The sequence below is a fragment of the Acomys minous genome (genome assembly GCF_964271855.1).
Source record: "Acomys minous genome assembly, contig: scaffold_67, whole genome shotgun sequence".
Classification (NCBI taxonomy): domain Eukaryota; kingdom Metazoa; phylum Chordata; class Mammalia; order Rodentia; family Muridae; genus Acomys; species Acomys minous.
In genome coordinates this window covers 50,486-194,664 of record NW_028182143.1, presented here as the reverse complement: position 1 = coordinate 194,664, position 144,179 = coordinate 50,486, and the positions used below count along the sequence as shown (strand labels likewise).

Here is a 144,179-nt window from a genome sequence, read left to right as displayed (position 1 = left end):
AGACCACGCCCACACACTCTGAGAACACGCCCACACACTTTGAGACCACGCCCACACACTTTGAGACCACGCCCACACACTTTGAGACCACGCCCACAAACTTTGAGACCACGCCCACACTGTCTAGAGACACGCCCACACACTCGGAGACCACGCCCACAAACTTTGAGACCACGCCCCCAAACTTTGAGACCACGCCCACAGTGTCTAGAGACACGCCCACACACTCTGAGACCACGCCCACAAGTTTTGAGACCACGCCCACAAACTTTGAGACCACGCCCACAGTGTCTAGAGACACGCCCACACACTCGGAGACCACGCCCACAAACTTTGAGACCAGGCCCACACACTTTGAGACCACGCCCACAATGTCTACAGACACGCCCACACACTCTGAGACCACGCCCACACACTCTGTGACCACGCCCACCAACTTTGAGACCACGCCCACAAACTCTGAGACCACGCCCACAGTGTCTAGAGACACGCCCACACACTCTGAGACCACGCCCACAGTGTCTATAGACACGCCCACACACTCTGAGACCACACCCACACACTCTGAGACCACGCCCACAGTGTCTAGAGACACGCCCACACACTCTGAGACCACGCCCACACACTCTGAGACCACGCCCACAGTGTCTAGAGACACGCCCACACACTCTGAGACCACGCCCACCCACCCCGAGTCCAAACCCAACTTCCACTACCATTCCACAACTAAAGTCCAAACTAGGCCGAGCGGAGCCGTCGTCCTCCCAAGCGGCCGGGTCGACCCGCTCGGCCTTCTGAGGCCAAGTCGGGAGGTGAAGTCTGAGTCCGGCCTGGAGTCTTGTGGATGGCTCCTCGGGCCCGCCCACGCCCCCCGTGGCCACGCCCAGTGTTTCCGAGACCCCGCCCACAGACTCGGTGGCCCCGCCCACTTCGGACTCGGACCCGCCCCCGGACGCCGGGACCACGCCCACTTCGTCCGGGGACACGCCCACACTGCAGTAGACCACGCCCACTGTCTCTGGGGCCACGCCCACACGCTGTGGCCACGCCCACGCAGTCTGAGGCCACTCCCACTCAATCTGAGGCCACTCCTACTTTATTAGACCACGCCCTCTGTGTCTAGGGACACGCCCACACGCTCCCGTGCCACGCCCACGCAGGTGGAGGCCACGCCCACGCTCTGGGACGCCCCGCCCCCTCAAACTTAGACTCCGCCCCCAGACCCCGGGACCACGCCCACCACCTCCAGAGCCACTCCCACACGACCCGGAGACACGCCCACCCACCCCGAGTCCACGCCCACCCTCCACCACCCTCCCACCACCAAAGTCCAAACTTGGCCGAGCGGAGCGGTCGTCCTCCCAAGCGGCCGGGTCGACCTGCTCGGCCTTCTGAGGCCAAGTCGGGAGGTGAAGTCTGAGTCCGGGCTAGAGTCTCGGTAGCGGCTCCCCGGGCCCGCCCACGGTCTTGAAGACCACGCCCAGTGTGTCCGAGACCCCGCCCACCGACTCGGGGACCCCGCCCACTCCTGACTCGGATCCGCCCCCCGACCCTGGAACCACGCCCACTTTGTCCGGGGACACGCCCACACGGTAGCAGACCACGCCCACTGTCTCTGGATCCACGCCCACACGCTGTGGCCACGCCCACGCAGTCTGAGGCCACTCCCACTCAATCTGAGGCCACTCCTACTTTATTAGACCACTCCCTCCGTGTCTAGGGACACGCCCACACGCTCCCGGGCCACGCCCACGCACCCGGAGGCCACGCCCACGCTCTGGGAGGCCCCGCCCCCTAAAATTTAGACTCCGCCCCCAGACCCCGGGACCACGCCCACCACCTCCAGAGCCACTCCCACACTACCCGGAGACACGCCCACCCACCCCGAGTCCACACCCACCCTCCACCACCCTCCCACCACCAGAGTCCAAACTAGGCCGAGCGGAGCGGTCGTCCTCCCAAGCGGCCGGGTCGACCTGCTCGGCCTTCTGAGGCCAAGTCTGGAGGTGAAGTCCGAGTCCGGCCTGGAGTCTTCTGGATGGCTCCTCGGGCCCGCCCACGGTCTTGGAGACCACGCCCAGTGTATCTGAGACCCCGCCCACCGACTCGGTGGCCCCGCCCACTCCAGATTCGGATCCGCCCCCAGAACCTGGGACCACGCCCACTTTGTCCGGGGACACGCCCACACTGCAGTAGACCACGCCCACTGTCTCTGGGGCCACGCCCACACGCTGTGGCCACGCCCACACACTCCGAGACAACGCCCACACACTCTGAGACCACGCCCACAGTGTCAAGAGACACGCCCACACACTCTGAGACCACGCCCACAAACTTTGAGACCACGCCCACAGTGTCTGGAGACACGCCCACACACTCTGAGACCACGCCCACAAACTTTGAGTCCGGGAGTGGGTCCCCGGGCCCGGCCACGCCCCCGGTGGCCACGCCCAGTGTGTCCGAGGCCCCGCCCACAGATTCGTGTGCCCCGCCCACTTTTGAATCGGCTCCGCCCCCGGACCCCTGACCACGCCCACAGTGTCAAGAGACACACCCGCTCACTCCGAGACCACGCCCACAAACTTTGAGACCACGCCAACAGTGTCTAGAGACACGCCCACACACTCGGAGACCACGCCCACAGTGTCTGGAGTCACGCCCACACACTCTGAGACCACGCCCACATACTCTGAGACCACGCCCGCAGTGTCTGGAGACACGCCCACACACTCTGAGACCACGCCCACAAACTTTGAGACCACGCCCACAAACTTTGAGACCACGCCCACAGTGTCTAGAGACACGCCCACACACTCTGAGACCACGCCCACACTCTGAGACCACGCCCACTTTGTCTAGAGACACGCCCACACTCCCAGAGACCACGCCCGCCCACCCCGAGTCCAAACCCAACTTCCACCACCATCGCACAACTTAAGTCCAAACTAGGCCGAGCGGAGCCATCGTCCTCCCAAGCGGCCGGGTCGACCTGCTCGGCCTTCTGAGACCAAGTCGGGAGGTGAAGTCTGAGTCCAGCCGGGAGTCTCGGGAGCGGGTCCCCGGGCCCGGCCACGCCCCCGGTGGCCACGCCCAGTGTGACCAAGGCCCCGCCCACAGACTCGGGTGCCCCACCCACTTTTGAATCGGCTCCGCCCCCGGACCCCTGACCACGCCCACAGTGTCTAGAGACACGCCCACACACTCTGTGACCACGCCCACAGTGTCTAAAGACACGCCCACACACTCTGAGACCACGCCCACAAACTTTGAGACCACGCCCACAAACTCTGAGACCACGCCCACACACTTTGAGGCCACGCCCACAAACTTTGAGACCACGCCCACAAACTTTGAGACCACGCCCACAGTGTCTGGAGACACGCCCACACACTCTGGGACCACGCCCACAAACTTTGAGACCACGCCCACACACTCTGAGACCACGCCCACACACTCTGAGACCACGCCCACAGTGACTAGAGACACGCCCACACACTCTGAGACCACGCCCACACACTCTGAGACCACGCCCACAGTGTCTAGAGACACGCCCACATACTCTGAGACCAAGCCTACACACTCTGAGACCACGCCCATACACTCTGAGGCCACGCCCACAGTGTCTAGAGACACGCCCACACACTCTGAGACCACGCCCACAAACTTTGAGACCACGCCCACAAACTTTGAGACCACGCCCACAGTGTCTAGAGACACGCCCACATACTGTGAGACCACGCCCACAAACTTTGAGACCACGCCCACAAACTTTGAGACCACGCCCACAGTGTCTAGAGACACGCCCACATACTGTGAGACCACGCCCACAAACTTTGAGACCATGCCCACGCACTCTGAGACCACGCCCACATACACTGTGACCACGCCCACACACACTGAGACCACGCCCACACACTCTGAGACCACGCCCACAAACTCTGAGACCACGCCCACAGTGTCTAGAGACACGCCCACAGTGTCTGGAGACACGCCCACACACTCTGAGACCACGCCCACAAACTTTGAGACCACGCCCACAGTGTCTAGAGACACGCCCACATACTCTATGACCACGCCCGCAAACTTTGAGACCACGCCCACAAACTTTGAGACCACGCCCACAGTGTCTAGAGACACGCCCACAGACTCTGAGACCACGCCCACAAACTTTGAGACCACGCCCACAAACTTTGAGACCACGCCCACAGTGTCTAGAGACACGCCCACACACTCTGAGACCACACCCACAATGTCTAGAGACACGCCCACACACTCTGAGACCACGCCCACAGTGTCTGGAGACACGCCCACACACTCTGAGACCACGCCCACACGCTCTGAGACCACGCCCACAAACTTTGAGACCACGCCCACAGTGTCTGGAGACACGCCCACACACGAAGAGACCACGCCCACAGTGTCTAGAGACACGCCCACACACTCAGAGACCACGCCCACGTTGTCTAGAGACACGCCCACACACTCTGAGACCACGCCCACACACTTTGTGACCACGCCCACACACTCTGAGACCACGCCCAAAGTGTCTAGAGACACGCCCACACACTCTGAGACCACGCCCACAAACTTTGAGACCACGCCCACACACTCTGAGACCACGCCCACACGCTCTGAGACCACGCCCACAAACTTTGAGACCACGCCCACAGTGTCTGGAGACACGCCCACACACGAAGAGACCACGCCCACAGTGTCTAGAGACACGCCCACACACTCAGAGACCACGCCCACGTTGTCTAGAGACACGCCCACACACTCTGAGACCACGCCCACACACTTTGTGACCACGCCCACACACTCTGAGACCACGCCCAAAGTGTCTAGAGACACGCCCACACACTCTGAGACCACGCCCACAAACTTTGAGACCACGCCCACACACTCTGAGACCAAGCCCACAAACTTTGAGACCACGCCCACACGCTCTGAGACCACGCCCACAGTGTCTAGAGACACGCCCACACACTCTGAGACCACGCCCACACACTCTGTGATCACGCCCACACACTATGAGACCACGCCCACTTTGTCTAGAGACACGCCCACACAATCTGAGACCACGCCCACACTGTCTGGAGACACGCCCACACACTCGGAGACCACGCCCACAAACTTTGAGACCACGCCCACAAACTTTGAGACCACGCCCACAGTGTCTAGAGACACGCCCACACACTCTGAGACCACGCCCACAGTGTCTGGAGACACGCCCACACACTCTGAGACCACGCCCGCACTCTCTGAGACCACGCCCACACGCTCTGAGACCACACCCAAAGTGTCTAGAGACACGCCCACAGTGTCTGGAGACACGCCCACACACACTGAGACCACGCCCACACGCTCTGAGACCACGCCCACAGTGTCTAGAGACACGCCCACAGTGTCTGGAGACACGCCCACACACTCTGAGACCACGCCCACACGCTCTGAGACCACGCCCACACACTCTGAGACCACGCCCACAAACTTTGAGACCACGCCCATTGTGTCTAGAGACACGCCCACACCCTCGGAGACCACACCCACAGTGTCTAGAGACACGCCCACACGCTCTGAGACCACGCCCACACACTCTGAGACCACGCCCACACGCTCTGAGACCACGCCCACAAACTTTGAGACCACGCCCACAGTGTCTGGAGACACGCCCACACACGAAGAGACCACGCCCACAGTGTCAAGAGACACGCCCACACACTCTGAGGCCACGCCCACATTGTCTAGAGACACGCCCACACACTCTGAGACCACGCCCACACACTCTGAGACCACGCCCACAGACTTTGAGACCACGCCCACACACTCTGAGAACACGCCCACACACTTTGAGACCACGCCCACACACTTTGAGACCACGCCCACACACTTTGAGACCACGCCCACAAACTTTGAGACCACGCCCACACTGTCTAGAGACACGCCCACACACTCGGAGACCACGCCCACAAACTTTGAGACCACGCCCCCAAACTTTGAGACCACGCCCACAGTGTCTAGAGACACGCCCACACACTCTGAGACCACGCCCACAAGTTTTGAGACCACGCCCACAAACTTTGAGACCACGCCCACAGTGTCTAGAGACACGCCCACACACTCGGAGACCACGCCCACAAACTTTGAGACCAGGCCCACACACTTTGAGACCACGCCCACAATGTCTACAGACACGCCCACACACTCTGAGACCACGCCCACACACTCCGAGGCCACGCCCACACACTTTGAGACCACGCCCACACACTCTGAGACCACGCCCACACACTTTGAGACCACGCCCACAGTGTCTAGAGACACGCCCACATACTCTGAGACCACGCCCACACACTCTGAAACCACGCCCACACACTCTGAGACCACGCCCACTGTGTCTAGAGACACGCCCACACGCTCTGAGACCACGCCCACACACTTTGAGACCACGCCCACAAACTTACAGACCACGCGCACAGTGTCTAGAGACACGCCCACACACTCTGAGACCACGCCCACACACTCTGAGACCACGCCCACACACTCTGAGACCACGCCCACAGTGTCTAGAGACACGCCCACATACTCTGTGACCACGCCCACTTTGTCTAGTGACACGCCCACACACTCTGAGACCACGCCCACACACTCTGAGACCACGCCCACAGTGTCTAGAGACACGCCCACATACTCTGTGACCACGCCCACTTTGTCTAGAGACACGCCCACACACTCTGAGACCACGCCCACGCACTCTGAGACCACGCCCACACACTCTGAGACCACGCCCACAGTGTCTAGAGACACGCCCACATACTCTGTGACCACGCCCACTTTGTCTAGTGACACGCCCACACACTCTGAGACCACGCCCACACACTCTGAGACCACGCCCACAGTGTCTAGAGACACGCCCACATACTCTGAGACCACGCCCACGCACTCTGAGACCACGCCCACACACTCTGAGACCACGCCCACAGTGTCTAGAGACACGCCCACATACTCTGTGACCACGCCCACTTTGTCTAGTGACACGCCCACACACTCTGAGACCACGCCCACACACTCTGAGACCACGCCCACAGTGTCTAGAGACACGCCCACACACTCTGAGACCACGCCCACACTCTCTGAGACCACGCCCACACACTCTGAGACCACGCCCAAAACTTTGAGACCACGCCCACAAACTTTGAGACCATGCCCACAGTGTCTAGAGACACGCCCACATGCTCTGAGACCACACCCACACACTTTTAGACCACGCCCACAAACTTTGAGACCACGCCCACAGTGTCTAGAGACACGCCCACACACTCTGAGACCACGCCCACAAACTCTGAGACCACGCCCACAAACTTTGAGACCATGCCCACAGTGTCTAGAGACACGCCCACACGCTCTGAGACCACGCCCACACACTCTGAGACCACGCCCACAAACACTGAGACCACGCCCACACACTTTGAGACCACGCCCACAAACTTTGAGACCACGCCCACACTGTCTAGAGACACGCCCACACACTCTGCGACCACGCCCACATACTCTGAGTCCACGCCCACACACTCTGAGACCACGCCCACAGTGTCTAGAGACACGCCCACACACTCTGAGACCACGCCCACACTCTCTGAGACCACGCCCACACACTCTGAGACCACGCCCAAAACTTTGAGACCACGCCCACAGTGTTCAGAGACACGCCCACACACTTTGAGACCACGCCCACTTACTCTGAGACCACGCCCACACACTCTGAGACCACGCCCACAGTGTCAAGAGGCACGCCCACACACTCTGAGACTACGCCCACACACCCGGAGACCACGCCCACACACTCTGTGACCACGCCCACAGTGTCTAGAGACACGCCCACACACTCTGAGACCATGCCCACAGTGTCTGGAGACACGCCCACACACTCTGAGACCACGCCCACACACTTTGAGACCACGCCCACAAACTTTGAGACCACGCCCAAAGTGTCTAGAGACACTCCCACACACTCTGAGACCACGCCCACAAACTCTGAGACCACGCCCACAAACTTTGAGACCACGCCCACACACTCTGAGACCACGCCCACAGTGTCTAGTGACACGCCCACACTCCCAGAGACCACGCCCACCCACCCCGAGTCCAAACCTAACTTCCACCACCATCCCACAACTTAAGTCCAAACTAGGCCGAGCGGAGCCGTCGTCCTCCCAAGCGGCCGGGTCGACCTGCTCGGCCTTCTGAGGCAAAGTCGGGAGGTGAAGTCTGAGTCCGGTCGGGAGTCTCAGGAGCGGGTCCCCGGGCCCGCCCACGCCCCCGGTGGCCACGCCCAGTGTGTCCGAGGCCCCGCCCACAGGCCCGGGTGCCCCGCCCACTTTTGAATCGGCTCCGCCCCCGGACCCCTGACCACGCCCACAGTGTCTAGAGACACGCCCATACACACTGAGACCACGCCCACACACTCTGAGACCACGCCCACACACTCTGAGACCACGCCCACAAACTCTGAGACCACGCCCACAAACTTTGAGACCACGCCCACACACTCTGAGACCACGCCCACATACTCTGAGACCACGCCCACAGTGTCTAGAGACACGCCCACACACTCTGAGACCACGCCCACACACTTTGAGACCACGCCCACAAACTTTGAGACCACGCCCACACACTCTGAGACCACGCCCACAAACTTTGAGACCACGCCCACAAACTTTGAGACGACGCCCACAGTGTCTAGAGACACGCCCACATACTCTGAGACCACGCCCACAAACTTTGAGACCACGCCCACAAACGTTGAGACCACGCCCACACACTCTGAGACCACGCCCACAGTGTCTAGTGACACGCCCACACTCCCAGAGACCACGCCCACCCACCCCGAGTCCAAACCCAACTTCCACCACCATCCCACAACTTAAGTCCAAACTAGGCCGAGCGGAGCCGTCGTCCTCCCAAGCGGCCGGGTCGACCTGCTGAGCCTTCTGAGGCCAAGTCGGGAGGTGAAGTTCGAGTCCGGCCAGGAGTCTCGGGAGCGGGTCCCCGGGCCCGCCCACGCCCCCGGAGGCCACGCCCAGTGTGTCCGAGGCCCCGCCCACAGTCTCGGGTGCCCCGCCCACTTTTGAATCTGCTCCGCCCCCGAACACCTGACCACGCCCACAGTGTCTAGAGACACGCCCATACACTCTGAGACCACGCCCACACACTCTGAGACCACGCCCACACACTCTGAGACCACGCCCACAAACTCTGAGACCACGCCCACAAACTTTGAGACCACGCCCACACACTCTGAGACCACGCCCACAAACTTTGAGACCACTCCCACAGTGTCTAGAGACACGCCCACACACTCTGAGACCACGCCCACACACTCTGTGATCACGCCCACACACTATGAGACCACGCCCACTTTGTCTAGAGACACGCCCACACAATCTGAGACCACGCCCACAGTGTCTGGAGACACGCCCACACACTCTGAGACCACGCCCACACAATTTGAGACCACGCCCACAGTGTCTAGAGACACGCCCAATACTCTATGACCACGCCCACAGACTCAGAGTCCACGCCCACATTGTCTAGAGACACGCCCACACACTCTGAGACCACGCCCACAAACTCTGAGACCACGCCCACACACTCTGAGACCACGCCCACACACTCTGAGACCACGCCCACATACTCTGAGACCACGCCCACAGTGTCTAGAGACACGCCCACACACTCTGAGACCACGCCCACAAACTTTGAGACCACGCCCACACACTCTGAGACCACGCCCACAAACTTTGAGACCACGCCCACACACTCTGAGACCACGCCCACAAACTTTGAGACCACGCCCACAAACTTTGAGACGACGCCCACAGTGTCTAGAGACACGCCCACATACTCTGAGACCACGCCCACAAACTTTGAGACCACGCCCACAAACGTTGAGACCACGCCCACACACTCTGAGACCACGCCCACAGTGTCTAGTGACACGCCCACACTCCCAGAGACCACGCCCACCCACCCCGAGTCCAAACCCAACTTCCACCACCATCCCACAACTTAAGTCCAAACTAGGCCGAGCGGAGCCGTCGTCCTCCCAAGCGGCCGGGTCGACCTGCTGAGCCTTCTGAGGCCAAGTCGGGAGGTGAAGTTCGAGTCCGGCCAGGAGTCTCGGGAGCGGGTCCCCGGGCCCGCCCACGCCCCCGGAGGCCACGCCCAGTGTGTCCGAGGCCCCGCCCACAGTCTCGGGTGCCCCGCCCACTTTTGAATCTGCTCCGCCCCCGAACACCTGACCACGCCCACAGTGTCTAGAGACACGCCCATACACTCTGAGACCACGCCCACACACTCTGAGACCACGCCCACACACTCTGAGACCACGCCCACAAACTCTGAGACCACGCCCACAAACTTTGAGACCACGCCCACACACTCTGAGACCACGCCCACAAACTTTGAGACCACTCCCACAGTGTCTAGAGACACGCCCACACACTCTGAGACCACGCCCACACACTCTGTGATCACGCCCACACACTATGAGACCACGCCCACTTTGTCTAGAGACACGCCCACACAATCTGAGACCACGCCCACAGTGTCTGGAGACACGCCCACACACTCTGAGACCACGCCCACACACTTTGAGACCACGCCCACAGTGTCTAGAGACACGCCCACACACTCTGAGACCACGCCAACAAACTCTGAGACCACGCCCACAAACTCTGAGACCACGCCCACAGTGTCTAGAGACACGCCCACATACTCTATGACCACGCCCACAGACTCTGAGACCACGCCCACAGACTTTGTGACCACGCCCACAAACTTTGAGACCACGCCCACAAACTTTGAGACCACGCCCACAAACTTTGAGACCACGCCCACAAACTTTGAGACCACGCCTACACACTTTGAGACCACGCCCACACACTTTGAGACCACGCCCACACACTCTGAGACCACGCCCACAGTGTCTAGAGACACGCCCACACACTCTGAGACCACGCCCACACACTCTGAGACCACGCCCACAAACTTTGAGACCACGCCCACAGTGTCTAGAGACACGCCCACACGCTCCGAGACCACGCCCACACACTCTGAGACCACACCAACAGTGTCTAGAGACACGTCACCACACTCTGAGACCACGCCCACACACTCTGAGACCACGCCCACAAACTTTGAGACCACGCCCACAAACTTTGAGACCACGCCCAAAGTGTGTAGAGACACTCCCACACACTCTGAGACCACGCCCACATACACTGTGACCTCGCCCACGCACTCTGAGACCACACCCACGCACTCTGAGACCACGCCCACAGACTTTGTGACCACGCCCACAAACTTTGAGACCACGCCCACAAACTTTGAGACCACGCCCACAGTGTCTAGAGACACGCCCACATACTCTATGACCACGCCCACAAACTTTGAGACCACGCCCACATACACTGTGACCTCGCCCACGCACTCTGAGACCACACCCACGCACTCTGAGACCACGCCCACAGACTTTGTGACCACGCCCACAAACTTTGAGACCACGCCCACAAACTTTGAGACCACGCCCACAGTGTCTAGAGACACGCCCACATGCTCTGAGACCACGCCCACAAACTCTGAGACCACGCCCACATACACTGTGACCTCGCCCACGCACTCTGAGACCACACCCACGCACTCTAGGCCACGCCCACAGACTTTGTGACCACGCCCACAAACTTTGAGACCACGCCCACAAACTTTGAGACCACGCCCACAGTGTCTAGAGACACGCCCACATACTCTATGACCATGCCCACAAACTTTGAGACCACGCCCACAGTGTCTAGAGACACGCCCACGCACTCTGAGACCACGCCCACAGACTTTGTGACCACGCCCACAAACTTTGAGACCACGCCCACAGTGTCTAGAGACACGCCCACATACTCTATGACCACGCCCACAAACTTTGAGACCACGCCCACAGTGTCTAGAGACACGCCCACATACTCTATGACCACACCCACAAACTTTGAGACCACGCCCACAAACTTTGAGACCACGCCCACAAACTTTGAGACCACGCCCACATACTTTGAGACCACGCCCACAGTGTCTAGAGACACGCCCACAAACTTTGAGACCACGCCCACAAACTCTGAGACCACGCCCACAAACTTTGAGACCACGCCCACAGTGTCTAGAGACACGCCCACACACTCTGAGGCCACGCCCCCACACCCTGAGACCACGCCCACTTTGTCTAGAGACACGCCCACACACTCTGAGACCACACCCACACACTCTGAGACCACGCCCACAGACTCTGAGACCACGCCCACAGACTCTGAGACCACGCCCACAAACTTTGAGACCACGCCCACAGACTTTGTGACCACGCCCACACACTCGGAGACCACGCCCACAAACTTTGAGACCAGCCCACACCCTCTGAGACCACGCCCACATACTCTGAGACCACGCCCACAGTGTCTAGAGACACGCCCACACACTCTGAGACCACGCCCACAAACATTGAGACCACGCCCACAAACTTTGAGACCACGCCCACAGTGTCTAGAGACACGCCCACATACTCTATGACCACGCCCACAAACTTTGAGACCACGCCCACAAACTTTGAAACTACGCCCACAAACTTTGAGACCACGCCCACACATTCTGAGACCACGCCCACAAACTCTGAGACCACGCCCACAAACTTTGAGGCCACGCCCACATTGTCTAGAGAAACGCCCACATACTTTGAGACCACGCCCACTCACTCAGAGACCACGCCCACAAACTCTGAGACCACGCCCACAAACTTTGAGGCCACGCCCACATTGTCTAGAGAAACGCCCACATACTTTGAGACCACGCCCACTCACTCAGAGACCACGCCCACACACTCTGAGACCACGCCCACATACTTTGAGACCACGCCCACACACTTAGAGACCACGCCCACTGTGTCTAGAGACATGCCCACACACTCTGAGACCATGCCCACAGTGTCTAGAGACACGCCCACACACTCTGAGACCACGTCCACAGACTTTGAGACCACGCCCAAAGTGTCTAGAGACACTCCCACACACTCTGAGACCACGCCCACAAACTTTGAGACCACGCCCACAGTGTCTAGAGACACGCCCACACACTCTGAGACCACGCCCACACACTCTGAGACCACGCCCACACACTCTGAGACCACGCCCACACACTTTGAGACCACGCCCACAGTGTCTAGAGACACGCCCACACACTCTGAGACCACGCCAACAAACTCTGAGACCACGCCCACAAACTCTGAGACCACGCCCACAGTGTCTAGAGACACGCCCACATACTCTATGACCACGCCCACAGACTCTGAGACCACGCCCACAGACTTTGTGACCACGCCCACAAACTTTGAGACCACGCCCACAAACTTTGAGACCACGCCCACAAACTTTGAGACCACGCCCACAAACTTTGAGACCACGCCTACACACTTTGAGACCACGCCCACACACTTTGAGACCACGCCCACACACTCTGAGACCACGCCCACAGTGTCTAGAGACACGCCCACACACTCTGAGACCACGCCCACACACTCTGAGACCACGCCCACAAACTTTGAGACCACGCCCACAGTGTCTAGAGACACGCCCACACGCTCCGAGACCACGCCCACACACTCTGAGACCACACCCACAGTGTCTAGAGACACGTCACCACACTCTGAGACCACGCCCACAAACTTTGAGACCACGCCCACAAACTTTGAGACCACGCCCACAAACTTTGAGACCACACCCACAGTGTCTAGAGACACGCCCACACACTCTGAGACCACGCCCACAAACTCTGAGACCACGCCCACACACTCTGAGACCACGCCCACAAACTTTGAGACCACGCCCACAGTGTCTGGAGACACGCCCACACACTCTGAGACCACGCCCACACACTTTGAGACCACGCCCACAAACTTTGAGACCACGCCCACAGTGTCTGGAGACACGCCCACACACTCTGAGACCACGCCCACAGTGTCTAGAGACACGCCCACAAACTTTGAGACCACGCCCACAAACTTTGAGACCACGCCCACAGTGTCTAGAGACACGCCCACACACTCTGAGACCACGCCCACAGACTTAGAGACCACGCCCACACACTCTGAGACCACGCCCACACACTCTGAGACCACGCCCACACACTCTGAGACCACGCCCACAGTGTCTAGAGACACGCCCACAAACTTTGAGACCACGCCCACAAACTTTGAGACCACGCCCACAAACTTTGAGACCACGCCCACACACTCTGTGACCACGCCCCCACACTCTGAGACCACGCCCACAGTGTCTAGAGACACGCCCACACGCTCTGAGACCACGCCCACGAACTTTGAGACCACGCCCACAAACCTTGAGACCACGCCCACAGTGTCTAGAGACACGCCCACACACTCTGAGACCACGCCCACACACTCTGAGACCACACCCACAAACTTTGAGACCACGCCCAGTGTCTAGAGACACGCCCACACACTCTGAGACCACGCCCACAAATTTTGAGACCCCGCCCACACACTCTGAGACCACGCCCACAGTGTCTGGAGACACGCCCACACACTCTGAGACCACGCCCACATACTCTGAGACCACGCCCACACACTCTGAGACCACGCCCACAAACGTTGAGACCACGCCCACAGTTTCTAGAGACACGCCAACACACTCTGAGACCACGTCCACAGACTTTGTGACCACGCCCACAAACTTTGTGACCACACCCACAAACTTTGAGACCACGCCCACAAACTTTGAGACCACGCCCACAGTGTCTATAGACACGCCCACACACTCTGAGACCACACCCACGCACTCTGAGACCACGCCCACAAACTTTGAGACCACGCCCACAAACTTTGAGACCACGCCCACAAACTCTGAGACCACGCCCACAAACTCTGAGACCACGCCCACAGTGTCTAGAGACACGCCCACACACTATGAGACCACGCCTACAGTGTCTAGAGACACGCCCACATACTCTGAGACCAAGCCTACACACTCTGAGACCACGCCCCTACACACTGAGGCCACGCCCACAGTGTCTAGAGACACGCCCACACACTCTGAGACCACGCCCACAGTGTCTAGAGACACGCCCACACACTTTGAGACCACGCCCACAGTGTCTAGAGACACGCCCACACACTCTGTGACCACGCCCACACTTTGAGACCACGCCCACAGTGTCTAGAGACACGCCCACACACTCGGAGACCACGCCCACACACTCAGAGACCACGCCCACACACTCTGAGACCACGCCCACACACTCTGAGACCATGCCCACACACTCTGAGACCACGCCCACAAACTTTGAGACCACGCCCACAAACTTTGAGACCACGCCCAAAGTGTCTAGAGACACGCCCACACACTCTGAGACCACACCCACGCACTCTGAGACCACGCCCACAGACTTTGTGACCACGCCCACAAACTTTGAGACCACGCCCACAAACTCTGAGACCACGCCCACAGTGTCAAGAGACACGCCCACACACTCGGAGACCACGCCCACAAACTTTGAGACCACGCCCACAGTGTCTAGAGACACGCCCACAGTGTCTGGAGACACGCCCACACTCTCTGAGACCACGCCCACAAACTTTGAGACCACGCCCACAGACTCTGAGGCCACGCCCACTTTGTCTAGAGACACGCCCACACTCCCAGAGACCACGCCCGCCCACCCCGAGTCCAAACCCACCTTCCACCACCATCGCACAACTTAAGTCCAAACTAGGCCGAGCGGAGCCGTCGTCCTCCCAAGCGGCCGGGTCGACCTGCTCGGCCTTCTGAGGCCAAGTCGGGAGGTGAAGTTCGAGTCCGGCCAGGAGTCTCGGGAGCGGGTCCCCGGGCCCGCCCACGCCCCCGGTGGCCACGCCCAGTGTGTCCGAGACCCCGCCCACAGACTCGGTGGCCCCGCCCAGTCAATTTGGGGCCACGCCCACTCTAAGGGGCCACGCCCAAATATGGTGGCCACGCCCACCAGTGCGTAACCAGGAAGTAACCAGGAAGTCAGCAGTGACGTCACCAGGAAATGACCAGGAAGTAAACAGGAAGTAAACAGTGACGTCACCAGGAAGGAAACAGGAAGTAAACAGTGACGTCACCAGGAAGTAAACAGTGACGTCACCAGGAAGTAAACAGGAAGTAAAGAGTGACGTCACCAGGAAGTAAACAGGAAGTAAACAGTGACGTCACCAGGAAGTAACCAGAAAGTAAACAGGAAGTGAAAAGTGACGTCACCAGGAAGTAAACAGGAAGTAAACAGTGACGTCACCAGGAAGTAAACAGGAAGTAAACAGTGACGTCACCAGGAAGTAAACAGTGACGTCACCAGGAAGTAAACAGGAAGTAACCAGGAAGAGAACAGTGACGTCACCAGGAAGTAAACAGGAAGTAAAAAGGAAGTAAGCAGTGACGTCACCAGGAAGTAAACAGGAAGTAAACAGTGACGTCACCAGGAAGTAAGCAGTGACGTCACCAGGAAGTAAACAGGAAGTAACCAGGAAGAGAACAGTGACGTCACCAGGAAGTAAACAGGAAGTAAAAAGGAAGTAAGCAGTGACGTCACCAGGAAGTAAACAGGAAGTAAACAGTGACGTCACTAGGAAGTGAACAGTGACGTCACCAGGAAGTAAACAGGAAATAAACAGTGACATCACTAGGAAGTAAACAGTGACATCACCAGGAAGTAAACAGGAAGTAAACAGTGACGTCACCAGGAAGTAAACAGGAAGTAAACCGGAAGTGATCAGTGACGTCACCAGGAAGTAAACAGGAAGTAAATAGTGACGTCACTAGGAAGTGAACAGTGATGTCACCAGGAAGTAAACAGGAAGTAAACAGTGATGTCACCAGGAAGTAAACAGGAAGTAAATTATGACGTCACCAGGAAGCAAACAGGAAGTAAATAGTGACGTCACCAGGAAGTAAACAGGAAGTAAACAGTGACGTCACCAGGAAGTAAACAGGAAGTAAGCAGTGACGTCACCAGGAAGTAAACAGGAAGTGAACAGTGACGTCACCAGGAAGTAAACAGGAAGTGAACAGTGACGTCACCAGGAAGTAAACAGGAAGTAAACAGTGACGTCACCAGGAAGTAAACAGGAAGTGAAAAGTGACGTCACCAGGAAGTAAACAGTGACGTCACCAGGAAGTAAGCAGTGACGTCACCAGGAAGTAAACAGGAAGTAAACAGTGACGTCACCAGGAAGTAAACAGGAAGTAAACAGTGACATCACCAGGAAGTCATCAGGGACCACGCCCACCGTATCCGGGGACACGCCCATGCTTTCGGAGACCACGCCCAGTCAATTTTGGGCCACGCCCACTCTCTGCAGACACGCCCACGCTTGCAGAGACCACGCCCACCGGATTTGGCCACGCCCACCAGGGCGTCACCAGGAAGTAAACAGATGTAAAAAAATGAAAAAAATTTAAAAAAATTTAAAAAAAATTAAAAAAATAAAAAAAATAAAAGGAAATAAGAGAAACAGAGAGAAAGAGAGAGAACCATAGAGAGAACCAGAAAGAACGAGAGAGAGAGAGAGAGAGAGAGAGAGAGAGAGAGAGAGAGAGAGAGAGAGAGAGAGAGAGAGAGACATGGTGTCAAAGACGCAGAGACACTGAGAGACGTCTCTGCAGAGACATTGTGAGAGACATAAAAAAATTAAAAAAATAAAAAAAAATTAAAAAATAAAAGGAAATAAGAGAACCAGAGAGAGAACAAGAAAGAACCAGAAAGAACAAGAGAGAACGAGAGAGACGTCTCTGCAGAGACATTGTGAGAGACGTTAAAAAAAAGAAAAAAATAAAAAAAAGAAAAAAGAAAAGGAAATAAGAAAAACAGAAAGAAACAGAGAGAACGAGAGAGAACGAGAGAGAGAGAGAGAGAGAGAGAGAGAGAGAGAGAGAGAGAGAGACATGGTGTTAAAGAGACAGAGACACTGAGAGACGTCTCTGAAGAGACATGTGAGAGACATAAAAAAATTAAAAAATAAAAAAAAAAAAAATAAAAAAAACAGTAAGAACCAGAGAGAACGAGAGAGAGAGAGAGAGAGAGAGAGAGAGAGAGAGAGAGAGAGAGAGAGAGAGAGAGAGAGAGAGAGAGAGAGAGAGAGAGAGAGAGAGAGAGAGAGAGAGAGAGAGAGAGAGAGAGAGAGACATGGTGTCAAAGACGCAGAGACACTGAGAGAGAGACGTCTCTGCAGAGACATTGTGAGAGACGTGAAAAAAAAATTAAAAAAAAATAAAAAAAATAAAAAAAATAAAAGGAAATAAGAAAAACAGAAAGAACCACAGAGAACGAGAGAGAGAACGAGAGAGAGAGAGAGAGAGAGAGAGAGAGAGAGAGAGAGAGAGAGAGAAGAGAGAGAGAGACATGGTGTTAAAGAGACAATCAGAGACACTGAGAGACGTCTCTGCAGAGACATTGTGATAGACATAAAAAATTAAAAAAAAATTAAAAAAAATTAAAAAAATTAAAAAAAAGTTAAGAAAAGCAGAGAGAGACGCCCCCCCAACCAGAGACAGAGATGGCAAGTCACACCCCACACACAACTCAGTAATAAAAAAAATTAAAAAAAATAAAAAATATAATAAATAAAAAAATTTAAAAATTAAAAAAAAAAATAAATAAAATAAATATATAATAAATAAAAAAAATAAAATTTTATAAAAAAAAAAATAAAATTTTATAAAAAAAAAAATAATAAAATTTTATAAAAAAAAAAAAAATAAAATTTTATAAAAAAAAAAAATAAAATTTTATAAAAAAAAAAAAATAAAATTTTATAAAAAAAAAAAAAAGAGTCCAAACTTGGTATTTCGACGCGTTTGCCGGCCTCGAGATACCAAGTCTGGACTTTGACTCTGCCCCTCCCTCTGACCCACGCTGCCCCTTTCGGACAACTGGTCTACCTCGCGGTGCTGCCTCCCCCCTCTCCCTCGCGGTCGGACTCTGACTCCCGGCCCTCGCCTGCGGGCCCCGGGGTTGAGGGTGGGCCCCGGGGTCCGAGTGCGGGCTGTGGGTCCGGCCCCTGCCTGCGGCTCCGGAGCGTGAGTCCGCCCCTCGCCTCGCGCTCCGGGGCTGAGGGTCCGGCCCCTGGGTCAGAGTCCACGGTGTGAGTCGGCCCCTTACCTTACGGTCCAGAGTGTGAGTCGGTCCCTCGCCTCACGTTCAAAATGGTGAGCCCGGCCCCTGCCTCTCGGTCCAAGTGTTGAGCCCGGCCCCTTCCCTCGGAGTCCAGAGTTCGAGTCCGGCCCTGGGGTCCGCGTCCAGGGAGCGAGCCCGGCCCCTCACCTGACGGTCAAGGTGTGAGCCCGGCCCCTGCCTCACGTTCAACATCGTGAGTCCGGCCCCGGGGTCCGCGTCCAGGCGGCGAGCCCGGCCCCTTACCTCACGTCCCGAGGTGTGAGTCCGCTCCTCACCTCACGGTCCACGGTGTGAGTCCGGCCCCTTCCCTCGGAGTCCAGAGTTCGAGTCCGGCCCTGGGGTCCAGCGTCCAGGGTGCGGGTCCGGCCCCGGGGTCCGCGTCCGGGGTTGAGAGTCCGGCCCCCGCCTCAGAGTCCGGGCCGCGTGTGTGTGGGTCCGGCCCCCGCCTGAGAGTCGTGGTCTGCGGGTCCGGCCACCGCCCGCGGCTCCGTCCGGGTTCGCGAGTCCGGCTCCTGCCTCTGGCTCCGGGGTGGGTGGGAGTCCGGCCCCGGGGTCCGCGTCCGGGGTTGGGGTTGGGGTCCGGGCCCCGGCCGAGAGTCTGGCTACCGTGTGCCGCTGCGGCCCCCGCCTCCTCCTCCGGCTCCGGGGTGGGGTGGGGTGGGGTGGGTGGGAGTCCGGGCCCCGGCCGAGAGTCTGGCTGCCGTGTGCGCCGCCGCGGCCCCCGCCCGAGAGTCTGGCTAGCGTGGGGTCAGCCCTCTGCCTCCGTCTCCGGCCCCGGGGTGGGAGCGAGCGAGCGAGTGCGGGCCCCGCCTGAGAGTCGTGGTCGCGGGTCCGTCCTGTCCCGTCCCACCGTCCCCGGCTCCGGATCGTGAGTCCAGCTTCTCCTACCTCACGGGGTCCAGAGCGTGTGCGTGCGTGCGTGAGTCCGGCCCGGTCGGTCGGACACCAGAGCGGGGACGTCCCCCCCCCTGTGTGTGTGTGTGGGGGGGGGTGGGGGGGACACGGACTTCCGGGGCGCGGAGGTCAGAGAGCGTGACCCGGGCGAGGGCGGCCGAGAGGCCCGGGGAGGCTTCACCGTGTCGGGTGCGGGACCCGGGATGGTCCCCCTGGAGGTCTGTGGCTTCCGTGGCGTGGAACTCTGAGTTCCACCCGGGGACCCCGGCCACCTACGAGGCCGGGGACCCCCTCTCCCTGTCGGACACCGAGACAGGGAGGTCCCCCTGAGGGGACTCGGACTTCCTGGGCGGGGAAGTCAAAGAGTGTGACCCAGGTGTGGGCAACAATCAAGCCGGGGAGGCGTCACCCGGTCGGACACGGGACCCAGGATGGTCCCCCTGGAAGTCTCTGACTTCTGTGAGTGGAACTCTAAGTTCCACCCGGGGCCCGGGCCACCACCTAAACCCGGGACCCCTCACCCTGTCGGACAGCAAGACAGGGAGGTCCCCCTGAGGGACTCGGACTTCCATGACCTGGAAGTCAAATGCCCGACCCAGGTGTGGGCAAAGATCAAGCCGGGGGGGCTTCACCTGGTCGGACACGGGACCCGGGATGGTCCCCCTGGAAGTCTTGACTTCCATGGCCTGGAACTCTAAGTTCCACCCGGGGCCCGGGCCACCACCTAAACCCGGGACCCCTCACCTTGTCGGACACAGTACAGACCTTGTCCCCCTGGGGGACTTCGACTTCCATGCACGGAAGTCAAAGAGTTGACCCAGGTGTGGGCAATAATCAAGCCAAGGAGGCTTCACCTGGTCGGACACGGGACTCACCATGTCCCCCTGGAAGTCTCTGACTTCCATAGCGTGGAACTCTGAGTTCCAGCCCGGGGCCCGGGCCACCACCAAACCCGGGACCCCTCACCCTGTCGGACTCGGGAACAGGGAGGCCCCCCTGAGGGACCCAGGCCGAGAGGCCGATTTTCATGGGGGAGAGGGTACAATATCTCCGGCTGGGACCGGTCGTGACCGGCGTCAGCCAGGGGACCGACCTGGCTCCCCCTGCCCAGGTCGTGGTTCCCTGAGGCGGACGTGAGGCGTCAGATCCGTCCCCTCAGGGCCCGGATGGAAGTCCTAGCTCCATGGAACTTTAGGGGACCCTGGCCGCTCGGGAGGCCGGGGACCCTCAACCCTGTCGGACACAGGAACTAGCAAGTCCCCCGGGGGGACTTTGACTTCCATGGCCTGGAAGTCAAAGAGTTGACCCAGGTGTGGGCAATCATCAAGCCGAGGAGGCTTCACCTGGTCGGACATGGGACCCAGGATGGTCCCCCTGGAAGTCTGTGACTTCCATAGCGTGGAACTCTAAGTTCCACCGGGGCCTGGGCCACCACCTAAACCCAGGACCCCTCACCCTGTCGGACACAGGGACCAGGAAGTCCCCCTGAGGGACTCGGACTTCCGTGACCTGGAAGTCAAGCACTTGACCCAGGTGAGGGCACTCGGGAGGCCCGGGAGGCTTCACCTGGTCGGACATGGGACTCACCATGTCCCCCTGGAAGTCTCTGACTTCCATGACTGGAACTCTGAGTTCCACCCCGGGGCCCGGGCCACCTCCTAAGCCCGGGACCCCTCACCCTGTGGGACTCGGGAACAGGGAGGCCCCCCTGAGGGACCCAGGCCGAGAGGCCGATTTTCATGGGGGAGAGGGTACAATATCTCCGGTTAGGACCGGTCGCGACCGGCGTCAGCCAGGGGACCGACCTGGCTCCCCCTGCCCAGGTCGTGGTTCCCTGAGGCGGACGTGAGGCGTCAGATCCGTCCCCTCAGGGCCCAGATGGAAGTCCTAGCTCCATGGAACTTTAGGGGGCCCTGGCCGCTCGGGAGGCCGGGGACCCTCAACCCTGTCGGACACAGGGACTAGGAAGTCCCCCGGGGGGACTTAGACTTCCGTGACCTGGAAGTCAAATGCCCAACCCAGGTGTGGGCAACAATCAAGCCGGAGAGGCTTCACCTGGTCGGACTTGGGACCCAGGATGGTCCCCCTGGAAGTCTCTGACTTCCGTGAGTGGAACTCTAAGTTCCACCCGGGGCCTGGGCCACTACCAAACCCAGGACCCCTCAACCCTGTCGGACACAGGGACTGGGAAGTCCCCCTGAGGCTTGGACTTCCATGACCTGGAAGTCAATTGCCCGACCCAGGTGTGGGCACCAATCAAGCCGGAGAGGCTTCACCTGGTCGGACTTGGGACCCGGGATGGTCCCCCTGGAAGTCTCTGACTTCCGTGAGTGGAACTCTAAGTTCCACCCGGGGCCTGGGCCACCACCAAACCCAGGAACCCTCACCCTGTCGGACACGGGGACTAGGAGGTCCCCCGGGGGGACTTTGACTTCCATAGCCTGGAAGTCTAAGAGTTGGACCCAGGTGTGGGCAAAGATCAAGCCGGGGAGGCTTCACCCGGTCGGACACGGGACCCGGGATGGTCCCCCTGACTTCCATGGCCTGGAACTCTAAGTTCCACCCGGGGCCTGGGCCACCAAGAAACCCAGGACCCCTCACCCTGTCGGACACAGGGACCAGGAAGTCCCCCTGAGGGACTTAGACTTCCATGACCTGGAAGTCTAAGAGTTGACCCAGGTGTGGGCAAAGATCAAGCCGGGGAGGCTTCACCCGGTCGGACAGGGGACCCAGGATGGTCCCCCTGACTTCCATGGCCTGGAACTCTAAGTTCCACCGGGGGCCCGGGCCACCACCTAAGCCCAGGACCCCTCTCCCTGTCGGACACAGGAACTAGCAAGTCCCCCTGGGGGACTCAGACTTCCATAGCCTGGAAGTCAAATGCCTGACCCAGGTGAGGGCACTCGGGAGGCCCAGGAGGCTTCACCCTGTCGGACACGGGACCCAGGATGGTCCCCCTGGAAGCCTCTGACTTCCATGGCCTGGAACTCTGAGTTCCACCCGGGGCCCGGGCCACCACCAAACCCGGGACCCCGCGCCCTGTCGGACTCGGGAACAGGGAGGCCCCCCTGAGGGACCCAGGCCGAGAGGCCGATTTTCATGGGGGAGAGGGTACAATATCTCCGGTTAGGACCGGTCGTGACCGGCGTCAGCCAGGGGACCGACCTGGCTCCCCCTGCCCAAGTCGTGGTTCCCTGAGGCGGACGTGAGGCGTCAGATCCGTCCCCTCAGGGCCCGGATGGAAGTCCTAGCTCCGTGGAACTTTAGGGGACCCTGGCCGCTCGGGAGGCCGGGGACCCTCGACCCTGTCGGACACAGTACAGACCTGGTCCCCCGGGGGGACTTGGACTTCCACGACCTGGAAGTCAAACACTTGGACCCAGGTGAGGGCACTCGGGGGGCCCAGGAGGCTTCACCCTGTCGGACAGGGGACCCAGGATGGTCCCCCTGACTTCCATACCTGGAACTCTAAGTTCCACCTGGGGACCTCGGCCACCACCTAAGCCCAGGACCCCTCACCCAGTCGGACACAGGAACTAGGAAGTCCCCCTGGGGGACTCGGACTTCCACAGCCTGGAAGTCAAACACTTGACCCAGGTGAGGGCACTCGGGAGGCCCAGGAGGCTTCACCCCGTCGGACACAGGACCGACCTGGTCCCCCTGGAAGTCTTGACTTCCATGGCCTGGAACTCTGAGTTCCACCCGGGGCCCGGGCCACCACCTAAACCCGGGACCCCTCACCTTGTCGGACACAGCACAGACCTTGTCCCCCTGGGGGACTTAGACTTCCATGCATGGAAGTCAAAGAGTTGACCCAGGTGTGGGCAATAATCAAGCCAAGGAGGCTTCACCTGGTCGGACACGGGACTCACCATGTCCCCCTGGAAGTCTGTGACTTCCATAGCGTGGAACTTAGAGTTCCACCCCGGGGCCCGGGCCACCACTAAACCCGGGACCCCTCACCCTGTCGGACACAGGGACCAGGAAGTCCCCCTGGGGGACTCGGACTTCCACGACCTGGAAGTCAATTGCCCGACCCAGGTGTGGGCAATGATCAAGCCGGGGCGGCTTCACCTGGTCGGACACAGGAACTAGGAAGTCCCCCTGAGGGACTCGGACTTCCATGACCTGGAAGTCAAACACTTGACCCAGGTGAGGGCACTCGGGAGGCCCAGGAGGCTTCACCTGGTCGGACACAGGAACCAGGAGGTCCCCCTGAGGGACTCAGACTTCCATAGCATGGAAGTCAAATGCCCGACCCAGGTGTGGGCACTGATGAAGCCGGGGAGGCTTCACCCTGTCGGACACAGGGACCAGGAAGTCCCCCGGGGGGGGCTCGGACTTCCATGACCTGGAAGTCAAACGCCTGACCCAGGTGAGGGCGCTCGGGAGGCCCGGGAGGCTTCACCCTGTCGGACACAGGGACCGACCTGGTCCCCCTGGAAGCCTCTGACTTCCATGGCCTGGAACTCTGAGTTCCAACCGGGGACCCCAGCCCCATACGAGGCCGGGGACCCCTCACCCTGTCGGACACAGGGACCAGGAAGTCCCCCGGGGGGGGCTCAGGACCCCCGTGACCTGGAAGTCAAACGCCCGACCCAGGTGAGGGCGCCCGGGAGGCCCGGGAGGCTTCGCCCCGTCGGACACGGCGCAGACCTGGTCCCCCTGGAAGCCTCTGACTTCCACGGCTCACGGTTCCCTATATGTAGGATAGGGTACAATATCCAGGGCCGGAGACGGCGGAGCCGCGGCTCCCTCAGGGGGACCGACCCGCTCGCCTTGCCCGGGACCCCTCACCCCGGGGCGGACGCCGGACCCGGATCCGTGCCCTCGGCTCCGGGGTGGAAGTCCGGCCGGTGGGTCTCCCCCGGGGACCCCGGGTCCTGGGACGCCCAGGGAGGGCCGGGGAGGGCTGGGGTGGGGTCCCCGGGTGGGCGGCCGGTGCCCGGGGGGTGGTGGGCGTGGCCAGGGGAAGTGGGCGTGGCCTGCCCAAACTTGGTCCCAGAGGGCCCAGACTTGGTACCCGGGACCGGGGCTTCGTCCTGGGGTGGTGGGTGGTGTCTCAGAGTGTAGTGGGCGTGGCCAGGGGAAGTGGGCGTGGCCTGCCCAAACTTGGTCCTAGAGGGCCCAGACTTGGTACCTGAGACCGGGGCTTCGTCCTGGGGTGGTGGGTGGTGTCTCAGGCCATAGTGGGCGTGGCCAGGGGAAGTGGGCGGGGCCTGCCCCAACTTGGTCCCAGAGGGTCCAGACTTGGTACCTGAGACCGGGGCTTCGTCCTGGGGTGGTGGGTGGTGTCCCCAGGCATAGTGGGCGTGGCCAGGGGAAGTGGGCGGGGCCTGCCCAAACTTGGTCCTAGAGGGTCCAGACTTGGTACCCGAGACCGGGGCTTCGTCCTGGGGTGGTGGGTGGTGTCTCAGAGCGTAGTGGGCGTGGCCAACCTGAGTGGGCGTGGCCTACCTAAACTTGGTCCTAGAGGGTCCAGACTTGGTACCCGGGACCGGGGCTTCGTCCTGGGGTGATGGGTGGTGTCTCTGAGCATAGTGGGCGTGGTCAACTGAAGTGGGCGGGGCCTACCTAAACTTGGTCCTAGAGGGCCCAGATTCGGTACCCGGGACCGGGGCTTCGTCCTGGGGTGGTGGGTGGTGTCTCAGAGCATAGTGGGCGTGGCCAGGGGAAGTGGGCGGGGCCTGCCCAAACTTGGTCCCAGAGGGCCCAGACTTGGTACCTGAGACCGGGGCTTCGTTCTGGGGTGGTGGGTGGTGTCCCCAGGCATAGTGGGCGTGGCCAGGGGAAGTGGGCGGGGCCTGCCCAAACTTGGTCCCAGAGGGCCCAGACTTGGTACCTGAGACCGGGGCTTCGTTCTGGGGTGGTGGGTGGTGTCTCAGGGCATAGTGGGCGTGGCCAGGGGAAGTGGGCGGGGCCTGCCCAAACTTGGTCCCAGAGGGCCCAGACTTGGTACCCGGGACCGGGGCTTCGTCCTGGGGTGGTGGGTGGTGTCTCAGAGCGTAGTGGGCGTGGCCAACCTGAGTGGGCGTGGCCTACCTAAACTTGGTCCTAGAGGGTCCAGACTTGGTACCCGGGACCGGGGCTTCGTCCTGGGGTGGTGGGTGGTGTCTCAGGGCATAGTGGGCGTGGCCAGGGGAAGTGGGCGTGGCCTGCCCAAACTTGGTCCTAGAGGGTCCAGACTTGGTACCTGAGACCGGGGCTTCGTCCTGGGGTGGTGGGTGGTGTCTCAGAGCGTAGTGGGCGTGGCCAACCTGAGTGGGCGTGGCCTACCTAAACTTGGTCCTAGAGGGTCCAGACTTGGTACCCGGGACCGGGGCTTCGTCCTGGGGTGGTGGGTGGTGTCTCAGAGCATAGTGGGCGTGGCCAGGGGAAGTGGGCGGGGCCTGCCCAAACTTGGTCCCAGAGGGTCCAGACTTGGTACCCGGGACCGGGGCTTCGTCCTGGGGTGGTGGGTGGTGTCCCCTGGCATAGTGGGCGTGGCCAGGGGAAGTGGGCGTGGCCTGCCCAAACTTGCTCCCAGAGGGCCCAGACTTGGTACCTGAGACCGGGGCTTCGTCCTGGGGTAGTGGGTGGTGTCCCCTGGCATAGTGGGCGTGGCCAGGGGAAGTGGGCGGGGCCTGCCCAAACTTGGTCCTAGAGGGTCCAGACTTGGTACCTGGGACCGGGGCTTCGTCCTGGGGTGGTGGGTGGTGTCCCCAGGCATAGTGGGCGTGGCCAGGGGAAGTGGGCGGGGCCTGCCCAAACTTGGTCCTAGAGGGTCCAGACTTGGTACCTGGGACCGGGGCTTCGTCCTGGGGTGGTGGGTGGTGTCCCCTGGCATAGTGGGCGTGGCCAGGGGAAGTGGGCGGGGCCTGCCCAAACTTGGTCCCAGAGGGCCCAGACTAGGTACCCGAGACCGGGGCTTCGTCCTGGGGTGGTGGGTGTTGTCCCCAGGCATAGTGGGTGTGGCCAACCTGAGTGGGCGGGGCCTACCTAAACTCGGTCCTAGAGGGCCCAGACTTGGTACCCGGGACCGGGGTGATGGGTGGTGTCTCTGAGGGTAGTGGGCGTGGTCAACTGAATCTCCAAATCTCAGTGGTGCTACCAGCTCGGAATAAGAAAGACGAACCGGAAAGTGCTTGTACTTCAATCGAGTGAAAACATGAAGCAAGGTAAGATGTTTCTAGAAAGAGTGAGCACATCCACCTTGCTTCCACTACAGTGTATGGTTACAACCGTTCTCCTTTATTACTAGGTATTGATCTTGTCGTGTCCCTCATTCAAAAACTAAATTTTCTCCAAGCCGGACGTGCTGCCTCTGCTTTTCATCTCGGCATTCAAGAGGCAGAGGCAGGTGGATCTCTGAGTTCAAGGCCAGCTTGGTCTATAGGCTGAGCTCCAGGGCATCCAGGGCTACCTAGAGAGCTCCTGTCTCAAAAGAAAGAGCCAAAAAATTAAATTTCATAATAGGTGTGACTATGCGAGAAAAAGAAAAGAAAATCAGCTTCACTATTATCCATGGTTTTTAGATATCCACTAGGTGCCTTGAAATGTATCCACTGGAAAGAAAAGACTGCTGTAGTTGTGCATCTGCTGAGCTCTAGACATGACACTTGCCGTCTCCGAAGACATGTTAGTAGGTAAGCAACATTTGCTGAGACAGAAAAGTATGTCTCCAGAAGGGAAGGGCTCGTGAGCGTTGTACACACATTGGATCCTCGATTTCCGCTTTCTCTTACTCATGACCTTAGAACGACAGCGATTAAGATGAAATCCCCAAACTGAAGGCCCATTCTAGTCCTTTGCCCAGTGGCTCCATGAGTGAGACGACTGGTTGGGCCCTTAAAACTTCGGCTCTTCTTATAGAGAGTAGACACGTGTGTGTGTGTTAGATGGAGACAAACTTTAGGGACCGACAAGGAATCGATAAAATCATTCATACAAAGATCAAAGGGATAAACACAGAGTGTGTAAGTGCCCAAGGACAGGCAATAAGAGTTAAGGCTTATCATTCCCATCTTAAAACTTTTCTAGGAATCTTGAATTTTTTTCTTCACAACTCATTCCTAATGAAGACACAAACGCCAATCAGTTCAATAGTTGGTTTTTAAAAAATCGAAGAGAGAGACTCCAATTTTCTCCAAATTAGAGAGAAAGATGTAGGAATAAAGAGAAACAGCTTCCCTCTGGAACAGGGCTTCGGAGAAGTTGTCTTTCAGATGACAAAATTGGCATAGTTTGCCTACATATTGTCTCTTCTTGTTCTTTATAAGTCCTAAGGTTTCTTTCTACATGATTTTCTTAGACTCTTACAAATTCTACAAGACACAGTTGGGGTCCCCCACCATGTCGATGAGCAATGTCAATAGAAGAGAACATAGATCCAGGGTGTGTGACAAATAAACATTAACAACAAGAACAACAACAACAACAAATGAATTAGCATATTATCCCTAAATGCTATTCCTTTTCTGTTACTAGTGATGTGTACTGGAGCAAAGGATTATTTTTTATTTATCTGTATCTGTAGCAACAGAAAGCCACAAACACACACACAGATACACACACACGCACACACACACACATTATTTTACCCAAACAGAAGCTATAGAACTTTCAGCCATTATCGTCGTTTCAACATCTGGGAGTTGATTTGTTACACACCAAAAGCTAGCTAATACAAACAGCAACATCCCACCATCGGTGCCTCTGGTGTTTGACGGGTGTCACTATTTTTACACTGAATTATTCATGATGTGCACAGCAGGAAAGACCTATGTTTACACCTCCTTTGACTTAAAACTCAGAGGAGAGAAGGATACTAGCTTTGTGTTTCAGGCAGTCTTACGATGATCTTGAGTTTATAACCTTCCTGGATCAGCGTTCCAAGTGTAGGGGTGACAGATGAGCCAATAAGTCATCGTTAATCATTAGGTTGACTTAGGCTCACAGGCGTGAAGGACACCGCCCACCACTCCAATGAGCCGGGAACATGTATATGTAGAAATATCAGCTGACTCAACAGCTGGAAGCGGTGACTCAAAAGTCAATCTTCCAGCCAGGAACTGTATCTCTTCCGAGAGACTGAAGTCTCTTGCATGGATGCTGCTACCGAGCCCCATCTGATTATTCAAGAGGGAGTTGGCAGCCGCTGTCTGGGGGGGAGGAGCCCAGACCCGCTGCTAGAGTCCTGCTGTCCCCCAGAGGCTTTCAGGGGAGCCGTTTCTATGCTTTAGTCACCATCATTAAATACCTGCCTCTGGCCCATCCTGAAACATGGGCTGCTTCCCATCATGAGAAAATAGAAGTGAAAGAACATCCAGGGGAAGAGGGGGAAAAAAAAAAGTACTGGAGCCCAGAGCAGATTATCAGAACGATGGAGAAATAAAAGAGCGCGAGCCTGGCACTGGCACATACTCGGCCCCCGGTGAGTGTTTGTCGACCGAACCAAACGACCGCAGCCTGACCACAGAGACGGACCTTCCTCCCTGTTTTCAGGTCTGGATGCAGACGCACTTGGCTCTCCTTGCTGGAGCCTGGCTCTCGTCCCAAGGTCAGCCCTGACCGTCAGCTCTTCCACGCCAGCGCCGATGATTTGTGATGACCTTAGAAACCGAGATGTGGGCCGGCAGCTTGCTCTTCGAGTGACTCTGGCCCAGACGATATCAAATGAACCAGTGCCCTCCGTCTCCACTGAACCTTCCCGTAGAAACGACTTCCCGTGGTACGGCGGGAGCTGATTTACACGATCCCCTGCGTCAGAGCCACGGTTTACATGTGTGTTCGCCTATTCCTCAGTGCCCTACGTGAAATGTCACATACGGCATGCTTCTCCAGACTAACGAGCGAGAAAGAGAAGGATCCTTCTTAAAGTGTTCCCCTGGCAGCCTCTTTGGACCTATGCTTAGCGTTCCGTGTCACGGACACGAGCGATAGACGGCGATGGTAGGGAGGTGGTACAGCGTCCGCTTAGGCCGCACGGGGGGCCATGTGAACCCACAGACAAAGGGCGGCCAAGCCTCTGGCCAAATGAGATCGTGAGACAGGCACGCCGATGCTAGAGAATGTCTATTTTCTGGATTTGTGATACAATTTGGAAAAATGAGAGGGGCCGTCATGACCAATTCCATACAGCTCAGGGGATGGGTCAGGAAGGAGGGAAGCGGGAGTCCTGTCAGCCAATTTATCAGACTCGATGTCCCCGTTGCTCTTCTTGTGTAACCAAGAGTCATCGCAGCGGACTCCAAGGAGATGTTTGCGATCTTAAGTAACGACCGAGCGATGTTCACTCGGCAATTATACACTTGCGGGTCATCCGAAGCTACTGCAGGAAGGGGAGGCAAGACAGGTGAATTCGAGGAAGGTCTGAGTTCAAAAGTCTGCATAAAGAGGTCGCCTAGGTAGTTTTTAAACATCCCGGACTCGAAGGACCGACGAGAAGAAAGAAAAAGAGGAACCGAAAAGGGAGCCCAGCGACAGCGGCCGCTTGGGCAGGGGTGCGTTTAACATTCTAGACACGACCCGTTTCTCCATGAAACTCCTCTTACATGGGTTAAGTTTCTTCCTTGAAGATGAAAAGAAGAAAAGACACAGAAAAGTCGAACAGACGTTACTAGGGAGGCTCATGTACCCAGTGCCTAGGTGATGCGATGGGCATTGACTTCTCGGCGACCCCACAGCCCGTGTTATTTTGGGATGTGTTGCAAAGTGATCCGCAGACACCTATTCACTTCCACTCAGATCCGTCTGCATGCACACCACGAACTGAAGTTCAATGTTTTTTTGGTCTCTTGAGGTGAAATGAACATACAATGAAACCTATGCACTCCCATACATCTTAAGCGTGCCATGTGGCAAATTCAAATGAAGGCATAAAACCAACGGGTCGACCCAAGTCCCTATCGAAATAAAGGAGATCACCCAAAAAGCTGTCCTATTCTCATCTGGTCAGAGTGGTCCCTAACCCTTAGAGGCCACCATTTTTCTTATTCTTCTTCTTACTGTAGGTTAGGGGTTTTTTTTTATTATGTCTCTCGCATTGTCTCTGTCTCCACGTCTCTCGCAGAGATGTCTCTCAGTGTCTCTGTCTCTTTGTATCTCTCTTTCATTTTTTTTATTTTTTAAATTTTTTTAACATCTCCTATTCACTTCCTGTTTACTTCCTGGTTACATAACTGTCTACTTCCTGTTCGCCTCCTGGTTACGTAACTGTTTACTTCCTGTTTGCCTCCCGGTTACGTAACTGTTTACTTCCTGTTCGCTTCCTGGTTACGTCACTGTTGACTTCCTGTTTGCGACCTGGTTACGTAACTGTTTACTTCCTGTTCGCTTCCTGGCTACGTAAACTGTTTACTTCCTGTTGACTTCAGGGTGGTCACAACCTTTGACGTGGCCCAGGAGAGCATGGGCGTGGCCTAAGGAAGTGGGCGTGGCCTAAGGAAGGGGGCGTGGCCTACGTCCACTTCACCCTAGGAGGTCGTGACTTGGTACCTGGGACCGGGCCTTCGTCCTGGGGGGGTGGGTGGAGTCTCTGAGCGTAGTGGGCGTGGTCAGCGGAGGTGGGCGTGGCCTAGTTATACTTACTCCCAGAGGGCCCAGACTGGGTACCCGGGACCGGGGCTTCGTCCTGGGGTGACGGGCGGGGTCCCCGGGCTGTAGTGGGCGTGGCCTAAGGAAGTGGGCGTGGCCTGAGGAAGTGGGCGTGGCCTACGTCCACTTCATCCTAGGAGGTCGTGACTTGGTACCTGGGACCGGGCCTTCGTCCTGGGGGGGTGGGTGAAGTCTCTGAGCGTAGTGGGCGTGGTCAGCGGAGGTGGGCGTGGCCTAGTTATACTTACTCCCAGAGGGCCCAGACTGGGTACCCGGGACCGGGGCTTCGTCCTGGGGTGACGGGTGGGGTCCCCGAGCTGTAGTGGGCGTGGCCTAAGGAAGTGGGCGTGGCCTAGTTATACTTACTCCCAGAGGGCCCAGACTGGGTACCCGGGACCGGGGCTTCGTCCTGGGGTGACGGGTGGGGTCCCCGAGCTGTAGTGGGCGTGGCCTAAGGAAGTGGGCGTGGCCTACGTCCACTTCATCCTAGGAGGTCGTGACTTGGTACCTGGGACCGGGGCTTCGTCCTGGGGTGGTGGGTGGAGTCTCTGAGCGTAGTGGGCGTGGTCAGCTGAAGTGGGCGTGGCCTAGATCTACCTGCTCCCAGAGAGACCAGACTGGGTACCCGGGACCGGGGCTTCGTCCTGGATTGGTGGGTGGTGTCCCCAGAAGTAGTGGACGTGGTCAACCTGAGTGGGCATGGTCTACCCAAACTCGCTCTCAGAGGGCCCTAACCCTAACCCTAACCCTAACCCTAACCCTAACCCTAACCCTAACCCTAACCCTAACCCTAACCCTAACCCTAACCCTAACCCTAACCCTAACCCTAACCTAACCCTAACCCTAACCCTAACCCTAACCCTAACCCTAACCCTAACCCTAACCCTAACTTCAACCCTAACCCTAACCCTAACCCTAACCCTAACCCTAACCCTAACCCTAACCCTAACCCTAACCCTAACCTTAACCCTAGCCCTACCCTAACCCTAACCCTAACCCTAACACACTTTGAGACCACGCCCACATACTCTGTGACCACTCCCACACACTCTGAGACCACGCCCACACACTCTGAGACCACGCCCACTTTGTCTAGAGACACGCCCACAGTGTCAAGAGACACGCCCACACACTCTGAGACCACGCCCACACACTTTGAGACCACGCCCACACACTCTGAGACCACGCCCACACACTCAGAGACCACGCCCATACACTCTGAGGCCACGCCCACAGTGTCTAGAGACACGCCCACACACTCTGAGACCACGCCCACACACTCTGAGACCACGCCCACAGTGTCTAGAGACATGCCCACACACTCAGAGACCACGCCCACACACTCTGAGACCACGCCCACAGTGTCTAGAGACATGCCCACACACTCTGAGACCACGCCCACAAACTTTGAGACCATGCCCACACACTCTGAGACCACGCCCACAAACTTTGAGACCACGCCCACACACTCTGAGACCACGCCCACAAACTTTGAGACCACGCCCACAAACTTTGAGACGACGCCCACAGTGTCTAGAGACACGCCCACATACTCTGAGACCACGCCCACAAACTTTGAGACCACGCCCACACACTCTGAGACCACGCCCACACACTCTGAGACCACGCCCACAGTGTCTAGAGACATGCCCACACACTCAGAGACCACGCCCACACACTCTGAGACCACGCCCACAGTGTCTAGAGACATGCCCACACACTCTGAGACCACGCCCACAAACTTTGAGACCACGCCCACACACTCTGAGACCACGCCCACAAACTTTGAGACCACGCCCACACACTCTGAGACCACGCCCACAAACTTTGAGACCACGCCCACAAACTTTGAGACGACGCCCACAGTGTCTAGAGACACGCCCACATACTCTGAGACCACGCCCACAAACTTTGAGACCACGCCCACAAACGTTGAGACCACGCCCACACACTCTGAGACCACGCCCACAGTGTCTAGTGACACGCCCACACTCCCAGAGACCACGCCCACCCACCCCGAGTCCAAACCCAACTTCCACCACCATCCCACAACTTAAGTCCAAACTTGGCCGAGCGGAGCCGTCGTCCTCCCAAGCGGCCGGGTCGACCTGCTGAGCCTTCTGAGGCCAAGTCGGGAGGTGAAGTTCGAGTCCGGCCAGGAGTCTCGGGAGCGGGTCCCCGGGCCCGCCCACGCCCCCGGTGGCCACGCCCAGTGTGTCCGAGGCCCCGCCCACAGTCTCGGGTGCCCCGCCCACTTTTGAATCTGCTCCGCCCCCGAACACCTGACCACGCCCACAGTGTCTAGAGACACGCCCACACACTCTGAGACCACGCCCACATACTCTGTGACCACGCCCACACACTCCGAGACCACGCCCACACAGTTTGAGACCACGCCCACACACTTTGAGACCACGCCCACACACTCTGAGACCACGCCAACACACTTTGAGACCACGCCCACACACTCTGAGACCACGCCCACACTCTCTGAGACCACGCCCACGGTGTCTAGAGACACGCCCACACACTCTGAGACCACGCACACACACTTTGAGACCACGCCCACACACTCTGAGACCACGCCCACACACTCTGAGACCACGCCCACTGTGTCTAGAAACACGCCCACACACTCTGAGACTACGCCCACACACTCTGAGACCACGCCCACACACTCTGAGACCACGCCCACACACTTTGAGACCACGCCCACACACTCTGAGACCACGCCCACACACTCTGAGACCACGCCCACACACTCTGAGACCACGCCCAAAACTTTGAGACCACGCCCACAAACTTTGAGACCACGCCCACAGTGTCTAGAGACACGCCCACATGCTCTGAGACCACACCCACACACTTTTAGACCACGCCCACAAACTTTGAGACCACGCCCACAGTGTCTCGAGACACGCCCACACACTCTGAGACCACGCCCACAAACTTTGAGACCACGCCCACAAACTTTGAGACCATGCCCACAGTGTCTAGAGACACGCCCACACGCTCTGAGACCACGCCCACACACTCTGAGACCACGCCCACAGTGTCTGGAGACACGCCCACACACTCTGAGACCACGCCCACAGACTTTGAGACCATGCCCACAAACTTTGAGACCACGCCCACAAACTTTGAGACCACACCCACAAACTTTGAGACCACGCCCACAGTGTCTAGAGACACGCCCACACACTCTGAGGCCACGCCCACAGACTTTGAGACCACGCCCACAGTGTCTAGAGACACGCCCACACACTCAGAGACCATGCCCACACACTCTGAGACCATGCCCACCCACTCTGAGACCACGCCCACAGTGTCAAGAGACACGCCTACACACTCGGAGACCACGCCCACACACTCTGTGATCACGCCCACACACTATGAGACCACGCCCACTTTGTCTAGAGACACGCCCACACAATCTGAGACCACGCCCACAGTGTCTGGAGACACGCCCACACACTCTGAGACCACACCCACAAACTCTGAGACCACGCCCACAAACTTTGAGACCATGCCCACAGTGTCTAGAGACACGCCCACACACTCTGAGACCACGCCCACAGACTTTGAGACCACGCCCACAGTGTCTAGAGACACGCCCACAGTGTCTGGAGACACGCCCACAGTGTCTAGAGACACGCCCACATACTCTATTACCACGCCCACATACTCTATGTCCACGCCCACAAACTTTGAGACCACGCCCAAAACTTTGAGACCACGCCCACAAACTTTGAGACCATGCCCACAGTGTCTAGAGACACGCCCACATGCTCTGAGACCACACCCACACACTTTTAGACCACGTCCACAAACTTTGAGACCACGCCCACAGTGTCTAGAGACACGCCCACACACTCTGAGACCACGCCCACAAACTTTGAGACCACGCCCACAAACTTTGAGACCATGCCCACAGTGTCTAGAGACACTCCCACACACTCTGAGACCACGCCCACAGTGTCCAGAGACACGCCCACACACTCTGAGACCACGCCCACAGTGTCAAGAGACACGCCCACACGCTCTGAGACCACGCCCACACACTTAGAGACCACGCCCACACACTCTGAGACCACGCCCACAAACTTTGAGACCACGCCCACAGTGTCTAGAGACACGCCCACACACTCTGACACCACGCCCACACACTTATAGACCACGCCCACACACGCTGAGACCACGCCCACAGTGTCTAGAGACACGCCCACACACTCTGAGACCACGCCCACACACTCTGAGACCACGCCCACATACTTTGAGACCACGCCCACAAACTTTGAGACCACGCCCAAAGTGTCTTGAGACCATGCCCACACACTCTGAGACCACGCCCACACACTTGGAGACCACGCCCACAAACATTGAGACCACGCCCACAAACTCTGTGACCACGCCCACAAACTTTGTGACCACACCCACAAACTTTGAGACCACGCCCACAAACTTGACACCACGCCCACAGTGTCTAGAGACACGCCCACAAACTTTGAGACCACGCCCACAGTGTCTGGAGACACGCCCACACGCTCTGAGACCACGCCCAAACACTCTGAGACCACGCCCACACACTCTGAGACCACGCCCACAAACTTTGAGACCACGCCCACACACTTTGAGACCACGCCCACATACTCTGTGACCACTCCCACACACTCTGAGACCACGCCCACAGTGTCTAGAGACACGCCCACGCACTCTGAGACCACGCCCACAAACTTTGAGACCGCGCCCACAGTGTCTAGAGACACGCCCACACACTCAGACCACGCCCACAAACTTTGAGACCACGCCCACGCACTCTGAGACCACGCCCAAAGTGTCTAGAGACACTCCCACACACTCTGAGACCACGCCCACAAACTTTAAGACCACGCCCACACCCTCTGAGACCACGCCCACAAACTCTGAGACCACGCCCACACACTCTGAGACCACGCCCACAAACTCTGAGACCACGCCCACACACTCTGAGACCACGCCCACAGACTTTGAGACCACGCCCGCACACTCTGAGACCACGCCCACAGTGTCTATAGACACGCCCACACACTCTGAGACCACGCCCACACACTCTGAGATCACGCCCACAGTGTCAAGAGACACGCCCACACACTCTGAGACCACGCCCACACACTCTGAGACCACGCCCACACACTCTGAGACCACGCCCACAAACGCTGAGACCACGCCCACAAACGCTGAGACCACGCCCACACACTCTGAGACCACGCCCACACACTCTGAGACCATGCCCACACAATCTGAGACCACGCCCACAAACTTTGAGACCACGCCCACAAACTTTGAGACCACGCCCACAGTGTCTAGAGACACGCCCACATACTCTATGACCACGCCCACATACTCTATGACCACACCCACATACTTTGAGACCACGCCCACAGTGTCTAGAGACACGCAAACACACTCTGAGACCACGTCCACAGACTTTGTGACCACGCCCACAAACTTTGAGACCACGCCCACATACTTTGAGACCACGCCCACAGTGTCTGGAGTCACGCCCACACACTCGGAGACCACGCCCACAAACTCTGAGACCACGCCCACAAACTCAGAGACCACGCCCACAAACTTTGAGACCACGCCCACAGTGTCTGGAGTCACGCCCACACACTCGGAGACCACGCCCACACACTCTGAGACCACGCCCACAAACTCTGAGACCACGCCCACAAACGTTGAGACCACGCCCACAGTGTCTGGAGTCACGCCCACACACTCGGAGACCACGCCCACAAACTTTGAGACCACGCCCACAGTGTCTAGAGACACGCCCACACACTCTGAGACCACGCCCACAGTGTCTAGAGACACGCCCACACACTCTTAGACCACGCCCACAAACTTTGAGACCACGCCCACAACTCTGAGACCACACCCACAAACTTTGAGACCACGCCCACAAACTTTGAGACCACGCCCACTAACTTTGAGACCACGCCCACAATCTTTGAGACCACGCCCACAGTGTCTGGAGACACGCCCAAACACTCAGAGACCACGCCCACACACTCTGAGACCACGCCCACAAACTTTGAGACGACGCCCACAGTGTCTAGAGACACGCCCACACACTCGGAGACCACGCCCACACACTCTGAGACCACGCCCACACACTCTGAGACCACGCCCACACACTTAGAGACCACGCCCACTGTGTCTAGAGACACGCCCACATACTCTATGACTACGCCCACAAACTTTGAGACCACGCCCACAGTGTCTAGAGACACGCCCACACACTCTGAGACCACGCCCACAAACTTTGAGACCACGCCCACACACTCTGAGACCACGCCCACAAACTTTGAGACCACGCCCACAGTGTCAACAGACACGCCCACACACTCTGAGACCACGCCCACACACTCTTAGACCATGCCCACAAACTTTGAGACAACGCCCACAGTGTCAAGAGACACGCCCACACACTCTGAGACCACGCCCACACACTTTGAGACCACGCCCACACACTCTGAGACCACGCCCACACACTCTGAGACCACGCCCACACACTTTGAGACCACGCCCACAGTGTCTAGAGACACGCCCACACACTCTGAGACCACGCCCACAAACTTTGAGACCACGCCCACAAACTTTGAGACCACACCCACTTTGTCTAGAGACACGCCCACACACTCTGAGACCACGCCCAGAAACTTTGAGACCACACCCACAAACTTTGAGACCACGCCCACAAACTCTGAGACCACGCCCACAGTGTCTAGAGACACGCCCACACACTCCGAGACCACGCCCACACAGTTTGAGACCACGCCCACACACTTTGAGACCACGCCCACACACTCTGAGACCACGCCAACACACTTTGAGACCACGCCCACACACTCTGAGACCACGCCCACACTCTCTGAGACCACGCCCACGGTGTCTAGAGACACGCCCACACACTCTGAGACCACGCACACACACTTTGAGACCACGCCCACACACTCTGAGACCACGCCCACACACTCTGAGACCACGCCCACTGTGTCTAGAAACACGCCCACACACTCTGAGACTACGCCCACACACTCTGAGACCACGCCCACACACTCTGAGACCACGCCCACACACTTTGAGACCACGCCCACACACTCTGAGACCACGCCCACACACTCTGAGACCACGCCCACACACTCTGAGACCACGCCCAAAACTTTGAGACCACGCCCACAAACTTTGAGACCACGCCCACAGTGTCTAGAGACACGCCCACATGCTCTGAGACCACACCCACACACTTTTAGACCACGCCCACAAACTTTGAGACCACGCCCACAGTGTCTCGAGACACGCCCACACACTCTGAGACCACGCCCACAAACTTTGAGACCACGCCCACAAACTTTGAGACCATGCCCACAGTGTCTAGAGACACGCCCACACGCTCTGAGACCACGCCCACACACTCTGAGACCACGCCCACAGTGTCTGGAGACACGCCCACACACTCTGAGACCACGCCCACAGACTTTGAGACCATGCCCACAAACTTTGAGACCACGGCCACAAACTTTGAGACCACACCCACAAACTTTGAGACCACGCCCACAGTGTCTAGAGACACGCCCACACACTCTGAGGCCACGCCCACAGACTTTGAGACCACGCCCACAGTGTCTAGAGACACGCCCACACACTCAGAGACCATGCCCACACACTCTGAGACCATGCCCACCCACTCTGAGACCACGCCCACAGTGTCAAGAGACACGCCTACACACTCGGAGACCACGCCCACACACTCTGTGATCACGCCCACACACTATGAGACCACGCCCACTTTGTCTAGAGACACGCCCACACAATCTGAGACCACGCCCACAGTGTCTGGAGACACGCCCACACACTCTGAGACCACACCCACAAACTCTGAGACCACGCCCACAAACTTTGAGACCATGCCCACAGTGTCTAGAGACACGCCCACACACTCTGAGACCACGCCCACAGACTTTGAGACCACGCCCACAGTGTCTAGAGACACGCCCACAGTGTCTGGAGACACGCCCACAGTGTCTAGAGACACGCCCACATACTCTATTACCACGCCCACATACTCTATGTCCACGCCCACAAACTTTGAGACCACGCCCAAAACTTTGAGACCACGCCCACAAACTTTGAGACCATGCCCACAGTGTCTAGAGACACGCCCACATGCTCTGAGACCACACCCACACACTTTTAGACCACGTCCACAAACTTTGAGACCACGCCCACAGTGTCTAGAGACACGCCCACACACTCTGAGACCACGCCCACAAACTTTGAGACCACGCCCACAAACTTTGAGACCATGCCCACAGTGTCTAGAGACACTCCCACACACTCTGAGACCACGCCCACAGTGTCCAGAGACACGCCCACACACTCTGAGACCACGCCCACAGTGTCAAGAGACACGCCCACACGCTCTGAGACCACGCCCACACACTTAGAGACCACGCCCACACACTCTGAGACCACGCCCACAAACTTTGAGACCACGCCCACAGTGTCTAGAGACACGCCCACACACTCTGACACCACGCCCACACACTTATAGACCACGCCCACACACGCTGAGACCACGCCCACAGTGTCTAGAGACACGCCCACACACTCTGAGACCACGCCCACACACTCTGAGACCACGCCCACATACTTTGAGACCACGCCCACAAACTTTGAGACCACGCCCAAAGTGTCTTGAGACCATGCCCACACACTCTGAGACCACGCCCACACACTTGGAGACCACGCCCACAAACATTGAGACCACGCCCACAAACTCTGTGACCACGCCCACAAACTTTGTGACCACACCCACAAACTTTGAGACCACGCCCACAAACTTGACACCACGCCCACAGTGTCTAGAGACACGCCCACAAACTTTGAGACCACGCCCACAGTGTCTGGAGACACGCCCACACGCTCTGAGACCACGCCCAAACACTCTGAGACCACGCCCACACACTCTGAGACCACGCCCACAAACTTTGAGACCACGCCCACACACTTTGAGACCACGCCCACATACTCTGTGACCACTCCCACACACTCTGAGACCACGCCCACAGTGTCTAGAGACACGCCCACGCACTCTGAGACCACGCCCACAAACTTTGAGACCGCGCCCACAGTGTCTAGAGACACGCCCACACACTCAGACCACGCCCACAAACTTTGAGACCACGCCCACGCACTCTGAGACCACGCCCAAAGTGTCTAGAGACACTCCCACACACTCTGAGACCACGCCCACAAACTTTAAGACCACGCCCACACCCTCTGAGACCACGCCCACAAACTCTGAGACCACGCCCACACACTCTGAGACCACGCCCACAAACTCTGAGACCACGCCCACACACTCTGAGACCACGCCCACAGACTTTGAGACCACGCCCGCACACTCTGAGACCACGCCCACAGTGTCTATAGACACGCCCACACACTCTGAGACCACGCCCACACACTCTGAGATCACGCCCACAGTGTCAAGAGACACGCCCACACACTCTGAGACCACGCCCACACACTCTGAGACCACGCCCACACACTCTGAGACCACGCCCACAAACGCTGAGACCACGCCCACAAACGCTGAGACCACGCCCACACACTCTGAGACCACGCCCACACACTCTGAGACCATGCCCACACAATCTGAGACCACGCCCACAAACTTTGAGACCACGCCCACAAACTTTGAGACCACGCCCACAGTGTCTAGAGACACGCCCACATACTCTATGACCACGCCCACATACTCTATGACCACACCCACATACTTTGAGACCACGCCCACAGTGTCTAGAGACACGCAAACACACTCTGAGACCACGTCCACAGACTTTGTGACCACGCCCACAAACTTTGAGACCACGCCCACATACTTTGAGACCACGCCCACAGTGTCTGGAGTCACGCCCACACACTCGGAGACCACGCCCACAAACTCTGAGACCACGCCCACAAACTCAGAGACCACGCCCACAAACTTTGAGACCACGCCCACAGTGTCTGGAGTCACGCCCACACACTCGGAGACCACGCCCACACACTCTGAGACCACGCCCACAAACTCTGAGACCACGCCCACAAACGTTGAGACCACGCCCACAGTGTCTGGAGTCACGCCCACACACTCGGAGACCACGCCCACAAACTTTGAGACCACGCCCACAGTGTCTAGAGACACGCCCACACACTCTGAGACCACGCCCACAGTGTCTAGAGACACGCCCACACACTCTTAGACCACGCCCACAAACTTTGAGACCACGCCCACAACTCTGAGACCACACCCACAAACTTTGAGACCACGCCCACAAACTTTGAGACCACGCCCACTAACTTTGAGACCACGCCCACAATCTTTGAGACCACGCCCACAGTGTCTGGAGACACGCCCAAACACTCAGAGACCACGCCCACACACTCTGAGACCACGCCCACAAACTTTGAGACGACGCCCACAGTGTCTAGAGACACGCCCACACACTCGGAGACCACGCCCACACACTCTGAGACCACGCCCACACACTCTGAGACCACGCCCACACACTTAGAGACCACGCCCACTGTGTCTAGAGACACGCCCACATACTCTATGACTACGCCCACAAACTTTGAGACCACGCCCACAGTGTCTAGAGACACGCCCACACACTCTGAGACCACGCCCACAAACTTTGAGACCACGCCCACACACTCTGAGACCACGCCCACAAACTTTGAGACCACGCCCACAGTGTCAACAGACACGCCCACACACTCTGAGACCACGCCCACACACTCTTAGACCATGCCCACAAACTTTGAGACAACGCCCACAGTGTCAAGAGACACGCCCACACACTCTGAGACCACGCCCACACACTTTGAGACCACGCCCACACACTCTGAGACCACGCCCACACACTCTGAGACCACGCCCACACACTTTGAGACCACGCCCACAGTGTCTAGAGACACGCCCACACACTCTGAGACCACGCCCACAAACTTTGAGACCACGCCCACAAACTTTGAGACCACACCCACTTTGTCTAGAGACACGCCCACACACTCTGAGACCACGCCCAGAAACTTTGAGACCACACCCACAAACTTTGAGACCACGCCCACAAACTCTGAGACCACGCCCACAGTGTCTAGAGACACGCCCACACACTCGGAGACCACGCCCACAGTGTCTGGAGACACGCCCACACACTCTGAGACCACGCCCACACACTCTGAGACCACGCCCACAAACTTTGAGACCACGCCCAAAGTGTCTAGAGACACGCACACACACTCTGAGACCACGCCCACACACTCTGAGACCACGCCCACACACTCTGAGACCACGCCCACACACTTTGAGACCACGCCCACAGTGTCTAGAGACACGCCCACATACTCTGAGACCACGCCCACAGTGTCTAGAGACACGCCCACACACTCTGAGACCACACCCACAAACTCTGAGACCACGCCCACAAACTTTGAGACCACGCCCACAGTGTCTAGAGACACGCCCACACACTCTGAGACCACGCCCACACACTCTGAGATCACGCCCACACACTTTGAGACCACGCCCACAAACTTTGAGACCACGCCCACAAACTTTGAGACCACGCCCACAGACTTTGAGACCACGCCCACAAACTTTGAGACCACGCCCAAAGTGTCTAGAGACACTCCCACAGTGTCTAGAGACACGCCCACACACTCTGAGACCACGCCCACAGTGTCTAGAGACACTCCCACACACTCTGAGACCACGCCCACACACTCTGAGACCACGCCCACAGTGTCTGGAGACACGCCCACACACTCTGAGACCACGCCCACACACTCAGAGACCACGCCCACACACTCTGAGACCACGCCCACGCACTCCGAGACCACGCCCACAAACTTTGAGACCACGCCCACAAACTCTGAGACCACGCCCACAGTGTCAAGAGACACGCCCACACACTCTGAGACCACGCCCACACACCAGAGACCACGCCCACACTCTCTGAGACCACGCCCACAGTGTCAAGAGACACGCCCACACACTCTGAGACCACGCCCACACACTTTGAGACCACGCCCACAGACTTTGAGACCACACCCACAAACTTTGAGACCACGCCCAGTGTCAAGAGACACGCCCACACACTCTGAGACCACGCCCACACACTTTGAGACCACACCCACAGTGTCTATAGACACGCCCACACACTCTGAGACCACGCCCACAGTGTCTGGAGACACGCCCACACACTCTGAGATCACGCCCACAGTGTCTAGAGACACGCCCACACACTCTGAGACCACGCCCACAAACTTTGAGACCACGCCCACAGTGTCAAGAGACACGCCCACACACTCTGAGACCACGCCCACACACTCTGAGACCACGCCCACACACTCTGAGACCACGCCCACAGTGTCTAGAGACACGCCCACACGCTTTGAGACCACGCCCACAAACTTTGAGACCACGCCCACACTCTTTGAGACCACGCCCACAGTGTCTAGAGACACGCCCACACACTCTATGACCACGCCCACACACTCTATGACCACGCCCACAAACTTTGAGACCACGCCCACAAACTTTGAGACCACACCCACAGTGTCTAGAGACACGCCCACAGTGTCTAGAGACACGCCCACACACTCTGAGACCACGCCCACACACTCTGAGACCACGCCCACAAACTTTGAGACCACGCCCACAAACTTTGAGACCACGCCCACAGTGTCAAGAGACACGCCCACACACTCTGAGACCACGCCCACACACTCTGAGACCACGCCCACACACTCTGAGACCACGCCCACAGTGTCTAGAGACACGCCCACACGCTTTGAGACCACGCCCACAAACTTTGAGACCACGCCCACACTCTTTGAGACCACGCCCACAGTGTCTAGAGACACGCCCACACACTCTATGACCACGCCCACACACTCTATGACCACGCCCACAAACTTTGAGACCACGCCCACAAACTTTGAGACCACACCCACAGTGTCTAGAGACACGCCCACAGTGTCTAGAGACACGCCCACACACTCTGAGACCACGCCCACACACTCTGAGACCACGCCCACAAACTTTGAGACCACGCCCACAAACTCTGAGACCATGCCCACAAACTTTGAGACCACGCCCAGTGTCTAGAGACACGCCCACACACTCTGAGACCACGCACACACACTCTGAGACCACACCCACAGTGTCTAGAGACACGCCCACACACTCTGAGACCACGCCCACAAACTCTGAGACCACGCCCACAAACTCTGAGACCACGCCCACAAACTTTGAGACCACGCCCACACACTCTGAGACCATGCCCACAAACTCTGACACCACGCCCACACACTCTGAGACCACGCCCACAAACTTTGAGACCACGCCCACAAACTTTGAGACCACGCCCACAGTGTCTAGAGACACGCCCACACACTCGGAGACCACGCCCACAAACTTTGAGACCACGCCCACAAACTTTGAGACCACGCCCACAGTGCCTAGAGACACGCCCACACACTCTGAGACCACGCCCACAAACTTTGAGACCACGCCCACAGTGTCAAGAGACACGCCCACACACTCGGAGACCACGCCCACACACTCGGAGACCACGCCCACAGTGTCTAGAGACACGCCCACACACTCGGAGACCACGCCCACAAACTTTGAGACCACGCCCACAAACTTTGAGACCACGCCCACAGTGCCTAGAGACACGCCCACACACTCTGAGACCACGCCCACAAACTTTGAGACCACGCCCACAAACTCTGAGACCATGCCCACAAACTTTGAGACCACGCCCAGTGTCTAGAGACACGCCCACACACTCTGAGACCACGCACACACACTCTGAGACCACACCCACAGTGTCTAGAGACACGCCCACACACTCTGAGACCACGCCCACAAACTCTGAGACCACGCCCACAAACTCTGAGACCACGCCCACAAACTTTGAGACCACGCCCACACACTCTGAGACCATGCCCACAAACTCTGACACCACGCCCACACACTCTGAGACCACGCCCACAAACTTTGAGACCACGCCCACAAACTTTGAGACCACGCCCACAGTGTCTAGAGACACGCCCACACACTCGGAGACCACGCCCACAAACTTTGAGACCACGCCCACAAACTTTGAGACCACGCCCACAGTGCCTAGAGACACGCCCACACACTCTGAGACCACGCCCACAAACTTTGAGACCACGCCCACAGTGTCAAGAGACACGCCCACACACTCGGAGACCACGCCCACACACTCGGAGACCACACCCACAGTGTCTAGAGACACGCCCACACACTCGGAGACCACGCCCACAAACTTTGAGACCACGCCCACAAACTTTGAGACCACGCCCACAGTGCCTAGAGACACGCCCACACACTCTGAGACCACGCCCACAAACTTTGAGACCACGCCCACAGTGTCAAGAGACACGCCCACACACTCGGAGACCACGCCCACACACTCGGAGACCACGCCCACAGTGTCTATAGACACGCCCACATACTCTGTGACCACGCCCACACACTCTGAGACCACACCCACACACTCTGAGACCACGCCCACAAACTTTGAGACCACGCCCACAAACTTTGAGACCACGCCCACACACTCTGAGACCACGCCCACAAACTTTGAGACCACGCCAACAGTGTCTACAGACACGCACACACACTCTGAGACCACGCCCACACACTCTGAGACCACGCCCACAAACTTTGAGACCACGCCCACAAACTTTGAGACCACGCCCACACACTCTGAGACCACGCCCACAAACTTTGAGACCACGCCCACAAACTTTGAGACCACGCCCACGCACTCTGAGACCACGCCCAAAGTGTCTAGAGACACGCCCACACACTCTGAGACCACGCCCACATACTCTGAGACCACGCCCACACACTCTGAGACCACGCCCACAGTGTCTAGAGACACGCCCACACACTCTGAGACCACGCCCACATGCTCTGAGACCACGCCCACACACTCTGAGACCACGCCCACAAACTTTGAGACCACGCCCACAGTGTCTAGAGACACGCCCGCACACTCTGAGACCACGCCCACACACTTTGAGACCACGCCCACAAACTTTGAGACCACGCCTACAAACTCTGAGACCACGCCCACACACTCTGAGACCACGCCCACAGTGTCTGGAGACACGCCCACACACTCTGAGACCACGCCCAAAGTGTGTGGAGACACGCCCACAAACTTTGAGAGCACGCCCACAAACTTTGAGACCACGCCCACACACTCTGAGACCACGCCCACAGTGTCTGGAGACACGCCCACACACTCTGAGACCACGCCCACAGTGTGTGGAGACACGCCCACAAACTTTGAGAGCACGCCCACAAACTTTGAGACCACGCCCACCAACTTTGAGACCACGCCCACAAACTCTGAGACCACGCCCACAGTGTCTAGAGACACGCCCACACACTCTGAGACCACGCCCACACTTTGAGACCACGCCCACATTGTCTAGAGACACGCCCACGCACTCTGAGACCACGCCCACATACTCTATGACCACGCCCACACACTCTGACACCACGCCCACACACTCTGAGACCACGCCCACATACTTTGAGACCACGCCCACAGTGTCTAGAGACACGCCCACACACTCTGAGACCACGCCCACAAACTTTGAGACCACGCCCACAGTGTCTAGAGACACGCCCACACACTCTGTGACCACGCCCACACACTCTGAGACCACGCCCACACACTTTGAGACCACGCCCACAGTGTCTAGAGACACGCCCACACACTCTGAGACCACGCCCACAGTGTCTAGAGACACGCCCACACACTCTGAGACCACGCCCACACACTCTGAGACCACGCCCACAGTGTCTAGAGACACGCCGACACTCTCTGAGACCACGCCCACAAACTTTGAGACCACGCCCAAAGTGTCTAGAGACACGCCCACACACTCTGAGACCACGCCCACAAACTTTGAGGCCACGCCCACAGTGTCCAGAGACACGCCCACACACTCTGAGACCACGCCCACAAACTTTGAGACCACGCCCACAGTGTCTAGAGACACGCCCACACACTCTGAGACCACGCCCACAGTGTCTGGAGACACGCCCACACACTCTGAGACCACGCCCACAAACTTTGAGACCACGCCCACACACTATGAGACCACGCCCACAGTGTCTAGAGACACACCCACAAGTTCTGAGACCACGCCCACAAACTTTGAGACTACGCCCACAGTGTCTAGAGACACGCCCACACACTCTGAGACCACGCCCACACACTCTGAGACCTCGCCCACAGTGTCAAGAGACACGCCCACATACTCTGAGACCACGCCCACAGACTCTGAGACCACGCCCACAAACTTTGAGACCACGCCCACAGTGTCTAGAGACACGCCCACATGCTCTGAGACCACGCCCACAAACTTTGAGACCACGCCCACAAACTTTGAGACAACGCCCACACGCTCTGAGACCACGCCCACAGTGTCTAGAGACACGCCCACAAACTTTGAGACAACGCCCACACGCTCTGAGACCACGCCCACAGTGTCTAGAGACACGCCCACAGTGTCTAGAGACACTCCCACACGCTCTGAGACCACGCCCACAAACTTTGAGACCACGCCCACAAACTTTGAGACCACGCCCACGCACTCTGAGACCACGCCCAAAGTGTCTAGAGACACGCCCACACACTCTGAGACCACGCCCACATACTCTGAGACCACGCCCACACACTCTGAGACCACGCCCACAGTGTCTAGAGACACGCCCACACACTCTGAGACCACGCCCACATGCTCTGAGACCACGCCCACACACTCTGAGACCACGCCCACAAACTTTGAGACCACGCCCACAGTGTCTAGAGACACGCCCGCACACTCTGAGACCACGCCCACACACTTTGAGACCATGCCCACAAACTTTGAGACCACGCCTACAAACTCTGAGACCACGCCCACACACTCTGAGACCACGCCCACAGTGTCTGGAGACACGCCCACACACTCTGAGACCACGCCCAAAGTGTGTGGAGACACGCCCACAAACTTTGAGAGCACGCCCACAAACTTTGAGACCACGCCCACACACTCTGAGACCACGCCCACAGTGTCTGGAGACACGCCCACACACTCTGAGACCACGCCCACAGTGTGTGGAGACACGCCCACAAACTTTGAGAGCACGCCCACAAACTTTGAGACCACGCCCACCAACTTTGAGACCACGCCCACAAACTCTGAGACCACGCCCACAGTGTCTAGAGACACGCCCACACACTCTGAGACCACGCCCACACTTTGAGACCACGCCCACATTGTCTAGAGACACGCCCACGCACTCTGAGACCACGCCCACATACTCTATGACCACGCCCACACACTCTGACACCACGCCCACACACTCTGAGACCACGCCCACATACTTTGAGACCACGCCCACAGTGTCTAGAGACACGCCCACACACTCTGAGACCACGCCCACAAACTTTGAGACCACGCCCACAGTGTCTAGAGACACGCCCACAGTGTCTAGAGACACGCCCACACACTCTGTGACCACGCCCACACACTCTGAGACCACGCCCACACACTTTGAGACCACGCCCACAGTGTCTAGAGACACGCCCACACACTCTGAGACCACGCCCACAGTGTCTAGAGACACGCCCACACACTCTGAGACCACGCCCACACACTCTGAGACCACGCCCACAGTGTCTAGAGACACGCCCACACTCTCTGAGACCACGCCCACAAACTTTGAGACCACGCCCAAAGTGTCTAGAGACACGCCCACACACTCTGAGACCACGCCCACAAACTTTGAGGCCACGCCCACAGTGTCCAGAGACACGCCCACACACTCTGAGACCACGCCCACAAACTTTGAGACCACGCCCACAGTGTCTAGAGACACGCCCACACACTCTGAGACCACGCCCACAGTGTCTGGAGACACGCCCACACACTCTGAGACCACGCCCACAAACTTTGAGACCACGCCCACACACTATGAGACCACGCCCACAGTGTCTAGAGACACACCCACAAGTTCTGAGACCACGCCCACAAACTTTGAGACTACGCCCACAGTGTCTAGAGACACGCCCACACACTCTGAGACCACGCCCACACACTCTGAGACCTCGCCCACAGTGTCAAGAGACACGCCCACATACTCTGAGACCACGCCCACAGACTCTGAGACCACGCCCACAAACTTTGAGACCACGCCCACAGTGTCTAGAGACACGCCCACATGCTCTGAGACCACGCCCACAAACTTTGAGACCACGCCCACAAACTTTGAGACCACGCCCACACACTCAGAGACCACGCCCACAGTGTCTAGAGACACGCCCACATACTCTATGACCACGCCCACAAACTTTGAGACCACGCCCACAGTGTCTAGAGACACGCCCACACACTCTGAGACCACGCCCACATACTCTGAGACCACGCCCACACTCTCTGAGACCACGCCCACAAACTTTGAGACCACGCCCAAAGTGTCTAGAGACACTCCCACAGTGTCTAGAGACACGCTCACACACTCTGAGACCACGCCCACAGTGTCTAGAGACACTCCCACACACTCTGAGACCACGCACACACACTCTGAGACCACGCCCACAAACTCTGAGACCACGCCCACAAACTTTGAGACCACGCCCACAGTGTCTAGAGACACGCCCACAGTGTCTGGAGACACGCCCACACACTCTGAGACCACGCCCACACACTCTGAGACCACGCCCACAGTGTCAAGAGACACGCCCACACTCTGAGACCACGCCCACAGTGTCTATAGACACGCCCACACACTCTGAGACCACGCCCACAGTGTCTAGAGACACACCCACACACTCTGAGACCACGCCCACAAACTTTGAGACCACGCCCACACACTTTGAGACTACGCACACAGTGTCTAGAGGCACGCCCACACACTCTGAGACCACGCCCACACACTCTGAGACCACGCCCACAAACTTTGAGACCACGCCCACAAACTTTGAGACCAAGCCCACAGTGTCTAGAGGCACGCCCACACACTCTGAGACCACGCCCACACACTCTGAGACCACGCCCACAAACTTTGAGACCACGCCCACAAACTTTGAGACCACGCCCACAGTGTCTATAAACACGCCCACACACTCTGAGACCACGCCCACCCACCCTGAGTCCAAACCCACCTTCCACTACCATCCCACAACTTAAGTCCAAACTTGGCCGAGCGGAGCCGTCGTCCTCCCAAGCGGCTGGGTCGACCTGCTCGGCCTTCTGAGGCCAAGTCGGGAGGTGAAGTTCGAGTCCGGCCAGGAGTCTCGGGAGCGGGTCCCCGGGCCCGGCCACGCCCCCGGTGGCCACGCCCAGTGTGACCGAGGCCCCGCCCACCGACTCGGGTGCCCCGCCCACTTTTGAAACGGCTCCGCCCCCGGACCCCTGACCACGCCCACTGGGTCCGGAGACACGCCCACATACTCTGTGACCACGCCCACAGTGTCTAGAGACACGCCCACACACTTAGAGACCACGCCCACACACTCTGAGACCACGCCCACACACTTTGAGACCACGCCCACACACTCTGAGACCACGCCCACACACTCTGAGACCACGCCCACACACTCTGAGACCACGCCCACAGTGTCTAGAGACACGCCCACATACTCTATGACCACGCCCACAGACTCTGATGAAACGCCCACACACTCTGTGACCACGCCCACAGTGTCTAGAGACACGCCCACACTCCAAGAGACCACGCCCAAACGCTCTGAGACCACGCCCACATTGTCTAGAGACACGCCCGCACACTCTGAGACCACGCCCACAAAATTTGAGACCACGCCCACATACTTTGAGACCACGCCCACAGTGTCTAGGGACATGCCCACCCACTCTGAGACCACGCCCACACACTCTGAGACCACGCCCACCCACTCTGAGACCACGCCCACAGTGACTAGAGACACGCCCACAAACTCTGAGACCACACCCACAAACTTTGAGACCACGCCCACACACTCTGAGACCACGCCCCCACACTCTGTGACCACGCCCACAGACTCTGAGACCACGCCCACAGTGTCTAGAGACACGCCCACACACTTAGAGACCACGCCCACACACTCTGAGACCACGCCCACAAACTTTGAGACCACGCCCACAGCGTCTAGAGACACGCCCACATACTCTATAACCACGCCCACAAACTTTGAGACCACGCCCACACACTCTGAGACCACGCCCAGAAACTTTGAGACCATGCCCACAAACTTTGAGACCACGCCCACAGTGTCTGGAGACACGCCCACAGTGTCTTGAGACACGCCCACACACTCTGAGACCACGCCCACAAACTTTGAGACCATGCCCAAAGTGTCTAGAGACACTCCCACACACTCTGAGACCACGCCCACAAACTTTGAGACCACGCCCACACAATCTGAGACCACGCCCACAAACTTTGAGACCACGCCCACAGTGTCTGGAGACACGCCCACACACTCTGCGACCACGCCCACAGTGTCCAGAGACACGCCCACACACTCTGAGACCACGCCCACACACTCTGAGACCACGCCCACACACTCTGACACCACGCCCACACACTCTGAGACCACGCCCACATACTTTGAGACCACGCCCACAGTGTCTAGAGACACGCCCACATACTCTATGACCACGCCCACAGACTCTGATGAAACGCCCACACACTCTGTGACCACGCCCACAGTGTCTAGAGACACGCCCACACTCCAAGAGACCACGCCCAAACGCTCTGAGACCACGCCCACATTGTCTAGAGACACGCCCGCACACTCTGAGACCACGCCCACAAAATTTGAGACCACGCCCACATACTTTGAGACCACGCCCACAGTGTCTAGGGACATGCCCACCCACTCTGAGACCACGCCCACACACTCTGAGACCACGCCCACCCACTCTGAGACCACGCCCACAGTGACTAGAGACACGCCCACAAACTCTGAGACCACACCCACAAACTTTGAGACCACGCCCACACACTCTGAGACCACGCCCCCACACTCTGTGACCACGCCCACAGACTCTGAGACCACGCCCACAGTGTCTAGAGACACGCCCACACACTTAGAGACCACGCCCACACACTCTGAGACCACGCCCACAAACTTTGAGACCACGCCCACAGCGTCTAGAGACACGCCCACATACTCTATAACCACGCCCACAAACTTTGAGACCACGCCCACACACTCTGAGACCACGCCCAGAAACTTTGAGACCATGCCCACAAACTTTGAGACCACGCCCACAGTGTCTGGAGACACGCCCACAGTGTCTTGAGACACGCCCACACACTCTGAGACCACGCCCACAAACTTTGAGACCATGCCCAAAGTGTCTAGAGACACTCCCACACACTCTGAGACCACGCCCACAAACTTTGAGACCACGCCCACACAATCTGAGACCACGCCCACAAACTTTGAGACCACGCCCACAGTGTCTGGAGACACGCCCACACACTCTGCGACCACGCCCACAGTGTCCAGAGACACGCCCACACACTCTGAGACCACGCCCACACACTCTGAGACCACGCCCACACACTCTGACACCACGCCCACACACTCTGAGACCACGCCCACATACTTTGAGACCACGCCCACAGTGTCTAGAGACACGCCCACACACTCTGAGACCACGCCCACAAACTTTGAGACCACGCCCACAGTGTCTAGAGACACGCCCACAGTGTCTAGAGACACGCCCACACACTCTGTGACCACGCCCACACACTCTGAGACCACGCCCACACACTTTGAGACCACGCCCACAGTGTCTAGAGACACGCCCACACACTCTGAGACCACGCCCACAGTGTCTAGAGACACGCCCACACACTCTGAGACCACGCCCACACACTCTGAGACCACGCCCACAGTGTCTAGAGACACGCCCACACTCTCTGAGACCACGCCCACAAACTCTGAGACCACGCCCACAGTGTCTAGAGACACGCCCACACACTTTGAGACCACGCCCACAGTGTCTAGAGACACGCCACAAACTTTGAGACCACGCCCACAGTATCTAGAGACACGCCCACACACTCTGAGACCACGCCCACAGTGTCAAGAGACACGCCCACACACTCTGAGACCACGCCCACACACTTTGAGACCACGCCCACAAACTTTGAGACCACGCCCACAAACTTTGAGACCAGCCCACACCCTCTGAGACCACGCCCACATACTCTGAGACCACGCCCACAGTGTCTAGAGACACGCCCACACACTCTGAGACCACGCCCACACACTTTGAGACCACGCCCACACACTCTGACACCACACCCACAGTGTCTAGAGACACGCCCACATACTCTATGACCACGCCCACAGACTCTGAGGCCACGCCCACTTTGTCTAGAGACACGCCCACACTCCCAGAGACCACGCCCGCCCACCCCGAGTCCAAACCCAACTTCCACCACCATCCCACAACTTAAGTCCAAACTTGGCCGAGCGGAGCCGTCGTCCTCCCAAGCGGCCGGGTCGACCTGCTCGGCCTTCTGAGGCCAAGTCGGGAGGTGAAGTTCGAGTCCGGCCAGGAGTCTCGGGAGCGGGTCCCCGGGCCCGCCCACGCCCCCGGTAGCCACGCCCAGTGTGTCCGAGGCCCCGACCACAGACCCGGGTGTCCCGCCCACTTTTGAATCGGCTCCGCCCCCGGACCCCTGACCACGCCCACAGTGTCAAGAGACACACCCGCTCACTCCGAGACCACGCCCACACACTCCGAGGCCACGCCCACAGTGTCTAGAGACACGCACACACACTCTGAGACCACGCCCACACACTCTGAGACCACGCCCACAAACTTTGAGACCACGCCCACAGTGTCTAGAGACACGCCCACACACTCTTAGACCACGCCCACAAACTTTGAGACCACGCCCACACACTCTGAGACCACGCCCACAAACTTTGAGACCACGCCCACACACTCTGAGACCACGCCCACACACTCTGAGACCACGCCCACAAACTTTGAGACCACGCCCACAGTGTCTAGAGACACGCCCACACACTCTTAGACCACGCCCACAAACTTTGAGACCACGCCCACACACTCTGAGACCACGCCCACAAACTTTGAGACCACGCCCACACACTCTGAGACCACGCCCACACACTCTTAGACCACGCCCACAAACTTTGAGACCACGCCCACAAACTTTGAGACCCCGCCCACACACTCTGAGACCACGCCCACAGTGTCTAGAGACACACCCACACACTCTGAGACCACACCCACAAACTTTGAGACCACGCCCACAAACTTTGAGACCACGCCCACAGTGTCTAGGGACACGCCCACACTCTTTGAGACCACGCCCACACGCTCAGAGACCACGCCCACAAACTTTGAGACCACGCCCACAAACTCTGAGACCACGCCCACACACTCTGAGACCACGCCCACAGTGTCTGGAGACACGCCCACACACTCTGAGACCACGCCCAAAGTGTGTGGAGACACGCCCACAAACTTTGAGAGCACGCCCACAAACTTTGAGACCACGCCCACACACTCTGAGACCACGCCCACAGTGTCTGGAGACACGCCCACACACTCTGAGACCACGCCCACAGTGTGTGGAGACACGCCCACAAACTTTGAGAGCACGCCCACAAACTTTGAGACCACGCCCACCAACTTTGAGACCACGCCCACAAACTCTGAGACCACGCCCACAGTGTCTAGAGACACGCCCACACACTCTGAGACCACGCCCACACTTTGAGACCACGCCCACATTGTCTAGAGACACGCCCACGCACTCTGAGACCACGCCCACATACTCTATGACCACGCCCACAGACTCTGAGACCACGCCCACAGTGTCTAGAGACACGCCCACACACTCTGAGACCACGCCCACACACTTTGAGACCACACCCACAGTGTCTATAGACACGCCCACACACTCTGAGACCACGCCCACAGTGTCTGGAGACACGCCCACACACTCTGAGATCACGCCCACAGTGTCTAGAGACACGCCCACACACTCTGAGACCACGCCCACAAACTTTGAGACCACGCCCACAGTGTCAAGAGACACGCCCACACACTCTGAGACCACGCCCACACACTCTGAGACCACGCCCACACACTCTGAGGCCACGCCCACATACTCTGTGACCACGCCCACAGACTCTGAGACCACGCCCACAAACTCTGAGACCACGCCCACAAACTTTGAGACCACGACCAAAGTGTCTAGAGACACTCCCACACACTCTGAGACCACGCCCACAAACATTGAGACCACGCCCACAGTGTCTAGAGACACGCCCACAAACTTTGAGACCACGCCCACAAACTTTGAGACCACGCCCACAGTGTCTAGAGACACGCCCACACCCTCAGAAACCACGCCCACAGTGTCTAGAGACACGCCCACACACTCTGAGACCACGCCCACAAACTTTGGGACCACGCCCACACACTCTGAGACCACGCCCACAAACTTTGAGACCACGCCCACAGTGTCTAGAGACACGCCCACACACTCTGTGACCACGCCCACACTTTGAGACCACGCCCACAGTGTCTAGAGACACGCCCACACACTCTGAGACCACGCCCACAGACTCTGAGACCACGCCCACACACTCTAGAACCACGCCCACAGACTCTGAGGCCACGCCCATACACTCTGAGGCCACGCCCAAAGTGTCTAGAGACACGCCCACACACTCTGAGACCACGCCCACAATGTCTAGAGACACGGCCACACACTCTGAGACCACGCCCACACACTTTGAGACCACGCCCACACACTCTGAGACCACGCCCACAGTGTCAAGATACACGCCCACACACTCTGAGACCACGCCCACAGACTTTGAGACCACGCCCACAAACTTTGAGACCACGCCCAAAGTGTCTAGAGACACTCCCACAGTGTCTAGAGACACGCCCACACACTCTGAGACCACGCCCACAGTGTCTAGAGACGCTCCCACACACTCTGAGACCACGCCCACACACTCTGAGACGACGCCCACAAACTCTGAGACCACGCCCACACACTTTGAGACCACGCCCACAGTGTCTAGAGACACTCCCACACACTCTGAGACCACGCCCACACACTCTGAGACCACGCCCACACACTCTGAGACCACGCCCACAGTGTCTAGAGACACTCCCACACACTCTGAGACCACGCCCACAAACTTTGAGACCACGCCCACAAACTTTGAGACCACGCCCAAAGTGTCTAGAGACACTCCCACACACTCTGAGACCACGCCCACAGTGTCTGGAGACACGCCCACACACTCTGAGACCACGCCCACAAACTTTGAGACCACGCCCACACACTATGAGACCACGCCCACAGTGTCTAGAGACACACCCACAAGTTCTGAGACCACGCCCACAAACTTTGAGACTACGCCCACAGTGTCTAGAGACACGCCCACACACTCTGAGACCACGCCCACACACTCTGAGACCTCGCCCACAGTGTCAAGAGACACGCCCACATACTCTAAGACCACGCCCACAGACTCTGAGACCACGCCCACAAACTTTGAGACCACGCCCACAGTGTCTAGAGACACGCCCACATGCTCTGAGACCACGCCCACAAACTTTGAGACCACGCCCACAAACTTTGAGACCACGCCCACACACTCAGAGACCACGCCCACAGTGTCTAGAGACACGCCCACATACTCTATGACCACGCCCACAAACTTTGAGACCACGCCCACAGTGTCTAGAGACACGCCCACACACTCTGAGACCACGCCCACATACTCTGAGACCACGCCCACAAACTTTGAGACCACGCCCAAAGTGTCTAGAGACACTCCCACAGTGTCTAGAGACACGCCCACACACTCTGAGACCACGCCCACAGTGTCTAGAGACACTCCCACACACTCTGAGACCACGCCCACACACTCTGAGACCACGCCCACAAACTCTGAGACCACGCCCACAAACTTTGAGACCACGCCCACAGTGTCTAGAGACACGCCCACAGTGTCTGGAGACACGCCCACACACTCTGAGACCACGCCCACACACTCTGAGACCACGCCCACAGTGTCAAGAGACACGCCCACACTCTGAGACCACGCCCACAGTGTCTATAGACACGCCCACACACTCTGAGACCACGCCCACCCACCCTGAGTCCAAACCCACCTTCCACTACCATCCCACAACTTAAGTCCAAACTTGGCCGAGCGGAGCCGTCGTCCTCCCAAGCGGCTGCGTCGACCTGCTCGGACTTCTGAGGCCAAGTCTGGAGTTGAAGTCTGAGTCCGGCCAGGAGTCTCGGGAGCGGGTCCCCGGGCCCGCCCACGCCCCCGGTGGCCACGCCCAGTGTGTCCGAGGCCCCGCCCACAGATTCGGGTGCCCCGCCCACTTTTGAATCGGCTCCGCCCCCGGACCCCTGACCACGCCCACAGTGTCTAGAGACACGCCCATACACACTGAGACCACGCCCACAAACTTTGAGACCACGCCCACAGTGTCTAGAGAAACGCCCACACACTCTGAGACCACGCCTACACACTCTGTGACCACGCCCACAGTGTCCAGAGACACGCCCACAAACTTTGAGACCACGCCCAAAGTGTCTAGAGACGCGCCCACACACTCTGAGACCACGCCCACACACTCTGAGACCACGCCCACAGTGTCTAGAGACACGCCCACATACTCTGAGACCACGCCCACAGTGTCTAGAGACACGCCCACACACTCTGAGACCACACCCACAAACTCTGAGACCACGCCCACAAACTTTGAGACCACGCCCACAGTGTCTAGAGACACGCCCACACACTCTGAGACCACGCCCACACACTCTGAGATCACGCCCACACACTTTGAGACCACGCCCACAAACTTTGAGACCACGCCCACAAACTTTGAGACCACGCCCACAGACTTTGAGACCACGCCCACAAACTTTGAGACCACGCCCAAAGTGTCTAGAGACACTCCCACAGTGTCTAGAGACACGCCCACACACTCTGAGACCACGCCCACAGTGTCTAGAGACACTCCCACACACTCTGAGACCACGCCCACACACTCTGAGACCACGCCCACAGTGTCTGGAGACACGCCCACACACTCTGAGACCACGCCCACACACTCAGAGACCACGCCCACACACTCTGAGACCACGCCCACGCACTCCGAGACCACGCCCACAAACTTTGAGACCACGCCCACAAACTCTGAGACCACGCCCACAGTGTCAAGAGACACGCCCACACACTCTGAGACCACGCCCACACACCAGAGACCACGCCCACACTCTCTGAGACCACGCCCACAGTGTCAAGAGACACGCCCACACACTCTGAGACCACGCCCACACACTTTGAGACCACGCCCACAGACTTTGAGACCACACCCACAAACTTTGAGACCACGCCCAGTGTCAAGAGACACGCCCACACACTCTGAGACCACGCCCACACACTTTGAGACCACACCCACAGTGTCTATAGACACGCCCACACACTCTGAGACCACGCCCACAGTGTCTGGAGACACGCCCACACACTCTGAGATCACGCCCACAGTGTCTAGAGACACGCCCACACACTCTGAGACCACGCCCACAAACTTTGAGACCACGCCCACAGTGTCAAGAGACACGCCCACACACTCTGAGACCACGCCCACACACTCTGAGACCACGCCCACAGTGTCTAGAGACACGCCCACACGCTTTGAGACCACGCCCACAAACTTTGAGACCACGCCCACACTCTTTGAGACCACGCCCACAGTGTCTAGAGACACGCCCACACACTCTATGACCACGCCCACACACTCTATGACCACGCCCACAAACTTTGAGACCACGCCCACAAACTTTGAGACCACACCCACAGTGTCTAGAGACACGCCCACAGTGTCTAGAGACACGCCCACACACTCTGAGACCACGCCCACACACTCTGAGACCACGCCCACAAACTTTGAGACCACGCCCACAAACTCTGAGACCATGCCCACAAACTTTGAGACCACGCCCAGTGTCTAGAGACACGCCCACACACTCTGAGACCACGCACACACACTCTGAGACCACACCCACAGTGTCTAGAGACACGCCCACACACTCTGAGACCACGCCCACAAACTCTGAGACCACGCCCACAAACTCTGAGACCACGCCCACAAACTTTGAGACCACGCCCACACACTCTGAGACCATGCCCACAAACTCTGAGACCACGCCCACACACTCTGAGACCACGCCCACAAACTTTGAGACCACGCCCACAAACTTTGAGACCACGCCCACAGTGTCTAGAGACACGCCCACACACTCGGAGACCACGCCCACAAACTTTGAGACCACGCCCACAAACTTTGAGACCACGCCCACAGTGCCTAGAGACACGCCCACACACTCTGAGACCACGCCCACAAACTTTGAGACCACGCCCACAGTGTCAAGAGACACGCCCACACACTCGGAGACCACGCCCACACACTCGGAGACCACGCCCACAGTGTCTATAGACACGCCCACATACTCTGTGACCACGCCCACACACTCTGAGACCACACCCACACACTCTGAGACCACGCCCACACACTCTGAGACCTCGCCCACAGTGTCAAGAGACACGCCCACACACTCTGAGACCAGGCCCACAGTGTCTGGAGACACGCCCACACACGAAGAGACCACGCCCACAGTGTCAAGAGACACGCCCACACACTCTGAGACCACGCCCACGTTGTCTAGAGACACGCCCACACACTCTGAGACCACGCCCACACACTTTGTGACCACGCCCACACACTCTGAGACCACGCCCACTGTGTCTAGAGACACGCCCACACACTCTTAGACCACGCCCACACACTCTGAGACCACACCCACCCAATCCGTGTCCAAACCCAACTTCCACTACCATTCCACAACTAAAGTCCAAACTTGGCCGAGCGGAGCCGTCGTCCTCCCAAGCGGCCGGGTCGACATCCTCGGCCTTCTGAGGCCAAGTCGGGAGTTGAAGTTCGAGTCCGGCCAGGAGTCTCGGGAGTGGGTCCCCGGGCCCGGCCACGCCCCCGGTGGCCACGCCCAGTGTGTCCGAGGCCCCGCCCACAGATTCGGGTGCCCCGCCCACTTTTGAATCGGCTCCGCCCCCGGACCCCTGACCACGCCCACAGTGTCAAGAGACACACCAGCTCACTCAGAGACCACGCCCACAAACTTTGAGACCACGCCAACAGTGTCTAGAGACACGCCCACACACTCGGAGACCACGCCCACAGTGTCTGGAGTCACGCCCACACACTCTGAGACCACGCCCACATACTCTGAGACCACGCCCGCAGTGTCTGGAGACACGCCCACACACTCTGAGACCACGCCCACAAACTTTGAGACCACGCCCACAAACTTTGAGACCACGCCCCCACACTCTGAGACCACGCCCACAGTGTCTAGAGACATGCCCACACACTCTGAGACCACGCCCACAAACTTTGAGACCACGCCCACAAACTTTGAGACCACGCCCACAGTGTCTAGAGACACGCCCACACACTCTGAGACCACGCCCACACTCTGAGACCACGCCCACTTTGTCTAGAGACACGCCCACACTCCCAGAGACCACGCCCGCCCACCCCGAGTCCAAACCCAACTTCCACCACCATCGCACAACTTAAGTCCAAACTAGGCCGAGCGGAGCCATCGTCCTCCCAAGCGGCCGGGTCGACCTGCTCGGCCTTCTGAGACCAAGTCGGGAGGTGAAGTCTGAGTCCAGCCGGGAGTCTCGGGAGCGGGTCCCCGGGCCCGGCCACGCCCCCGGTGGCCACGCCCAGTGTGACCAAGGCCCCGCCCACAGACTCGGGTGCCCCACCCACTTTTGAATCGGCTCCGCCCCCGGACCCCTGACCACGCCCACAGTGTCTAGAGACACGCCCACACACTCTGTGACCACGCCCACAGTGTCTAGAGACACGCCCACACACTCTGAGACCACGCCCACAAACTTTGAGACCACGCCCACAAACTCTGAGACCACGCCCACAAACTTTGAGGCCACGCCCACAAACTTTGAGACCACGCCCACAAACTTTGAGACCACGCCCACAGTGTCTGGAGACACGCCCACACACTCTGGGACCACGCCCACAAACTTTGAGACCACGCCCACACACTCTGAGACCACGCCCACACACTCTGAGACCACGCCCACAGTGACTAGAGACACGCCCACACACTCTGAGACCACGCCCACACACTCTGAGACCACGCCCACAGTGTCTAGAGACACGCCCACATACTCTGAGACCAAGCCTACACACTCTGAGACCACGCCCATACACTCTGAGGCCACGCCCACAGTGTCTAGAGACACGCCCACACACTCTGAGACCACGCCCACAAACTTTGAGACCACGCCCACAAACTTTGAGACCACGCCCACAGTGTCTAGAGACACGCCCACACACTCTGAGACCACGCCCACAAACTTTGAGACCACGGCCACAAACTTTGAGACCACGCCCACAGTGTCTAGAGACACGCCCACATACTGTGAGACCACGCCCACAAACTTTGAGACCACGCCCACAAACTTTGAGACCACGCCCACAGTGTCTAGAGACACGCCCACATACTGTGAGACCACGCCCACAAACTTTGAGACCATGCCCACGCACTCTGAGACCACGCCCACATACACTGTGACCACGCCCACACACACTGAGACCACGCCCACACACTCTGAGACCACGCCCACAAACTCTGAGACCACGCCCACAGTGTCTAGAGACACGCCCACAGTGTCTGGAGACACGCCCACACACTCTGAGACCACGCCCACAAACTTTGAGACCACGCCCACAGTGTCTAGAGACACGCCCACATACTCTATGACCACGCCCGCAAACTTTGAGACCACGCCCACAAACTTTGAGACCACGCCCACAGTGTCTAGAGACACGCCCACAGACTCTGAGACCACGCCCACAAACTTTGAGACCACGCCCACAAACTTTGAGACCACGCCCACAGTGTCTAGAGACACGCCCACACACTCTGAGACCACACCCACAATGTCTAGAGACACGCCCACACACTCTGAGACCACGCCCACAGTGTCTGGAGACACGCCCACACACTCTGAGACCACGCCCACACGCTCTGAGACCACGCCCACAAACTTTGAGACCACGCCCACAGTGTCTGGAGACACGCCCACACACGAAGAGACCACGCCCACAGTGTCTAGAGACACGCCCACACACTCAGAGACCACGCCCACGTTGTCTAGAGACACGCCCACACACTCTGAGACCACGCCCACACACTTTGTGACCACGCCCACACACTCTGAGACCACGCCCAAAGTGTCTAGAGACACGCCCACACACTCTGAGACCACGCCCACAAACTTTGAGACCACGCCCACACACTCTGAGACCAAGCCCACAAACTTTGAGACCACGCCCACACGCTCTGAGACCACGCCCACAGTGTCTAGAGACACGCCCACACACTCTGAGACCACGCCCACACACTCTGTGATCACGCCCACACACTATGAGACCACGCCCACTTTGTCTAGAGACACGCCCACACAATCTGAGACCACGCCCACAGTGTCTGGAGACACGCCCACACACTCGGAGACCACGCCCACAAACTTTGAGACCACGCCCACAAACTTTGAGACCACGCCCACAGTGTCTAGAGACACGCCCACACACTCTGAGACCACGCCCACAGTGTCTGGAGACACGCCCACACACTCTGAGACCACGCCCGCACTCTCTGAGACCACGCCCACACGCTCTGAGACCACACCCAAAGTGTCTAGAGACACGCCCACAGTGTCTGGAGACACGCCCACACACTCTGAGACCACGCCCACACGCTCTGAGACCACGCCCACAGTGTCTAGAGACACGCCCACACACTCTATGACCACGCCCACACACTCTATGACCACGCCCACAAACTTTGAGACCACGCCCACAAACTTTGAGACCACACCCACAGTGTCTAGAGACACGCCCACAGTGTCTAGAGACACGCCCACACACTCTGAGACCACGCCCACACACTCTGAGACCACGCCCACAAACTTTGAGACCACGCCCACAAACTTTGAGACCACGCCCACAGTGTCAAGAGACACGCCCACACACTCTGAGACCACGCCCACACACTCTGAGACCACGCCCACACACTCTGAGACCACGCCCACAGTGTCTAGAGACACGCCCACACGCTTTGAGACCACGCCCACAAACTTTGAGACCACGCCCACACTCTTTGAGACCACGCCCACAGTGTCTAGAGACACGCCCACACACTCTATGACCACGCCCACACACTCTATGACCACGCCCACAAACTTTGAGACCACGCCCACAAACTTTGAGACCACACCCACAGTGTCTAGAGACACGCCCACAGTGTCTAGAGACACGCCCACACACTCTGAGACCACGCCCACACACTCTGAGACCACGCCCACAAACTTTGAGACCACGCCCACAAACTCTGAGACCATGCCCACAAACTTTGAGACCACGCCCAGTGTCTAGAGACACGCCCACACACTCTGAGACCACGCACACACACTCTGAGACCACACCCACAGTGTCTAGAGACACGCCCACACACTCTGAGACCACGCCCACAAACTCTGAGACCACGCCCACAAACTCTGAGACCACGCCCACAAACTTTGAGACCACGCCCACACACTCTGAGACCATGCCCACAAACTCTGAGACCACGCCCACACACTCTGAGACCACGCCCACAAACTTTGAGACCACGCCCACAAACTTTGAGACCACGCCCACAGTGTCTAGAGACACGCCCACACACTCGGAGACCACGCCCACAAACTTTGAGACCACGCCCACAAACTTTGAGACCACGCCCACAGTGCCTAGAGACACGCCCACACACTCTGAGACCACGCCCACAAACTTTGAGACCACGCCCATAGTGTCAAGAGACACGCCCACACACTCGGAGACCACGCCCACACACTCGGAGACCACGCCCACAGTGTCTAGAGACACGCCCACACACTCGGAGACCACGCCCACAAACTTTGAGACCACGCCCACAAACTTTGAGACCACGCCCACAGTGCCTAGAGACACGCCCACACACTCTGAGACCACGCCCACAAACTTTGAGACCACGCCCACAGTGTCAAGAGACACGCCCACACACTCGGAGACCACGCCCACACACTCGGAGACCACGCCCACAGTGTCTATAGACACGCCCACATACTCTGTGACCACGCCCACACACTCTGAGACCACACCCACACACTCTGAGACCACGCCCACAAACTTTGAGACCACGCCCACAAACTTTGAGACCACGCCCACACACTCTGAGACCACGCCCACAAACTTTGAGACCACGCCAACAGTGTCTACAGACACGCACACACACTCTGAGACCACGCCCACACACTCTGAGACCACGCCCACAAACTTTGAGACCACGCCCACAAACTTTGAGACCACGCCCACACACTCTGAGACCACGCCCACAAACTTTGAGACCACGCCCACAAACTTTGAGACCACGCCCACGCACTCTGAGACCACGCCCAAAGTGTCTAGAGACACGCCCACACACTCTGAGACCACGCCCACATACTCTGAGACCACGCCCACACACTCTGAGACCACGCCCAAAGTGTCTAGAGACACGCCCACACACTCTGAGACCACGCCCACATACTCTGAGACCACGCCCACACACTCTGAGACCACGCCCACAGTGTCTAGAGACACGCCCACACACTCTGAGACCACGCCCACATGCTCTGAGACCACGCCCACACACTCTGAGACCACGCCCACAAACTTTGAGACCACGCCCACAGTGTCTAGAGACACGCCCGCACACTCTGAGACCACGCCCACACACTTTGAGACCACGCCCACAAACTTTGAGACCACGCCTACAAACTCTGAGACCACGCCCACACACTCTGAGACCACGCCCACAGTGTCTGGAGACACGCCCACACACTCTGAGACCACGCCCAAAGTGTGTGGAGACACGCCCACAAACTTTGAGAGCACGCCCACAAACTTTGAGACCACGCCCACACACTCTGAGACCACGCCCACAGTGTCTGGAGACACGCCCACACACTCTGAGACCACGCCCACAGTGTGTGGAGACACGCCCACAAACTTTGAGAGCACGCCCACAAACTTTGAGACCACGCCCACCAACTTTGAGACCACGCCCACAAACTCTGAGACCACGCCCACAGTGTCTAGAGACACGCCCACACACTCTGAGACCATGCCCACAGTGTCTGGAGACACGCCCACACACTCTGAGACCACGCCCACACACTTTGAGACCACGCCCACAAACTTTGAGACCACGCCCAAAGTGTCTAGAGACACTCCCACACACTCTGAGACCACGCCCACAAACTCTGAGACCACGCCCACAAACTTTGAGACCACGCCCACACACTCTGAGACCACGCCCACAGTGTCTAGTGACACGCCCACACTCCCAGAGACCACGCCCACCCACCCCGAGTCCAAACCTAACTTCCACCACCATCCCACAACTTAAGTCCAAACTAGGCCGAGCGGAGCCGTCGTCCTCCCAAGCGGCCGGGTCGACCTGCTCGGCCTTCTGAGGCAAAGTCGGGAGGTGAAGTCTGAGTCCGGTCGGGAGTCTCAGGAGCGGGTCCCCGGGCCCGCCCACGCCCCCGGTGGCCACGCCCAGTGTGTCCGAGGCCCCGCCCACAGGCCCGGGTGCCCCGCCCACTTTTGAATCGGCTCCGCCCCCGGACCCCTGACCACGCCCACAGTGTCTAGAGACACGCCCATACACAATGAGACCACGCCCACACACTCTGAGACCACGCCCACAGTGTCTAGAGACACGCCCACACACTGCGACCACGCCTACAGTGTCCAGAGACACGCCCACACACTCTGAGACCACGCCCACACACTCTGAGACCACGCCCACAAACGTTGAGACCACGCCCACAGTGTCTACAGACACGCCCACACGCTCTGAGACCACGCCCACACACTCTGAGACCACGCCCACAGTGTCTAGAGACACGCCCACACACTTGGAGACCACGCCCACAAACTTTGAGACCACGCCCACAGTGTCAAGAGACACGCCCACACACTCTGAGACCACGCCCACACACTCTGAGACCACGCCCACACACTCTGAGACCACGCCCACACACTTTGAGACCACGCCCACACACTCTGAGACCACGCCCACAAACTTTGAGACCACGCCCACAGTGTCTGGAGACACTCCCACACACTCTGTGACCACGCCCACACACTCTGAGACCACGCCCACACACTCTGAGACCACGCCCACAAACTTTGAGACCACGCCCACACACTCTGAGGCCACGCCCACATACTCTGAGACCACGCCCACCCACTCTGAGACCACGCCCACCCACCCGGAGTCCAAACCCAACTTCCACCACCATCGCACAACTTAAGTCCAAACTAGGCCGAGCGGAGCCGTCGTCCTCCCAAGCGGCTGACTCGACCTGCTCGGCCTTCTGAGGCCAAGTCGGGAGGTGAAGTCTGAGTCCGGCCAGGAGTCTCGGGAGCGGGTCCCCGGGCCCGGCCACGCCCCCGGTGGCCACGCCCAGTGTGTCCGAGGCCCCGCCCACAGACTCACGTGCCCCGCCCACTTTTGAATCGGCTCCGCCCCCGGAACCCTGACCACGCCCACAGTGTCAAGAGTCACACCCGCTCACTCCGAGACCACGCCCACACACTCCGAGGCCATGCCCACAGTGTCTAGAGACACGCCCACACACTCTGAGACCACGCCCACACACTTTGAGACCACGCCCACAAACTTTGAGACCACGCCCACAAACTTTGAGACCACGCCCAAAGTGTCTAGAGACACCCCCACACACTCTGAGATCACGCCCACAAACTTTGAGACCACGCCCACAGTGTCTAGAGACATGCCCACATACTCTATGACCACGCCCACATACTCTATGACCACGCCCACAAACTTTGAGACCACGCCCACAAACTTTGAGACCACGCCCACACACTCTGAGACCACGCCCACAGTGTCGAGAGACACGCCCACAAACTTTGAGACCACGCCCACACACTCTGAGACCACGCCCACACACTCTGAGACCACGCCCACAGTGTCTAGAGACACGCCCACACACTTTCAGACCACGCCCACACACTCTGAGACCACTCCCACACACTCTGAGACCACGCCCACACACTTTGAGACCACGCCCACACACTCTGAGGCCACGCCCACACGCTCTGAGACCACGCCCACAAACTCTGAGACCACGCCCACAAACTCTGAGACCACGCCCACACACTTTGAGACCACGCCCACAGTGTCTAGAGACACGCCCACACACTCTGAGACCACGCCCACACACTCTGAGACCACGCCCACAAACTCTGAGACCACGCCCACAAACTCTGAGACCACGCCCACACACTTTGAGACCACGCCCACAGTGTCTAGAGACACTCCCACACACTCTGAGACCACGCCCACACACTCTGAGACCACGCCCACACACTCTGAGACCACGCCCACAGTGTCTAGAGCCACTCCCACACACTCTGAGACCACGCCCACAAACTTTGAGACCACGCCCACAAACTTTGAGACCACGCCCAAAGTGTCTAGAGACACTCCCACACACTCTGAGACCACGCCCACACACTCTGAGACCACGCCCACACACTCTGAGACCACGCCCACACACTGAGACCACGCCCACAGTGTCTGGAGACACACCCACACACTCTGAGACCACGCCCACAAACTTTGAGACCACGCCCACACACTATGAGACCACGCCCACAGTGTCTAGAGACACTCCCACACACTCTGAGACCACGCCCACAAGCTCTGAGACCACGCCCACAAACTTTGAGACTACGCCCACAGTGTCTAGAGACACGCCCACACACTCTGAGACCACGCCCACACACTCTGAGACCACGCCCACAAACTTTGAGACCACCCCCACAAACTTTGAGACCACGCCCACAGTGTCTAGAGACACTCCCACATGCTCTGAGACCACGCCCACAAACTTTGAGACCACGCCCACACACTCAGAGACCACGCCCACAGTGTCTAGAGACACGCCCACATACTCTATGACCACGCCCACAAACTTTGAGACCACGCCCACAGTGTCTAGAGACACTCCCACACACTCTGAGACCACGCCCACACACTCTGAGACCACGCCCACACACTCTGAGACCATGCCCACAAACTTTGAGACCACGCCCACAGTGTTTAGAGACACGCCCACACACTCTGAGACCACGCCCACACACTCTGAGGTCACGCCCACAGTGTCTAGAGACACGCCCACACACTCTGAGACCACGCCCACAAACTTTGAGACCACGCCCACAAACTTTGAGACCACGCCCACACACTCTGAGACCACGCCCACAGACTTTGTAACCACGCCCACACACTCTGAGACCACGCCCACACACTCTGAGACCACGCCCACACGCTCTGAGACCACACCCACAGTGTCTAGAGACACGCCCACACACTCTGAGACCACGCCCACAGTGTCTGGAGACACGCCCACACACTCTGAGACCACGCCCACAAACTTTGAGACCACGCCCACAAACTTTGAGACCACGCCCACAGTGTCTAGAGACACGCCCACACACTCTGAGACCACGCCCACAGTGTCTAGAGAAACGCCCACACACTGTGAGACCACGCCCACATACTCTGAGACCACGCCCACAAACTTTGAGACCACGTCCACAGTGTCTAGAGACACGCCCACACACTCTGAGACCACGCCCACACACTCTGAGACCACGCCCACAAACTCTGAGACCACGCCCACAGTGTCTAGAGACACGCCCACACACTCTGAGACCACGCCCACACACTCTGAGACCACGCCCACACACTGAGACCACGCCCACAGTGCCTAGAGACACTCCCACACACTCTGAGACCACGCCCACAAACTTTGAGACCACGCCCACAAACTCTGAGACCACGCCCACACACTCTGAGACCACGCCCACACACTTTGTGACCACCCCCACACACTCTGAGACCACGCCCCCAGTGTCTAGAGACACGCCCACACACTCTGAGACCACGCCCACACACTCTGAGACCACGCCCACAGTGTCCAGAGACACGCCCACACACTCTGAGACCACGCCCACCCACCCCGAGTCCAAACCCACCCTCCACCACCCTCCCACCACCAAAGTCCAAACTAGGCCGAGCGGAGCCGTCGTCTTCCCAAGCGGCCGGGTCGACCCGCTCGGCCTTCTGAGGCCAAGTCGGGAGGTGAAGTCCGAGTCCGGCCGGGAGACTCGGGAGCGGGTCCCAGGTTCCGCCCACGCTCTTGGTGACCACGCCCAGTGTGTCTGAGGCCCCGCCCACAGACTCGGGTTCCCCGCCCACTCCTTACTCAGATCCGCCCCCTGACCCTGGTACCACGCCCACTTTGTCCGGGGACACGCCTAGGCTCTAGTAGACCACGCCCACTGTCCCTGGGGCCATGCCCACATGCTTTAGCCACTCCCACGCTTTCTGAAGCCACACCCACCCCACGAGACCACGCCCCTCGTGTCCACGGACACGCCCACACGCTCCCGGGCCACGCCCAAGCATCCTGAGGCCACGCCCATGCTCTGGGAGGCCACGCCCACTCCGAAGTAGACTCCGCCCCAAGACCCGGGGACCACGCCCACCATCTCCAGAGCCACTCCCACGTGACCCGGAGACACGCCCAGTCAACTTGGGGCCACGCCCACTCTCTGTGGCCACGCCCAAATATGGTGGACGAGGAAGTAACCAGGAAGTGAACAGTGACGTCACCAGGAAGTAAACAGGAAGTGAACAGTGACATCACCAGGAAGTAAACAGGAAGTAAACAGTGACGTCACCAGGAAGTAAACAGGAAGTAAATAGTGACGTCACCAGGAAGTAAACAGTGACGCCACCAGGAAGTAAACAGGAAGTAAACAGTGACGTCACCAGGAAGTAGGCAGTGACGTCACCAGGAAGTAAACCGGAAGTGAAAAGTGACATCACCAGGAAGTAAACAGGAAGTAAACAGTGACGTCACCAGGAAGTAGGCAGTGACGTCACCAGGAAGTAAACCGGAAGTGAAAAGTGACATCACCAGGAAGTAAACAGGAAGTAAACAGTGACGTCACCAGGAAGTAAACACTGACGTCACCAGGAAGTAAACAGTGACGTCACGAGGAAGTAAACCGGAAGTGAAAAGTGACGTCACCAGGAAGTGAACAGGAAGTAAACAGTGACGTCACCAGGAAGTGAAAAGTGACGTCACCAGGAAGTAAACAGGAAGTAAATAATGACGTCACCAGGAAGTAAATAATGACGTCACCAGGAAGTAAACAGTGACGTCACCAGGAAGTAAACAGGAAGTGAACCGTGACGTCACCAGGAAGTAAGCAGTGACGTCACTAGGAAGTAAACCCTAACCCTAACCCTCGGAGACCACACCCACAGTGTCTAGAGACACGCCCACACACTCTGAGACCACGCCCACACACTTAGATACCACGCACACACACTTAGAGACCACGCCCACACACTCTGAGACCACGCCCACACGCTCTGAGACCACGCCCACACGCTCTGAGACCACGCCCACACACTTTGAGACCACGCCCACACACTCTGAGACCACGCCCACAGTGTCTAGAGACACGCCCACACACTTTGAGACCACGCCCACAAACTTTGAGACCACGCCCACACACTCTGAGACCACGCCCATAGTGTCTGGAGACACGCCCACTTACTCTGTGACCACGCCCACACACTCTGAGACCACGCCCACACACTCTGAGACCACGCCCACACACTCTGAGACCACGCCCACACACTCTGAGACCACGCCCACAAACTTTGAGACGACGCCCACACGCTCTGAGACCACGCCCACAGTGTCTGGAGACACTCCCACAAACTCTGAGACCACGCCCACAAACTTTGAGACCACGCCCACAAACTTTGAGACTACGCCCAAAGTGTCTAGAGACACTCCCACACACTCTGAGACCACGCCCACACACTCTGAGACCACACCCACACACTCTGAGACCACGCCCACAAACTTTGAGACCACACCCACACACTCTGAGACCACGCCCACACACTCTGAGACCACCCCCACACACTCAGAGACCACGCCCATACACTCTGAGGCCACGCCCACAGTGTCTAGAGACACGCCCACACACTCTGAGACCACGCCCACAAACTTTGAGACCACGCCCACACACTCTGAGACCACGCCCACACACTCTGAGACCACGCCCACAAACTTTGAGACCACGCCCACAAACTTTGAGACCACGCCCAAAGTGTCTAGAGACACTCCCACACACTCTGAGACCACGCCCACAAACTTTGAGACCACGTCCACAGACTTTGTGACCACGCCCACAAACTTTGTGACCACGCCCACAAACTTTGAGACCACGCCCAAAGTGTCTAGAGACACTCCCACACACTCTGAGGCCATGCCCACACACTTTGAGACCACGCCCACAAACTTTGAGACCACGCCCAAAGTGTCTAGAGACACTCCCACACACTCTGAGACCACGCCCACACACCCTGGACCACGCCCACACATTCTGAGACCACGCCCACAGTGTCTGGAGACACGCCCACATACTCTGTGACCACGCCCACACACTCTGAGACCACGCCCACTGTGTCTAGAGACACGCCCACATACTCTGAGACCACGCCCACACACTCTGAGACCATGCCCGCACACTCTGAGACCACGCGCACTGTGTCTAGAGACACGCCCACACACTCTGAGACCACGCCCACATACTCTGAGACCACGCCCACACACTTTGAGACCACGCCCACAGTGTCTAGAGACACTCCCACACACTCTGAGACCACGCCCACAAACTTTGAGAACACGCCCACGAACTTTGAGACCACGCCCACAAACTTTGAGACCACGCCCACAAACTTTGAGACCACGCCCACAGTGTCTAGAGACACGCCCACACACTCCGAGACCACGCCCACAAACTTTGAGACCCCGCCCACAGTGTCTAGAGACACGCCCACGCACTCCGAGACCACGCCCACAAACTTTGAGACCACGCCCACACACACTGAGACCACGCCCACAAACTTAGAGACCACGCCCACACACTCTGAGACCACGCCCATAAACTTTGAGACCACGCCCACAGACTTTGTGACCACGCCCACACACTGAGACCACGCCCACAGTGTCTAGAGACACGCCCACACACTCCGAGACCACGCCCACATACTCTATGACCACGCCCACAGACTCTGAGACCACGCCCACAAACTCTGAGATCACGCCCACAAACTTTGAGACCATGCCCACAAACTTTGAGACCACGCCAACAGTGTCTAGAGACACGCCCACACACTCTGAGACCACGCCCACACACTCTGAGACCACGCCCACAAACTTTGAGACCACGCCCACAGTGTCTAGAGACACGCCCACACACTCTGAGACCACTCCCACACTCTGAGACCACGCCCACAAACTTTGAGACCACGCCCACAGACTTTGAGACCACGCCCACCGTGTCTAGAGACACGCCCACCCAATCCGTGTCCAAACCCAACTTCCACCACCATCCCACAACTAAAGTCCAAACTTGGCCGAGCGGAGCCGTCGTCCTCCCAAGCGGCCAGGTCGACCTGCTCGGCCTTCTGAGGCCGAGTCGGGAGGTGAAGTTCGAGTCCGGCCAGGAGTCTCGGGAGTGGGTCCCCGGGCCCGGCCACGCCCCCGGTGGCCACGCCCAGTGTGTCTGAGGCCCCGCCCACAGACTCGGGTGCCCCGCCTACTTTTGAATCGGCTCCGCCCCCGGACCCCTGACCACGCCCACAGTGTCAAGAGACACACCCGCTCACTCCGAGACCACGCCCACACACTTAGAGACCACGCCCACACACTTAGAGACCACGCCCACAATCTTTGAGACCACGCCCACTGGGTCCGGAGACACGCCCACATACTCTGTGACCGCGCCCACAGACTCTGTGACCACGCCCACAAACTTTGAGACCACGCCCACAAACTTTGAGACCACGCCCACAAACTTTGAGACCACGCCCACAGTGTCTAGAGACACGCCCACACACTCGGAGACCACGCCCACAAAGTTTGAGACCACGCCCACAAACTTTGAGACCACGCCCACAAACTTTGAGACCACGCCCACAAACTTTGAGACCACGCCCACAGTGTCTAGAGACACGCCCACACACTCTGAGACCACGCCCACAGTGTCTGGAGACACGCCCACACACTCTGAGACCACGCCCACACACTTTGAGACCACGCCCACAAACTTTGAGACCACGCCCAAATTGTCTAAAGACACTCCCACACACACTGAGACCACGCCCACAAACTTTGAGACCACGCCCACACACTCTGAGACCACGCCCACAAACTTTGAGACCACGCCCACAAACTTTGAGACCACGCCCACAGTGTCAAGAGACACGCCCACACACTCTGAGACCACGCCCGCACACTCTGAGACCACGCCCACACACTCTGAGACCACGCCCACACACTCTGAGACCACGCCCACAAACTTTGAGACGACGCCCACACGCTCTGAGACCACGCCCACAGTGTCTGGAGACACTCCCACAAACTCTGAGACCACGCCCACAAACTTTGAGACCACGCCCACAAACTTTGAGACTACGCCCAAAGTGTCTAGAGACACTCCCACACACTCTGAGACCACGCCCACACACTCTGAGACCACACCCACACACTCTGAGACCACGCCCACAAACTTTGAGACCACACCCACACACTCTGAGACCACGCCCACACACTCTGAGACCACCCCCACACACTCAGAGACCACGCCCATACACTCTGAGGCCACGCCCACAGTGTCTAGAGACACGCCCACACACTCTGAGACCACGCCCACAAACTTTGAGACCACGCCCACACACTCTGAGACCACGCCCACACACTCTGAGACCACGCCCACAAACTTTGAGACCACGCCCACAAACTTTGAGACCACGCCCAAAGTGTCTAGAGACACTCCCACACACTCTGAGACCACGCCCACAAACTTTGAGACCACGTCCACAGACTTTGTGACCACGCCCACAAACTTTGTGACCACGCCCACAAACTTTGAGACCACGCCCAAAGTGTCTAGAGACACTCCCACACACTCTGAGGCCATGCCCACACACTTTGAGACCACGCCCACAAACTTTGAGACCACGCCCAAAGTGTCTAGAGACACTCCCACACACTCTGAGACCACGCCCACACACCCTGGACCACGCCCACACATTCTGAGACCACGCCCACAGTGTCTGGAGACACGCCCACATACTCTGTGACCACGCCCACACACTCTGAGACCACGCCCACTGTGTCTAGAGACACGCCCACATACTCTGAGACCACGCCCACACACTCTGAGACCATGCCCGCACACTCTGAGACCACGCGCACTGTGTCTAGAGACACGCCCACACACTCTGAGACCACGCCCACATACTCTGAGGCCACGCCCACACACTTTGAGACCACGCCCACAGTGTCTAGAGACACTCCCACACACTCTGAGACCACGCCCACAAACTTTGAGAACACGCCCACGAACTTTGAGACCACGCCCACAAACTTTGAGACCACGCCCACAAACTTTGAGACCACGCCCACAGTGTCTAGAGACACGCCCACACACTCCGAGACCACGCCCACAAACTTTGAGACCCCGCCCACAGTGTCTAGAGACACGCCCACACACTCCGAGACCACGCCCACAAACTTTGAGACCACGCCCACACACACTGAGACCACGCCCACAAACTTAGAGACCACGCCCACACACTCTGAGACCACGCCCATAAACTTTGAGACCACGCCCACAGACTTTGTGACCACGCCCACACACTGAGACCACGCCCACAGTGTCTAGAGACACGCCCACACACTCCGAGACCACGCCCACATACTCTATGACCACGCCCACAGACTCTGAGACCACGCCCACAAACTCTGAGATCACGCCCACAAACTTTGAGACCATGCCCACAAACTTTGAGACCACGCCAACAGTGTCTAGAGACACGCCCACACACTCTGAGACCACGCCCACACACTCTGAGACCACGCCCACAAACTTTGAGACCACGCCCACAGTGTCTAGAGACACGCCCACACACTCTGAGACCACTCCCACACTCTGAGACCACGCCCACAAACTTTGAGACCACGCCCACAGACTTTGAGACCACGCCCACCGTGTCTAGAGACACGCCCACCCAATCCGTGTCCAAACCCAACTTCCACCACCATCCCACAACTAAAGTCCAAACTTGGCCGAGCGGAGCCGTCGTCCTCCCAAGCGGCCAGGTCGACCTGCTCGGCCTTCTGAGGCCGAGTCGGGAGGTGAAGTTCGAGTCCGGCCAGGAGTCTCGGGAGTGGGTCCCCGGGCCCGGCCACGCCCCCGGTGGCCACGCCCAGTGTGTCTGAGGCCCCGCCCACAGACTCGGGTGCCCCGCCTACTTTTGAATCGGCTCCGCCCCCGGACCCCTGACCACGCCCACAGTGTCAAGAGACACACCCGCTCACTCCGAGACCACGCCCACACACTTAGAGACCACGCCCACACACTTAGAGACCACGCCCACAATCTTTGAGACCACGCCCACTGGGTCCGGAGACACGCCCACATACTCTGTGACCGCGCCCACAGACTCTGTGACCACGCCCACAAACTTTGAGACCACGCCCACAAACTTTGAGACCACGCCCACAAACTTTGAGACCACGCCCACAGTGTCTAGAGACACGCCCACACACTCGGAGACCACGCCCACAAAGTTTGAGACCACGCCCACAAACTTTGAGACCACGCCCACAAACTTTGAGACCACGCCCACAAACTTTGAGACCACGCCCACAGTGTCTAGAGACACGCCCACACACTCTGAGACCACGCCCACAGTGTCTGGAGACACGCCCACACACTCTGAGACCACGCCCACACACTTTGAGACCACGCCCACAAACTTTGAGACCACGCCCAAATTGTCTAAAGACACTCCCACACACACTGAGACCACGCCCACAAACTTTGAGACCACGCCCACACACTCTGAGACCACGCCCACAAACTTTGAGACCACGCCCACAAACTTTGAGACCACGCCCACAGTGTCAAGAGACACGCCCACACACTCTGAGACCACGCCCGCACACTTTGAGACCACGCCCACACACTCTGAGACCACGCCCACACACTCTGAGACCACGCCCACAAACTTTGAGACCACGCCCACAAACTTTGAGACCACGCCCACAAACTTTGAGACCACGCCCACACACTCTGAGACCACGCCCACAGTGTCTAGAGACACGCCCACACACTCTGAGACCACGCCCACAGTGTCTAGATACACGCCCACAGTGTCTAGAGACACGCCCACAGTGTCTGGAGACACTCCCACACACTCTGAGACCACGCCCACAAACTTTGAGACCACGCCCAAAGTGTCTAGAGACACGCCCACACACTCGGAGACCACGCCGACAAACTTTGAGACCACGCCCACAAACTTTGAGACCACGCCCACAGTGTCTAGAGACACGCCCACACTCCCAGAGACCACGCCCACCCACCCCGAGTCCAAACCCAACTTCCACCACCATCCCACAACTTAAGTCCAAACTTGGCCGAGCGGAGCCGTCTTCCTCCCAAGCGGCCGGGTCGACCCGCTCGGCCTTCTGAGGCCAAGTCGGGAGTTGAAGTTCGAGTCCGGCCAGGAGTCTCGGGAGTGGGTCCCCGGGCCCGGCCACGCCCCCGGTGACCACGCCCAGTGTGTCCGAGACCCCGCCCACAGATTCGGGTGTCCCGCCCACTTTTGAATCGGCTCCGCCCCCGGACCCATGACCACGCCCACAGTGTCAAGAGACACACCCACTCACTCCGAGACCATGCCCACACACTCCGAGGCCACGCCCACACACTTTGAGACCACGCCCACAGACTTTGTGACCACGCCCACACACTCTGAGACCACGCCCACACACTCTGAGACCACGCCCACACACTTTGAGACCACGCCCACATACTCTGTGACCACTCCCACACACTCTGAGACCACGCCCACACACTCTGAGACCACGCCCACACACTCTGAGACCACGCCCACACACTCTGAGACCACGCCCACAGTGTCTAGAGACACTCCACACACTCTGAGACCACGCCCACAAACTTTGAGACCACGCCCACAGTGTCTAGAGACACTCCACACACTCTGAGACCACGCCCACAAACTTTGAGACCACGCCCAAAGACTTTGTGACCACGCCCACAAACTTTGAGACCACGCCCACACACTTTGAGACCACGCCCACAAACTTTGAGACCACGACCACAGTGTCTAGAGACACGCCCACAAACTTTGAGACCACGCCCACAAACTTTGAGACCACGCCCACAGTGTCTAGAGACACGCCCACACACTCTGAGACCACGCCCACAAACTTTGAGACCACGCCCACAAACTTTGAGACCACGCCCACACACTCTGAGACCACGCCCACAAACTTTGAGACCACGCCCACAGTGTCTAGAGACACGCCCACAAACTCTGAGACCACGCCCACAAACTTTGAGACCACGCCCACACACTCTGAGACCACGCCCACAGACTTTGCGACCACGCCCACACACTTTGAGACCACGCCCACAGTGTCTAGAGACACGCCCACAGTGTCTAGAGACACGCCCACACACTCTGAGACCACGCCCACTTAGTCTAGAGACACGCCCACACACTCTGAGACCACGCCCACAAACTTAGAGACCACGCCCATACACTCTGAGGCCACGCCCACAGTGTCTAGAGACACGCCCACACACTCTGAGACCACGCCCACATACTTTGAGACCACACCCACACACTTAGAGACCACACCCACACACTCTGTGACCACGCCCACACACTCTGAGACCACGCCCACAGTGTCTAGAGACACGCCCACACGCTCTGAGGCCCCGCCCACACAATCTAAGACCACGCCCACACACTCTGAGACCACGCCCACAGTGTCTAGAGACACGCCCACACACTTAGAGACCACGCCCACGCATCCTGAGACCACGCCCACACACTCTGAGACCACGCCCACAAACTTTGAGACCACGACCACAGTGTCTAGAGACACGCCCACACACTTTGAGACCACGCCCACAAACTTTGAGACCACGCCCACAAACATTGAAACCACGCCCACAACCTTTGAGACAACGCCCACAAACTTTGAGACCACGCCCACAGTGTCTAGAGACACTCCCACACACTCTGTGACCACGCCCACAAACTTTGAGACCACGCCCACAGTGTCAAGAGACACGCCCACACACTCGGAGACCACGCCCACACACTCTGAGACCACGCCCACACACTCTGAGACCACGCCCACAAACTCTGAGACCACGCCCACAAACTTTGAGACCACGCCCACACACTCTGAGACCACGCCCACAAACTTTGAGACCACTCCCACAGTGTCTAGAGACACGCCCACACACTATGAGACCACGCCCACTTTGTCTAGAGACACGCCCACACAATCTGAGACCACGCCCACAATCTTTGTGACCACGCCCACACACTCTGAGACCACGTCCACAAACTTTGTGACCACGCCCACAAACTTTGAGACCACGCCCACAATCTTTGTGACCACGCCCACACACTCTGAGACCACGCCCACAAACTTTGAGACCACGCCCACAAACTTTGAGACCACGCCCAAAGTGTCTAGAGACGCGCCCACACACTCTGAGACCACGCCCACACACTCTGAGACCACGCCCACATACTCTGAGACCACGCCCACAGTGTCTAGAGACACGCCCACACACTCTGAGACCACGCCCACACACTCTGAGACCACGCCCACTCCACGAGACCACGCCCTTCGGGTACAGAGACACGCCCACGCGCTCCCAGGCCACGCCCACAAGGTCTCGGGCCACACCCACGCAGCTGGAGGCCACGCCCACGCTCTGGGAGGCCCCGCCCCCTTGGACTTAAACTCCGCCCCTAGACTCCGGGACCCCGCCCACCACCCCCAGGGCCAGTCCCACTTAACCCAGAGATACGCCCACCCACCCAGAGTCCACACCCACCCTCCACCACCCTCCCACCACCAAAGTCCAAACTTGGCCGAGCGGAGCCGTCGTCCTCCCAAGCGGCCGGGTCGACCCGCTCGGCCTTCTGAGTCCAAGTCTGGAGGTGAAGTCCGAGTCCTGCCGGGAGTCTCGGGGGCGGCTCTCCGGGCCCGCCCACGCCCCCGGTGGCCACGCCCAGTGTGTCCGAGGCCCCGCCCACAGAATAGGTTGCCCCGCCCACTCCGGTCTCGAATCCTCCCACGGACCCCGGGACCACGCCCACTTTATCCGGGGACACGCCCACCCTCTAGTAGACCACGCCCACTGGCCCTGGGGCCACGCCCACACACTTTGGCCACGCCCACGCAGTCTGAGGCCACTCCCACTCAGTCTGAGGCCACTCCCACTCGCTTAGACCACGCCCTCTGTGTCCAGAGACACGCCCACACACTCTGAGACCACGCCCACGGACTTTGAGGCCACCCCCACGCTCTGGCCCCCCGCCCCTTCGGACTTAGACTCCGCCCCCAGACCCCAGGACCACGCCCACCACCTCCAGAGCCACTCCCACTGGTCCCGGAGACACGCCCACCCACCCCGAGTCCACAGCCACCCTCCACCACCCTCCCACCACCAAAGTCCAAACTAGGCCGAGCGGAGCCGTCGTCCTCCCAAGCGGCCGGGTCGACCTGCTCGGCCTTCTGAGGCCAAGTCTGGGGGTGAAGACCAAGTGCGGCTGGGAGTCTCGTGGGTGGCTCCCCGGGCCCGCCCACGCCCCCGGTGGCCACGCCCAGTGTGTCCAAGACCCCGCCCACAGACTCGTTGGCCCCGCCCACTCCAGACTTGGATCCGCCCCCTGACCCTGGAACCACGCCCAGTTTGTCCGGGGACACGCCCACACGGTATTAGACCATGCCCACTGTCTCTGGGGCCACGCCCACACGCTGTGGCCACGCCCACGCAGTCTGAGGCCACTCCCACTCAATCTGAGGCCACTCCTACTTTATTAGACCACGCCCTCTGTGTCCAGGGACACGCCCACACGCTCCCGGGCCACGCCCACGCACCCGGAGGCCACGCCCACGCTCTGGGAGGCCACGCCCACTACGAAGTAGGCTCCGCCCCCAGACCCCGGGACCACGCCCACCACCCCCAGAGCCACTCCCACTCGACCCGGAGACACGCCCACCCACCCCGAGTCCACGCCCACCCTCCACCACCCTCCCACCACCAAAGTCCAAACTAGGCCGAGCGGAGCGGTCGTCCTCCCAAGCGGCCGGGTCGACCTGCTCGGCCTTCTGAGTGCAAGTCGGGAGGTGAAGTCTGAGTTCGGCCTGGAGTCTTCTGGATGGCTCCTCGGGCCCGCCCACGGTCTTGGAGACCACGCCCAGTGTGTCCGAGACCCCGCCCACAGACTCGGTGGCCCCGCCCACTCCGGACTCGTATCCGCCCCCTGACCCCGGGACCACGCCCACTTTGTCCGAGGACACGCCCACACTGTAGTAGACCACGCCCACTGTCCCTGTGGCCACGCCCACTCGCTGTGGCCACGCCCACGCAGTCTGAGGCCACTCCCACTCGATCTGAGGCCACTCCTACTTTATTAGACCACGCCCTCCGTGTCTAGGGACACGCCCACACGCTCCCGGGCCACGCCCACGCAGCTAGAGGCCACGCCCACGCTCTGGGACGCCCCGCCCCCTCAAACTTAGACTCCGCCCCCAGACCCCGGGACCACGCCCACCACCTCCAGAGCCACTCCCACACGACCGGGAGACACGCCCACCCATCCCGAGTCCACACCCACCCTCCACCACCCTCCCACCACCAAAGTCCAAACTCGGCCGAGCGGAGCCGTCGTCCTCCCAAGCGGCCGGGTCGACCTGCTCGGCCTTCTGAGGCCAAGTCGGGAGGTGAAGTCCGAGTCCTGTCGGGAGTCTCGGGAGCGGGTCCCAGGGTCCGCCCACGCTCTTGGTGACCACGCCCAGTGTGTCCGAGACCCCGCCCACAGACTCGGGTTCCCCACCCACTCCTTACTCAGATCCGCCCCCTGACCCTGGTACCACGCCCACTTTGTCCGGGGACACGCCTAGGCTCTAGTAGACCACGCCCACTGTCCCTGGGGCCACGCCCACATGCTTTAGCCACTCCCACGCTTTCTGAAGCCACGCCCACCCCACGAGACCACGCCCCTCGTGTCCACGGACACGCCCACACGCTCCCGGGCCACGCCCAAGCATCCTGAGGCCACGCCCATGCTCTGGGAGGCCACGCCCACTCCGAAGTAGACTCCGCCCCAAGACCCGGGGACCACGCCCACCATCTCCAGAGCCACTCCCACGTGACCCGGAGACACGCCCAGTCAACTTGGGGCCACGCCCACTCTCTGTGGCCACGCCCAAATATGGTGGACGAGGAAGTAACCAGGAAGTGAACAGTGACGTCACCAGGAAGTAAACAGGAAGTGAACAGTGACATCACCAGGAAGTAAACAGGAAGTAAACAGTGACGTCACCAGGAAGTAAACAGGAAGTAAATAGTGACGTCACCAGGAAGTAAACAGGAAGTAAATAGTGACGTCACCAGGAAGTAAACAGTGACGCCACCAGGAAGTAAACAGGAAGTAAACAGTGACGTCACCAGGAAGTAGGCAGTGACGTCACCAGGAAGTAAACCGGAAGTGAAAAGTGACATCACCAGGAAGTAAACAGGAAGTAAACAGTGACGTCACCAGGAAGTAAACAGTGACGTCACCAGGAAGTAAACAGTGACGTCACCAGGAAGTAAACCAGAAGTGAAAAGTGACGTCACCAGGAAGTGAACAGGAAGTAAACAGTGACGTCACCAGGAAGTGAAAAGTGACGTCACCAGGAAGTAAACAGTGACATCACCAGGAAGTAAACAGGAAGGAAGTGAAAAGTGACGTCACCAGGAAGTAAACAGGAAGTGAAAAGTGACGTCACCAGGAAGTAAACAGTGACGTCACAGGAAGTAAACAATGATGTCACCAGGAAGTAAACAGGAAGTAAACAGTGACGTCACCAGGAAGTAAACAGGAAGTAAACAGTGACGTCACAGGAAGTAAGCAGTGACGTCACCAGGTAGTACACAGGAAGTGAACAGTGACATCACCAGGAAGTAAACAGTGACGTCACCAGGAAGTAAACAGGAAGTGAACAGTGACGTCACCAGGAAGTAAACAGGAAGTAAGCAGTGACGTCACCAGGAAGTAAACAGGAAGTGAAAAGTGACGTCACCAGGAAGTAAACAGGAAGTAAACACTGATGTCACCAGGAAGTCATTAGTGACCACGCCCACCGTTTCCGGGGACACGCCCATGCTCTCAGAGACCACGCCCAGTCAATTCTGGGCCACGCCCACTCTCTGCGGACACGCCCACGCTTGCAGAGACCACGCCCACCGGTTGTGGCCACGCCCACCAGGGCGTCACCAGGAAGTAAACAGATGTAAAAAAATAAAGAAAATTAAAAAAATTTAAAAAAAAATAAAAAAACCAGAGAAAGACAGAGAGAAACAGAGAGAGAGAGAGAGAGAGAGAGAGAGAGAGAGACATGGTGCTAAAGAGACAGAGACACTGAGAGACGTCTCTGCAGAGACACTGTGAGAGACGTAAAACAATAAAAAAATGAAAAAAAATGAAAAAATAAGAAAAACAGAGAAAGACAGAGAAAGACAGAGAGAACCAGAGAGAACCAGAGAGAACGAGAGAGAGAGAGAGAGAGAGAGAGAGAGAGAGAGAGAGAGACATGGTGGTAAAGAGACGGAGACAATGAGAGAGACGTCTCTGCAGAGACACTGTGAGAGACATAAAAAAATAAAAAAAATAAAAAAAACAGAAAAACAGAACCAGAGAGAACCAGAGAGAACCAGAGAGAACCAGAGAGAGAGAGAGAGAGAGAGAGAGAGAGAGAGAGAGACATGGTGTTAAAGAGACGGAGACAATGAGAGAGACGTCTCTGCAGAGACACTGTGAGAGACATAAAAAAATAAAAAAAATTAAAAAATAAAAAAAAAATAAAAGGAAATAAGAAAAACAGAAAGAACGAGAGAGAGAGAGAGAGAGAGAGAGAGAGAGAGTTGAGCTGAGGTGGGTGGGGAGGAGCAACAGGCGTCCTTAGTACTCACTGTGTCGCAGGTGTGGGCACGGGCACAGCCATGCTGGGTCACTCAGGAGGCCAGGTGTTGTTCGCAGCCATCTTGGACACCTGACTGGGAAACACACGCCTGTCATCATGTGACACACATGACACCTTGGGTTTGTCCTCTCCACTCCCCCTCCCCCAAACACAGGACCCATGTGTGCACAAATGGGTCCCACGTGTGTAAGAAAAAGAGTAACACGTGACACATTCATGTGAACACGTTTGTGAGGTGGGCGACGTCCTTTGCCCGAGGTTGCCGGAGCACAACTGTGACGCACAGAGACGCACACAGACACACGCGTGCACAACCTGACCTCTTGGCAGAAAAATCTGCTTCCTCCCTGTGCCTATGTGTGACCCCGAGGGCCCTGGGCAGGACTCAGTTGAGGGCTCAGGAGCACATATGACACACACAGGAGCACATATGACACACACAGGAGCACATATGACACACACAGGAGCACATATGACACACACAGGAGCACACATGACACACACAGGAGCACATATGACACACACAGGAGCACATATGGCACACACAGCACATATGACACACACAGGAGCACATATGACACACACAGCACATATGACACACACAGGAGCAAGTATGACACACACAGGAGCACATATGACACACACAGGAGCACATATGACACACACAGCACATATGACACACACAGGAGCACATATGACACACACAGGAGCACGTATGACACACACAGGAGCACATATGGCACACACAGGAGCACATATGACACACACAGGAGCACATATGACACACACAGGAGCACATATGACACACAGGAGCACATATGACAACACAGGAGCACATATGACACACACAGGAGCACATATGACACACACAGGAGCACATATGACACACAGGAGCACATATGACAACACAGGAGCACATATGACACACACAGGAGCACATATGACACACACAGGAGCACATATGACACACACAGGAGCACATATGACACACACAGGAGCACGTATGACACACACAGGAGCACATATGGCACACACAGGAGCACATATGACACACACAGGAGCACATATGACACACACAGGAGCACATATGACACACAGGAGCACATATGACAACACAGGAGCACATATGACACACACAGGAGCACATATGACACACACAGGAGCACATATGACACACAGGAGCACATATGACAACACAGGAGCACATATGACACACACAGGAGCACATATGACACACACAGGAGCACATATGACACACACAGGAGCACATATGACACACACAGCACATATGACACACACAGGAGCACATATGACACACACAGGAGCACGTATGACACACACAGGAGCACATATGGCACACACAGGAGCACATATGACACACACAGGAGCACATATGACACACACAGGAGCACATATGACACACAGGAGCACATATGACAACACAGGAGCACATATGACACACACAGGAGCACATATGACACACACAGGAGCACATATGACACACAGGAGCACATATGACAACACAGGAGCACATATGACACACACAGGAGCACATATGACACACACAGGAGCACATATGACACACACAGGAGCACATATGACACACACATGTGCATTGTGTGTCTCACCCTGTTGTCCCCACCACATCCCAAATATGTTCAGGAGAGCAGATCCATATGTGTGTTGTCATCTGCGTACATACACATCTGCACACACACACACAAATACAGGGCCTAACACAGGTCACACAGCGCCCTGTCCTCACTCCGGACAACCCACATGTGTGCACTTCTGTCATACAGGGACACACGCCATGATGCACAAGAGCTAACACGGTGGCCTGTGTGTGTGCGCAGGGGGGGGGAGTGAATCACTGTCACTCACGCCTGACATGCTAACACACACGGGCATCATACCTGGCACAGTGTGTGTGTGGGGGGGTAGTGAATCACTGTCACTCACGCCTGACATGCTAACACACACTTGCATCATACCTGGCACAGTGTGTGTGTGGGGGGGAGTGAATCACTGTCACTCACGCCTGACATGCTAACACACACGTGCATCATACCTGGCACAGTGTGTGTGTGTGGGGGAGTGAATCACTGTCATTCATGCCTGACATGCTAACACACACGTGCATCATACCTGGCACAGTGTGTGGGGGGGGGCAGTCAATCACTGTCACTCACGCCTGACATGCTAACACACACGTGCATCATACCCGGCACAGTGTGTGTGTGGGGGGCGGAGTGAATCACTGTCACTCACGCCCGACATGCTAACACACACGTGCATCATACCTGGCACAGTGTGTGTGTGGGGGGGAGTGAATCACTGTCACTCACGCCTGACATGCTAACACACACGTGCATCCTACCTGGCACAGTGTGTGTGTGTGTGGGGGAGTGAATCACTGTCACTCACGCCTGACATGCTAACACACAGGTGCATCCTACCTGGCACAATGTGTGTGGGGGGGGGAGTGAATCACTGTCACTCACGCCTGACATGCTAACCCACACGTGCATCCTACCTTGCACAGTGTGTGTGGGGGGGGCAGTGAATCACTGTCACTCACGCCCGACATGCTAACCCACACGTGCATCCTACCTTGCACAGTGTGTGGGGGGGGGGCAGTCAATCACTGTCACTCACGCCTGACATGCTAACACACACGTGCATCATACCTGGCACAGTGTGTGTGTGGGGGGGTGAATCACTGTCACTCATGCCTGACTTGCTAACACACACGTGCATCATACCTGGCACAGTGTGTGTGTGTGTGGGGAGTGAATCACTGTCACTCACGCCTGACATGCTAACACACACGTGCATCCTACCTGGCACAGTGTGTGGGGGGGGAGTGAATCACTGTCACTCACGCCTGACATGCTAACACACACGTGCATCATACCAGGCACAGTGTGTGTGTGGGGGGAGTGAATCACTGTCACTCACGCCTGACGTGTTAACACACACGTGCATCATACCTAGCACAGGTGCACCCGCTCCTGCGGGGGGCATCACATCCTGGAGGGGGAGGGCAGGACGGGGATGGAAAAATAGCCGCGCCTCCCGCCACGCTGAACACACAGCATACATGGCACACGCATGTCCCGCGCAGCACTCGTTACACACAAACACACAGCCCTTCCCTCCACGCATCTGCGCCGGTGCCCACCTTCCATCCCCCGCCCCCGCCCTCCTCTCCAGACGCGACCGGGGACCACGGGGCCCATAGCTCCGTCCCCCTCCTCCCTCCCCGGCCCCAACACAGAGGCCTGGGAGACCCCGCGGCGTCCGCCCACTGACTCAACCACATGTGTGACGCCGCGGCCTTGGCGGGAGGAGGGGGGTGGCGGGGGCGCGGGTGGGGGTGGGGGGCGCCCGGGGTCTGCAAGCAGAGTGGGGGAGCTGAGGCTGCGGGAAACGGAGGGAGGACGGGGGCTGCCCGGGCGCCGCGGTGGAGTGGGCGGGACTTCCTGTTTGCGGCGCGATGGTGAGCGCCGGGAGGGCGGGACTTCCTGAGCCAAGGCGGGGTGGCCAGGGATGCTCTATGCCGGGCGGGGTTGCCTGGGCCTGAGGGAAGGGCAGACGGCGGCGACTTCCTGTTAGGGGCGGGTCTTCCTGTTAGGGGCGGGTCTTCCTGTTCCTTGCAAAAGCACAGGGAGCTCGGGACTTCGGGGCAGCAGGTGATGCGCTATGCAGTGTTTTCCGGAGCTGTGAGTCCCGCGGACGGCGGCGGCGACTTCCTGTAGGGGGCGGGACTTCCTGTTTCCTGCAAGAGCACCGGGATCTCAGGACTTACTGAGTCCCGGGAAATGTGCTCTGCGGTGTTCCCGGGGGCTACGAGTCCGGCATAGGGTGGCGACTTCCTGTTGGGGGCGGGACTTCCGGTCCGAGTGCACCGGAGCGGAATCAGACGCGTGGGAGGGGGGAAGCATCCCTGGTTCCGCACTAATCTGTGTAGCCCTGCACGCGTTCGTCTGAATCACGTTCGCGTATCCACCCGCCAGGCCCTGCGTCCCCCTGATCCAGTGCCCAGCCATGATGGCCGGCGGTTCCCAGGCCGACCGGCCACCTGCCTCACCTCCCCTCCCTGTCGTGGCCTCAGTTTCCCCATCCCGTGAAATTAACTTGCGTAACTTATAAATGATAAAATTTTTTAATTAATGGGAACGAGACACTGCACCCTTCCCCACCCCCACCCGACGCCCCGCGCGGGGCATCATGGGAAGATACAGCCTGGGGCATAGGTGTGAGTGTGGGTCCTGCTTAACAAGGCCCCAGCACCGGTTGGGGGGGGCTGCGATGACTCCGTTCCTTGGGGCTGCGCCCCCGCCGTGCCCGGGGCATCCATGAGGTAAATTTCTCCTACAGGGAGGTGGGGGACAGCGGTGACATCGCCCGTGGGTCGCGCCATCCCATAATGTGCACAGGAAGACCCGCCCCCTCCTCAAAGTCCTCCCGGAAGCTGCTGCTCCAGTTTTGCTTTTATAGAAAGCATTTTGTGGGGACTTCTGCTTTGTGCCCCACTGTCTCCAGGATAGAAGTTCTGACCCCTGGCAGTAACACCTCAGACAGGAAGGGGGTGGGACTTCCTGTTCCCGACCCTGCCAATCATCTACGCTTCCTGGACACAGCCCCCAGGCCCAGGGGTCAAAGCCTCTGTCCAACCTCCCTGCCCTGACTAGCATAATCCCAACTCACCCAGCACTAATTCTAGTGTCAGTTCCTCCCTCCTGGGCTGGCTTATCCTGAGCCCCCCCACCCTGGACACAAGCCACGCCCCCACGCACCCCGCACCCCAGGTCAGATGACCCCACCCCCATACCTCAAGTGCAGGACAAGAGAAACCGGATTCACATCCTTAGCCCAGAAGCTGGTTTAAACCAGATCAGGGCAGCTCAGTGACCCCACTCCTCTAACCCCAAACCCCATGCTGCTCCAGCCCCCCAACCCTGAGGGGCCCTGAAATCGTCAACCCGAGGATCACTGACTATGGTCCTTTAAGTGCTGATGATGTCAAGGTGATGTCACAGCTTTAAGCCCCAACCCCACCCCGTTGCTGCTGGTTTTACACGGGAGACACGTGTGTAAGGGAGAGGGGTCGGGCGTTTAATTCTAACTCTTGCTTGCGCCCCTCTCCCCTCTCCCGTGCCCCAGGGTCCTTCACTCCTTTCAGTCAGGCCATGAGGCCAAGGGCGCAGTCGCAGGATCCTGGTGGAAGGACATCACGCTGAGCACTCTAGGATTGAGTCACACCATGAAGGCCTCTGCTGGGAAAGCACAGGGGGTAAGGGGGAGACGGGGCATCGGGAAGGAAGTCCCGCCCCCATACCTCAGACAGGAAGTCTTAGCCCCTCTCCTATGCTCACCTTGCTTCCTCCTTGGCCTCTCCCGGATGACAAGATGGGCACTGCCAATGTCACAGGCGCAGTGACCTCATGGCTGGGGGGCGTGGCCTGATTCCCCTTCCCTCCCAGTGCATCCTCCTGGTGGGGAGAGGGCAGTGTCAGCGCCGTAGCCATGACCCTGTCACATCACAGAGCCACCAACCCCACCACTGTGATTAGCATAAAGCTGTACAAACTAGCCAGATCTGTTCATTGAGGGTGAGGCAAATCGCCATAAGCCCCGCCCACCCCTGCGACCCAATTATCTGGTGGTCTGGCTCATAGGTGTGCTTTTCCTCTGGAGAAAAAAAAAGACAGGGACGTTGGCTGGCACACGTGCTCAGCAACATGGATGACTTTCCCCCCTATAAGCGGGTGAGAGGCAGACAGCAGTCACACACATGGAGGACCAAAGCTGTGTCTGTGCGCTAGAAGGGGGTTAGAGGATCACAGGGTGGCTCTCACTCTCAGAACCAAAAATGCCTTGTCCCCAAGGGACAAAAGAGACCAAGATAAGCGCACATTCCCAAACACATAGATGTCCTTGTTCCCTAGACAAAGGAGACAGAGACACAGGCAGGCGCACACACAGGCACAGTCAAGACTGTCCGTGTCCACTTGAGGTAGGTGAGAGACAAACAGGCAAGCACACACACCCAAGGCCATAGATGCCCTTGAGCCCCGGAGGCATGTAGGAGAGAGAAAATTGCAGGCATTCACACTCAGGCATTCCTGAGGACAGGAAACACCTCCTCAGGGACAGGGAACATGACCCCAGGGACAGGAAACAGTTCCCCAGACAGGAAACTAATCTCAAGGGACAGGAAACAGCTCCTCAGAGACAGGAAACAGCTTCCTCCCCAGGGACAGGAAACAGCTTCCTCCCCAAGGACAGGAAGTAACCTCACCAGGGCAGCCAGGGTTGAGCTGAGGTGGGTGGGGAGGAGCAACAGGTGTCCTTAGTACTCACTGTGTCGCAGGTGTGGGCACGGGCACAGCCATGCTGGGTCACTCAGGAGGCCAGGTGTTGTTCGCAGCCATCTTGGACACCTGACTGGGAAACACACGCCTGTCATCATGTGACACACATGACACCTTGGGTTTGTCCTCTCCACTCCCCCTCCCCCAAACACAGGACCCATGTGTGCACAAATGGGTCCCACGTGTGTAAGAAAAAGAGTAACACGTGACACATTCATGTGAACACGTTTGTGAGGTGGGCGACGTCCTTTGCCCGAGGTTGCCGGAGCACAACTGTGACGCACAGAGACGCACACAGACACACGCGTGCACAACCTGACCTCTTGGCAGAAAAATCTGCTTCCTCCCTGTGCCTATGTGTGACCCCGAGGGCCCTGGGCAGGACTCAGTTGAGGGCTCAGGAGCACATATGACACACACAGGAGCACATATGACACACACAGGAGCACATATGACACACACAGGAGCACATATGACACACACAGGAGCACACATGACACACACAGGAGCACATATGACACACACAGGAGCACATATGGCACACACAGCACATATGACACACACAGGAGCACATATGACACACACAGCACATATGACACACACAGGAGCAAGTATGACACACACAGGAGCACATATGACACACACAGGAGCACATATGACACACACAGCACATATGACACACACAGGAGCACATATGACACACACAGGAGCACGTATGACACACACAGGAGCACATATGGCACACACAGGAGCACATATGACACACACAGGAGCACATATGACACACACAGGAGCACATATGACACACAGGAGCACATATGACAACACAGGAGCACATATGACACACACAGGAGCACATATGACACACACAGGAGCACATATGACACACAGGAGCACATATGACAACACAGGAGCACATATGACACACACAGGAGCACATATGACACACACAGGAGCACATATGACACACACAGGAGCACATATGACACACACATGTGCATTGTGTGTCTCACCCTGTTGTCCCCACCACATCCCAAATATGTTCAGGAGAGCAGATCCATATGTGTGTTGTCATCTGCGTACATACACATCTGCACACACACACACAAATACAGGGCCTAACACAGGTCACACAGCGCCCTGTCCTCACTCCGGACAACCCACATGTGTGCACTTCTGTCATACAGGGACACACGCCATGATGCACAAGAGCTAACACGGTGGCCTGTGTGTGTGCGCAGGGGGGGGGAGTGAATCACTGTCACTCACGCCTGACATGCTAACACACACGGGCATCATACCTGGCACAGTGTGTGTGTGGGGGGGTAGTGAATCACTGTCACTCACGCCTGACATGCTAACACACACTTGCATCATACCTGGCACAGTGTGTGTGGGGGGGGGAGTGAATCACTGTCACTCACGCCTGACATGCTAACACACACGTGCATCATACCTGGCACAGTGTGTGTGTGTGGGGGAGTGAATCACTGTCATTCATGCCTGACATGCTAACACACACGTGCATCATACCTGGCACAGTGTGTGGGGGGGGGCAGTCAATCACTGTCACTCACGCCTGACATGCTAACACACACGTGCATCATACCCGGCACAGTGTGTGTGTGGGGGGCGGAGTGAATCACTGTCACTCACGCCCGACATGCTAACACACACGTGCATCATACCTGGCACAGTGTGTGTGTGGGGGGGAGTGAATCACTGTCACTCACGCCTGACATGCTAACACACACGTGCATCCTACCTGGCACAGTGTGTGTGTGTGTGGGGGAGTGAATCACTGTCACTCACGCCTGACATGCTAACACACAGGTGCATCCTACCTGGCACAATGTGTGTGGGGGGGGGAGTGAATCACTGTCACTCACGCCTGACATGCTAACCCACACGTGCATCCTACCTTGCACAGTGTGTGGGGGGGGGGCAGTGAATCACTGTCACTCACGCCCGACATGCTAACCCACACGTGCATCCTACCTTGCACAGTGTGTGTGGGGGGGGAGTGAATCACTGTCACTCACGCCTGACATGCTATCACACACGTGCATCATACCTGGCACAGTGTGTGTGTGTGGGGGAGTGAATCACTGTCATTCATGCCTGACATGCTAACACACACGTGCATCATACCTGGCACAGTGTGTGGGGGGGGGCAGTCAATCACTGTCACTCACGCCTGACATGCTAACACACACGTGCATCATACCTGGCACAGTGTGTGTGTGGGGGGGTGAATCACTGTCACTCATGCCTGACTTGCTAACACACACGTGCATCATACCTGGCACAGTGTGTGTGTGTGTGGGGAGTGAATCACTGTCACTCACGCCTGACATGCTAACACACACGTGCATCCTACCTGGCACAGTGTGTGGGGGGGGAGTGAATCACTGTCACTCACGCCTGACATGCTAACACACACGTGCATCATACCAGGCACAGTGTGTGTGTGGGGGGAGTGAATCACTGTCACTCACGCCTGACGTGTTAACACACACGTGCATCATACCTAGCACAGGTGCACCCGCTCCTGCGGGGGGCATCACATCCTGGAGGGGGAGGGCAGGACGGGGATGGAAAAATAGCCGCGCCTCCCGCCACGCTGAACACACAGCATACATGGCACACGCATGTCCCGCGCAGCACTCGTTACACACAAACACACAGCCCTTCCCTCCACGCATCTGCGCCGGTGCCCACCTTCCATCCCCCGCCCCCGCCCTCCTCTCCAGACGCGACCGGGGACCACGGGGCCCATAGCTCCGTCCCCCTCCTCCCTCCCCGGCCCCAACACAGAGGCCTGGGAGACCCCGCGGCGTCCGCCCACTGACTCAACCACATGTGTGACGCCGCGGCCTTGGCGGGAGGAGGGGGGTGGCGGGGGCGCGGGTGGGGGTGGGGGGCGCCCGGGGTCTGCAAGCAGAGTGGGGGAGCTGAGGCTGCGGGAAACGGAGGGAGGACGGGGGCTGCCCGGGCGCCGCGGTGGAGTGGGCGGGACTTCCTGTTTGCGGCGCGATGGTGAGCGCCGGGAGGGCGGGACTTCCTGAGCCAAGGCGGGGTGGCCAGGGATGCTCTATGCCGGGCGGGGTTGCCTGGGCCTGAGGGAAGGGCAGACGGCGGCGACTTCCTGTTAGGGGCGGGTCTTCCTGTTAGGGGCGGGTCTTCCTGTTCCTTGCAAAAGCACAGGGAGCTCGGGACTTCGGGGCAGCAGGTGATGCGCTATGCAGTGTTTTCCGGAGCTGTGAGTCCCGCGGACGGCGGCGGCGACTTCCTGTAGGGGGCGGGACTTCCTGTTTCCTGCAAGAGCACCGGGATCTCGGGACTTACTGAGTCCCGGGAAATGTGCTCTGCGGTGTTCCCGGGGGCTACGAGTCCGGCATAGGGTGGCGACTTCCTGTTGGGGGCGGGACTTCCGGTCCGAGTGCACCGGAGCGGAATCAGACGCGTGGGAGGGGGGAAGCATCCCTGGTTCCGCACTAATCTGTGTAGCCCTGCACGCGTTCGTCTGAATCACGTTCGCGTATCCACCCGCCAGGCCCTGCGTCCCCCTGATCCAGTGCCCAGCCATGATGGCCGGCGGTTCCCAGGCCGACCGGCCACCTGCCTCACCTCCCCTCCCTGTCGTGGCCTCAGTTTCCCCATCCCGTGAAATTAACTTGCGTAACTTATAAATGATAAAATTTTTTAATTAATGGGAACGAGACACTGCACCCTTCCCCACCCCCACCCGACGCCCCGCGCGGGGCATCATGGGAAGATACAGCCTGGGGCATAGGTGTGAGTGTGGGTCCTGCTTAACAAGGCCCCAGCACCGGTTGGGGGGGGCTGCGATGACTCCGTTCCTTGGGGCTGCGCCCCCGCCGTGCCCGGGGCATCCATGAGGTAAATTTCTCCTACAGGGAGGTGGGGGACAGCGGTGACATCGCCCGTGGGTCGCGCCATCCCATAATGTGCACAGGAAGACCCGCCCCCTCCTCAAAGTCCTCCCGGAAGCTGCTGCTCCAGTTTTGCTTTTATAGAAAGCATTTTGTGGGGACTTCTGCTTTGTGCCCCACTGTCTCCAGGATAGAAGTTCTGCCCCCTGGCAGTAACACCTCAGACAGGAAGGGGGTGGGACTTCCTGTTCCCGACCCTGCCAATCATCTACGCTTCCTGGACACAGCCCCCAGGCCCAGGGGTCAAAGCCTCTGTCCAACCTCCCTGCCCTGACTAGCATAATCCCAACTCACCCAGCACTAATTCTAGTGTCAGTTCCTCCCTCCTGGGCTGGCTTATCCTGAGCCCCCCCACCCTGGACACAAGCCACGCCCCCACGCACCCCGCACCCCAGGTCAGATGACCCCACCCCCATACCTCAAGTGCAGGACAAGAGAAACCGGATTCACATCCTTAGCCCAGAAGCTGGTTTAAACCAGATCAGGGCAGCTCAGTGACCCCACTCCTCTAACCCCAAACCCCATGCTGCTCCAGCCCCCCAACCCTGAGGGGCCCTGAAATCGTCAACCCGAGGATCACTGACTATGGTCCTTTAAGTGCTGATGATGTCAAGGTGATGTCACAGCTTTAAGCCCCAACCCCACCCCGTTGCTGCTGGTTTTACACGGGAGACACGTGTGTAAGGGAGAGGGGTCGGGCGTTTAATTCTAACTCTTGCTTGCGCCCCTCTCCCCTCTCCCGTGCCCCAGGGTCCTTCACTCCTTTCAGTCAGGCCATGAGGCCAAGGGCGCAGTCGCAGGATCCTGGTGGAAGGACATCACGCTGAGCACTCTAGGATTGAGTCACACCATGAAGGCCTCTGCTGGGAAAGCACAGGGGGTAAGGGGGAGACGGGGCATCGGGAAGGAAGTCCCGCCCCCATACCTCAGACAGGAAGTCTTAGCCCCTCTCCTATGCTCACCTTGCTTCCTCCTTGGCCTCTCCCGGATGACAAGATGGGCACTGCCAATGTCACAGGCGCAGTGACCTCATGGCTGGGGGGCGTGGCCTGATTCCCCTTCCCTCCCAGTGCATCCTCCTGGTGGGGAGAGGGCAGTGTCAGCGCCGTAGCCATGACCCTGTCACATCACAGAGCCACCAACCCCACCACTGTGATTAGCATAAAGCTGTACAAACTAGCCAGATCTGTTCATTGAGGGTGAGGCAAATCGCCATAAGCCCCGCCCACCCCTGCGACCCAATTATCTGGTGGTCTGGCTCATAGGTGTGCTTTTCCTCTGGAGAAAAAAAAAGACAGGGACGTTGGCTGGCACACGTGCTCAGCAACATGGATGACTTTCCCCCCTATAAGCGGGTGAGAGACAGACAGCAGTCACACACATGGAGGACCAAAGCTGTGTCTGTGCGCTAGAAGGGGGTTAGAGGATCACAGGGTGGCTCTCACTCTCAGAACCAAAAATGCCTCGTCCCCAAGGGACAAAAGAGACCAAGATAAGCGCACATTCCCAAACACATAGATGTCCTTGTTCCCTAGACAAAGGAGACAGAGACACAGGCAGGCGCACACACAGGCACAGTCAAGACTGTCCGTGTCCACTTGAGGTAGGTGAGAGACAAACAGGCAAGCACACACACCCAAGGCCATAGATGCCCTTGAGCCCCGGAGGCATGTAGGAGAGAGAAAATTGCAGGCATTCACACTCAGGCATTCCTGAGGACAGGAAACACCTCCTCAGGGACAGGGAACATGACCCCAGGGACAGGAAACAGTTCCCCAGACAGGAAACTAATCTCAAGGGACAGGAAACAGCTCCTCAGAGACAGGAAACAGCTTCCTCCCCAGGGACAGGAAACAGCTTCCTCCCCAAGGACAGGAAGTAACCTCACCAGGGCAGCCAGGGTTGAGCTGAGGTGGGTGGGGAGGAGCAACAGGTGTCCTTAGTACTCACTGTGTCGCAGGTGTGGGCACGGGCACAGCCATGCTGGGTCACTCAGGAGGCCAGGTGTTGTTCGCAGCCATCTTGGACACCTGACTGGGAAACACACGCCTGTCATCATGTGACACACATGACACCTTGGGTTTGTCCTCTCCACTCCCCCTCCCCCAAACACAGGACCCATGTGTGCACAAATGGGTCCCACGTGTGTAAGAAAAAGAGTAACACGTGACACATTCATGTGAACACGTTTGTGAGGTGGGCGACGTCCTTTGCCCGAGGTTGCCGGAGCACAACTGTGACGCACAGAGACGCACACAGACACACGCGTGCACAACCTGACCTCTTGGCAGAAAAATCTGCTTCCTCCCTGTGCCTATGTGTGACCCCGAGGGCCCTGGGCAGGACTCAGTTGAGGGCTCAGGAGCACATATGACACACACAGGAGCACATATGACACACACAGGAGCACATATGACACACACAGGAGCACATATGACACACACAGGAGCACACATGACACACACAGGAGCACATATGACACACACAGGAGCACATATGGCACACACAGCACATATGACACACACAGGAGCACATATGACACACACAGCACATATGACACACACAGGAGCAAGTATGACACACACAGGAGCACATATGACACACACAGGAGCACATATGACACACACAGCACATATGACACACACAGGAGCACATATGACACACACAGGAGCACGTATGACACACACAGGAGCACATATGGCACACACAGGAGCACATATGACACACACAGGAGCACATATGACACACACAGGAGCACATATGACACACAGGAGCACATATGACAACACAGGAGCACATATGACACACACAGGAGCACATATGACACACACAGGAGCACATATGACACACAGGAGCACATATGACAACACAGGAGCACATATGACACACACAGGAGCACATATGACACACACAGGAGCACATATGACACACACAGGAGCACATATGACACACACAGGAGCACATATGACACACACAGGAGCACATATGACACACACATGTGCATTGTGTGTCTCACCCTGTTGTCCCCACCACATCCCAAATATGTTCAGGAGAGCAGATCCATATGTGTGTTGTCATCTGCGTACATACACATCTGCACACACACACACAAATACAGGGCCTAACACAGGTCACACAGCGCCCTGTCCTCACTCCGGACAACCCACATGTGTGCACTTCTGTCATACAGGGACACACGCCATGATGCACAAGAGCTAACACGGTGGCCTGTGTGTGTGCGCAGGGGGGGGGAGTGAATCACTGTCACTCACGCCTGACATGCTAACACACACGGGCATCATACCTGGCACAGTGTGTGTGGGGGGGGGTAGTGAATCACTGTCACTCACGCCTGACATGCTAACACACACTTGCATCATACCTGGCACAGTGTGTGTGTGGGGGGGAGTGAATCACTGTCACTCACGCCTGACATGCTAACACACACGTGCATCATACCTGGCACAGTGTGTGTGTGTGTGGGGGAGTGAATCACTGTCACTCACGCCTGACATGCAAATACACAGGTGCATCCTACCTGGCACAATGTGTGTGTGGGGGGGAGTGAATCACTGTCACTCACGCCTGACATGCTAACCCACACGTGCATCCTACCTTGCACAGTGTGTGTGGGGGGGGCAGTGAATCACTGTCACTCACGCCTGACATGCTAACCCACACGTGCATCCTACCTTGCACAGTGTGTGTGGGGGGGGAGTGAATCACTGTCGCTCACGCCTGACATGCTATCACACACGTGCATCATACCTGGCACAGTGTGTGTGTGTGGGGGAGTGAATCACTGTCATTCATGCCTGACATGCTAACACACACGTGCATCATACCTGGCACAGTGTGTGGGGGGGGGCAGTCAATCACTGTCACTCACGCCTGACATGCTAACACACACGTGCATCATACCCGGCACAGTGTGTGTGTGGGGGGGGAGTGAATCACTGTCACTCACGCCCGACATGCTAACACACACGTGCATCATACCTGGCACAGTGTGTGTGTGTGGGGGGAGTGAATCACTGTCACTCACGCCTGACATGCTAACACACACGTGCATCATACCTGGCACAGTGTTGGGGGGGGAGTGAATCACTGTCACTCACGCCTGACATGCTAACACACACGTGCATCATACCTGCCACAGTGTGTGTGTGTGGGGAGTGAATCACTGTCACTCACGCCTGACATGCTAACACACACGTGCATCATACCTGGCACAGTGTGTGTGTGGGGGGATGAATCACTGTCACTCATGCCTGACTTGCTAACACACACGTGCATCATACCTGGCACAGTGTGTGTGTGTGTGGGGAGTGAATCACTGTCACTCACGCCTGACATGCTAACACACACGTGCATCCTACCTGGCACAGTGTGTGGGGGGGGAGTGAATCACTGTCACTCACGCCTGACATGCTAACACACACGTGCATCATACCAGGCACAGTGTGTGTGTGGGGGGAGTGAATCACTGTCACTCACGCCTGACATGTTAACACACACGTGCATCATACCTAGCACAGGTGCACCCGCTCCTGCGGGGGGCATCACATCCTGGAGGGGGAGGGCAGGACGGGGATGGAAAAATAGCCGCGCCTCCCGCCACGCTGAACACACAGCATACATGGCACACGCATGTCCCGCGCAGCACTCGTTACACACAAACACACAGCCCTTCCCTCCACGCATCTGCGCCGGTGCCCACCTTCCATCCCCCGCCCCCGCCCTCCTCTCCAGACGCGACCGGGGACCACGGGGCCCATAGCTCCGTCCCCCTCCTCCCTCCCCGGCCCCAACACAGAGGCCTGGGAGACCCCGCGGCGTCCGCCCACTGACTCAACCACATGTGTGACGCCGCGGCCTTGGCGGGAGGAGGGGGGTGGCGGGGGCGCGGGTGGGGGTGGGGGGCGCCCGGGGTCTGCAAGCAGAGTGGGGGAGCTGAGGCTGCGGGAAACGGAGGGAGGACGGGGGCTGCCCGGGCGCCGCGGTGGAGTGGGCGGGACTTCCTGTTTGCGGCGCGATGGTGAGCGCCGGGAGGGCGGGACTTCCTGAGCCAAGGCGGGGTGGCCAGGGATGCTCTATGCCGGGCGGGGTTGCCTGGGCCTGAGGGAAGGGCAGACGGCGGCGACTTCCTGTTAGGGGCGGGTCTTCCTGTTAGGGGCGGGTCTTCCTGTTCCTTGCAAAAGCACAGGGAGCTCGGGACTTCGGGGCAGCAGGTGATGCGCTATGCAGTGTTTTCCGGAGCTGTGAGTCCCGCGGACGGCGGCGGCGACTTCCTGTAGGGGGCGGGACTTCCTGTTTCCTGCAAGAGCACCGGGATCTCGGGACTTACTGAGTCCCGGGAAATGTGCTCTGCGGTGTTCCCGGGGGCTACGAGTCCGGCATAGGGTGGCGACTTCCTGTTGGGGGCGGGACTTCCGGTCCGAGTGCACCGGAGCGGAATCAGACGCGTGGGAGGGGGGAAGCATCCCTGGTTCCGCACTAATCTGTGTAGCCCTGCACGCGTTCGTCTGAATCACGTTCGCGTATCCACCCGCCAGGCCCTGCGTCCCCCTGATCCAGTGCCCAGCCATGATGGCCGGCGGTTCCCAGGCCGACCGGCCACCTGCCTCACCTCCCCTCCCTGTCGTGGCCTCAGTTTCCCCATCCCGTGAAATTAACTTGCGTAACTTATAAATGATAAAATTTTTTAATTAATGGGAACGAGACACTGCACCCTTCCCCACCCCCACCCGACGCCCCGCGCGGGGCATCATGGGAAGATACAGCCTGGGGCATAGGTGTGAGTGTGGGTCCTGCTTAACAAGGCCCCAGCACCGGTTGGGGGGGGCTGCGATGACTCCGTTCCTTGGGGCTGCGCCCCCGCCGTGCCCGGGGCATCCATGAGGTAAATTTCTCCTACAGGGAGGTGGGGGACAGCGGTGACATCGCCCGTGGGTCGCGCCATCCCATAATGTGCACAGGAAGACCCGCCCCCTCCTCAAAGTCCTCCCGGAAGCTGCTGCTCCAGTTTTGCTTTTATAGAAAGCATTTTGTGGGGACTTCTGCTTTGTGCCCCACTGTCTCCAGGATAGAAGTTCTGACCCCTGGCAGTAACACCTCAGACAGGAAGGGGGTGGGACTTCCTGTTCCCGACCCTGCCAATCATCTACGCTTCCTGGACACAGCCCCCAGGCCCAGGGGTCAAAGCCTCTGTCCAACCTCCCTGCCCTGACTAGCATAATCCCAACTCACCCAGCACTAATTCTAGTGTCAGTTCCTCCCTCCTGGGCTGGCTTATCCTGAGCCCCCCCACCCTGGACACAAGCCACGCCCCCACGCACCCCGCACCCCAGGTCAGATGACCCCACCCCCATACCTCAAGTGCAGGACAAGAGAAACCGGATTCACATCCTTAGCCCAGAAGCTGGTTTAAACCAGATCAGGGCAGCTCAGTGACCCCACTCCTCTAACCCCAAACCCCATGCTGCTCCAGCCCCCCAACCCTGAGGGGCCCTGAAATCGTCAACCCGAGGATCACTGACTATGGTCCTTTAAGTGCTGATGATGTCAAGGTGATGTCACAGCTTTAAGCCCCAACCCCACCCCGTTGCTGCTGGTTTTACACGGGAGACACGTGTGTAAGGGAGAGGGGTCGGGCGTTTAATTCTAACTCTTGCTTGCGCCCCTCTCCCCTCTCCCGTGCCCCAGGGTCCTTCACTCCTTTCAGTCAGGCCATGAGGCCAAGGGCGCAGTCGCAGGATCCTGGTGGAAGGACATCACGCTGAGCACTCTAGGATTGAGTCACACCATGAAGGCCTCTGCTGGGAAAGCACAGGGGGTAAGGGGGAGACGGGGCATCGGGAAGGAAGTCCCGCCCCCATACCTCAGACAGGAAGTCTTAGCCCCTCTCCTATGCTCACCTTGCTTCCTCCTTGGCCTCTCCCGGATGACAAGATGGGCACTGCCAATGTCACAGGCGCAGTGACCTCATGGCTGGGGGGCGTGGCCTGATTCCCCTTCCCTCCCAGTGCATCCTCCTGGTGGGGAGAGGGCAGTGTCAGCGCCGTAGCCATGACCCTGTCACATCACAGAGCCACCAACCCCACCACTGTGATTAGCATAAAGCTGTACAAACTAGCCAGATCTGTTCATTGAGGGTGAGGCAAATCGCCATAAGCCCCGCCCACCCCTGCGACCCAATTATCTGGTGGTCTGGCTCATAGGTGTGCTTTTCCTCTGGAGAAAAAAAAAGACAGGGACGTTGGCTGGCACACGTGCTCAGCAACATGGATGACTTTCCCCCCTATAAGTGGGTGAGAGACAGACAGCAGTCACACACATGGAGGACCAAAGCTGTGTCTGTGCGCTAGAAGGGGGTTAGAGGATCACAGGGTGGCTCTCACTCTCAGAACCAAAAATGCCTCGTCCCCAAGGGACAAAAGAGACCAAGATAAGCGCACATTCCCAAACACATAGATGTCCTTGTTCCCTAGACAAAGGAGACAGAGACACAGGCAGGCGCACACACAGGCACAGTCAAGACTGTCCGTGTCCACTTGAGGTAGGTGAGAGACAAACAGGCAAGCACACACACCCAAGGCCATAGATGCCCTTGAGCCCCGGAGGCATGTAGGAGAGAGAAAATTGCAGGCATTCACACTCAGGCATTCCTGAGGACAGGAAACACCTCCTCAGGGACAGGGAACATGACCCCAGGGACAGGAAACAGTTCCCCAGACAGGAAACTAATCTCAAGGGACAGGAAACAGCTCCTCAGAGACAGGAAACAGCTTCCTCCCCAGGGACAGGAAACAGCTTCCTCCCCAAGGACAGGAAGTAACCTCACCAGGGCAGCCAGGGTTGAGCTGAGGTGGGTGGGGAGGAGCAACAGGTGTCCTTAGTACTCACTGTGTCGCAGGTGTGGGCACGGGCACAGCCATGCTGGGTCACTCAGGAGGCCAGGTGTTGTTCGCAGCCATCTTGGACACCTGACTGGGAAACACACGCCTGTCATCATGTGACACACATGACACCTTGGGTTTGTCCTCTCCACTCCCCCTCCCCCAAACACAGGACCCATGTGTGCACAAATGGGTCCCACGTGTGTAAGAAAAAGAGTAACACGTGACACATTCATGTGAACACGTTTGTGAGGTGGGCGACGTCCTTTGCCCGAGGTTGCCGGAGCACAACTGTGACGCACAGAGACGCACACAGACACACGCGTGCACAACCTGACCTCTTGGCAGAAAAATCTGCTTCCTCCCTGTGCCTATGTGTGACCCCGAGGGCCCTGGGCAGGACTCAGTTGAGGGCTCAGGAGCACATATGACACACACAGGAGCACATATGACACACACAGGAGCACATATGACACACACAGGAGCACATATGACACACACAGGAGCACACATGACACACACAGGAGCACATATGACACACACAGGAGCACATATGGCACACACAGCACATATGACACACACAGGAGCACATATGACACACACAGCACATATGACACACACAGGAGCAAGTATGACACACACAGGAGCACATATGACACACACAGGAGCACATATGACACACACAGCACATATGACACACACAGGAGCACATATGACACACACAGGAGCACGTATGACACACACAGGAGCACATATGGCACACACAGGAGCACATATGACACACACAGGAGCACATATGACACACACAGGAGCACATATGACACACAGGAGCACATATGACAACACAGGAGCACATATGACACACACAGGAGCACATATGACACACACAGGAGCACATATGACACACAGGAGCACATATGACAACACAGGAGCACATATGACACACACAGGAGCACATATGACACACACAGGAGCACATATGACACACACAGGAGCACATATGACACACACATGTGCATTGTGTGTCTCACCCTGTTGTCCCCACCACATCCCAAATATGTTCAGGAGAGCAGATCCATATGTGTGTTGTCATCTGCGTACATACACATCTGCACACACACACACAAATACAGGGCCTAACACAGGTCACACAGCGCCCTGTCCTCACTCCGGACAACCCACATGTGTGCACTTCTGTCATACAGGGACACACGCCATGATGCACAAGAGCTAACACGGTGGCCTGTGTGTGTGCGCAGGGGGGGGGAGTGAATCACTGTCACTCACGCCTGACATGCTAACACACACGGGCATCATACCTGGCACAGTGTGTGTGTGGGGGGGTAGTGAATCACTGTCACTCACGCCTGACATGCTAACACACACTTGCATCATACCTGGCACAGTGTGTGTGTGGGGGGGAGTGAATCACTGTCACTCACGCCTGACATGCTAACACACACGTGCATCATACCTGGCACAGTGTGTGTGTGTGTGGGGGAGTGAATCACTGTCACTCACGCCTGACATGCTAACCCACACGTGCATCCTACCTTGCACAGTGTGTGTGGGGGGGCAGTGAATCACTGTCACTCACGCCTGACATGCTAACCCACACGTGCATCCTACCTTGCACAGTGTGTGTGGGGGGGGAGTGAATCACTGTCACTCACGCCTGACATGCTATCACACACGTGCATCATACCTGGCACAGTGTGTGTGTGTGGGGGAGTGAATCACTGTCATTCATGCCTGACATGCTAACACACACGTGCATCATACCTGGCACAGTGTGTGGGGGGGGGCAGTCAATCACTGTCACTCACGCCTGACATGCTAACACACACGTGCATCATACCTGGCACAGTGTGTGTGTGGGGGGGTGAATCACTGTCACTCATGCCTGACTTGCTAACACACACGTGCATCATACCTGGCACAGTGTGTGTGTGTGGGGGGAGTGAATCACTGTCACTCACGCCTGACATGCTAACACACACGTGCATCCTACCTGGCACAGTGTGTGGGGGGGGAGTGAATCACTGTCACTCACGCCTGACATGCTAACACACACGTGCATCATACCAGGCACAGTGTGTGTGTGGGGGGAGTGAATCACTGTCACTCACGCCTGACATGTTAACACACACGTGCATCATACCTAGCACAGGTGCACCCGCTCCTGCGGGGGGCATCACATCCTGGAGGGGGAGGGCAGGACGGGGATGGAAAAATAGCCGCGCCTCCCGCCACGCTGAACACACAGCATACATGGCACACGCATGTCCCGCGCAGCACTCGTTACACACAAACACACAGCCCTTCCCTCCACGCATCTGCGCCGGTGCCCACCTTCCATCCCCCGCCCCCGCCCTCCTCTCCAGAAGCGACCGGGGACCACGGGGCCCATAGCTCCGTCCCCCTCCTCCCTCCCCGGCCCCAACACAGAGGCCTGGGAGACCCCGCGGCGTCCGCCCACTGACTCAACCACATGTGTGACGCCGCGGCCTTGGCGGGAGGAGGGGGGTGGCGGGGGCGCGGGTGGGGGTGGGGGGCGCCCGGGGTCTGCAAGCAGAGTGGGGGAGCTGAGGCTGCGGGAAACGGAGGGAGGACGGGGGCTGCCCGGGCGCCGCGGTGGAGTGGGCGGGACTTCCTGTTTGCGGCGCGATGGTGAGCGCCGGGAGGGCGGGACTTCCTGAGCCAAGGCGGGGTGGCCAGGGATGCTCTATGCCGGGCGGGGTTGCCTGGGCCTGAGGGAAGGGCAGACGGCGGCGACTTCCTGTTAGGGGCGGGTCTTCCTGTTAGGGGCGGGTCTTCCTGTTCCTTGCAAAAGCACAGGGAGCTCGGGACTTCGGGGCAGCAGGTGATGCGCTATGCAGTGTTTTCCGGAGCTGTGAGTCCCGCGGACGGCGGCGGCGACTTCCTGTAGGGGGCGGGACTTCCTGTTTCCTGCAAGAGCACCGGGATCTCGGGACTTACTGAGTCCCGGGAAATGTGCTCTGCGGTGTTCCCGGGGGCTACGAGTCCGGCATAGGGTGGCGACTTCCTGTTGGGGGCGGGACTTCCGGTCCGAGTGCACCGGAGCGGAATCAGACGCGTGGGAGGGGGGAAGCATCCCTGGTTCTGCACTAATCTGTGTAGCCCTGCACGCGTTCGTCTGAATCACGTTCGCGTATCCACCCGCCAGGCCCTGCGTCCCCCTGATCCAGTGCCCAGCCATGATGGCCGGCGGTTCCCAGGCCGACCGGCCACCTGCCTCACCTCCCCTCCCTGTCGTGGCCTCAGTTTCCCCATCCCGTGAAATTAACTTGCGTAACTTATAAATGATAAAATTTTTTAATTAATGGGAACGAGACACTGCACCCTTCCCCACCCCCACCCGACGCCCCGCGCGGGGCATCATGGGAAGATACAGCCTGGGGCATAGGTGTGAGTGTGGGTCCTGCTTAACAAGGCCCCAGCACCGGTTGGGGGGGGCTGCGATGACTCCGTTCCTTGGGGCTGCGCCCCCGCCGTGCCCGGGGCATCCATGAGGTAAATTTCTCCTACAGGGAGGTGGGGGACAGCGGTGACATCGCCCGTGGGTCGCGCCATCCCATAATGTGCACAGGAAGACCCGCCCCCTCCTCAAAGTCCTCCCGGAAGCTGCTGCTCCAGTTTTGCTTTTATAGAAAGCATTTTGTGGGGACTTCTGCTTTGTGCCCCACTGTCTCCAGGATAGAAGTTCTGACCCCTGGCAGTAACACCTCAGACAGGAAGGGGGTGGGACTTCCTGTTCCCGACCCTGCCAATCATCTACGCTTCCTGGACACAGCCCCCAGGCCCAGGGGTCAAAGCCTCTGTCCAACCTCCCTGCCCTGACTAGCATAATCCCAACTCACCCAGCACTAATTCTAGTGTCAGTTCCTCCCTCCTGGGCTGGCTTATCCTGAGCCCCCCCACCCTGGACACAAGCCACGCCCCCACGCACCCCGCACCCCAGGTCAGATGACCCCACCCCCATACCTCAAGTGCAGGACAAGAGAAACCGGATTCACATCCTTAGCCCAGAAGCTGGTTTAAACCAGATCAGGGCAGCTCAGTGACCCCACTCCTCTAACCCCAAACCCCATGCTGCTCCAGCCCCCCAACCCTGAGGGGCCCTGAAATCGTCAACCCGAGGATCACTGACTATGGTCCTTTAAGTGCTGATGATGTCAAGGTGATGTCACAGCTTTAAGCCCCAACCCCACCCCGTTGCTGCTGGTTTTACACGGGAGACACGTGTGTAAGGGAGAGGGGTCGGGCGTTTAATTCTAACTCTTGCTTGCGCCCCTCTCCCCTCTCCCGTGCCCCAGGGTCCTTCACTCCTTTCAGTCAGGCCATGAGGCCAAGGGCGCAGTCGCAGGATCCTGGTGGAAGGACATCACGCTGAGCACTCTAGGATTGAGTCACACCATGAAGGCCTCTGCTGGGAAAGCACAGGGGGTAAGGGGGAGACGGGGCATCGGGAAGGAAGTCCCGCCCCCATACCTCAGACAGGAAGTCTTAGCCCCTCTCCTATGCTCACCTTGCTTCCTCCTTGGCCTCTCCCGGATGACAAGATGGGCACTGCCAATGTCACAGGCGCAGTGACCTCATGGCTGGGGGGCGTGGCCTGATTCCCCTTCCCTCCCAGTGCATCCTCCTGGTGGGGAGAGGGCAGTGTCAGCGCCGTAGCCATGACCCTGTCACATCACAGAGCCACCAACCCCACCACTGTGATTAGCATAAAGCTGTACAAACTAGCCAGATCTCTTCATTGAGGGTGAGGCAAATCGCCATAAGCCCCGCCCACCCCTGCGACCCAATTATCTGGTGGTCTGGCTCATAGGTGTGCTTTTCCTCTGGAGAAAAAAAAAGACAGGGACGTTGGCTGGCACACGTGCTCAGCAACATGGATGACTTTCCCCCCTATAAGCGGGTGAGAGACAGACAGCAGTCACACACATGGAGGACCAAAGCTGTGTCTGTGCGCTAGAAGGGGGTTAGAGGATCACAGGGTGGCTCTCACTCTCAGAACCAAAAATGCCTTGTCCCCAAGGGACAAAAGAGACCAAGATAAGCGCACATTCCCAAACACATAGATGTCCTTGTTCCCTAGACAAAGGAGACAGAGACACAGGCAGGCGCACACACAGGCACAGTCAAGACTGTCCGTGTCCACTTGAGGTAGGTGAGAGACAAACAGGCAAGCACACACACCCAAGGCCATAGATGCCCTTGAGCCCCGGAGGCATGTAGGAGAGAGAAAATTGCAGGCATTCACACTCAGGCATTCCTGAGGACAGGAAACACCTCCTCAGGGACAGGGAACATGACCCCAGGGACAGGAAACAGTTCCCCAGACAGGAAACTAATCTCAAGGGACAGGAAACAGCTCCTCAGAGACAGGAAACAGCTTCCTCCCCAGGGACAGGAAACAGCTTCCTCCCCAAGGACAGGAAGTAACCTCACCAGGGCAGCCAGGGTTGAGCTGAGGTGGGTGGGGAGGAGCAACAGGTGTCCTTAGTACTCACTGTGTCGCAGGTGTGGGCACGGGCACAGCCATGCTGGGTCACTCAGGAGGCCAGGTGTTGTTCGCAGCCATCTTGGACACCTGACTGGGAAACACACGCCTGTCATCATGTGACACACATGACACCTTGGGTTTGTCCTCTCCACTCCCCCTCCCCCAAACACAGGACCCATGTGTGCACAAATGGGTCCCACGTGTGTAAGAAAAAGAGTAACACGTGACACATTCATGTGAACACGTTTGTGAGGTGGGCGACGTCCTTTGCCCGAGGTTGCCGGAGCACAACTGTGACGCACAGAGACGCACACAGACACACGCGTGCACAACCTGACCTCTTGGCAGAAAAATCTGCTTCCTCCCTGTGCCTATGTGTGACCCCGAGGGCCCTGGGCAGGACTCAGTTGAGGGCTCAGGAGCACATATGACACACACAGGAGCACATATGACACACACAGGAGCACATATGACACACACAGGAGCACATATGACACACACAGGAGCACACATGACACACACAGGAGCACATATGACACACACAGGAGCACATATGGCACACACAGCACATATGACACACACAGGAGCACATATGACACACACAGCACATATGACACACACAGGAGCAAGTATGACACACACAGGAGCACATATGACACACACAGGAGCACATATGACACACACAGCACATATGACACACACAGGAGCACATATGACACACACAGGAGCACGTATGACACACACAGGAGCACATATGGCACACACAGGAGCACATATGACACACACAGGAGCACATATGACACACACAGGAGCACATATGACACACAGGAGCACATATGACAACACAGGAGCACATATGACACACACAGGAGCACATATGACACACACAGGAGCACATATGACACACAGGAGCACATATGACAACACAGGAGCACATATGACACACACAGGAGCACATATGACACACACAGGAGCACATATGACACACACAGGAGCACATATGACACACACATGTGCATTGTGTGTCTCACCCTGTTGTCCCCACCACATCCCAAATATGTTCAGGAGAGCAGATCCATATGTGTGTTGTCATCTGCGTACATACACATCTGCACACACACACACAAATACAGGGCCTAACACAGGTCACACAGCGCCCTGTCCTCACTCCGGACAACCCACATGTGTGCACTTCTGTCATACAGGGACACACGCCATGATGCACAAGAGCTAACACGGTGGCCTGTGTGTGTGCGCAGGGGGGGGGAGTGAATCACTGTCACTCACGCCTGACATGCTAACACACACGGGCATCATACCTGGCACAGTGTGTGTGTGGGGGGGTAGTGAATCACTGTCACTCACGCCTGACATGCTAACACACACTTGCATCATACCTGGCACAGTGTGTGTGTGGGGGGGAGTGAATCACTGTCACTCACGCCTGACATGCTAACACACACGTGCATCATACCTGGCACAGTGTGTGTGTGTGTGGGGGAGTGAATCACTGTCACTCACGCCTGACATGCTAACCCACACGTGCATCCTACCTTGCACAGTGTGTGTGGGGGGGCAGTGAATCACTGTCACTCACGCCTGACATGCTAACCCACACGTGCATCCTACCTTGCACAGTGTGTGTGGGGGGGGAGTGAATCACTGTCACTCACGCCTGACATGCTATCACACACGTGCATCATACCTGGCACAGTGTGTGTGTGTGGGGGAGTGAATCACTGTCATTCATGCCTGACATGCTAACACACACGTGCATCATACCTGGCACAGTGTGTGGGGGGGGGCAGTCAATCACTGTCACTCACGCCTGACATGCTAACACACACGTGCATCATACCTGGCACAGTGTGTGTGTGGGGGGGTGAATCACTGTCACTCATGCCTGACTTGCTAACACACACGTGCATCATACCTGGCACAGTGTGTGTGTGTGTGGGGAGTGAATCACTGTCACTCACGCCTGACATGCTAACACACACGTGCATCCTACCTGGCACAGTGTGTGGGGGGGGAGTGAATCACTGTCACTCACGCCTGACATGCTAACACACACGTGCATCATACCAGGCACAGTGTGTGTGTGGGGGGAGTGAATCACTGTCACTCACGCCTGACATGTTAACACACACGTGCATCATACCTAGCACAGGTGCACCCGCTCCTGCGGGGGGCATCACATCCTGGAGGGGGAGGGCAGGACGGGGATGGAAAAATAGCCGCGCCTCCCGCCACGCTGAACACACAGCATACATGGCACACGCATGTCCCGCGCAGCACTCGTTACACACAAACACACAGCCCTTCCCTCCACGCATCTGCGCCGGTGCCCACCTTCCATCCCCCGCCCCCGCCCTCCTCTCCAGAAGCGACCGGGGACCACGGGGCCCATAGCTCCGTCCCCCTCCTCCCTCCCCGGCCCCAACACAGAGGCCTGGGAGACCCCGCGGCGTCCGCCCACTGACTCAACCACATGTGTGACGCCGCGGCCTTGGCGGGAGGAGGGGGGTGGCGGGGGCGCGGGTGGGGGTGGGGGGCGCCCGGGGTCTGCAAGCAGAGTGGGGGAGCTGAGGCTGCGGGAAACGGAGGGAGGACGGGGGCTGCCCGGGCGCCGCGGTGGAGTGGGCGGGACTTCCTGTTTGCGGCGCGATGGTGAGCGCCGGGAGGGCGGGACTTCCTGAGCCAAGGCGGGGTGGCCAGGGATGCTCTATGCCGGGCGGGGTTGCCTGGGCCTGAGGGAAGGGCAGACGGCGGCGACTTCCTGTTAGGGGCGGGTCTTCCTGTTAGGGGCGGGTCTTCCTGTTCCTTGCAAAAGCACAGGGAGCTCGGGACTTCGGGGCAGCAGGTGATGCGCTATGCAGTGTTTTCCGGAGCTGTGAGTCCCGCGGACGGCGGCGGCGACTTCCTGTAGGGGGCGGGACTTCCTGTTTCCTGCAAGAGCACCGGGATCTCGGGACTTACTGAGTCCCGGGAAATGTGCTCTGCGGTGTTCCCGGGGGCTACGAGTCCGGCATAGGGTGGCGACTTCCTGTTGGGGGCGGGACTTCCGGTCCGAGTGCACCGGAGCGGAATCAGACGCGTGGGAGGGGGGAAGCATCCCTGGTTCCGCACTAATCTGTGCAGCCCTGCACGCGTTCGTCTGAATCACGTTCGCGTATCCACCCGCCAGGCCCTGCGTCCCCCTGATCCAGTGCCCAGCCATGATGGCCGGCGGTTCCCAGGCCGACCGGCCACCTGCCTCACCTCCCCTCCCTGTCGTGGCCTCAGTTTCCCCATCCCGTGAAATTAACTTGCGTAACTTATAAATGATAAAATTTTTTAATTAATGGGAACGAGACACTGCACCCTTCCCCACCCCCACCCGACGCCCCGCGCGGGGCATCATGGGAAGATACAGCCTGGGGCATAGGTGTGAGTGTGGGTCCTGCTTAACAAGGCCCCAGCACCGGTTGGGGGGGCTGCGATGACTCCGTTCCTTGGGGCTGCGCCCCCGCCGTGCCCGGGGCATCCATGAGGTAAATTTCTCCTACAGGGAGGTGGGGGACAGCGGTGACATCGCCCGTGGGTCGCGCCATCCCATAATGTGCACAGGAAGACCCGCCCCCTCCTCAAAGTCCTCCCGGAAGCTGCTGCTCCAGTTTTGCTTTTATAGAAAGCATTTTGTGGGGACTTCTGCTTTGTGCCCCACTGTCTCCAGGATAGAAGTTCTGACCCCTGGCAGTAACACCTCAGACAGGAAGGGGGTGGGACTTCCTGTTCCCGACCCTGCCAATCATCTACGCTTCCTGGACACAGCCCCCAGGCCCAGGGGTCAAAGCCTCTGTCCAACCTCCCTGCCCTGACTAGCATAATCCCAACTCACCCAGCACTAATTCTAGTGTCAGTTCCTCCCTCCTGGGCTGGCTTATCCTGAGCCCCCCCACCCTGGACACAAGCCACGCCCCCACGCACCCCGCACCCCAGGTCAGATGACCCCACCCCCATACCTCAAGTGCAGGACAAGAGAAACCGGATTCACATCCTTAGCCCAGAAGCTGGTTTAAACCAGATCAGGGCAGCTCAGTGACCCCACTCCTCTAACCCCAAACCCCATGCTGCTCCAGCCCCCCAACCCTGAGGGGCCCTGAAATCGTCAACCCGAGGATCACTGACTATGGTCCTTTAAGTGCTGATGATGTCAAGGTGATGTCACAGCTTTAAGCCCCAACCCCACCCCGTTGCTGCTGGTTTTACACGGGAGACACGTGTGTAAGGGAGAGGGGTCGGGCGTTTAATTCTAACTCTTGCTTGCGCCCCTCTCCCCTCTCCCGTGCCCCAGGGTCCTTCACTCCTTTCAGTCAGGCCATGAGGCCAAGGGCGCAGTCGCAGGATCCTGGTGGAAGGACATCACGCTGAGCACTCTAGGATTGAGTCACACCATGAAGGCCTCTGCTGGGAAAGCACAGGGGGTAAGGGGGAGACGGGGCATCGGGAAGGAAGTCCCGCCCCCATACCTCAGACAGGAAGTCTTAGCCCCTCTCCTATGCTCACCTTGCTTCCTCCTTGGCCTCTCCCGGATGACAAGATGGGCACTGCCAATGTCACAGGCGCAGTGACCTCATGGCTGGGGGGCGTGGCCTGATTCCCCTTCCCTCCCAGTGCATCCTCCTGGTGGGGAGAGGGCAGTGTCAGCGCCGTAGCCATGACCCTGTCACATCACAGAGCCACCAACCCCACCACTGTGATTAGCATAAAGCTGTACAAACTAGCCAGATCTGTTCATTGAGGGTGAGGCAAATCGCCATAAGCCCCGCCCACCCCTGCGACCCAATTATCTGGTGGTCTGGCTCATAGGTGTGCTTTTCCTCTGGAGAAAAAAAAAGACAGGGACGTTGGCTGGCACACGTGCTCAGCAACATGGATGACTTTCCCCCCTATAAGCGGGTGAGAGACAGACAGCAGTCACACACATGGAGGACCAAAGCTGTGTCTGTGCGCTAGAAGGGGGTTAGAGGATCACAGGGTGGCTCTCACTCTCAGAACCAAAAATGCCTTGTCCCCAAGGGACAAAAGAGACCAAGATAAGCGCACATTCCCAAACACATAGATGTCCTTGTTCCCTAGACAAAGGAGACAGAGACACAGGCAGGCGCACACACAGGCACAGTCAAGACTGTCCGTGTCCACTTGAGGTAGGTGAGAGACAAACAGGCAAGCACACACACCCAAGGCCATAGATGCCCTTGAGCCCCGGAGGCATGTAGGAGAGAGAAAATTGCAGGCATTCACACTCAGGCATTCCTGAGGACAGGAAACACCTCCTCAGGGACAGGGAACATGACCCCAGGGACAGGAAACAGTTCCCCAGACAGGAAACTAATCTCAAGGGACAGGAAACAGCTCCTCAGAGACAGGAAACAGCTTCCTCCCCAGGGACAGGAAACAGCTTCCTCCCCAAGGACAGGAAGTAACCTCACCAGGGCAGCCAGGGTTGAGCTGAGGTGGGTGGGGAGGAGCAACAGGTGTCCTTAGTACTCACTGTGTCGCAGGTGTGGGCACGGGCACAGCCATGCTGGGTCACTCAGGAGGCCAGGTGTTGTTCGCAGCCATCTTGGACACCTGACTGGGAAACACACGCCTGTCATCATGTGACACACATGACACCTTGGGTTTGTCCTCTCCACTCCCCCTCCCCCAAACACAGGACCCATGTGTGCACAAATGGGTCCCACGTGTGTAAGAAAAAGAGTAACACGTGACACATTCATGTGAACACGTTTGTGAGGTGGGCGACGTCCTTTGCCCGAGGTTGCCGGAGCACAACTGTGACGCACAGAGACGCACACAGACACACGCGTGCACAACCTGACCTCTTGGCAGAAAAATCTGCTTCCTCCCTGTGCCTATGTGTGACCCCGAGGGCCCTGGGCAGGACTCAGTTGAGGGCTCAGGAGCACATATGACACACACAGGAGCACATATGACACACACAGGAGCACATATGACACACACAGGAGCACACATGACACACACAGGAGCACATATGACACACACAGGAGCACATATGGCACACACAGCACATATGACACACACAGGAGCACATATGACACACACAGCACATATGACACACACAGGAGCAAGTATGACACACACAGGAGCACATATGACACACACAGGAGCACATATGACACACACAGCACATATGACACACACAGGAGCACATATGACACACACAGGAGCACGTATGACACACACAGGAGCACATATGGCACACACAGGAGCACATATGACACACACAGGAGCACATATGACACACACAGGAGCACATATGACACACAGGAGCACATATGACAACACAGGAGCACATATGACACACACAGGAGCACATATGACACACACAGGAGCACATATGACACACAGGAGCACATATGACAACACAGGAGCACATATGACACACACAGGAGCACATATGACACACACAGGAGCACATATGACACACACAGGAGCACATATGACACACACATGTGCATTGTGTGTCTCACCCTGTTGTCCCCACCACATCCCAAATATGTTCAGGAGAGCAGATCCATATGTGTGTTGTCATCTGCGTACATACACATCTGCACACACACACACAAATACAGGGCCTAACACAGGTCACACAGCGCCCTGTCCTCACTCCGGACAACCCACATGTGTGCACTTCTGTCATACAGGGACACACGCCATGATGCACAAGAGCTAACACGGTGGCCTGTGTGTGTGCGCAGGGGGGGGGAGTGAATCACTGTCACTCACGCCTGACATGCTAACACACACGGGCATCATACCTGGCACAGTGTGTGTGTGGGGGGGGTAGTGAATCACTGTCACTCACGCCTGACATGCTAACACACACTTGCATCATACCTGGCACAGTGTGTGTGGGGGGGGGAGTGAATCACTGTCACTCACGCCTGACATGCTAACACACACGTGCATCATACCTGGCACAGTGTGTGTGTGTGTGGGGGAGTGAATCACTGTCACTCACGCCTGACATGCTAACACACAGGTGCATCCTACCTGGCACAATGTGTGTGTGGGGGGGAGTGAATCACTGTCACTCACGCCTGACATGCTAACCCACACGTGCATCCTACCTTGCACAGTGTGTGTGGGGGGGGCAATGAATCACTGTCACTCACGCCTGACATGCTAACCCACACGTGCATCCTACCTTGCACAGTGTGTGTGTGGGGGGAGTGAATCACTGTCACTCACGCCTGACATGCTATCACACACGTGCATCATACCTGGCACAGTGTGTGGGGGGGGGGCAGTCAATCACTGTCACTCACGCCTGACATGCTAACACACACGTGCATCATACCCGGCACAGTGTGTGTGTGTGGGGGGGAGTGAATCACTGTCACTCACGCCCGACATGCTAACACACACGTGCATCATACCTGGCACAGTGTGTGTGTGTGTGGGGAGTGAATCACTGTCACTCACGCCTGACATGCTAACACACACGTGCATCATACCTGGCACAGTGTGTGGGGGGGGAGTGAATCACTGTCACTCACGCCTGACATGCTAACACACACGTGCATCATACCTGCCACAGTGTGTGTGTGTGGGGAGTGAATCACTGTCACTCACGCCTGACATGCTAACACACACGTGCATCATACCTGGCACAGTGTGTGTGTGGGGGGGTGAATCACTGTCACTCATGCCTGACTTGCTAACACACACGTGCATCATACCTGGCACAGTGTGTGTGTGTGTGGGGAGTGAATCACTGTCACTCACGCCTGACATGCTAACACACACGTGCATCCTACCTGGCACAGTGTGTGGGGGGGGAGTGAATCACTGTCACTCACGCCTGACATGCTAACACACACGTGCATCATACCAGGCACAGTGTGTGTGTGGGGGGAGTGAATCACTGTCACTCACGCCTGACATGTTAACACACACGTGCATCATACCTAGCACAGGTGCACCCGCTCCTGCGGGGGGCATCACATCCTGGAGGGGGAGGGCAGGACGGGGATGGAAAAATAGCCGCGTCTCCCGCCACGCTGAACACACATGCATACATGGCACACGCATGTCCCGCGCAGCACTCGTTACACACAAACACACAGCCCTTCCCTCCACGCATCTGCGCCGGTGCCCACCTTCCATCCCCCGCCCCCGCCCTCCTCTCCAGACGCGACCGGGGACCACGGGGCCCATAGCTCCGTCCCCCTCCTCCCTCCCCGGCCCCAACACAGAGGCCTGGGAGACCCCGCGGCGTCCGCCCACTGACTCAACCACATGTGTGACGCCGCGGCCTTGGCGGGAGGAGGGGGGTGGCGGGGGCGCGGGTGGGGGTGGGGGGCGCCCGGGGTCTGCAAGCAGAGTGGGGGAGCTGAGGCTGCGGGAAACGGAGGGAGGACGGGGGCTGCCCGGGCGCCGCGGTGGAGTGGGCGGGACTTCCTGTTTGCGGCGCGATGGTGAGCGCCGGGAGGGCGGGACTTCCTGAGCCAAGGCGGGGTGGCCAGGGATGCTCTATGCCGGGCGGGGTTGCCTGGGCCTGAGGGAAGGGCAGACGGCGGCGACTTCCTGTTAGGGGCGGGTCTTCCTGTTAGGGGCGGGTCTTCCTGTTCCTTGCAAAAGCACAGGGAGCTCGGGACTTCGGGGCAGCAGGTGATGCGCTATGCAGTGTTTTCCGGAGCTGTGAGTCCCGCGGACGGCGGCGGCGACTTCCTGTTTCCTGCAAGAGCACCGGGATCTCGGGACTTACTGAGTCCCGGGAAATGTGCTCTGCGGTGTTCCCGGGGGCTACGAGTCCGGCATAGGGTGGCGACTTCCTGTTGGGGGCGGGACTTCCGGTCCGAGTGCACCGGAGCGGAATCAGACGCGTGGGAGGGGGGAAGCATCCCTGGTTCCGCACTAATCTGTGTAGCCCTGCACGCGTTCGTCTGAATCACGTTCGCGTATCCACCCGCCAGGCCCTGCGTCCCCCTGATCCAGTGCCCAGCCATGATGGCCGGCGGTTCCCAGGCCGACCGGCCACCTGCCTCACCTCCCCTCCCTGTCGTGGCCTCAGTTTCCCCATCCCGTGAAATTAACTTGCGTAACTTATAAATGATAAAATTTTTTAATTAATGGGAACGAGACACTGCACCCTTCCCCACCCCCACCCGACGCCCCGCGCGGGGCATCATGGGAAGATACAGCCTGGGGCATAGGTGTGAGTGTGGGTCCTGCTTAACAAGGCCCCAGCACCGGTTGGGGGGGGCTGCGATGACTCCGTTCCTTGGGGCTGCGCCCCCGCCGTGCCCGGGGCATCCATGAGGTAAATTTCTCCTACAGGGAGGTGGGGGACAGCGGTGACATCGCCCGTGGGTCGCGCCATCCCATAATGTGCACAGGAAGACCCGCCCCCTCCTCAAAGTCCTCCCGGAAGCTGCTGCTCCAGTTTTGCTTTTATAGAAAGCATTTTGTGGGGACTTCTGCTTTGTGCCCCACTGTCTCCAGGATAGAAGTTCTGACCCCTGGCAGTAACACCTCAGACAGGAAGGGGGTGGGACTTCCTGTTCCCGACCCTGCCAATCATCTACGCTTCCTGGACACAGCCCCCAGGCCCAGGGGTCAAAGCCTCTGTCCAACCTCCCTGCCCTGACTAGCATAATCCCAACTCACCCAGCACTAATTCTAGTGTCAGTTCCTCCCTCCTGGGCTGGCTTATCCTGAGCCCCCCCACCCTGGACACAAGCCACGCCCCCACGCACCCCGCACCCCAGGTCAGATGACCCCACCCCCATACCTCAAGTGCAGGACAAGAGAAACCGGATTCACATCCTTAGCCCAGAAGCTGGTTTAAACCAGATCAGGGCAGCTCAGTGACCCCACTCCTCTAACCCCAAACCCCATGCTGCTCCAGCCCCCCAACCCTGAGGGGCCCTGAAATCGTCAACCCGAGGATCACTGACTATGGTCCTTTAAGTGCTGATGATGTCAAGGTGATGTCACAGCTTTAAGCCCCAACCCCACCCCGTTGCTGCTGGTTTTACACGGGAGACACGTGTGTAAGGGAGAGGGGTCGGGCGTTTAATTCTAACTCTTGCTTGCGCCCCTCTCCCCTCTCCCGTGCCCCAGGGTCCTTCACTCCTTTCAGTCAGGCCATGAGGCCAAGGGCGCAGTCGCAGGATCCTGGTGGAAGGACATCACGCTGAGCACTCTAGGATTGAGTCACACCATGAAGGCCTCTGCTGGGAAAGCACAGGGGGTAAGGGGGAGACGGGGCATCGGGAAGGAAGTCCCGCCCCCATACCTCAGACAGGAAGTCTTAGCCCCTCTCCTATGCTCACCTTGCTTCCTCCTTGGCCTCTCCCGGATGACAAGATGGGCACTGCCAATGTCACAGGCGCAGTGACCTCATGGCTGGGGGGCGTGGCCTGATTCCCCTTCCCTCCCAGTGCATCCTCCTGGTGGGGAGAGGGCAGTGTCAGCGCCGTAGCCATGACCCTGTCACATCACAGAGCCACCAACCCCACCACTGTGATTAGCATAAAGCTGTACAAACTAGCCAGATCTCTTCATTGAGGGTGAGGCAAATCGCCATAAGCCCCGCCCACCCCTGCGACCCAATTATCTGGTGGTCTGGCTCATAGGTGTGCTTTTCCTCTGGAGAAAAAAAAAGACAGGGACGTTGGCTGGCACACGTGCTCAGCAACATGGATGACTTTCCCCCCTATAAGCGGGTGAGAGACAGACAGCAGTCACACACATGGAGGACCAAAGCTGTGTCTGTGCGCTAGAAGGGGGTTAGAGGATCACAGGGTGGCTCTCACTCTCAGAACCAAAAATGCCTTGTCCCCAAGGGACAAAAGAGACCAAGATAAGCGCACATTCCCAAACACATAGATGCCCTTGTTCCCTAGACAAAGGAGACAGAGACACAGGCAGGCGCACACACAGGCACAGTCAAGACTGTCCGTGTCCACTTGAGGTAGGTGAGAGACAAACAGGCAAGCACACACACCCAAGGCCATAGATGCCCTTGAGCCCCGGAGGCATGTAGGAGAGAGAAAATTGCAGGCATTCACACTCAGGCATTCCTGAGGACAGGAAACACCTCCTCAGGGACAGGGAACATGACCCCAGGGACAGGAAACAGTTCCCCAGACAGGAAACTAATCTCAAGGGACAGGAAACAGCTCCTCAGAGACAGGAAACAGCTTCCTCCCCAGGGACAGGAAACAGCTTCCTCCCCAAGGACAGGAAGTAACCTCACCAGGGCAGCCAGGGTTGAGCTGAGGTGGGTGGGGAGGAGCAACAGGTGTCCTTAGTACTCACTGTGTCGCAGGTGTGGGCACGGGCACAGCCATGCTGGGTCACTCAGGAGGCCAGGTGTTGTTCGCAGCCATCTTGGACACCTGACTGGGAAACACACGCCTGTCATCATGTGACACACATGACACCTTGGGTTTGTCCTCTCCACTCCCCCTCCCCCAAACACAGGACCCATGTGTGCACAAATGGGTCCCACGTGTGTAAGAAAAAGAGTAACACGTGACACATTCATGTGAACACGTTTGTGAGGTGGGCGACGTCCTTTGCCCGAGGTTGCCGGAGCACAACTGTGACGCACAGAGACGCACACAGACACACGCGTGCACAACCTGACCTCTTGGCAGAAAAATCTGCTTCCTCCCTGTGCCTATGTGTGACCCCGAGGGCCCTGGGCAGGACTCAGTTGAGGGCTCAGGAGCACATATGACACACACAGGAGCACATATGACACACACAGGAGCACATATGACACACACAGGAGCACATATGACACACACAGGAGCACACATGACACACACAGGAGCACATATGACACACACAGGAGCACATATGGCACACACAGCACATATGACACACACAGGAGCACATATGACACACACAGCACATATGACACACACAGGAGCAAGTATGACACACACAGGAGCACATATGACACACACAGGAGCACATATGACACACACAGCACATATGACACACACAGGAGCACATATGACACACACAGGAGCACGTATGACACACACAGGAGCACATATGGCACACACAGGAGCACATATGACACACACAGGAGCACATATGACACACACAGGAGCACATATGACACACAGGAGCACATATGACAACACAGGAGCACATATGACACACACAGGAGCACATATGACACACACAGGAGCACATATGACACACAGGAGCACATATGACAACACAGGAGCACATATGACACACACAGGAGCACATATGACACACACAGGAGCACATATGACACACACAGGAGCACATATGACACACACATGTGCATTGTGTGTCTCACCCTGTTGTCCCCACCACATCCCAAATATGTTCAGGAGAGCAGATCCATATGTGTGTTGTCATCTGCGTACATACACATCTGCACACACACACACAAATACAGGGCCTAACACAGGTCACACAGCGCCCTGTCCTCACTCCGGACAACCCACATGTGTGCACTTCTGTCATACAGGGACACACGCCATGATGCACAAGAGCTAACACGGTGGCCTGTGTGTGTGCGCAGGGGGGGGGAGTGAATCACTGTCACTCACGCCTGACATGCTAACACACACGGGCATCATACCTGGCACAGTGTGTGTGGGGGGGGGTAGTGAATCACTGTCACTCACGCCTGACATGCTAACACACACTTGCATCATACCTGGCACAGTGTGTGTGTGGGGGGGAGTGAATCACTGTCACTCACGCCTGACATGCTAACACACACGTGCATCATACCTGGCACAGTGTGTGTGTGTGTGGGGGAGTGAATCACTGTCACTCACGCCTGACATGCTAACACACAGGTGCATCCTACCTGGCACAATGTGTGTGTGGGGGGGAGTGAATCACTGTCACTCACGCCTGACATGCTAACCCACACGTGCATCCTACCTTGCACAGTGTGTGGGGGGGGGCAGTGAATCACTGTCACTCACGCCTGACATGCTAACCCACACGTGCATCCTACCTTGCACAGTGTGTGTGGGGGGGGAGTGAATCACTGTCACTCACGCCTGACATGCTATCACACACGTGCATCATACCTGGCACAGTGTGTGTGTGTGGGGGAGTGAATCACTGTCATTCATGCCTGACATGCTAACACACACGTGCATCATACCTGGCACAGTGTGGGGGGGGGGCAGTCAATCACTGTCACTCACGCCTGACATGCTAACACACACGTGCATCATACCCGGCACAGTGTGTGTGTGTGGGGGGGAGTGAATCACTGTCACTCACGCCCGACATGCTAACACACACGTGCATCATACCTGGCACAGTGTGTGTGTGTGTGGGGAGTGAATCACTGTCACTCACGCCTGACATGCTAACACACACGTGCATCAGACCTGGCACAGTGTGTGGGGGGGGGAGTGAATCACTGTCACTCACGCCTGACATGCTAACACACACGTGCATCATACCTGCCACAGTGTGTGTGTGTGTGGGGAGTGAATCACTGTCACTCACGCCTGACATGCTAACACACACGTGCATCCTACCTGGCACAGTGTGTGTGGGGGGAGTGAATCACTGTCACTCACGCCTGACATGCTAACACACACGTGCATCATACCAGGCACAGTGTGTGTGTGGGGGGAGTGAATCACTGTCACTCACGCCTGACATGTTAACACACACGTGCATCATACCTAGCACAGGTGCACCCGCTCCTGCGGGGGGCATCACATCCTGGAGGGGGAGGGCAGGACGGGGATGGAAAAATAGCCGCGCCTCCCGCCACGCTGAACACACAGCATACATGGCACACGCATGTCCCGCGCAGCACTCGTTACACACAAACACACAGCCCTTCCCTCCACGCATCTGCGCCGGTGCCCACCTTCCATCCCCCGCCCCCGCCCTCCTCTCCAGACGCGACCGGGGACCACGGGGCCCATAGCTCCGTCCCCCTCCTCCCTCCCCGGCCCCAACACAGAGGCCTGGGAGACCCCGCGGCGTCCGCCCACTGACTCAACCACATGTGTGACGCCGCGGCCTTGGCGGGAGGAGGGGGGTGGCGGGGGCGCGGGTGGGGGTGGGGGGCGCCCGGGGTCTGCAAGCAGAGTGGGGGAGCTGAGGCTGCGGGAAACGGAGGGAGGACGGGGGCTGCCCGGGCGCCGCGGTGGAGTGGGCGGGACTTCCTGTTTGCGGCGCGATGGTGAGCGCCGGGAGGGCGGGACTTCCTGAGCCAAGGCGGGGTGGCCAGGGATGCTCTATGCCGGGCGGGGTTGCCTGGGCCTGAGGGAAGGGCAGACGGCGGCGACTTCCTGTTAGGGGCGGGTCTTCCTGTTAGGGGCGGGTCTTCCTGTTCCTTGCAAAAGCACAGGGAGCTCGGGACTTCGGGGCAGCAGGTGATGCGCTATGCAGTGTTTTCCGGAGCTGTGAGTCCCGCGGACGGCGGCGGCGACTTCCTGTAGGGGGCGGGACTTCCTGTTTCCTGCAAGAGCACCGGGATCTCGGGACTTACTGCGTCCCGGGAAATGTGCTCTGCGGTGTTCCCGGGGGCTACGAGTCCGGCATAGGGTGGCGACTTCCTGTTGGGGGCGGGACTTCCGGTCCGAGTGCACCGGAGCGGAATCAGACGCGTGGGAGGGGGGAAGCATCCCTGGTTCCGCACTAATCTGTGTAGCCCTGCACGCGTTCGTCTGAATCACGTTCGCGTATCCACCCGCCAGGCCCTGCGTCCCCCTGATCCAGTGCCCAGCCATGATGGCCGGCGGTTCCCAGGCCGACCGGCCACCTGCCTCACCTCCCCTCCCTGTCGTGGCCTCAGTTTCCCCATCCCGTGAAATTAACTTGCGTAACTTATAAATGATAAAATTTTTTAATTAATGGGAACGAGACACTGCACCCTTCCCCACCCCCACCCGACGCCCCGCGTGGGGCATCATGGGAAGATACAGCCTGGGGCATAGGTGTGAGTGTGGGTCCTGCTTAACAAGGCCCCAGCACCGGTTGGGGGGGGCTGCGATGACTCCGTTCCTTGGGGCTGCGCCCCCGCCGTGCCCGGGGCATCCATGAGGTAAATTTCTCCTACAGGGAGGTGGGGGACAGCGGTGACATCGCCCGTGGGTCGCGCCATCCCATAATGTGCACAGGAAGACCCGCCCCCTCCTCAAAGTCCTCCCGGAAGCTGCTGCTCCAGTTTTGCTTTTATAGAAAGCATTTTGTGGGGACTTCTGCTTTGTGCCCCACTGTCTCCAGGATAGAAGTTCTGACCCCTGGCAGTAACACCTCAGACAGGAAGGGGGTGGGACTTCCTGTTCCCGACCCTGCCAATCATCTACGCTTCCTGGACACAGCCCCCAGGCCCAGGGGTCAAAGCCTCTGTCCAACCTCCCTGCCCTGACTAGCATAATCCCAACTCACCCAGCACTAATTCTAGTGTCAGTTCCTCCCTCCTGGGCTGGCTTATCCTGAGCCCCCCCACCCTGGACACAAGCCACGCCCCCACGCACCCCGCACCCCAGGTCAGATGACCCCACCCCCATACCTCAAGTGCAGGACAAGAGAAACCGGATTCACATCCTTAGCCCAGAAGCTGGTTTAAACCAGATCAGGGCAGCTCAGTGACCCCACTCCTCTAACCCCAAACCCCATGCTGCTCCAGCCCCCCAACCCTGAGGGGCCCTGAAATCGTCAACCCGAGGATCACTGACTATGGTCCTTTAAGTGCTGATGATGTCAAGGTGATGTCACAGCTTTAAGCCCCAACCCCACCCCGTTGCTGCTGGTTTTACACGGGAGACACGTGTGTAAGGGAGAGGGGTCGGGCGTTTAATTCTAACTCTTGCTTGCGCCCCTCTCCCCTCTCCCGTGCCCCAGGGTCCTTCACTCCTTTCAGTCAGGCCATGAGGCCAAGGGCGCAGTCGCAGGATCCTGGTGGAAGGACATCACGCTGAGCACTCTAGGATTGAGTCACACCATGAAGGCCTCTGCTGGGAAAGCACAGGGGGTAAGGGGGAGACGGGGCATCGGGAAGGAAGTCCCGCCCCCATACCTCAGACAGGAAGTCTTAGCCCCTCTCCTATGCTCACCTTGCTTCCTCCTTGGCCTCTCCCGGATGACAAGATGGGCACTGCCAATGTCACAGGCGCAGTGACCTCATGGCTGGGGGGCGTGGCCTGATTCCCCTTCCCTCCCAGTGCATCCTCCTGGTGGGGAGAGGGCAGTGTCAGCGCCGTAGCCATGACCCTGTCACATCACAGAGCCACCAACCCCACCACTGTGATTAGCATAAAGCTGTACAAACTAGCCAGATCTGTTCATTGAGGGTGAGGCAAATCGCCATAAGCCCCGCCCACCCCTGCGACCCAATTATCTGGTGGTCTGGCTCATAGGTGTGCTTTTCCTCTGGAGAAAAAAAAAGACAGGGACGTTGGCTGGCACACGTGCTCAGCAACATGGATGACTTTCCCCCCTATAAGCGGGTGAGAGACAGACAGCAGTCACACACATGGAGGACCAAAGCTGTGTCTGTGCGCTAGAAGGGGGTTAGAGGATCACAGGGTGGCTCTCACTCTCAGAACCAAAAATGCCTTGTCCCCAAGGGACAAAAGAGACCAAGATAAGCGCACATTCCCAAACACATAGATGTCCTTGTTCCCTAGACAAAGGAGACAGAGACACAGGCAGGCGCACACACAGGCACAGTCAAGACTGTCCGTGTCCACTTGAGGTAGGTGAGAGACAAACAGGCAAGCACACACACCCAAGGCCATAGATGCCCTTGAGCCCCGGAGGCATGTAGGAGAGAGAAAATTGCAGGCATTCACACTCAGGCATTCCTGAGGACAGGAAACACCTCCTCAGGGACAGGGAACATGACCCCAGGGACAGGAAACAGTTCCCCAGACAGGAAACTAATCTCAAGGGACAGGAAACAGCTCCTCAGAGACAGGAAACAGCTTCCTCCCCAGGGACAGGAAACAGCTTCCTCCCCAAGGACAGGAAGTAACCTCACCAGGGCAGCCAGGGTTGAGCTGAGGTGGGTGGGGAGGAGCAACAGGTGTCCTTAGTACTCACTGTGTCGCAGGTGTGGGCACGGGCACAGCCATGCTGGGTCACTCAGGAGGCCAGGTGTTGTTCGCAGCCATCTTGGACACCTGACTGGGAAACACACGCCTGTCATCATGTGACACACATGACACCTTGGGTTTGTCCTCTCCACTCCCCCTCCCCCAAACACAGGACCCATGTGTGCACAAATGGGTCCCACGTGTGTAAGAAAAAGAGTAACACGTGACACATTCATGTGAACACGTTTGTGAGGTGGGCGACGTCCTTTGCCCGAGGTTGCCGGAGCACAACTGTGACGCACAGAGACGCACACAGACACACGCGTGCACAACCTGACCTCTTGGCAGAAAAATCTGCTTCCTCCCTGTGCCTATGTGTGACCCCGAGGGCCCTGGGCAGGACTCAGTTGAGGGCTCAGGAGCACATATGACACACACAGGAGCACATATGACACACACAGGAGCACATATGACACACACAGGAGCACATATGACACACAGGAGCACATATGACAACACAGGAGCACATATGACACACACAGGAGCACATATGACACACACAGGAGCACATATGACACACAGGAGCACATATGACAACACAGGAGCACATATGACACACACAGGAGCACATATGACACACACAGGAGCACATATGACACACACAGGAGCACATATGACACACACATGTGCATTGTGTGTCTCACCCTGTTGTCCCCACCACATCCCAAATATGTTCAGGAGAGCAGATCCATATGTGTGTTGTCATCTGCGTACATACACATCTGCACACACACACACAAATACAGGGCCTAACACAGGTCACACAGCGCCCTGTCCTCACTCCGGACAACCCACATGTGTGCACTTCTGTCATACAGGGACACACGCCATGATGCACAAGAGCTAACACGGTGGCCTGTGTGTGTGCGCAGGGGGGGGGAGTGAATCACTGTCACTCACGCCTGACATGCTAACACACACGGGCATCATACCTGGCACAGTGTGTGTGTGGGGGGGTAGTGAATCACTGTCACTCACGCCTGACATGCTAACACACACTTGCATCATACCTGGCACAGTGTGTGTGTGGGGGGGAGTGAATCACTGTCACTCACGCCTGACATGCTAACACACACGTGCATCATACCTGGCACAGTGTGTGTGTGTGGGGGGGAGTGAATCACTGTCACTCACGCCTGACATGCTAACACACAGGTGCATCCTACCTGGCACAATGTGTGTGTGGGGGGGAGTGAATCACTGTCACTCACGCCTGACATGCTAACCCACACGTGCATCCTACCTTGCACAGTGTGTGTGGGGGGGGCAGTGAATCACTGTCACTCACGCCTGACATGCTAACCCACACGTGCATCCTACCTTGCACAGTGTGTGTGTGGGGGGAGTGAATCACTGTCACTCACGCCTGACATGCTATCACACACGTGCATCATACCTGGCACAGTGTGTGTGTGTGGGGGAGTGAATCACTGTCATTCATGCCTGACATGCTAACACACACGTGCATCATACCTGGCACAGTGTGTGTGGGGGGGGGCAGTCAATCACTGTCACTCACGCCTGACATGCTAACACACACGTGCATCATACCCGGCACAGTGTGTGTGTGGGGGGGGGAGTGAATCACTGTCACTCACGCCCGACATGCTAACACACACGTGCATCATACCTGGCACAGTGTGTGTGTGTGGGGGGAGTGAATCACTGTCACTCACGCCTGACATGCTAACACACACGTGCATCATACCTGGCACAGTGTGTGGGGGGGGAGTGAATCACTGTCACTCACGCCTGACATGCTAACACACACGTGCATCATACCTGCCACAGTGTGTGTGTGTGGGGAGTGAATCACTGTCACTCACGCCTGACATGCTAACACACACGTGCATCATACCTGGCACAGTGTGTGTGTGTGGGGGTGAATCACTGTCACTCATGCCTGACTTGCTAACACACACGTGTATCATACCTGGCACAGTGTGTGTGTGTGTGGGGAGTGAATCACTGTCACTCACGCCTGACATGCTAACACACACGTGCATCCTACCTGGCACAGTGTGTGGGGGGGGAGTGAATCACTGTCACTCACGCCTGACATGCTAACACACACGTGCATCATACCAGGCACAGTGTGTGTGTGGGGGGAGTGAATCACTGTCACTCACGCCTGACATGTTAACACACACGTGCATCATACCTAGCACAGGTGCACCCGCTCCTGCGGGGGGCATCACATCCTGGAGTGGGAGGGCAGGACGGGGATGGAAAAATAGCCGCGCCTCCCGCCACGCTGAACACACAGCATACATGGCACACGCATGTCCCGCGCAGCACTCGTTACACACAAACACACAGCCCTTCCCTCCACGCATCTGCGCCGGTGCCCACCTTCCATCCCCCGCCCCCGCCCTCCTCTCCAGACGCGACCGGGGACCACGGGGCCCATAGCTCCGTCCCCCTCCTCCCTCCCCGGCCCCAACACAGAGGCCTGGGAGACCCCGCGGCGTCCGCCCACTGACTCAACCACATGTGTGACGCTGCGGCCTTGGCGGGAGGAGGGGGGTGGCGGGGGCACGGGTGGGGGTGGGGGGCGCCCGGGGTCTGCAAGCAGAGTGGGGGAGCTGAGGCTGCGGGAAACGGAGGGAGGACGGGGGCTGCCCGGGCGCCGCGGTGGAGTGGGCGGGACTTCCTGTTTGCGGCGCGATGGTGAGCGCCGGGAGGGCGGGACTTCCTGAGCCAAGGCGGGGTGGCCAGGGATGCTCTATGCCGGGCGGGGTTGCCTGGGCCTGAGGGAAGGGCAGACGGCGGCGACTTCCTGTTAGGGGCGGGTCTTCCTGTTAGGGGCGGGTCTTCCTGTTCCTTGCAAAAAGCACAGGGAGCTCGGGACTTCGGGGCAGCAGGTGATGCGCTATGCAGTGTTTTCCGGAGCTGTGAGTCCCGCGGACGGCGGCGGCGACTTCCTGTAGGGGGCGGGACTTCCTGTTTCCTGCAAGAGCACCGGGATCTCGGGACTTACTGAGTCCCGGGAAATGTGCTCTGCGGTGTTCCCGGGGGCTACGAGTCCGGCATAGGGTGGCGACTTCCTGTTGGGGGCGGGACTTCCGGTCCGAGTGCACCGGAGCGGAATCAGACGCGTGGGAGGGGGGAAGCATCCCTGGTTCCGCACTAATCTGTGTAGCCCTGCACGCGTTCGTCTGAATCACGTTCGCGTATCCACCCGCCAGGCCCTGCGTCCCCCTGATCCAGTGCCCAGCCATGATGGCCGGCGGTTCCCAGGCCGACCGGCCACCTGCCTCACCTCCCCTCCCTGTCGTGGCCTCAGTTTCCCCATCCCGTGAAATTAACTTGCGTAACTTATAAATGATAAAATTTTTTAATTAATGGGAACGAGACACTGCACCCTTCCCCACCCCCACCCGACGCCCCGCGCGGGGCATCATGGGAAGATACAGCCTGGGGCATAGGTGTGAGTGTGGGTCCTGCTTAACAAGGCCCCAGCACCGGTTGGGGGGGGCTGCGATGACTCCGTTCCTTGGGGCTGCGCCCCCGCCGTGCCCGGGGCATCCATGAGGTAAATTTCTCCTACAGGGAGGTGGGGGACAGCGGTGACATCGCCCGTGGGTCGCGCCATCCCATAATGTGCACAGGAAGACCCGCCCCCTCCTCAAAGTCCTCCCGGAAGCTGCTGCTCCAGTTTTGCTTTTATAGAAAGCATTTTGTGGGGACTTCTGCTTTGTGCCCCACTGTCTCCAGGATAGAAGTTCTGACCCCTGGCAGTAACACCTCAGACAGGAAGGGGGTGGGACTTCCTGTTCCCGACCCTGCCAATCATCTACGCTTCCTGGACACAGCCCCCAGGCCCAGGGGTCAAAGCCTCTGTCCAACCTCCCTGCCCTGACTAGCATAATCCCAACTCACCCAGCACTAATTCTAGTGTCAGTTCCTCCCTCCTGGGCTGGCTTATCCTGAGCCCCCCCACCCTGGACACAAGCCATGCCCCCACGCACCCCGCACCCCAGGTCAGATGACCCCACCCCCATACCTCAAGTGCAGGACAAGAGAAACCGGATTCACATCCTTAGCCCAGAAGCTGGTTTAAACCAGATCAGGGCAGCTCAGTGACCCCACTCCTCTAACCCCAAACCCCATGCTGCTCCAGCCCCCCAACCCTGAGGGGCCCTGAAATCGTCAACCCGAGGATCACTGACTATGGTCCTTTAAGTGCTGATGATGTCAAGGTGATGTCACAGCTTTAAGCCCCAACCCCACCCCGTTGCTGCTGGTTTTACACGGGAGACACGTGTGTAAGGGAGAGGGGTCGGGCGTTTAATTCTAACTCTTGCTTGCGCCCCTCTCCCCTCTCCCGTGCCCCAGGGTCCTTCACTCCTTTCAGTCAGGCCATGAGGCCAAGGGCGCAGTCGCAGGATCCTGGTGGAAGGACATCACGCTGAGCACTCTAGGATTGAGTCACACCATGAAGGCCTCTGCTGGGAAAGCACAGGGGGTAAGGGGGAGACGGGGCATCGGGAAGGAAGTCCCGCCCCCATACCTCAGACAGGAAGTCTTAGCCCCTCTCCTATGCTCACCTTGCTTCCTCCTTGGCCTCTCCCGGATGACAAGATGGGCACTGCCAATGTCACAGGCGCAGTGACCTCATGGCTGGGGGGCGTGGCCTGATTCCCCTTCCCTCCCAGTGCATCCTCCTGGTGGGGAGAGGGCAGTGTCAGCGCCGTAGCCATGACCCTGTCACATCACAGAGCCACCAACCCCACCACTGTGATTAGCATAAAGCTGTACAAACTAGCCAGATCTCTTCATTGAGGGTGAGGCAAATCGCCATAAGCCCCGCCCACCCCTGCGACCCAATTATCTGGTGGTCTGGCTCATAGGTGTGCTTTTCCTCTGGAGAAAAAAAAAGACAGGGACGTTGGCTGGCACACGTGCTCAGCAACATGGATGACTTTCCCCCCTATAAGCGGGTGAGAGACAGACAGCAGTCACACACATGGAGGACCAAAGCTGTGTCTGTGCGCTAGAAGGGGGTTAGAGGATCACAGGGTGGCTCTCACTCTCAGAACCAAAAATGCCTTGTCCCCAAGGGACAAAAGAGACAAAGATAAGCGCACATTCCCAAACACATAGATGTCCTTGTTCCCTAGACAAAGGAGACAGAGACACAGGCAGGCGCACACACAGGCACAGTCAAGACTGTCCGTGTCCACTTGAGGTAGGTGAGAGACAAACAGGCAAGCACACACACCCAAGGCCATAGATGCCCTTGAGCCCCGGAGGCATGTAGGAGAGAGAAAATTGCAGGCATTCACACTCAGGCATTCCTGAGGACAGGAAACACCTCCTCAGGGACAGGGAACATGACCCCAGGGACAGGAAACAGTTCCCCAGACAGGAAACTAATCTCAAGGGACAGGAAACAGCTCCTCAGAGACAGGAAACAGCTTCCTCCCCAGGGACAGGAAACAGCTTCCTCCCCAAGGACAGGAAGTAACCTCACCAGGGCAGCCAGGGTTGAGCTGAGGTGGGTGGGGAGGAGCAACAGGTGTCCTTAGTACTCACTGTGTCGCAGGTGTGGGCACGGGCACAGCCATGCTGGGTCACTCAGGAGGCCAGGTGTTGTTCGCAGCCATCTTGGACACCTGACTGGGAAACACACGCCTGTCATCATGTGACACACATGACACCTTGGGTTTGTCCTCTCCACTCCCCCTCCCCCAAACACAGGACCCATGTGTGCACAAATGGGTCCCACGTGTGTAAGAAAAAGAGTAACACGTGACACATTCATGTGAACACGTTTGTGAGGTGGGCGACGTCCTTTGCCCGAGGTTGCCGGAGCACAACTGTGACGCACAGAGACGCACACAGACACACGCGTGCACAACCTGACCTCTTGGCAGAAAAATCTGCTTCCTCCCTGTGCCTATGTGTGACCCCGAGGGCCCTGGGCAGGACTCAGTTGAGGGCTCAGGAGCACATATGACACACACAGGAGCACATATGACACACACAGGAGCACATATGACACACACAGGAGCACATATGACACACACAGGAGCACACATGACACACACAGGAGCACATATGACACACACAGGAGCACATATGGCACACACAGCACATATGACACACACAGGAGCACATATGACACACACAGCACATATGACACACACAGGAGCAAGTATGACACACACAGGAGCACATATGACACACACAGGAGCACATATGACACACACAGCACATATGACACACACAGGAGCACATATGACACACACAGGAGCACGTATGACACACACAGGAGCACATATGGCACACACAGGAGCACATATGACACACACAGGAGCACATATGACACACACAGGAGCACATATGACACACAGGAGCACATATGACAACACAGGAGCACATATGACACACACAGGAGCACATATGACACACACAGGAGCACATATGACACACAGGAGCACATATGACAACACAGGAGCACATATGACACACACAGGAGCACATATGACACACACAGGAGCACATATGACACACACAGGAGCACATATGACACACACATGTGCATTGTGTGTCTCACCCTGTTGTCCCCACCACATCCCAAATATGTTCAGGAGAGCAGATCCATATGTGTGTTGTCATCTGCGTACATACACATCTGCACACACACACACAAATACAGGGCCTAACACAGGTCACACAGCGCCCTGTCCTCACTCCGGACAACCCACATGTGTGCACTTCTGTCATACAGGGACACACGCCATGATGCACAAGAGCTAACACGGTGGCCTGTGTGTGTGCGCAGGGGGGGGGAGTGAATCACTGTCACTCACGCCTGACATGCTAACACACACGGGCATCATACCTGGCACAGTGTGTGTGTGGGGGGGTAGTGAATCACTGTCACTCACGCCTGACATGCTAACACACACTTGCATCATACCTGGCACAGTGTGTGTGTGGGGGGGAGTGAATCACTGTCACTCACGCCTGACATGCTAACACACACGTGCATCATACCTGGCACAGTGTGTGTGTGTGGGGGGGAGTGAATCACTGTCACTCACGCCTGACATGCTAACACACAGGTGCATCCTACCTGGCACAATGTGTGTGTGGGGGGGAGTGAATCACTGTCACTCACGCCTGACATGCTAACCCACACGTGCATCCTACCTTGCACAGTGTGTGTGGGGGGGGCAGTGAATCACTGTCACTCACGCCTGACATGCTAACCCACACGTGCATCCTACCTTGCACAGTGGGTGTGGGGAGGGAGTGAATCACTGTCACTCACGCCTGACATGCTATCACACACGTGCATCATACCTGGCACAGTGTGTGTGTGTGGGGGAGTGAATCACTGTCATTCATGCCTGACATGCTAACACACACGTGCATCATACCTGGCACAGTGTGTGGGGGGGGGGCAGTCAATCACTGTCACTCACGCCTGGCATGCTAACACACACGTGCATCATACCCGGCACAGTGTGTGTGTGGGGGGGGGAGTGAATCACTGTCACTCACGCCCGACATGCTAACACACACGTGCATCATACCTGGCACAGTGTGTGTGTGTGGGGGGAGTGAATCACTGTCACTCACGCCTGACATGCTAACACACACGTGCATCATACCTGGCACTGTGTTTGGGGGGGGAGTGAATCACTGTCACTCACGCCTGACATGCTAACACACACGTGCATCATACCTGGCACAGTGTGTGTGTGGGGTGGTGAATCACTGTCACTCATGCCTGACTTGCTAACACACACGTGCATCATACCTGGCACAGTGTGTGTGTGTGTGGGGAGTGAATCACTGTCACTCACGCCTGACATGCTAACACACACGTGCATCCTACCTGGCACAGTGTGTGGGGGGGGAGTGAATCACTGTCACTCACGCCTGACATGCTAACACACACGTGCATCATACCAGGCACAGTGTGTGTGTGGGGGGAGTGAATCACTGTCACTCACGCCTGACATGTTAACACACACGTGCATCATACCTAGCACAGGTGCACCCGCTCCTGCGGGGGGCATCACATCCTGGAGGGGGAGGGCAGGACGGGGATGGAAAAATAGCCGCGCCTCCCGCCACGCTGAACACACAGCATACATGGCACACGCATGTCCCGCGCAGCACTCGTTACACACAAACACACAGCCCTTCCCTCCACGCATCTGCGCCGGTGCCCACCTTCCATCCCCCGCCCCCGCCCTCCTCTCCAGACGCGACCGGGGACCACGGGGCCCATAGCTCCGTCCCCCTCCTCCCTCCCCGGCCCCAACATAGAGGCCTGGGAGACCCCGCGGCGTCCGCCCACTGACTCAACCACATGTGTGACGCCGCGGCTGAAAGACCCTCCTCACGGAGTGTCCTTCGTCAGGGAGACCCTCCCCAAGAACCAGCGAAACCAAAAGTCCGGTTGCAAACGCAAGAGGCTTTATTGATTACACGGGTACCCGGGCGACACAGTCTATCGGATGACTGGCGCGCCGAGTGAAGGGGAGGAGACCCTTTTATAGGGTGAGAAGCAGGAAGCGGGGGTTACAGAAGCGAGAAGCATAGTTACAGGGTCTTGATTGGGTAACTTAATGCGGCTAGATTTAGCTCTGGTTAGGGCTTTGGAATCAGGAAATGTTTAGGCTAGCCTATTCACTGACCATACATCCTGTTTTTTCAATAACTTGGCCAGAACCGCTTGTGCAGACCTTGTGAAATGGTGGGTGACCATGAACCTTGTGACGTCTGCGAGCCTTGTGACATGGTGGTATTTTTCCAGTCTGACTGAGCCTTTCAGGTGACCTCCCTTAACCATTGTACAAGCCTTACAAAATAGAATCATTTACAAAATAGCAAGCCTTGACTAAACAACATTTAGAAGTGGGGTCTTTCATTCCCCTCTTTTTCTATGAACTAGAATGGAATCTTTCATTCTATTTCAGTTTCCATTTCCTGCTTCAGGCGATGGTATTGTTGGGTGAGGACCATCGCTTGGATTATGGATAACCTATCTTTCATGAATTGGACCAATCTGTTGAGGATGCAGGGTCCAAATAGGAGAATCAAGAGTATAATAATGATTGGTCCTAGCAGGGAGGAGATTAGGGTGGTAAACCAGGGGGACCCATTAAACCATCTCTCGTACCATGACTGGCCTGACTCAAAGAGACGCTGTCTCTGCTTTAGTCTTTTTCTTAATTTGCTCATACTATCTCTGACTAGCCCAGTATGATCCGCATAGAAACAACATTCCTCTTTCAGAGCTGCACAGAGTCCACCTTCTTGAAGGAACAGAATGTCCAGTCCTCTCCTGTTCTGGAGGACCACCTCAGAGAGTGAGGTTAATGATTTTTCTAGGGCCGATATAGATTCTTCTAATGTCACAAGATCGGTGTGCATGGCCTGCTGGAGCTGTCTGAACTGGTATGTTTCAGCTAGGGCAGTGGCTCCTGTTCTTATTCCTGCAGCTATTCCTCCCACGGTGAGACTGCCTAACAATAAGGCTAGGGTGAGGGAGACAGGTTCTCTGGGATGTCTGGTCATTCCTTTATAATGAGAGTATATATAACTAGGGTGATGGAAGGTAACCCTGGGCCAGACTTCGACCAGAACACAGAAGTCACTGGTTTGGGTAAGCACTGTGGCTGACACATAGGGGGTTAGTCCCGAGTTGCAGGCCCATTGAGTCCCAGTAGGCCCGGTGAGCCAATATTTGCCGGGATAGATCGTGAGGGTTTTGTTGCATAGGGCCTGATGGGAGTGGGGCACTTTTTCTAAGCAGAGCCCTTTTCCCGGAGAGTGCTGCCAAGCGAGCGGCTTTATCGGCCATCCTGTTTCCCTCTGCCTCCAGGGAAGTTCCTTTCTGGTGCCCGGGGCAGTGTATGATGCTGAGTTCACGGGGCAAGTGTAGGGCTTTTAGCAGGGCCAGTATCTCAGTCTTATTTTTAATTTCTTTGCCCTCCGAGGTCAGTAGGCCCCTCCTCCGGTAAATTTTTTCATGGATATGGGCTGTGGCAAAGGCATACCTGCTGTCGGTGTATACGTTGAGGCGTTTACCGCTGGCCAGCTACAGTGCTTTGGTCAGAGCTATCAGCTCGGCACGCTGGGCTGATGTCCCCGGGGGGAGAGGGCTGGACCAAATTACATCCTTGGTGGTTGTTACGGCGGCTCCTGCTCGCCGTTCTCCATTTTCCAGGAAACTGCTGCCGTCCGTAAACCAGGTGCAGTCAGCATTCCGGAGGGGCTGGTCGGTTAGATCAGGGCGGGTCCCGTGAGTCTCAGCCAGTATTCTCCTGCGTATTGAAGTCCCATTTAGGGCGTTTTAAGGGAAAAGCGCTATTAATCTCGTTGAGCAGCTGGGTTGGCCGCCCGTTCTCTCCTGGGACATTTTTCTGTGCCTCTTGAATGACTCGCTGGTATTTCTCGGTGGTCAGGAGCGTCTGCAGGAGTTGCTGGCAGTCGTCCCAGGTAGGCTGGTGAGTCACTAAAATAGACTCGATCAAGGAAGTAAGTCTAGTGGGATCCTTAGAAAAAGGAGGGTTATTATTTTTCCAGTTGTAGAGGTCTGAGGCAGAGAAAGGCCAATATTGAATTTGTCCTCCATTGCCTGCTCGCAAGGGAAAAGCCTGGGAGGTGGCGTCCGGGGTTTGTTCCCGGCGGTTCCCGCAAGCGGCCCGCCACAGGGGAGGAAGTTGCTGCTTGGGATTGGGGAGGTGCCTCCGGAGCGGCGGGAGGTGCAGCACCCGCCGGGGGCTGAGGGCCCTGGTAAGGTGGAGGGAGTGGTTAGGTGGCGAGGAAAGGAAAGGCTTAACCCAAGGGGGTGGGTCGCGGACCAGAGTCTCCCAAGTAATGATGTATGGGACTTGGTCAGGGTGGCCATGAGGGCCTGGGTCCATCACCTTTGCCTTAACCTGTAAAATGAGAGTCAGGTTAAAAGAGCCCTCCGGTGGCCAGTTAACATTGAAGGTTGGCCATTCGGAGGCACAGAACGTTTGCCATCGGTCCTTACGGACCTCCACAGATTGGTTGTGTGCGATGGTCCGGACTTCCCTGAAATGTTTAAGGGTTAAGGTCAGCGGGGTGGTAACTGTCTGGCCCATGTCTGCAGAGAAAGGGAGTGTACACAGAGTGACAAGAAAGATTAACAACAAACCAAAAGAGATAGATCGCGCTGCGCGGTGCCGGCACCAAAATGAAAGTAAACCAATTGGAGACTGCGTTGGGGTTCCGGTTTCCCCGTCTCCCAGACGAGGAGCGTATCCGTTGACCAGGGGCGAAGCCCCAACCAAGCCGAGTCGGATCGTCCTCTCAGATGGGTCCTAAGGACCCCGGATACCCCCATGGGACGTCTCCCAGGGGTGTGGAGGAGAAGTCCGAGTTCGTCAACTCCTTCTAGCCTCCACCAGATACTAATGACCCAATTGAGTCTCAGAGTAGCACAGAGATGGAGGACAACCAGGAGACAAACAAGACACACAATACCCACAATGCCAGCAGCAGAGAACTTACCTCCCGATTTTGGGTCGGTGGTCCCTGGGCGGGGGTCTCTATCCCGGACGAGCCCCCAAATGAAAGACCCTCCTCACGGAGTGTCCTTCGTCAGGGAGACCCTCCCCAAGAACCAGCGAAACCAAAAGTCCGGTTGCAAACGCAAGAGGCTTTATTGATTACACGGGTACCCGGGCGACACAGTCTATCGGATGACTGGCGCGCCGAGTGAAGGGGAGGAGACCCTTTTATAGGGTGAGAAGCAGGAAGCGGGGGTTACAGAAGCGAGAAGCATAGTTACAGGGTCTTGATTGGGTAACTTAATGCGGCTAGATTTAGCTCTGGTTAGGGCTTTGGAATCAGGAAATGTTTAGGCTAGCCTATTCACTGACCATACATCCTGTTTTTTCAATAACTTGGCCAGAACCGCTTGTGCAGACCTTGTGAAATGGTGGGTGACCATGAACCTTGTGACGTCTGCGAGCCTTGTGACATGGTGGTATTTTTCCAGTCTGACTGAGCCTTTCAGGTGACCTCCCTTAACCATTGTACAAGCCTTACAAAATAGAATCATTTACAAAATAGCAAGCCTTGACTAAACAACATTTAGAAGTGGGGTCTTTCACGGCCTTGGCGGGAGGAGGGGGGTGGCGGGGGCGCGGGTGGGGGTGGGGGGCGCCCGGGGTCTGCAAGCAGAGTGGGGGAGCTGAGGCTGCGGGAAACGGAGGGAGGACGGGGGCTGCCCGGGCGCCGCGGTGGAGTGGGCGGGACTTCCTGTTTGCGGCGCGATGGTGAGCGCCGGGAGGGCGGGACTTCCTGAGCCAAGGCGGGGTGGCCAGGGATGCTCTATGCCGGGCGGGGTTGCCTGGGCCTGAGGGAAGGGCAGACGGCGGCGACTTCCTGTTAGGGGCGGGTCTTCCTGTTAGGGGCGGGTCTTCCTGTTCCTTGCAAAAGCACAGGGAGCTCGGGACTTCGGGGCAGCAGGTGATGCGCTATGCAGTGTTTTCCGGAGCTGTGAGTCCCGCGGACGGCGGCGGCGACTTCCTGTAGGGGGCGGGACTTCCTGTTTCCTGCAAGAGCACCGGGATCTCGGGACTTACTGAGTCCCGGGAAATGTGCTCTGCGGTGTTCCCGGGGGCTACGAGTCCGGCATAGGGTGGCGACTTCCTGTTGGGGGCGGGACTTCCAGTCCGAGTGCACCGGAGCGGAATCAGACGCGTGGGAGGGGGGAAGCATCCCTGGTTCCGCACTAATCTGTGTAGCCCTGCACGCGTTCGTCTGAATCACGTTCGCGTATCCACCCGCCAGGCCCTGCGTCCCCCTGATCCAGTGCCCAGCCATGATGGCCGGCGGTTCCCAGGCCGACCGGCCACCTGCCTCACCTCCCCTCCCTGTCGTGGCCTCAGTTTCCCCATCCCGTGAAATTAACTTGCGTAACTTATAAATGATAAAATTTTTTAATTAATGGGAACGAGACACTGCACCCTTCCCCACCCCCACCCGACGCCCCGCGCGGGGCATCATGGGAAGATACAGCCTGGGGCATAGGTGTGAGTGTGGGTCCTGCTTAACAAGGCCCCAGCACCGGTTGGGGGGGGCTGCGATGACTCCGTTCCTTGGGGCTGCGCCCCCGCCGTGCCCGGGGCATCCATGAGGTAAATTTCTCCTACAGGGAGGTGGGGGACAGCGGTGACATCGCCCGTGGGTCGCGCCATCCCATAATGTGCACAGGAAGACCCGCCCCCTCCTCAAAGTCCTCCCGGAAGCTGCTGCTCCAGTTTTGCTTTTATAGAAAGCATTTTGTGGGGACTTCTGCTTTGTGCCCCACTGTCTCCAGGATAGAAGTTCTGACCCCTGGCAGTAACACCTCAGACAGGAAGGGGGTGGGACTTCCTGTTCCCGACCCTGCCAATCATCTACGCTTCCTGGACACAGCCCCCAGGCCCAGGGGTCAAAGCCTCTGTCCAACCTCCCTGCCCTGACTAGCATAATCCCAACTCACCCAGCACTAATTCTAGTGTCAGTTCCTCCCTCCTGGGCTGGCTTATCCTGAGCCCCCCCACCCTGGACACAAGCCACGCCCCCACGCACCCCGCACCCCAGGTCAGATGACCCCACCCCCATACCTCAAGTGCAGGACAAGAGAAACCGGATTCACATCCTTAGCCCAGAAGCTGGTTTAAACCAGATCAGGGCAGCTCAGTGACCCCACTCCTCTAACCCCAAACCCCATGCTGCTCCAGCCCCCCAACCCTGAGGGGCCCTGAAATCGTCAACCCGAGGATCACTGACTATGGTCCTTTAAGTGCTGATGATGTCAAGGTGATGTCACAGCTTTAAGCCCCAACCCCACCCCGTTGCTGCTGGTTTTACACGGGAGACACGTGTGTAAGGGAGAGGGGTCGGGCGTTTAATTCTAACTCTTGCTTGCGCCCCTCTCCCCTCTCCCGTGCCCCAGGGTCCTTCACTCCTTTCAGTCAGGCCATGAGGCCAAGGGCGCAGTCGCAGGATCCTGGTGGAAGGACATCACGCTGAGCACTCTAGGATTGAGTCACACCATGAAGGCCTCTGCTGGGAAAGCACAGGGGGTAAGGGGGAGACGGGGCATCGGGAAGGAAGTCCCGCCCCCATACCTCAGACAGGAAGTCTTAGCCCCTCTCCTATGCTCACCTTGCTTCCTCCTTGGCCTCTCCCGGATGACAAGATGGGCACTGCCAATGTCACAGGCGCAGTGACCTCATGGCTGGGGGGCGTGGCCTGATTCCCCTTCCCTCCCAGTGCATCCTCCTGGTGGGGAGAGGGCAGTGTCAGCGCCGTAGCCATGACCCTGTCACATCACAGAGCCACCAACCCCACCACTGTGATTAGCATAAAGCTGTACAAACTAGCCAGATCTGTTCATTGAGGGTGAGGCAAATCGCCATAAGCCCCGCCCACCCCTGCGACCCAATTATCTGGTGGTCTGGCTCATAGGTGTGCTTTTCCTCTGGAGAAAAAAAAAGACAGGGACGTTGGCTGGCACACGTGCTCAGCAACATGGATGACTTTCCCCCCTATAAGCGGGTGAGAGACAGACAGCAGTCACACACATGGAGGACCAAAGCTGTGTCTGTGCGCTAGAAGGGGGTTAGAGGATCACAGGGTGGCTCTCACTCTCAGAACCAAAAATGCCTTGTCCCCAAGGGACAAAAGAGACCAAGATAAGCGCACATTCCCAAACACATAGATGTCCTTGTTCCCTAGACAAAGGAGACAGAGACACAGGCAGGCGCACACACAGGCACAGTCAAGACTGTCCGTGTCCACTTGAGGTAGGTGAGAGACAAACAGGCAAGCACACACACCCAAGGCCATAGATGCCCTTGAGCCCCGGAGGCATGTAGGAGAGAGAAAATTGCAGGCATTCACACTCAGGCATTCCTGAGGACAGGAAACACCTCCTCAGGGACAGGGAACATGACCCCAGGGACAGGAAACAGTTCCCCAGACAGGAAACTAATCTCAAGGGACAGGAAACAGCTCCTCAGAGACAGGAAACAGCTTCCTCCCCAGGGACAGGAAACAGCTTCCTCCCCAAGGACAGGAAGTAACCTCACCAGGGCAGCCAGGGTTGAGCTGAGGTGGGTGGGGAGGAGCAACAGGTGTCCTTAGTACTCACTGTGTCGCAGGTGTGGGCACGGGCACAGCCATGCTGGGTCACTCAGGAGGCCAGGTGTTGTTCGCAGCCATCTTGGACACCTGACTGGGAAACACACGCCTGTCATCATGTGACACACATGACACCTTGGGTTTGTCCTCTCCACTCCCCCTCCCCCAAACACAGGACCCATGTGTGCACAAATGGGTCCCACGTGTGTAAGAAAAAGAGTAACACGTGACACATTCATGTGAACACGTTTGTGAGGTGGGCGACGTCCTTTGCCCGAGGTTGCCGGAGCACAACTGTGACGCACAGAGACGCACACAGACACACGCGTGCACAACCTGACCTCTTGGCAGAAAAATCGGCTTCCTCCCTGTGCCTATGTGTGACCCCGAGGGCCCTGGGCAGGACTCAGTTGAGGGCTCAGGAGCACATATGACACACACAGGAGCACATATGACACACACAGGAGCACATATGACACACACAGGAGCACACATGACACACACAGGAGCACACATGACACACACAGGAGCACATATGACACACACAGGAGCACATATGGCACACACAGCACATATGACACACACAGGAGCACATATGACACACACAGCACATATGACACACACAGGAGCAAGTATGACACACACAGGAGCACATATGACACACACAGGAGCACATATGACACACACAGCACATATGACACACACAGGAGCACATATGACACACACAGGAGCACGTATGACACACACAGGAGCACATATGGCACACACAGGAGCACATATGACACACACAGGAGCACATATGACACACACAGGAGCACATATGACACACAGGAGCACATATGACAACACAGGAGCACATATGACACACACAGGAGCACATATGACACACACAGGAGCACATATGACACACAGGAGCACATATGACAACACAGGAGCACATATGACACACACAGGAGCACATATGACACACACAGGAGCACATATGACACACACAGGAGCACATATGACACACACATGTGCATTGTGTGTCTCACCCTGTTGTCCCCACCACATCCCAAATATGTTCAGGAGAGCAGATCCATATGTGTGTTGTCATCTGCGTACATACACATCTGCACACACACACACAAATACAGGGCCTAACACAGGTCACACAGCGCCCTGTCCTCACTCCGGACAACCCACATGTGTGCACTTCTGTCATACAGGGACACACGCCATGATGCACAAGAGCTAACACGGTGGCCTGTGTGTGTGCGCAGGGGGGGGGAGTGAATCACTGTCACTCACGCCTGACATGCTAACACACACGGGCATCATACCTGGCACAGTGTGTGTGTGGGGGGGTAGTGAATCACTGTCACTCACGCCTGACATGCTAACACACACTTGCATCATACCTGGCACAGTGTGTGTGTGGGGGGGAGTGAATCACTGTCACTCACGCCTGACATGCTAACACACACGTGCATCATACCTGGCACAGTGTGTGTGTGTGGGGGGGAGTGAATCACTGTCACTCACGCCTGACATGCTAACACACAGGTGCATCCTACCTGGCACAATGTGTGTGTGGGGGGGAGTGAATCACTGTCACTCACGCCTGACATGCTAACCCACACGTGCATCCTACCTTGCACAGTGTGTGTGGGGGGGGCAGTGAATCACTGTCACTCACGCCTGACATGCTAACCCACACGTGCATCCTACCTTGCACAGTGGGTGTGGGGAGGGAGTGAATCACTGTCACTCACGCCTGACATGCTATCACACACGTGCATCATACCTGGCACAGTGTGTGTGTGTGGGGGAGTGAATCACTGTCATTCATGCCTGACATGCTAACACACACGTGCATCATACCTGGCACAGTGTGTGGGGGGGGCAGTCAATCACTGTCACTCACGCCTGACATGCTAACACACACGTGCATCATACCCGGCACAGTGTGTGTGTGGGGGGGGGAGTGAATCACTGTCACTCACGCCCGACATGCTAACACACACGTGCATCATACCTGGCACAGTGTGTGTGTGTGGGGAGTGAATCACTGTCACTCACGCCTGACATGCTAACACACACGTGCATCATACCTGGCACAGTGTGTGTGTGTGGGGAGTGAATCACTGTCACTCACGCCTGACATGCTAACACACACGTGCATCATACCTGGCACAGTGTGTGGGGGGGGAGTGAATCACTGTCACTCACGCCTGACATGCTAACACACACGTGCATCATACCTGCCACAGTGTGTGTGTGTGGGGAGTGAATCACTGTCACTCACGCCTGACATGCTAACACACACGTGCATCATACCTGGCACAGTGTGTGTGTGGGGGGGTGAATCACTGTCACTCATGCCTGACTTGCTAACACACACGTGCATCATACCTGGCACAGTGTGTGTGTGTGTGGGGAGTGAATCACTGTCACTCACGCCTGACATGCTAACACACACGTGCATCCTACCTGGCACAGTGTGTGTGGGGGGAGTGAATCACTGTCACTCACGCCTGACATGCTAACACACACGTGCATCATACCAGGCACAGTGTGTGTGTGGGGGGAGTGAATCACTGTCACTCACGCCTGACATGTTAACACACACGTGCATCATACCTAGCACAGGTGCACCCGCTCCTGCGGGGGGCATCACATCCTGGAGGGGGAGGGCAGGACGGGGATGGAAAAATAGCCGCGCCTCCCGCCACGCTGAACACACAGCATACATGGCACACGCATGTCCCGCGCAGCACTCGTTACACACAAACACACAGCCCTTCCCTCCACGCATCTGCGCCGGTGCCCACCTTCCATCCCCCGCCCCCGCCCTCCTCTCCAGACGCGACCGGGGACCACGGGGCCCATAGCTCCGTCCCCCTCCTCCCTCCCCGGCCCCAACACAGAGGCCTGGGAGACCCCGCGGCGTCCGCCCACTGACTCAACCACATGTGTGACGCCGCGGCCTTGGCGGGAGGAGGGGGGTGGCGGGGGCGCGGGTGGGGGTGGGGGGCGCCCGGGGTCTGCAAGCAGAGTGGGGGAGCTGAGGCTGCGGGAAACGGAGGGAGGACGGGGGCTGCCCGGGCGCCGCGGTGGAGTGGGCGGGACTTCCTGTTTGCGGCGCGATGGTGAGCGCCGGGAGGGCGGGACTTCCTGAGCCAAGGCGGGGTGGCCAGGGATGCTCTATGCCGGGCGGGGTTGCCTGGGCCTGAGGGAAGGGCAGACGGCGGCGACTTCCTGTTAGGGGCGGGTCTTCCTGTTAGGGGCGGGTCTTCCTGTTCCTTGCAAAAGCACAGGGAGCTCGGGACTTCGGGGCAGCAGGTGATGCGCTATGCAGTGTTTTCCGGAGCTGTGAGTCCCGCGGACGGCGGCGGCGACTTCCTGTAGGGGGCGGGACTTCCTGTTTCCTGCAAGAGCACCGGGATCTCGGGACTTACTGAGTCCCGGGAAATGTGCTCTGCGGTGTTCCCGGGGGCTACGAGTCCGGCATAGGGTGGCGACTTCCTGTTGGGGGCGGGACTTCCGGTCCGAGTGCACCGGAGCGGAATCAGACGCGTGGGAGGGGGGAAGCATCCCTGGTTCCGCACTAATCTGTGTAGCCCTGCACGCGTTCGTCTGAATCACGTTCGCGTATCCACCCGCCAGGCCCTGCGTCCCCCTGATCCAGTGCCCAGCCATGATGGCCGGCGGTTCCCAGGCCGACCGGCCACCTGCCTCACCTCCCCTCCCTGTCGTGGCCTCAGTTTCCCCATCCCGTGAAATTAACTTGCGTAACTTATAAATGATAAAATTTTTTAATTAATGGGAACGAGACACTGCACCCTTCCCCACCCC

The 144,179-nt window shown here is 57.8% G+C and overlaps 9 long non-coding RNA genes across 21 annotated transcripts; all 9 read right to left on the bottom strand.

Moving 5' to 3' along the window:
• Nucleotides 1-89,124: 89,124 nt before the first annotated feature.
• Nucleotides 89,125-93,661, bottom strand: LOC311591800. Of its 2 annotated transcripts, none has more exons than XR_014777219.1 (4): nucleotides 93,201-93,661; nucleotides 90,660-90,743; nucleotides 89,672-89,788; nucleotides 89,125-89,569 (listed from the first exon to the last, which is right to left on the bottom strand). It is a non-coding gene; the product is annotated as an uncharacterized lncRNA (long non-coding RNA). The 2 variants fall into 2 exon arrangements; XR_014777220.1 differs by having other exon boundaries at nucleotides 90,660-90,739; nucleotides 93,523-93,661.
• A 1,380-nt stretch (nucleotides 93,662-95,041) lies between these two features.
• Nucleotides 95,042-99,616, bottom strand: LOC311591796. Of its 2 annotated transcripts, none has more exons than XR_014777211.1 (4): nucleotides 99,156-99,616; nucleotides 96,577-96,660; nucleotides 95,589-95,705; nucleotides 95,042-95,486 (listed from the first exon to the last, which is right to left on the bottom strand). It is a non-coding gene; the product is annotated as an uncharacterized lncRNA (long non-coding RNA). The 2 variants fall into 2 exon arrangements; XR_014777212.1 differs by having other exon boundaries at nucleotides 96,577-96,656; nucleotides 99,478-99,616.
• A 704-nt stretch (nucleotides 99,617-100,320) lies between these two features.
• On the bottom strand, nucleotides 100,321-105,146 carry LOC311591795. Of its 3 annotated transcripts, none has more exons than XR_014777208.1 (4): nucleotides 105,008-105,146; nucleotides 102,532-102,611; nucleotides 101,544-101,660; nucleotides 100,321-101,441 (listed from the first exon to the last, which is right to left on the bottom strand). It is a non-coding gene; the product is annotated as an uncharacterized lncRNA (long non-coding RNA). The 3 variants fall into 3 exon arrangements; XR_014777209.1 differs by lacking the exon at nucleotides 105,008-105,146 and adding an exon at nucleotides 104,686-104,800 and having other exon boundaries at nucleotides 102,532-102,615; XR_014777210.1 differs by lacking the exon at nucleotides 105,008-105,146 and having other exon boundaries at nucleotides 102,532-102,771.
• A 1,380-nt stretch (nucleotides 105,147-106,526) lies between these two features.
• On the bottom strand, nucleotides 106,527-110,676 carry LOC311591801. Of its 3 annotated transcripts, none has more exons than XR_014777221.1 (4): nucleotides 110,538-110,676; nucleotides 108,062-108,141; nucleotides 107,074-107,190; nucleotides 106,527-106,971 (listed from the first exon to the last, which is right to left on the bottom strand). It is a non-coding gene; the product is annotated as an uncharacterized lncRNA (long non-coding RNA). The 3 variants fall into 3 exon arrangements; XR_014777222.1 differs by lacking the exon at nucleotides 110,538-110,676 and adding an exon at nucleotides 110,216-110,330 and having other exon boundaries at nucleotides 108,062-108,145; XR_014777223.1 differs by lacking the exon at nucleotides 110,538-110,676 and having other exon boundaries at nucleotides 108,062-108,301.
• A 1,379-nt stretch (nucleotides 110,677-112,055) lies between these two features.
• Nucleotides 112,056-116,495, bottom strand: LOC311591794. Of its 3 annotated transcripts, none has more exons than XR_014777205.1 (4): nucleotides 116,034-116,495; nucleotides 113,591-113,674; nucleotides 112,603-112,719; nucleotides 112,056-112,500 (listed from the first exon to the last, which is right to left on the bottom strand). It is a non-coding gene; the product is annotated as an uncharacterized lncRNA (long non-coding RNA). The 3 variants fall into 3 exon arrangements; XR_014777206.1 differs by having other exon boundaries at nucleotides 113,591-113,670; nucleotides 116,357-116,495; XR_014777207.1 differs by lacking the exon at nucleotides 116,034-116,495 and having other exon boundaries at nucleotides 113,591-113,830.
• Nucleotides 116,496-117,856: 1,361 nt separating this feature from the next.
• Nucleotides 117,857-122,239, bottom strand: LOC311591797. 2 transcript variants are annotated; one of them, XR_014777213.1, is made up of 4 exons: nucleotides 121,779-122,239; nucleotides 119,392-119,475; nucleotides 118,404-118,520; nucleotides 117,857-118,301 (listed from the first exon to the last, which is right to left on the bottom strand). It is a non-coding gene; the product is annotated as an uncharacterized lncRNA (long non-coding RNA). The 2 variants fall into 2 exon arrangements; XR_014777214.1 differs by having other exon boundaries at nucleotides 119,392-119,471; nucleotides 122,101-122,239.
• Nucleotides 122,240-123,619: 1,380 nt separating this feature from the next.
• Nucleotides 123,620-127,758, bottom strand: LOC311591798. Of its 2 annotated transcripts, XR_014777215.1 has the most exons (4): nucleotides 127,691-127,758; nucleotides 125,155-125,234; nucleotides 124,167-124,283; nucleotides 123,620-124,064 (listed from the first exon to the last, which is right to left on the bottom strand). It is a non-coding gene; the product is annotated as an uncharacterized lncRNA (long non-coding RNA). The 2 variants fall into 2 exon arrangements; XR_014777216.1 differs by lacking the exon at nucleotides 127,691-127,758 and having other exon boundaries at nucleotides 125,155-125,394.
• Nucleotides 127,759-129,210: 1,452 nt separating this feature from the next.
• LOC311591799 lies at nucleotides 129,211-133,324 on the bottom strand. Of its 2 annotated transcripts, XR_014777217.1 has the most exons (4): nucleotides 133,210-133,324; nucleotides 130,746-130,829; nucleotides 129,758-129,874; nucleotides 129,211-129,655 (listed from the first exon to the last, which is right to left on the bottom strand). It is a non-coding gene; the product is annotated as an uncharacterized lncRNA (long non-coding RNA). The 2 variants fall into 2 exon arrangements; XR_014777218.1 differs by lacking the exon at nucleotides 133,210-133,324 and having other exon boundaries at nucleotides 130,746-130,985.
• A 5,493-nt stretch (nucleotides 133,325-138,817) lies between these two features.
• On the bottom strand, nucleotides 138,818-143,425 carry LOC311591804. 2 transcript variants are annotated; one of them, XR_014777229.1, is made up of 4 exons: nucleotides 142,965-143,425; nucleotides 140,353-140,436; nucleotides 139,365-139,481; nucleotides 138,818-139,262 (listed from the first exon to the last, which is right to left on the bottom strand). It is a non-coding gene; the product is annotated as an uncharacterized lncRNA (long non-coding RNA). The 2 variants fall into 2 exon arrangements; XR_014777230.1 differs by having other exon boundaries at nucleotides 140,353-140,432; nucleotides 143,287-143,425.
• Between the last annotated feature and the right edge of the window lie 754 nt (nucleotides 143,426-144,179).